At 40.0% G+C, this 138722-nt stretch overlaps 12 protein-coding genes across 13 annotated transcripts; 6 read left to right on the forward strand and 6 right to left on the reverse strand.

The window, feature by feature from the left end:
* Positions 1-1066: 1066 nt before the first annotated feature.
* Positions 1067-13883, forward strand: LOC146632312 (myosin heavy chain, fast skeletal muscle-like). Its single transcript, XM_085353285.1, has 40 exons — positions 1067-1123; positions 1391-1606; positions 2642-2785; positions 2873-3029; positions 3153-3180; positions 3275-3386; positions 3467-3559; positions 3658-3721; positions 3834-3932; positions 4070-4173; positions 4384-4522; positions 4624-4742; positions 4935-5084; positions 5237-5407; positions 5493-5799; positions 5959-6029; positions 6126-6213; positions 7520-7637; positions 7715-7838; positions 7969-8105; positions 8274-8529; positions 8615-8857; positions 8944-9120; positions 9204-9349; positions 9442-9532; positions 9609-9998; positions 10099-10225; positions 10525-10643; positions 10730-10926; positions 11004-11187; positions 11266-11431; positions 11547-11671; positions 11929-12237; positions 12332-12535; positions 12624-12749; positions 12863-13033; positions 13124-13228; positions 13327-13422; positions 13504-13635; positions 13746-13883. Exons 2-40 carry the CDS (start codon positions 1403-1405, stop codon positions 13764-13766), a joined length of 5814 nt encoding a protein of 1937 aa, XP_085209411.1. The 5' UTR covers positions 1067-1123; positions 1391-1402; the 3' UTR covers positions 13767-13883.
* Positions 13884-16144: 2261 nt separating this feature from the next.
* p4htmb (prolyl 4-hydroxylase, transmembrane b) lies at positions 16145-22734 on the forward strand. The gene is made up of 9 exons (XM_085353286.1): positions 16145-16483; positions 16568-16649; positions 17673-17863; positions 17979-18075; positions 20141-20303; positions 20380-20565; positions 20812-20902; positions 21074-21197; positions 22511-22734. The coding sequence occupies exons 1-9, from the start codon at positions 16145-16147 to the stop codon at positions 22732-22734; spliced, it is 1497 nt and encodes a 498-aa protein (XP_085209412.1).
* Positions 22735-23467: 733 nt separating this feature from the next.
* slc26a6l1 (solute carrier family 26 member 6, like 1) lies at positions 23468-29481 on the reverse strand. Its single transcript, XM_085354272.1, has 19 exons — positions 29342-29481; positions 29115-29254; positions 28900-29010; positions 28634-28809; positions 28374-28538; positions 27738-27890; positions 27345-27427; positions 27093-27240; positions 26866-26979; positions 26465-26542; positions 26268-26363; positions 26042-26148; positions 25796-25865; positions 25627-25719; positions 25230-25340; positions 24166-24579; positions 23833-23887; positions 23605-23750; positions 23468-23494 (listed from the first exon to the last, which is right to left on the reverse strand). The coding sequence occupies exons 1-19, from the start codon at positions 29479-29481 to the stop codon at positions 23468-23470; spliced, it is 2427 nt and encodes an 808-aa protein (XP_085210398.1).
* A 779-nt stretch (positions 29482-30260) lies between these two features.
* kbtbd12 (kelch repeat and BTB (POZ) domain containing 12) lies at positions 30261-34169 on the forward strand. The gene is made up of 6 exons (XM_085354270.1): positions 30261-30393; positions 30744-31900; positions 31992-32262; positions 32442-32592; positions 32705-32902; positions 32997-34169. The coding sequence occupies exons 2-6, from the start codon at positions 30828-30830 to the stop codon at positions 33164-33166; spliced, it is 1863 nt and encodes a 620-aa protein (XP_085210396.1). The 5' UTR covers positions 30261-30393; positions 30744-30827; the 3' UTR covers positions 33167-34169.
* Positions 34170-34379: 210 nt separating this feature from the next.
* iho1 (interactor of HORMAD1 1) lies at positions 34380-37406 on the reverse strand. Its single transcript, XM_085354271.1, has 7 exons — positions 37354-37406; positions 36982-37120; positions 35777-35913; positions 35651-35699; positions 35470-35554; positions 35187-35302; positions 34380-35087 (listed from the first exon to the last, which is right to left on the reverse strand). The coding sequence occupies exons 1-7, from the start codon at positions 37404-37406 to the stop codon at positions 34380-34382; spliced, it is 1287 nt and encodes a 428-aa protein (XP_085210397.1).
* A 1210-nt stretch (positions 37407-38616) lies between these two features.
* Positions 38617-43237, forward strand: lg5h1orf159 (linkage group 5 C1orf159 homolog). The gene is made up of 9 exons (XM_085354273.1): positions 38617-38715; positions 40342-40422; positions 40517-40601; positions 41303-41398; positions 41484-41540; positions 41662-41796; positions 41909-41934; positions 42062-42086; positions 42325-43237. Exons 2-9 carry the CDS (start codon positions 40351-40353, stop codon positions 42426-42428), a joined length of 600 nt encoding a protein of 199 aa, XP_085210399.1. The 5' UTR covers positions 38617-38715; positions 40342-40350; the 3' UTR covers positions 42429-43237.
* A 2024-nt stretch (positions 43238-45261) lies between these two features.
* On the forward strand, positions 45262-51608 carry perm1b (PPARGC1 and ESRR induced regulator, muscle 1b). The gene is made up of 4 exons (XM_085353289.1): positions 45262-45361; positions 46083-48931; positions 49011-49127; positions 50545-51608. The coding sequence occupies exons 2-4, from the start codon at positions 46108-46110 to the stop codon at positions 50628-50630; spliced, it is 3027 nt and encodes a 1008-aa protein (XP_085209415.1). The 5' UTR covers positions 45262-45361; positions 46083-46107; the 3' UTR covers positions 50631-51608.
* A 1254-nt stretch (positions 51609-52862) lies between these two features.
* rereb (arginine-glutamic acid dipeptide (RE) repeats b) lies at positions 52863-64578 on the reverse strand. Of its 2 annotated transcripts, none has more exons than XM_085353288.1 (17): positions 64427-64578; positions 63528-63576; positions 62517-62641; positions 60286-60385; positions 60104-60202; positions 59650-59730; positions 59366-59519; positions 59133-59219; positions 58837-59030; positions 58488-58646; positions 57959-58069; positions 56244-57379; positions 54627-54831; positions 53841-54543; positions 53609-53749; positions 53341-53515; positions 52863-53111 (listed from the first exon to the last, which is right to left on the reverse strand). In XM_085353288.1, exons 1-17 carry the CDS (start codon positions 64450-64452, stop codon positions 53078-53080), a joined length of 3579 nt encoding a protein of 1192 aa, XP_085209414.1. In that variant the 5' UTR covers positions 64453-64578; the 3' UTR covers positions 52863-53077. The 2 variants fall into 2 exon arrangements, with proteins under 2 accessions (XP_085209414.1, XP_085209413.1); XM_085353287.1 differs by having other exon boundaries at positions 58488-58649.
* A 5703-nt stretch (positions 64579-70281) lies between these two features.
* On the reverse strand, positions 70282-77394 carry eno1b (enolase 1b, (alpha)). The gene is made up of 12 exons (XM_085354275.1): positions 77337-77394; positions 75640-75734; positions 75367-75462; positions 74760-74818; positions 74585-74654; positions 73587-73720; positions 73239-73461; positions 72892-73089; positions 72252-72453; positions 71567-71675; positions 71198-71256; positions 70282-70417 (listed from the first exon to the last, which is right to left on the reverse strand). The coding sequence occupies exons 2-12, from the start codon at positions 75722-75724 to the stop codon at positions 70348-70350; spliced, it is 1305 nt and encodes a 434-aa protein (XP_085210401.1). The 5' UTR covers positions 75725-75734; positions 77337-77394; the 3' UTR covers positions 70282-70347.
* A 10335-nt stretch (positions 77395-87729) lies between these two features.
* Positions 87730-103098, reverse strand: LOC146632321 (sodium- and chloride-dependent GABA transporter 2-like). The gene is made up of 14 exons (XM_085354276.1): positions 102870-103098; positions 94675-94809; positions 94451-94591; positions 94160-94247; positions 92181-92313; positions 90520-90654; positions 90322-90425; positions 89684-89808; positions 89355-89467; positions 89132-89269; positions 88815-88917; positions 88431-88531; positions 88167-88337; positions 87730-87825 (listed from the first exon to the last, which is right to left on the reverse strand). The coding sequence occupies exons 1-14, from the start codon at positions 103042-103044 to the stop codon at positions 87730-87732; spliced, it is 1758 nt and encodes a 585-aa protein (XP_085210402.1). The 5' UTR covers positions 103045-103098.
* Positions 103099-109999: 6901 nt separating this feature from the next.
* On the forward strand, positions 110000-112843 carry ppil1 (peptidylprolyl isomerase (cyclophilin)-like 1). The gene is made up of 4 exons (XM_085354277.1): positions 110000-110094; positions 110313-110467; positions 112234-112302; positions 112623-112843. Exons 1-4 carry the CDS (start codon positions 110039-110041, stop codon positions 112841-112843), a joined length of 501 nt encoding a protein of 166 aa, XP_085210403.1. The 5' UTR covers positions 110000-110038.
* A 2189-nt stretch (positions 112844-115032) lies between these two features.
* Positions 115033-133806, reverse strand: LOC146632323 (sodium- and chloride-dependent GABA transporter 2-like). Its single transcript, XM_085354278.1, has 14 exons — positions 133574-133806; positions 126687-126821; positions 126461-126601; positions 126152-126239; positions 124038-124170; positions 120928-121062; positions 120747-120850; positions 119946-120070; positions 118227-118339; positions 117978-118115; positions 116675-116777; positions 115521-115621; positions 115211-115381; positions 115033-115125 (listed from the first exon to the last, which is right to left on the reverse strand). The coding sequence occupies exons 1-14, from the start codon at positions 133746-133748 to the stop codon at positions 115033-115035; spliced, it is 1755 nt and encodes a 584-aa protein (XP_085210404.1). The 5' UTR covers positions 133749-133806.
* Positions 133807-138722: the final 4916 nt, after the last annotated feature.

The raw sequence follows: 138722 nt of genomic DNA on the forward strand, positions 1-138722 counted from the left end.
ACGCTTAATTGTGCCGGCTATGTTCCATAGTCTTGGCAAAAATGTCTGCACGCTTGCCATCCTTGACAAAAGCCTCAACAAGCATCTAACAAACACAAACAATATGGAATTGAATGCCCTAAACAGTGTTAACTCGCTCCGCTTAGATTCACAGGAAAAATCCAGGATGAGGTCATTTTTCAAACATAAAGGAAGAAGAACTGGTACTCTGCTGCTCTACTTTTAGGGATTGTCTCAGTCTCCCTTGTGTGTCCCTTACAAGACTAAGAACAGCTGTTGGCACTGTTGTAAAATGTAATGCCTTGGCAATCCTTCCTTTTCTTTAAAGCTTTTTGGCACTCATTTTATTTTATAATAATTTCTGACTTGTAAGGCCTCTGAAACAGTACCTCAGTGACTTTTTAAAGCTTCCCCAAAGCACTTCGAGGGACTACTGTTGTGCCAGAGACCAATAAAAAGATCCATTAGTCACACCTTTGGACTGTCTGTAACTGCTGACTTGACTTTAGCCAAAAATGAGCCAATTTCCTATCTGTGCTACACATAAACAACCAAAAGCCAACTGCACATCTGTATGTTACATAAAATTTAAAACAAGACAGGAGTATGGAGTTCGAAATGCTGCTTCATCTCCGTATTTTTGCTGAAGGCAACACAACCTGACTGTGTTGGTAATTACAGGTACAGGAATTCTGGCATGTAAGACGTCCAGAAGACATAAACTGTGCGATGACAGAGGTGGAGGAAAGAACTGGTGCACAAGGATAACACCACACAGCATGACCAAATAGAGAAACCCACTTGTGATAGGCTCCCATCATTTGATATAAAAGGAAGAGCAAGCCACCACCAAGCACAGGCACCCAGCAAAGGTAAGTATCTTGGGGAGGTCATTTATTCCAGTACTTTGCCATATCATAGGAATCAGGCTGGTTATTCACATTTTTATGTTTCCAAACAGATTTTTCTTTAGAAAAAATAGAAAATTAATTTCTATTTAATACTATTTTAAAACAAAGAACCACTGACTTAACTGTCTAATTTGTGAATTTTTGTTCCTTATTTCAGAAGTCTGCAGTGAAGTCTGACAGGAATACCCATTTCTCATCTGGTGTCCTCCAAGGTAAATGTGATCAGTTTTCGTGATCAAGAGTACCAGTGCATGAGTAGGACAGACACAAGAGCGGATCTTTATGAGCATCTCTTGTTGGTACTTATTGAATCCCTGGCTTGAGAGTAGCTACTCTGAGAGTAGCTACTCTCAAGCCTTCTCTTCTTAAAGGAATAGCATGTTTGACTGTATAGGTAGCTATAAGAGTGTGAATATATGTAATATATACACTGCTGACAAATAAGATGAATGACTCCTCTCTTGTTTCCTCACTTGCAGTAAAGGGTCATCATGAGTGGGGACGCAGAGATGGAGTGTTTTGGCGCGGCGGCCATGTACCTCCGCAAGCCAGAAAGAGAGCGCATTGAAGCTCAAAATATTCCATTTGATGCTAAAACAGCATACTTCGTGAGTGAGCCCAAAGAAATGTACCTCAAGGGGAAACTTACTAAGAGAGAGGGCGGCAAAGCCACCGTGGAGACTCTGTGCGGGAAGGTGAGAGTAGTGACACTTGAATTTGTGCAGCTTCAAATGTGAATTCAGACTGCTCAAGTTATGAATAACTATATGGATATGTTAACTATATGTAGCATGGTCCAAATATCTGAAACCAGAGAGGTTTGGGTATATTTACATGTAACACACGAAGTCATGACATGTAAGATATATTTGGAATTTTCAGAATCTGACAAACTCTTTTCAGCAATCAAATGTAAACTTGTGAGATTGCCCTGAAGCCATTCTTCACCACATGATAGCAGAAAACATGGCATCACAACTGAGTGAAAATGTCATAACTCAAGTTGTTATGGTAAGAAAGAAGGGGCTTTTCTCAGCATAATGGTTAGACTGAAAGTTTCACTTGGTTCAATTCAAGCCAGTGATGTGAATTTCCTTTGGAGTTGAACCAAGCTGGTGTTGTAAAAAACAACAACAGCAACAACAAACAAACCAACAAAAAATGCAGGTGCAGCTATAATGCTAAATTAAAACACTTCTCAGAAGGAGGAAGAACAGAAAGAACAAGGCCAGACATACCCAGAATTTCACTGTTGATAAAGTTCAAAGTTGTTTGACACCAGACTTGAATCACTAAACAATACACCAAAGAATACTAGCACTCCTTTCTTCTGAGATACGGTAAAACCTCCGGTTTTCATCGCTGTGAACAAAACAGACAGCAAAATCTTTACATGAACTACTTGAAGAGTAACAAAAGCCAAGTACTGTTAACTGTCACAGCTTAATGTGTGAATGAGTGTGGCACGAATAGCATTGTCCGATTCATTCTGACAATGCTATTCTTGCCACATATTAAATCTGAAATACAACCTTGTGCAAAGTAGACTAAGACGAAGTAGCTTTTTGGACCCATTTGGATGTATTCCACAGTCAAAAACTGATCAGAAGGCCAAATGAATAATTCAAAATAAGAATGAGAATAAAACAAACAAGATTAAAAACAAATATCACAATTTAGACAAAACTGCTTAATTCTATCTGAATTTACATTTGTGCCTTCTTTGGCAGACTATCACCGTGAAAGAAGATGAAGTCTTCCCAATGAACCCTCCCAAATTCGATAAGATTGAGGACATGGCCATGATGACCCACCTCAGTGAGCCTACTGTGCTGTATAACCTCAAAGAGCGCTATGCAGCATGGATGATCTACGTGAGTTGATCAGAACTCCATAGCTGATACTCGTGCTCACGACAAAAGGAAGATATGCATCATAAATGATCCTCTCTGACTCCACAGACCTACTCTGGGCTGTTCTGCGTCACTGTGAACCCCTACAAGTGGCTCCCAGTGTATGATTCAGGGGTTGTGGCAGGATACAGGGGCAAGAAGAGAATTGAGGCTCCACCCCACATCTTCTGCATCTCTGATAATGCCTATCAGTTCATGCTCCAAGGTAATAAACCTTTTTAAGATACAATGTGTCCTGATCATTTTGTAAGCTACAGTTCAGAAATAAAACAGCTGCAATTCAAAAGTGAACGAATTATTTTAGCTTGATGATTTTGGTCTCTTACAGACAGAGAAAATCAGTCCATCCTGATTACGTAAGTACAAAGCATGCTTTTATATGATGAGCATTTCCAAAAGTATTATTTGCAATATCGAAATTACAACTCTAAAACTCCTTACTCTAACCAGTGGAGAATCTGGTGCAGGAAAGACTGTCAACACAAAACGTGTCATCCAGTACTTTGCAACAATTGCAGTGGCTGGAGGAAAGAAAACCGAGCAAGTTCCCGGCAAAATGCAGGTAAATGAAGTTGCAAAATATGAGATCTAAAAATCAATCAAAGAATTCCTGTACTCACAGCTCATGAACGGTGTCTTTAGGGGTCACTGGAAGACCAAATCATTGCAGCAAACCCACTGTTGGAAGCTTATGGTAATGCCAAGACTGTGAGGAATGACAATTCTTCACGTTTTGTAAGTTATTTTGGTGATTTTACCTTAATTCTGTGGTAAAAATTCACAGTTCATGTTCACTGTTGCATTTATAATTGAAACATTATTCTCCTGCTTAGGGAAAATTTATCAGAATTCACTTTGGGACAACTGGAAAACTGGCTTCGGCTGATATTGAAACATGTATGATTTTTGTTTTGGTTTTACTTATGTATTTATTTTTGAGGGAATTATCAGACTGCTTTGACTGCTACAAGGAAGATTTGTGATAACCACGAAACTTAAATCTGTACAGATCTGCTGGAGAAGTCTCGAGTGACGTTCCAGCTCTCTGCTGAGAGGAGCTACCATATCTTCTATCAGCTCACAACGGGCCACAAACCTGAGCTCATCGGTTAGAGAATTATACCAAAATGACACCAAAAAACAAAATATAGTGTTTATATATATATATATATATATATATATATATATATATATATATATATATATTGTTCATTATGTTTTATGTATTTTGTTTTTCTCATTTAGAGGCTCTCCTGATCACCACAAACCCATACGACTATCCCATGATCAGTCAGGGTGAAATCACTGTCACGAGTATCAATGACGTTGAAGAATTCATCGCTACTGATGTAAGAACAGCTTCACTCACGACCTTTCACTAATATTAATAACTATATAAACAGAACTCCATGAAGCTCATCATATTGATGTTCGGCTTTGTTAATGGGGAGTTTGAATTAAAAATGTAATAAATGCTGAATCAAAAACAGCTTTCTATTTTACATTAAAATATAATGGGTTCTGTTTGTGCTTATTAAAACTTATTCATCATTTCACAGACTGCCATTGACATCCTGGGCTTCACCGCAGACGAGAAAATTAGCATGTATAAACTGACCGGAGCTGTGATGCATCACGGAAACATGAAGTTCAAGCAGAAGCAGCGAGAAGAGCAGGCTGAGCCAGATGGCACTGAGGGTATGAAGAACATTGTGCACTTTAAGCACTGCTGATTTTGTCACTTGAAAGAGGACCTTTGAGGTAGAGGTTTATTTATTTATGAATTTGTGTTCATATAGTTGCAGATAAAATCGCCTACCTCATGGGTCTGAACTCGGCTGATTTGCTAAAAGCACTGTGCTACCCGAGAGTGAAGGTTGGGAACGAGTATGTGACCAAAGGTCAAACTGTTCCTCAGGTACAGATGTTACAAAGAAAACACACAAATAACAAATGATTTCCTGTAAGACAGTGTCTTTAAACCAAACCCTTCAAGACACTAATACATATTGATAAGGCTTTTTTTTTTTTACCAATAGGTTACAATGGCACTATTTCTAAATTTATAACCACTAATGATAAAATCAATATCCCTTCACTTCAAAATCAGGTCAACAATTCCGTCAATGCTCTCTCAAAGTCGGTCTATGAGAAAATGTTCTTGTGGATGGTCGTCAGAATCAACGAGATGTTGGACACAAAGCAGTCAAGAAGCTATTTTATTGGTGTCCTGGACATTGCTGGGTTTGAAATTTTTGATGTAAGTATGCAGAACTAACACTGCATTGTCTTATGTTCATGTTGCTAATTATGCAAAACATTTTCAAAACAGTTCAGGGTTTAGGGTATGTCAAGAATAAAAGCACAGTCTTGTTTTGGGTGCGCTTGCTGACCTTATCTGTATTTTTTCAGTTCAACAGCCTGGAACAGCTGTGCATCAACTTCACCAATGAAAAACTGCAACAGTTTTTCAACCATCACATGTTTGTCCTGGAGCAAGAAGAGTACAAGAAAGAGGGCATTGAATGGGAGTTCATTGACTTTGGTATGGACTTGGCTGCCTGCATTGAGCTTATTGAGAAGGTGAGCCGTGTGCTGTCCATTTGCACACATAAAACAATAGAAAACAACTTGAAACTGTTTTTTTATGCTTCTTTCATCATGGCAGCCAATGGGCATCTTCTCCATCCTTGAAGAGGAGTGCATTGTCCCCAAGGCAACAGACATAACCTTCAAGAACAAACTCTATGACCAGCATGTTGGCAAAAGTGCCCCCTTCCAGAAACCAAAGCCTGCCAAAGGCAAAGCTGAGGCCCACTTCTCCCTGGTGCACTATGCTGGTACTGTTGACTACAATGTTAATGGCTGGCTGGAGAAGAACAAAGACCCCCTGAACGACTCTGTGGTACAGCTCTACCAGAAGTCTTCAACAAAGCTGTTGGCTTTCCTGTATGCGTCACATGCCTCTGCAGAAGGTGATGATCATATTTTTAGGACAGAATTCAGAGTTTCCATTGTTTTCATTATATTTCAAAATGATCAGATTTAGTACAGAACAGAAAAATAATTACATTATAAAATAAAAAATTATATTTAAAGTCATTTAAGTTTATATCTGACATTTAATGTTTCAGCTGAGGGAGGTGGAAAGAAAGGTGGCAAGAAAAAGGGTGGGTCTTTTCAGACTGTATCTGCTCTGTTCAGGGTAAGCATAAAAATATTTTTTTTTTCCTCAGATGCGTAGGTAGCATCCAGGGTTTACTTTCCATCATGTGAAAATTTGAATATTTTCATATTTTAGGAGAATCTGGGCAAGCTGATGACGAACTTAAGGAGCACTCATCCTCATTTTGTACGCTGTCTCATTCCAAATGAATCAAAAACTCCTGGTAAAGACTGGTAACAATAATGTAAATTAATGCATTTTAAGGTCTGTGAAGGTTCTCAGTCATCCAGGTCATCGTAGTCAAAGGAGCTTGCAAAGAAAAGCGTCTGGACTTCTTTAAGTTACTTGAAGACGTTTCACCTCTCATCCAAGAAGCTTCTTCAGTTCTAAGGTCAAATGGTGGAGAGTCCCAGATATAAACCTAGTGGGAGTAACCCCCCACAGAGGGACAAAAGGACCCCCTTTTGTCCCTCTGTGATGATGATGATCCTCTAATCGCCTGAGCCAAGGTGTGAAACTGGGTGTGGGTCCCAATCAGCCAGAGTTTCGGGTGAGTTCATTGTGAAACCTGGCCCCACCTTATCATGCGAATTCCTAAGATCAGATGGCCCAGGATGTGAGTGGGCGTTAAGGCGTCTGGGAAGGGATCTCAAAACTGGATTATAGATGGCAGAGAGTTGGTGTCGTAAACCCCCGCCTCTGTTCAAAGATGGTCGCTCACAGTGGACATAGATGGCTTCTTTCACTCCTCTTTCAAACCATCTGTCCTCTCTGTCCAAAATGTGAACATTGGCATCCTCGAAAGAGTGTCCTTCATCCTTAAGATGCAGATGGACTGCTGAGTCTTGTCCTGTGGAGGTGGCTCTTCTGTGTTGTGCCATGCGCTTGTGAAGTGGCTGTTTGGTCTCTCCAATGTAGAGGTCTGGGCATTCCTCGCTGCACTGTACAGCATACACCACATTGTTAAGTCTGTGTTTTGGAGTTTTGTCTTTCGGGTGAACTAGTTTTTGTCTGAGCGTGTTACTGGGTCTGAAATGCACCGGGATGTCATGCTTGGAGAAAACTCTCCTGAGTTTTTCTGATACACCGGCTACATAGGGGATGACAATGTTGTTGCGTCTGTCCTTCTTATCCTCCCTCGCTGGTGTCTGGTCTTCTTTTCTGTGCCTCTTTGCTGACATTAAGAACGCCCATTTAGGATAGCCGCACGTTTTGAGTGCTTCCTTTACATGTGTGTGTTCCTTCTTTTTTCCTTCAGGCTTAGAGGGAACATGTTCTGCCCGGTGGTGTAGGGTCCTAATTACTCCAAGTTTGTGTTCCAGAGGGTGATGGGAGTCAAAGAGGAGGTACTGGTCCGTGTGTGTGGGCTTCCGGTAAACTTCGATGTTGAGGTTGCCGTTCTCTTCAATGTGAAACGTCTTCAAGTAACTTAAAGAAGTCCAGACGCTTTTCTTTGCAAGCTCCTTTGACAATGCATTTTAAGGTAAATGTAATGCCATGTACATGACTGAATTTAATATGGGTTTAAGGTCTCATGGAGAACTTCCTGGTCATCCACCAGCTAAGGTGTAACGGTGTGCTGGAGGGGATCAGGATCTGCAGGAAAGGGTTCCCCAGCAGAATCGTCTACGGTGACTTCAAGCAGAGGTGATTACTAAGAATAAAGACATTTGCCACAATCTAAAGATCAACTTCTCCTTAATTCATCATGTACCCCCAATCAGATACAAAGTGTTGAATGCCAGTGTCATCCCTGAGGGACAGTTCATCGACAACAAGAAGGCCTCAGAGAAACTCTTGGGCTCCATTGATGTTGACCACACACAGTACAAGTTTGGCCACACAAAGGTACAGTAACAAAAAATGCAAACTTTTGTTGGTATTTTAAATAAACTGCTGCTAAATCAGGATACTTTAAGCAGGTATTACAATTTTGCTTTTGACAATGCTGTATGTGCTCTGTATGACTATTTTTCAGGTGTTCTTCAAAGCTGGTCTCCTGGGTCTATTGGAGGAGATGCGTGATGAAAAACTCGCTATCCTTGTCACAATGACGCAGGCTCTCTGCAGAGGTTTCCTCATGAGGAGAGAGTTTGTCAAGATGATGGAACGCAGGTACTGTAGGCATAGTGGCTTTACACACCAAAGGGGATTTTTACAAATGCAGATGACAACTTCAATGTAATTTCTGCGCTAATTTTTTTCTTTCTGGTTCAGCCCATAGTTTTTATTACAGTTTTTCAGATCTAAAAATACCAATTTTTCTCAATCTTCTATCCTCAGGGAGGCAATTTACTCCATCCAGTACAACATCCGTTCATTCATGAATGTCAAAACCTGGCCTTGGATGAAGTTGTACTTCAAGATTAAGCCTCTGCTGAAGAGTGCAGAGACGGAGAAAGAGATGGCCGCAATGAAAGTGGACTTTGAAAAGACCAAAGAGGATCTGGCAAAGGCTCTGGCTAAGAAGAAAGAACTGGAGGAAAAGATGGTTTCTCTGCTGCAGGAGAAGAATGACTTACTGTTACAAGTGCAGTCTGTGAGTTCAGTCGCTACCTTGCATGCACAGTGTCTACTGATTATCAAAGAATTAATTTGATTAACAAACTTGTGTTGCCTTTTAGGAAGGTGAAAACCTTGCTGATGCAGAGGAAAGGTGTGAGGGGCTCATTAAAGCAAAAATCCAGCTTGAGGCCAAACTCAAAGAGACAGCTGAGAGACTGGAGGATGAGGAGGAAATGAACGCTGAGCTGACTGCAAAGAAGAGGAAGCTGGAGGACGAGTGCTCTGAGCTGAAGAAGGATATTGATGACTTGGAGCTGACCCTGGCCAAAGTGGAAAAGGAGAAACATGCCACTGAGAACAAGGTCATACTCCCTCTTTTAACAATGTATTGTTTTGTTAAGTGTTGCGAAAATCATTTGTAAGTTTATATTCATGTCAACTTCTTTAGGTCAAAAACCTCACAGAGGAACTGGCTGCTCAAGATGAGTCCATTGCCAAGCTGAGCAAAGAAAAGAAAGCCCTCCAAGAGGCCCATCAGCAGGTCCTCGATGACCTGCAGGCAGAGGAAGACAAAGTTAACAGTCTGACGAAGGCCAAGACCAAGCTGGAGCAGCAAGTGGACGATGTGAGTATTTTTAAAACTCATCTGAAAACCAACAGTCCACTAATACACTTTCTAAATCCATGAAATATCTCTGTCTTTGGTAGCTTGAAGGTTCCCTGGAGCAAGAAAAGAAGCTTCGCATGGACCTTGAGCGGGCTAAAAGAAAGCTTGAAGGTGACCTTAAACTGGCCCAAGAAACCATCATGGATCTGGAGAACGATAAGCAGCAATCTGATGAGAAAATAAAGAAGTAAGAAAAATAATTCATATATATTTATCTGCACTAAAATATTCTCTGATAAATACAACTGTAATATGCCATTATCATTTTTTCCCCTTTAGGAAGGACTTTGAGATTAGCCAGCTCCTGAGTAAGATCGAGGATGAGCAATCTCTGGGACTGCAGTTACAGAAGAAGATAAAGGAACTTCAGGTATAATTAGAAGTATTTACTATAGCAAAAAATCTTCAAATATGTTCAACTTAGCTTAAACTTTTTTGTGTTTTAGGCTCGTATTGAGGAGCTCGAGGAGGAGATTGAGGCTGAACGTGCTGCTCGGGCCAAGGTGGAGAAGCAGAGGTCTGATCTCTCCAGAGAGCTGGAGGAGATCAGTGAGAGACTCGAGGAAGCTGGCGGAGCAACTGCAGCTCAGATTGAGATGAACAAGAAGCGCGAGGCCGAGTTTCAGAAGCTGCGGCGTGATCTCGAAGAGGCCACCCTGCAGCACGAAGCCACCGCCGCAGCTCTCCGCAAGAAGCAGGCTGACAGCGTGGCCGAGCTAGGAGAGCAGATTGATAACCTGCAGAGAGTCAAACAGAAGCTGGAGAAAGAGAAAAGCGAGTACAAGATGGAGATTGATGACCTTGCAAGCAACATGGAGGGTATTGCCAAAGCCAAGGTAATCAGAGCGCTAAACTTGCAAAAGTGGAAAATAAACTGTAATTTTATTATCTATGTATGTATTTATTTATTTGCTAATACATGATTTATTTCATCAGGCAAACCTTGAGAAGATGTGCAGGACATTGGAAGATCAGCTAAATGAGCTCAAGTCAAAGAACGATGAAAATGTTCGTCAGCTGAATGATATCGGTGCACAAAAAGCACGACTTCAGACTGAAAATGGTACGAAACTCACTTCATATGAAAAACATGTTGTGATAGTGGTACTGAGGCAAAATGCAACCAGCAGCGAGATCTGTAACAATGGAAATTCACATACATTTTTACAAGTTAAAAATGTAGTGATGTGGATATTTCTAACCTCATTAGGAATGCTATTCACAAGTTTAGGGTTCATTAAGGTTTTTAATGTCGTTCTTCTTCAGTTGCAACAGCGGAAAATTTATGGTGCATCAGTGTATGCTTATTTCCTGCTCTTGTTGCTGTTGAGTGCTGCTAATAACTAAAAAATCGTTGCTTAGGTGAATATTCACGGCAGATCGAGGAGAAAGAAGCTCTTGTGTCTCAGCTGACCAGAGGCAAACTGGCCTACACTCAGCAAATTGAGGAGCTTAAGAGGCACATAGAGGAGGAAGTCAAGGTAACAGAATTTGAAAACTGTGTGAGAAGAAAAGGCGAAAAAATGTTTTCTGTCAAATATTTATCTGGTTTTTGTTCGGATTATAGGCCAAGAACGCCCTGGCTCATGCTGTCCAGTCAGCTCGGCATGACTGCGACCTCCTCAGGGAGCAGTATGAGGAGGAGCAGGAGGCCAAAGCTGAGCTGCAGCGTTCAATGTCCAAGGCAAACAGCGAGGTGGCTCAGTGGAGGACCAAATATGAAACTGATGCTATTCAGCGCACTGAGGAGCTGGAGGAGGCAAAGTAAGTCTCCAACCTTATATTTTTTCTCGTGTCGTGATTAATATACAGCAAGTCTGAAAATTGAATGTTCTTAACAGGAAAAAGCTCGCCCAGCGTCTCCAGGATTCTGAGGAGTCCATCGAAGCTATGAATGCAAAATGTGCCTCTCTGGAAAAGACCAAACAGAGACTGCAGGGTGAAGTGGAGGACCTGATGATCGACGTGGAGAGAGCTAATGCTCTGGCTGCTAACCTTGACAAGAAGCAGAGAAACTTTGACAAGGTACGGTATTTTTGTTTGTATATAAATATGATGAGAGTTTAAAAGAAAGAGAAACTAAATAGTTTGCTGTATCTTCAGGTTCTTGCAGAGTGGAAACAGAAGTATGAGGAAAGCCAGGCAGAGCTGGAGGGATCTCAGAAGGAGGCTCGTTCTCTCAGCACTGAACTGTTCAAGATGAAAAACTCCTATGAGGAAGCTCTTGATCACCTGGAGACCCTGAAGAGGGAGAACAAGAACCTGCAACGTAAGACCATTAATCCAGTTTTCACCAAGCACTCTGTCAATAAAATACACTTGAGACGAATTTTGAATGTTTAAATCGACCAGTATGCTCATGTACTGAAAATCTGCTTGAACAGAGGAGATATCAGACCTGAGTGAACAACTTGGCGAGACCGGTAAAACCATCCATGAGCTTGAGAAGGGAAAGAAGACAGTGGAAAGTGAGAAGTCAGAAATCCAGACAGCTTTGGAAGAGGCCGAGGTAAAACTGAATCTACGATTCCTGAGCTGAGTTTGGCTTCTGTGCAAAAGAAGTGCATGTTCTGCTCAAACAATTTGAAGCATATCTGTGTGAGATTTATCCTTGAAAAGTATTCGATGCACTATGTCTGAGCTATCTTTTCTTCTTTATTCACCAGTTTGTACACTCAGTACAAACTGTACAAACATTCAGTTTGTATATTTATACTAAAGGAAACGTTGTGTGCTGTAGTTAATATGGTTCACTCTTTTTCAAAGGCTACTCTGGAGCACGAGGAATCCAAGATCCTTCGCATTCAGCTTGAGCTGACCCAAGTCAAGAGTGAAGTTGACAGGAAGATTGCAGAGAAGGACGAGGAGATTGAACAGATCAAGAGGAACAGCCAGAGAGTGATCGAGTCCATGCAAACTACTCTGGATGCTGAGGTCAGGAGCAGGAATGATGCCCTGAGAATCAAGAAGAAGATGGAGGGAGACCTGAATGAGATGGAGATTCAGCTGAGTCATGCCAACCGCCAGGCAGCTGAATCCCAGAAACAGCTGAGAAATGTGCAGGGACAGCTGAAGGTGGGTCCACTGAAGGATTTGCCCGAACTTTCTAAAATTATCTGAAAAGTAGCTTAAAGTGGGTACTGTTACCTCTTAATGTCGCACATTTCAGGATGCCCAGCTCCATCTTGATGAAGCCATTAGAAGCCAGGAAGACATGAAGGAGCAGGTTGCAATGGTGGAGCGCAGAAACAACCTGATGCAGGCTGAGATCGAGGAGCTGAGAGCTGCACTGGAGCAAACAGAGAGAGGCCGCAAGATTGCTGAACAGGAGCTGGTTGATGCCAGCGAGCGTGTGGGACTGCTGCACTCTCAGGTTAGTTACGATTCAAAAACTTCATATTTTTATAATTTGAAGGGTGAAAGTCCAAATATGTGATTCATTATCCTGTATTTCCTTTCAGAACACCAGCCTTATCAACACCAAGAAGAAGCTGGAGGCTGATTTCATTCAGATCCAAGGTGAAGTGGAAGATGCTGTCCAGGAGGCCAGAAATGCTGAAGAAAAGGCCAAGAAGGCCATCACTGATGTGAGCCACCCTGATGAATGTCTATAGTGCAGTAGCATTACTCTACCAACTATATTAGTTGGTACAACAATACAAATGACAGTTACAACAATACATATGATATGAAATTTCAGGCTGCCATGATGGCAGAAGAGCTGAAGAAGGAGCAGGACACCAGTGCTCATTTGGAGAGGATGAAGAAGAACCTGGAGGTGACAGTGAAGGACCTGCAGCACCGCCTTGATGAAGCTGAGAACCTGGCCATGAAAGGTGGCAAGAAGCAGCTCCAGAAACTGGAGGCTAGGGTGAGTCTCATGAGAGCCATCTGACTGATTCGCTGTAAGCTGGGGAAACATTTTATATTTTAAAAATAACTGCATACATCCTTTGTCAAGGTCCGTGAACTAGAGGCTGAAGTTGATGCTGAACAGAGGCGCAGCGCTGATGCTATCAAGGGAGTGCGAAAATATGAGAGAAGAGTAAAGGAGCTCACCTATCAGGTCAGCTGATTACTACTACAAAACCACAGTAATGAAAATACCATGCTTAAATGAGTATTACATTTATACCAGAATAACTAATTAATGCTTTACAACAGACGGAGGAGGACAAGAAGAATATTGCCAGACTTCAGGATCTGGTGGACAAGCTCCAGCTAAAAGTGAAGTCCTATAAGCGACAGGCTGAGGAGGCTGTAAGTAGACCTGATTCCCATGAAACACACTTTGTATAACTCAGTGCACAGGGTTTAACTTCACTGTGGCTTCTTCTACAGGAGGAGCAGGCCAACAGTCACCTGTGCAGGTACAGGAAGGTGCAGCATGAAATGGAGGAAGCTCAGGAGCGTGCTGACATTGCTGAGTCTCAAGTTAACAAACTCAGGGCGAAGAGTCGTGAAATTGTCAAGGTAAAAAAAAAAAAAAGATCTAGCATGAATCAAATTTGTAGAAATATTCATCCTGTTAAAATCGAGACTATCCAGCCAAATTTTTAAGTGCCACTGTTTTGTCATTTCAGACCAAGGAAGCAGAGGAGTGATGAAGAAATCAAGGTTGTAAATTAACAAGAAATCATACAATATGATTGTCTTGTTAGCTGTTCACATAAGCAAAGTGACAGTGCTGTGACAACCTAAAGTCAATAAAAGTTAGATTGATGCACCTTTTGTCTCTGTGCTCTTATTTTTGAATGACTCTGAACCTTTTTAAAGTCTCTAACACCCTGGTTATTGTTGTGTAAACCTATCAGTCTGGTTCTAGTGTGAAAGCATGAAGCTGCATTCATACACAAGATTACATGTCTCCATATGTGGATTTTCACCTTTCAAAAACAGAAATTTAACAGAGCACAAACAACAGAGTTTGTATGCTTTTAGTTGTTCAAGGCGCAAACAGATTTGTCCAAAATTCAGCTTCAGCTTTCAGGCCCCTCTTCTGTGAAACGGGCTCCCAGTCTGGATTCAGGAGACATACAGCCACCTTACTTTTAAGATTAGGCTTAATGTTTTCCTTTATTAACTATAAAGCTTATAGTTAGGGCTGGATCATGTGACCCTGAATCCTCACATTGTTACACTATAATAGGCCTAGGCTGCTGGGCTCTTCGCATGATGCACCGAGTGTGTTTTGTTCACTCACCCTATTCACTCTCTATATGTTTATATACCTCTCTGCATTTAATCATTAGTTACCATTAATCGCTGGCTCTCAACAGTGTGTCTTTTGTCCTGTCTTCCTTCACCCTCAACCAGTCACAGCTGTTGACTGCCCCTCCCTCAGCCTGGTTCTCCCAGAGGTTTCTTCCTGTTAAAAGGGAGTTTTTCCTTCCTACTGTCACCAAGTGCTTGCTTATAAGGAATTGTCTCATTGTTGGGGTTTCTCTGTGTTATTTTATTTACACACACATATACATATATACGTATATACACACACATATACATATATATATATATATACACATATATATACTCACACATATATACATATATATGTATATATACGTATGTATGTATATATATATATATACATATATATATATACATATATATATACACATATACACACACACATATATATATATATATATATATATATATATGAAACTCTGGCTGAAACGCTGATTGGGACCCACACCCAGTTTCACACCTTGGCTCAGGCGATTAGAGGATCATCAGGGGGTCCTTTTGTCCCTCTGTGGGGGGTTACTCCAACTAGGTTTATACCTGGGACTCTCCACCATTTGACCTTAGAACTGAAGAAGCTTCTCGGATGAGAGGTGAAACGTCTTCAAGTATCTTAAAGAAGTCCAGACGCTTTTCTTTGCAAGCTCCTTTGACTTTTAAAACTTCTCTATTAACCTGGAGCAGAAATACTGAGCTGGGTGCACAATAAAGACAAACTTACCTGCTCTCCAGGTTGTAGCTCTTTGAACCAAACAAAGATGGCAGCAGGAAGTGACTAGTTGTGCATAAGTACAAAAGCTAAATATCCATTCATTCAATACATTAATTATTAGAATGTTCAATAAATGTTCGTATTACTTATTTATTTACTTAATTCTTTTTTGGAAAACTGAGCATCTTATCCTAAATAAGTTGGGATGATTGCTTGATCAGACATCCAAGTTTAGGATAAATGACAGTCCATTCAAAACAAAACTTTATTAAAACCATTACAATACATTCAACATTTAGCCACCTAACACATTGAGACGAGCAAATAAACGCTGGACCTTTTGTAAGCAGAAGCCCTGCCCCGATCTCCACACAGTGCGTGTGGAGATCTTAAAGACGGGGACGTGTTATTGCCGGAGGTCGCCAGAGGTCAGCATTGCACACTGCACATGCTGTTGCTGTCAGCGGGGAGTTGCTGTTACGGCGTGTAAATAAGATCGCAGATTTCTTATTTGCAGTCGAAATAAAGCTGTTTTTTTTTTTCTTTTTTGTTGTTGACGGATTTCGTCGGTTTCAGTCGATGCGGGATCAGCTTTACGGACCGCGTGTGTGAGATGAGTTTCGCAGTGCTTTGGGATGCGCAGTGCGCTTTGCTGACTGGAAGTGCTGCAGTGTAAACAAGACTGTCCGAGGCTGCAGCGCTGCTATCTGCACAATAAAACATACACAATTCCGCTCATAGCTGACTTCTAGGCTCAGAAAAGAAGAGCTGTATTTTCGCCGCGAAAAATCAGGCATCTTTTTTTTCCCAAGATGCGCAAGGATTTTGGTTAATTTTCTCCAGGGGAAGAAAAAAGAAAACTGGAGCTCTTTGGGGATTTTCTCTCTTTTTAAATGTAATCAAACTAGACATCTGTCACTCGGCACATCTGCTACTTCTGGGGACACATAAAAGGTTTATCTCGTCGCCTGATTAAACAGATGGACCTTGGCTGCCAAGGACCCAACAACTCCTCCAGCCAAGATGACTGACAACCAGGAAACCCAAGATGCTGCTGCTGAGGACACGACTCCGTCCGGGAGCGCGACCTTGCCGCTTCGTCAGCCGTGCGAGCGCCTCTCCTGCCACAAGAGCAGCGTGTGCTCCCGCTCCTACTTTGTGGTAGTGATGGTGTTTTTTCATGTTTACATCATTAACGTGATCGCGCTGCTTTTCTACGTGCACTACAACAGTGGGCAGGAAGACGCGAACCGAAGTCGTGATGCTCCCAGCAGCGGCCACCAGCGCCCCGAGTCGCGACGTCCGCCATCGAAAGACGAGCTTCAGCGCGATATTTCTCTGCCACGGATAGAGGGAATAAGGGTGAGTTAGGGTGAGTACTTGAGGATGATGATGATGCATCGCTCCTTCTGTCATCCTCTCACACGCCTTTGATTTCCCTTTCAGGTGGGACATGTCCAGAAGGTGTCACTGGTGTCAGGGAGACTTCACGAGATGAGGACTTTGAGCCTGAAACCGCTTCTTTTTGGTAAGAGGCTGCACAGCCACGTAGCTAAAAGAAGATAAAAATGAAGATCTGCCTCAGATGCCCAAAAGGAGAATAAAAAAAGAAGTGCTGCAGCTTACACTTGGCTACTTTACCTTAACATAACCCAGACTGGGCTGATTATTGTGCTACATCTAGGACCTCATAAAATAGGCAAGTAAGTCCTAAGGCAACTACTCTATTCAAAGTCGGTCCATTGCACATGGGATGCAATTAGGGTCTCACAGCTGACTGGGTAAAGGGCAGAAATGCATCTGTACCTGAAAAACATAATGCATCAGTGCACAGCATGCAGTGGGAATGCTTTGCAAGTATTATGAAGTGGGTGAAATGTAGGCCCATTTGGATTGCTTCCTGATCTATTCACATGTTTTGTTTTTATAAGTAATGCGATTTCCTGCAGATTTTAAAGAGCTGACTCAAGGTTGATATAAGAAGATTTGCTGTAGGTTAGCTGGACACTAACTGAACTTTGGTTTGACAATATTTGAAATTTAAATTAATCTGATAGTTGTGGTTTTTTCTTTAATCAAGTAAATTTTTGAAAATGTGAGACGCAATATTCAGAATTTCCAAAAGTCAACAAGTCCATCTTTTAAATCAGTCAACAACTGGTTAAATTCCAGCCTGAGGAATGTAGCCTGACATTATAGAGTGGTACTTGAATGGCATTATTCTACTCAATTTGAGGACTCTGGTCTCATTCACCCAATCACATTCACACTCATACAGTGCTTTTATCTATACCTAACCACTGTTTTCTAACATTCATGTACATACTACTATTTAATGCAGGAAATTCAGGGTTCTTGCTCAAGGATTCTTTGAATTATGGGGCTCCATCCATCAACCTTCTGACTGACCTTCTTAACCAATTGGTAGATGATCCTTCCTACCACACTTTCTAAGCTATCCCATTAGTTTAAAAAGAGAAGATGAAGAATCAGACAGATAATGCTGTCTTAATTTCCTCCGTAGTGTTTCTTACTTTTTGTGTTTCTGCAGAGATCCCGGGTTTTCTGTCTGAGGATGAGTGCCGTGTGGTGATGCAGCTTGCCCAGCTGAAGGGTCTAATGGAGAGCCAGTTAATGGTACAAGATGGTCAGGAGGAGCTGGCCAGGGAGCTCAATCTCAGCCCAGAGGAGATCTTTAACCTTCTAGATATCAACCAGGATGGACAATTGCAGCTCCATGAGGTGTATGTCAGTTTGTGGACTGAGAGGCATAGTGCGCAACCTGAAGTATTTTTTTGTTACTTTTTGCTTCAGAGGTCTCTTACTCATTCCATCTTAAACACTATGACTCCTCCAGATACTGACTCATTCTCGAGTGAGAGATGGCATCTGGCTCACACCAGAGAATCTGCGAGAAATTTATGCTGGGCTCAAAGCTGACAAGGATGGCAATGGTAAGAAATTAACTTAATTAATCATTTCCACCAAGACCTTGTAAAAAAGATGCAAGGTAATGTGTATTCTGATTTTCCATTGAGAATTTACTTTACCTTGCATCTTTATCTCACGTGTTTCAGTGCAGCCCTTCACATGATTTGCTGTTATTTTCATAGGCTGCAGTGCTTTTGAGCTCTCAGGGCCACAGTAACTACCTCCTTACATAAACAATGCATTTATGGATAATTTTGAAAAGATTTTAGGTGGCAACTAAACTTACTTACCTTCTGCTATACATTTAATTTCTTTTCCAGTACAACGTTTTCAAGCAAGTTTCAGTGCTATATGTCCATGCTAGTAACAATGATGTGATAAGAATCTTAATCAAATATTGAGCTCTATTTAAACATAAAAGAGTTAAAGAGGAATTAAAGAGTGTAACTAGCAGAAAAGTGCTGCCAATCAGATGTGTTGATTAAGTGATGTGGTGGGGCGTGGTTTGCGGTGCCGTGCAGACGCACCTGCATGACATCCGGAATCACAATCCGTGCGTCTGCAAGTTGTGTGGAATGTGGTGTGATGAATGTGCGGCTGCCAGCTGAGAGCTGCAGCCGCGTGTATTAAATTTGGGTCTGAATAACGATCTATGGACCCGCCGTGTCTCAATCACACCACGAGTGATCATCAGCAAGTCTAACCATCTCTGTACAAGCAGAAGTTTTAGCAGATTTGGAGTATTCAGGTGTTGTCATGGGAAGGTTTGCGACAGGCAGCATGTGGACCCAAGTGCAGGACTCGGCAGACAGACTTATCTGAAAATACATCTTTATTAACTGGCAAAAGGCTGATTTAACAAAATATAAAGCAGAGCAGAATAGAGCTAGCGCTAGAAAAAAACAAACTGGAAGGAACTAATGCTGACTAACAGATAGCTATAACATTAGGGCATGTATGATAAGGGCAAAACAGGGAACTGAGAAAAATGAGAGATAAATACACATAAGAGGTAATTAGGGAGATGGATCACAGGTGAACTAAATCTGACTAACGAGACAGAAATCTATACATAATGCACACTGGACAAGAGACAAAGTAAGACAGGAAATATCAGCAACACACACAAACAGACTCAGACTAAGACATGTGAACTTGACCCTGGGACTGAGGAGACAAAGGGATGGAACGTAGAGAGAGAAACATGGGAACAGGAAAGGGGAAAGCACACAGAGCCACACTACAGCTGTATTAACTAGACAAGACAGGGAATGCAGACAGACATGGAGACAGAACACAGGGACTGGACACAGGGACATGACTCGGGAGACAGGGATCACAAAAGGGACTAACATCAACCAAGGAACTGTAATAGAAAAATGGATAAGGATGAAACTGTTCAGAACTAGAACATAAACCACTTCACTAAACCCACAAAGCTCAACACAGTGGGTCATCGACCCAAACCCATGTATCAGTGGCTCCCAGACTCTTTATGTTCTCGCTCCCTTTGAGTTTGAGATCTGTGGACTCAGTCATGTCTTTTAAAAAGCAGTTAAAAACCTATCTGTTTAAACTCGCTTTTGGTTGATTTTGTTTTGTTTTAGATTTTAATGTCTGTTTTCTGCCTCTGTAAAGCACTTTGTGATTTTATCTTGAAAGGTGCTATATAAATAAAATTTTACTTTACTTTACTATGAACCATGACAGATGTGTTAATGTGAGGCCATCTGTCCAAAGCTAAAGCTTGGCTGATACTGAGTCATGCAACAGGACAATGATCTCACTTACACCAACAAATCTGCAAAAGGACGGCTGTTAAAGAAAAGAATTAAGATCTTGTAATCGTTCAGTCAAAGTTCAGAGGGTCTGGAGGTAACAGAGGCCTCAGGAGAGCTGTGCAAAAGTTGCAACAAGTTGCAACAAACCTCAGTTAACTGAAGCTACATTACTAAGAAGAGTGTAGAGAATTCTGCCGCAACAATGTGAGACACTGCAGAAAACAATTGCTTCAAGTTATTGCTGTTGCAGGATGTTCTACGAGCTAGAAAATGTTCATATGACTGTGCATCCTCATACTTTGGGTAGGTTTGCTGAGTCTAGAAGAGTTCAGGCTTCTGAGCAACGATGCTTTCCAGCGCTTCCTGTTGCAGCGCGGGGTGAAAAGGAGTCAGCTGGTGAGAAACAGCAGACACACGTGGTTGTACCAGGGCAAAGGAGCACACCAGGTCCTCCAAGACATCAAAGAGAGGTAAGAAAGACAAACCGTTACTGGGATTCATCCTGTGCTTACATTTATTTAAAACGTTTCCTTTCACTTGTCAAAGGGTGATTCGCCTCACTCGACTCCCACCCACGTTAGTGGATCTTAGTGAACCTCTTCAGGTGGTTCGCTATGAGGAGGGGGGACATTACCATGCCCACCACGACAGTGGCCCGGTCTACCCTGAAACAGCCTGTACACACACACGCCTTGCTGCAAATGCTTCTACTCCTTTTGAAACGTCTTGCAGGTGAGAAGCTAGAAGCAGCACTTCTTAACAAATATATCCACGTTTGTTCACATATGAATTCATCTGTCTGACATCATTACTGAACTACTCACTGTTGCTCCATTGTGACAGCTGGCATGCTAGTTTGTGTGACTCAACATTATCTTGCAAAAAATTGTGCACGCTTGTTGTTTGTGTGTGTGTTTGTGTGCTGTTTGCTTGCACTATACATGTGTGTGTCAATTTAAATCTGTGTTGCACACTTAGGTACATCACAGTTCTCTTCTACCTGAATTCTGTTGATGGGGGCGGGGAGACCGCATTCCCAGTGGCAGACAACAGGACCTATGATGAAGTGGTGCGTAATAGTCAGGAAAATGGTCAGGAAATGTGTGCAAAGTGTCCTGCAAACGTATTGTGTACATTCTGCGCATGTGTTTCATAACTGTGGCGACTCACACATATGTCAGCAACTGCACGAGTATGACATCAGACAAGCTATGTGACTGATTTTGAACATGTGTTTCAGTCTCTCATACACAATGACGTGGATCTTTTGGACACCAGAAGGAATTGTGACAAAAGTAACCTGAGGGTGAAGCCGACCAAAGGGACCGCTGTTTTCTGGTACAACTACCTTTCTGATGGAAGAGGTGGGTAAATGAAAGACAAATTTCCAGTAAAAAAGCAAAAAGAAAACGCAGCAAACCAAACTGCGTATTATTTTCATTACGTATTTCCAGTACACAGATTGTGTACCAACATTCAAATACAATTTGTATGAATGACCTCATTCATAACCAGTGCAGGTACATAAATTTGTAGTTTTTGTACCTGATTTTGTTTTCCACTCTCTGAACAAATTTAGAAATGGCTAAGACCATAATATTAACAAATGACAATGATCTGGTCTCGCAGAATTTAAATATACATCTTAAAAATACTACTACTTACTATTTTTACTACTACCTTACTAATAATGATTGATTAAGTAATCAAATTAATATTTTTTGTTATTGTTAATGTTTTTTCCTTAACTTTGATGTCCAAGCTTCTTTGTTGCCTTAGTGCAAGCTTCTATCTTACAGCATTGTCCCGCTTTCACCTACTCACGTCAAGATAAACATGTTTCCATATAAAGGGAAATTCGTAATATACACATAGTATGCAGATTCCACTGGACTGTTGATTTAAATAGATTCAAATTCCCAAACATTTGCATGTGATGTGAAAAAAATTGGACAGTGCACACATTTGTGAATCCAGTAATTTTGTGCAGGGTGAAAAAGTTTCTGTGCACATTAGCGAATGAGTCTCGATGTGTAATTTGCTTTTTTTTTCTATGAAAAGAAATTCATAATCTTAGTAAGTGTTGAATAAGCCTAAAAATCCATCCTAAGAGCTTACATAGACTCAGTATTTCTTGGAAATTAGTGCATACCAACAGTGTTAACATGTTTACAATGTTAGATTTGCAAACTTTTGAGACTAAACAGTGAATAGAGGCTGTTGATACTGATGGTTAACTCTGGTATATGATTGGTTGGTTTGTTGTCATAGAAACATATATGGGAGACATATATCTCATGGTGATGTTAGATCAAAGTGAAGAATACAGTAGATACAGTGTCAGGGATTCATGAATGTCTTTACCACAGCTGACTTTGACTTTGGTGTCAATAGGTAGAAGTAGATGAAAAAATAATGGACATCTGTACAGTCCTGATAGTTGATCAAATTGTTTACGCAATTAAAAGTTAAATGAGATCAAGAAAATATTAGAACTGTTGTTTTGGAGCCTAATAACGTAGATTTAAAAATTCATGTTAATACAGTGATAAATCTAATCTGAACTGCTCTGGTTGCCACCAAAGTGTCAGTATGTTAATGTAAATTTGATTTTTAAATTAAAATAGTTAAAGGATGTTTTTAGTCAAAGGAAAAAAAACACATTTTTTCTCATTAGGTTGGGTGGGGGAACAGGACGAATACGCTCTGCATGGAGGTTGTATGGTCACCCATGGCACTAAGTGGGTTGCCAATAAATGGATCAACATTGATCCGGATTACCAGAGGCAGACTCGCTATCAGCAGTTGGTGTTACAACAGCCAGAAGAGGAAGAAGATGATGATGAAGATCTGACTATGAACACAGGAATACAGAGTCCTAGCATCCATCAAGACTTGTAGCTTATCTGCCAAATAATACAAATAAGAAATCCCAGCCTTCCTCAGTCCTGTGCACAATGTTTTTGGTAACACCGTTTGTGGCCAGTATGTAAGGACAAGATTTATTCAGGGAATGAGGTCACAGTGGGTTTATGCAACAGTAAAGAGATGTTTTGTTGTTATATTTTTTTGCTTGGATATTGCTATCCTGTTATTTTTATCTACCAAAACCTCGTGTGTTAAAAGTATTGCACTAGAAACACAGTCAAGGAGTTGCAATTTTAAAAGCTTTTCTTTGCATGCGTCAGATGTGCAACAATTGCACTTGAAAACTGAAAACAAAAACCTTTCAGTGTTCTACCTTCTTATTGCTGCCATTACCAAAAAATAGGCTCACACACTGTCAGTGTGATGCATGTTGCCTTTGTTTTTCTCCCTTGAATTCATCGGTACCTTTTCCACGTGGAATGCACAATACATGAAATGCACAAGATATCTTCCAGATTTCATTTTATTTATTATGTATTTATTTTTGAATGCACTCTCACTCTCCCACATTGAATAAAATAAAGTGAGCTCTTCTGTCTTGAACACTAGTCTTTCTTTTATATAAGTTAAATTAAAAAAAAACTGTATGAAAATGAAGGAGACACCCTTATCACACAGTGGGATAGCTCAGAAAGTAATAAATTGATATTGCATAAATTCATTATTCCTTCTACTCAACGTTTTTCCACGTGTTTGCATGAAGGCCTTAAAGTTTCGTGCTGGTATGCAGCTCCTGTAATCAAAAAAGTGTTTTAAATATTTAATCGTCAGCCGTAACATATCCATACCCAGACAGATGAAAGTTGCGTTTGAAAATGAAACCTGAATGTTGGCTGGACGTACCACTGACGGCTCATATCTTGGGATGGTTGTCGCTCCACGGTGGTTTAGACAGTGGAGCACAGCGTCGTGTACGGAGGCAAAAAGACGTCTCTTTGTTATTTTCTCAGAGAAGAAGTCACCATGCTCTAATTGTTCCACCACAGAGGCTGCAAACAAAAGAGTCTATGAGTGAATTATCACCACCATAAAGTGCAGCACAATACACCTGCAGCAGCAGTATTCACTTACCTTGACAACCAGCCATGTAGACATCTACATCAATCTCACTGAAGTCCTGGAAAATCTGTCGATATAATAAACCTCTGTTATTTCAATAATTTATACCAGAATGGATCTTCAGGGTCAATTTTGCTGTGACAAGCTATGAATCTGTTACAGAAAATTTTAAACACCGGCATTCAAAAAGTATGCTGCTCTGTGTCTATATTTGACATTGCTATTTAAAAACAACCCTTTTTCCCTGAATTATCTTAAAGTCTTATGGTTTTGTCCCAAGCTTTTAAAACAGCATAAAATGTGTGGGTATTTCACTCATGAAATAATTGCCTGCTTATCACTTACATTTTTCATGGTCTTGATAGCCACTGTGTCAATGAAGTTAGCTGTGGAGAGGTCAAGAATGATGGAATGAATATCCCAGGTCCATTTGCCCAGGGAACCCAGAGACATTCGCTCAAGATCCTGGCTCAAGGTGTCCTCACTGCTTGAGCCCAGAGTGGTGGTGTCCCCATCCTGCAGCTCAGACATCCATCCTAAGCTGGTGCAATCTGGATCTCCTCCTTTGAGGTATTCCCATCTACCGTCTGGTGTTCGGGGAGTGGTTGGGATGACAAACACTGTCCCATTTTCCCTCTCAGTCCCACCCTGCTCGTCCTCCACTATAACGGTCCCGTCTATGGATGTGTCTCTCCAACAGCCACCCTCTTCCTCCAGAGAGAACTCTGAAAGTTGTCTAGCTGCCCTCTGTGCTCGTCTCTTAGGAGTTGGATATAAAGGAAATTATTGTTAATATAGCTGTGAAGGTTTTAGGTTTAGAGGACTTGGGCTACTGATGGCCCACATCTTTCATTATTCTTTCGACTGCTCCCTTTAGAGGTCACCACAGTGGATCATCTGTCTCCATCTCACCCTACCTGCAGCATCCTCTTCTATTACACCAACCCTCTGCATGTCCTCCTTCAGTATATCCATGGAGCTTCCTCTTTTTCTTCTGCCTGGCACCTCCATCCTCAACACTGTGTTCAGCCTCCTGTCTTTTCTGTCAGCTCCAAACCGTGCATCATAGCATGTTTCACTACGTCTTAAACCTTCCTTCTCACTTTTTCTGCTGACCTTCTGTCTCAAATCACCTCTGACATTCATCTCCATCCTGCCTGCACTCTTTCGCATCTGTGTGACTCATATTATGTAGAGGACATATACTGGGTAAACTGGGAAAAGGTTGTTGAGGTGGAGCTGCCAGGCAGGAGAAAAAGAAAAAAGGCCCAAAAAGGAGGCTTTTGGATGTGGTGAGAGATGACATATATGTGGTTTGCACAAGAGAGGAAGATGCAGTGGGCGAGAAGAGATGCTGCAGTGACCCCGAAAGAGAGCAGCTGAAAGGAGAATAAGATACTGAACATTACTTCTCTCTTGGCCTGCCTCTTTGCCCGTCTCTCAGCCTGTCTTTCTCTTCGTTTCTGTTTAGCCTCCTGCCTCCTTTTGTAGATAATCATTTTGCTGATGTTAAGGCCACTCTGAAAACAGGAAGAAGAAGAATAAAATATAGGATGAGGATAACACAAATGCTCACAAAAAAGGGTAGGGATCTGTAATTGTCTGGTTTTATGTTCTCAAACTGCTTTTGTCATGTGTGATAATAAATGATTGGAATTGGGACTGGCAAGGTCATTTTGGTGATGCATTTCTTTTTCCACTGTGCAAGACGATTTAATTATTGATCAAGAAAATAGTGAATGATCAGACTATTCAAGAGATAAAGTCACAAGTTGCAGTCGTGGGCTTGATATCATTCTTACAGACCTTTTCTTTCAGGGCTTCCAGGTAGAGATCAGCATTGGCGAAATAAACTGTTGCAGACGAGCGGAATATAGTAACACCTGGAATCCCTCTCGCCTGTCAAACACAGAGACATCATTAATTATTTGGCAGTCAAGGGAGACAAGCTTTTACTCATGCCTTTCTGTCTCACCTCTCTGTGCATTTCTATATCCACATAGAGCTCTGTACCTGGAATATTTCCCAGAACAGAGTATGTCGGCCTGAGAAAAGAAATAAAAACACTTAATGTATGTGCACATTATGTTTGCATACAGCCAATTTGTCTAATCTGGCAAATCCTGCAGTCTAACATCTTGTCCCTAATGCTGCATCTCACAAACAGCATGACTGACAGACTGCAGAGTGAATTGCTATGATTAGGTGAGAGGTGTCTTACAGCTGAGTCCTGAAGATAACCGTAAACACTGCAAAGGTGACAGATGCTGCCAGACCCAGGTCCAGATTGAGGAGCAATGTTGATACCCAGGTGACCAACCAAACCACCTATGAGACACAGGGTTACACTGCATTATCCCGTTCCTGTGACAATTATTGTGAAACTCTGTAACTACATTTAAATATGATTTAAAATGATACACGATCACAATTCGTTATCCTCTCACCAGGTCGATCTTGCTGCTCCTCCACAGTGTAATGATGTCATAGTACTGCTTGAACATCCCTTTCAAATTTACAAACACAACTGCTGATAGGACGGCCTAAAGCAACAAGAATAGTCAGGAATATGGTCAGAAATGCCAGAAAATCTGTAAAGCATCATAAAAACAGTAAAGACAGGCAGGTCATAGCGCAATCTGACCTTTGGCAGTTCCTGGAACAGTGTCCCAAGTTTAAGTATGATCACTAACACAATTAGAGATGAGGCAACTCCAGCCATCTGCACAAACAACACAAAGATATGACAGCATGTGTCTAATACATATATTCCTAACATTTAGCAGTCCCCAAACAACTATTTGATTGCTTCTTGTCTCCATTTAGCTTTGGGTTTGCATAATAACTAAACACCATAAATGTCAAATTTCTGGTTTACTATTCTTTATTTTTTAAATTAAGGTACTCAACTGGGACATATTTGTAGCCAGTTTGCTGTACAGCTCTCGCACATGCAGCGCTTTTTTGGAATGTCTTTGGCTTGTGATGTAACACTTGTTTCTAGGCTGCCTCTGTGTAAAGTTTTAACTTCAGGTGCTCACTCACTTGTGTTTTGACCCCAGTTGTGTCTTGTATTAGACTTCGAGACATAGAGGAGCAGACAGAGAAGCACTGAAAGAAGCCTCCAACTGTATTACTCAGACCCAGCGCCACAAGCTCCTGTGACAGGGTGGAGACAAAGACACACAATTTGGAGAGAAAAAGATGAAAATAACAGAGTTTTACTGAATGTAGAAAAAGTCATGGATTATTTGTTGTGAGGTCTTATTCACCTGGTTACTGTCCACCTTGTATCCATGTTTTAGTGCAAATGTTTTGCCAAGGGAAATAGTTATGGCGTATCCAACAATGGCCAGTGCAAAAGCATCACCGATGACTTCTCCGAAAAGATTCACATCTGGCACACTGGGGGAACTTAAACTGGTGCACAGGTGGGGGATATGAAGGAAACCAGTTAGTTCTAACATGCTCGAAAAATGACTTAAGCAAAATGACAGCAGTAGAAGATAAAGTTAAATGCATACCCACTAGGAATTTCTCCAACAACTGAAATTGTGTAGTTGGTGTTCAAGTGGGCATAGGAGGATATCAGTGTCCCTGCCACAATCTAAAATGATCACAGCAAACACGAATGTCACAAACATAAAGGTGCAAAGCTAAATTTCGCAGCACATGTCTACCTTAAAAATCAATCAGTAAAATTCAGTCATTCGTATGACTAAATAGATGATGTGCACTTAATTATTAGCCATAATCTTTTGCCATGAAGTGCAAAAAGAGAGAGGCCCCTACGGTGCTGCTGATTCAGCTGCTCTTTTCCACTGTGTCTGTGCTTTTTCAGCACCGCTGCATCAGCACAGAGCACAGAGGTGATAACCGAAAGAGCAGCCAGAGAGGGTCTCCTCCGGTCAACTTACGGTGATAAGCTCCACTGGGATGGGAACTGGCAGCTTTGAACTGAGAAATGAGTTGAGCTCCTTGGCTGCAATTAGAAGCACTATAGTCACAACGCTGACCAGCAGTGTGGGAAGATGAGTGTTTGGCAGCAAAGAGCAAACATCCTTCAGAGTCTGTAAATTTTTTATAAAGTTATATGAAGTTATATAAAGTGACATAAAAGTGACATTGTACTGATTTTGCTCAGAATGGTGTCTTTAACAAGCCGTGTTGCCTGCATAGGTAGAAATCAAACTATGACAGATAACTGATTTCAGATTATCACATGCCTTGTAGTTAACTCTGGAACCACTCAGTACTTTTAAATACTTTTTCCAATATATGCTTTAGTACTCTGCAACAAAAACAGATTAGGATGTGTCAAATCAGTACAATCATTAAAAATGCATAAAAGATGTCTAAATGAAAGAGACAAAGTCCTAAAAGCATTTGTGCTACTTAGGTGAGAGTATGTATGCAGCTCCTCTGTGAGTGTCAATGCTGCGATTTAACACATACACTCAAGTTGTTCCAACACATGTAAAAGAATAAGGTCAGGACTGTTTTATTAACAGAAACACAGAGAGCACTTACTTACAATACTTCATAGTACTCACATACACCAATGACAGCGGACCACTAAACCGCGTAGGGGAAACTCCAAAGATGTACTTCAGTTGTGCCACCACAGCATGGGCTGCTGCAGCTGTTGTGTAAGCTCGCACCAGAGGTTCAGACAAATATGTCCCCACAAATCCAAACTTTACCACACCCAGTAGCACCTGTAAATGCGATATTTTCAGTACGTATGTGTTAATGCAGCTGTAATAGCAAAATAGGGTGTTATTGTTTTCTGAGATGTTCCAGGTTTGCAAACCTGAATAAGTCCTCCAAGCACAGTAGTAGCTGCTGCCACTTGCACCCTGTATGAGTCCCTGGCAGTCACATCTACCTCTGCAGTGATGTTGGTCCCATTCGCTGTCTGGAAATCTACATCCGGAGCAAGTCTTTCTGTCACACTACCCACCATGATGCTCAGCACCGTAAATGTGCCTGAACACAATAAAACATAGCAACTCGTGTGATTACAACAGTTACCACAGCTGCCATGGCACAGTGTATGTCTCCCATTTGCATCACTACCTATGGAAACATGGCGTGATGTTCCAAAAAAGAAGTAGACCAGTGCTGGGTAGAGCGATGAGTAGAGGCCAAATACAGGAGGTAAAGAAGCCAGTAATGCATATGCCATACCTGTAGATGACAGATGTTTTCTTACACCAGCTGACGGACAGGTATGTTTAAGGAGCTATGCTATTTGAATACAACTGGCAAGTCATACTAAAATATTCCCATACCTTGTGGCAGGTGCATTATACCCACACTAATCCCGGAGATGAGGTCTGGCATGCCGTAGTCCCAGACTGAGTACTTGGGGAGCCAGTATAACACAGGCAGTCTCCTCACTATACTTTGCTTGAGGTAATGTATGTTGCATCTGGGAGGAATTTGAAGAATTCAAGAAGAAGAACTGTGAAAATCTTTGTGCTGTAGAGCTGCTGGTAGGTATTCTTTAGGACCTTACCTTAAGGCATTCTTTAGCTGCTCACTTAGAGAAGAGTGGATATCAGCATATGATTTCCTCTGTGTTACCTCTTCCAGTTTCAGTTCATCAAGCACATCCCTCTCCACTCTGAATCTCTCAGATCTGCGTGCAGACTCCATCTGTCTAACTCTGTCTAAGTACAAAGATTCTTTCTGACTGCAAGCGTGCAACCAAAAGCAGAGGCCGGAGAAGTGTTGTGGAAGCAGCAACTGCATCTGCATATCTACACCATATTGCCTAATGATTAACTACAGCCAGGATATTGTGGGCAGAGCTATTACAAAGATAGTGGACCGGATGAAGCAAAATATATAATTATGTGCTGAAAATAGAAAAAGGTTAACTCAGTGATCATGTGTTTCCATTCATGTTGTTTTATTTTTTCCATTCAGCAACAAAACTGAAGCTAACGAACCATGAACAGTCATTTCAAACCCAGCGTACCCAGGTAACTATTTAATGAAGTCAAAGTGACAAAATCAAACGTGGGTTCTTTTAAAGCTTTATGTCCCTTTTTATGAGAAACTCTGATTTCTGAAGCTTGTGCACACACAGTATGCACTGGGTCTTTAAGAGAACACAGTCATGAAATCTGAATCCAAACTCAGAGCAACATCTCATGCATTTCAGAGCGGCATGCATGTAACCAGGGCAAACAACCTGGAAAGAATTACCCCAAATGGTGGGCAATTTAATTCTGATGAGTGAAATTATGAATGACAACATAAAATATAATAACAGTTATTGTTGTGACTGCTTTAAAACCTTCTCTTCAAGGATCACTCAAAACCTTCTGACCCACTTGTTGTCTGCCACAACACTATCTATTTTTGGGTTACCAGCTCAGAGGGCAGCAGCAGAGGAGGGGGTACATATCTTTGCCACGCATTTGCTCAGGCCTCTCTAACCCCACCGACTGTGACATTCGGCAACATCAACAACACATGTAGCCTGTTTAAAAACAGATATGCACTGGTCTTTTTAGATTGAAGACGGTCTTTTTAGTACGCCAAGAGAAGCTGATGCATTTGGTAAGACTAATTTTTTTAAAGGGAATAAATGCTGCAGTATGTGTCTGCTGTCATAGTGATCTGTTACAGTGTTACTCTGCTTCTACACTTCTATATGTTGATCTATATATTGTACACAAAGGCTAATCTGAAAATGTCATGTCATCATGTCATGATGGTGGTGAAAAGATAAGGCACTGCTTAAAGTCTCTTTTAGACTGTACTGATCTTAACTGAAACATTACTTCCTTTTTATCCACATAAGCTTGATTTTATCAAACCTTTTTAACCAAATTTCACTCTATCATGCACCAGTGAAACATCGGGAGTGACAACCTTTAATTCTGTGTGCATTTTCTTCTGTTTTTCAGAAAAAGCCTCATTAGTTGTTCAGGGTGTATAAAACCTCCTGTTTAAATTTGTAAATAACATTTTCACCGACGTTTTAAAGCATAATGGATCTTACTGCTAAACATGGGCTGCTGCTGCTCGACCAGCTGAGGAAGATGAGGGACGCTGAGCATCTGACAGATGTGGTGCTGGTTGCTGAGGGCGTCAGCTTTCCCTGTCACAGAGTTGTCCTGTCCGCCTTCAGCCCATACTTCCGTGTTATGTTCACCTGTGGCCTGCGTGAGTGCAACAACAGAGAGATATTCCTGCGTGACACTCCTGCAGACAGCCTGGCCCTCCTCTTGAACTACATGTACTGCTCAGATCTTCCTCTCACTAATGGCAACGTACAAGGCATCTCCATAGCAGCTTTTCTTCTACAGATGGATGATGTCTTCACTCGCTGTCAGCTGCACATGATGGAGAACATGGATGCCTCTAATTGTCTTGGTGTATATTACTTTGCCCGTGACCTCGGTGCAGAGGAACTGGCTGACCAAGCTCAGCGCTTCCTGAGGCAGCACTTTGTCCAAGTGTGCCAGAATGAGGAGGTCTTGGAGTTGGAGGCCCATCAGCTTGGAAAGCTTCTGTCATCTGACGATCTGAATGTGTCTCGGGAAGAAACCATTCTGGATGTGGTCCTTGGATGGGTCAAACACAGTACCCTGGTGGATGGAGAGGTACGTGTTCGGCATCTCCCAGAGCTCCTGCGGAAGGTCCGTCTGCCACTGATAAACCCCGACTACTTAAGAGAAGCAATAAAGAGAAACACAGCCCTGCTGGCTGATGCTGAGTGTCTGGAGATTATGAACGAAGGACTGGAGGCCACGGCTTTGCATCCCGCGGCTGCACCACGCAAACTAAAGCTGCGTTATGGCATGGAGACCACAGATCTGCTGCTCTGCATTGGCAATGACAGTGGCGGTATCAGGTCAAGGTATGGCAGCTATGCTGAGCGCAGCTTTTGCTTTGCACCGTCCACAGGGCGAATTTATTACATCACCTCACCTCGCTACGGAGAGGCTCTGGGGTATGTGTGTGCTGGAGTTGTGACTGAAAGAAATGACATCATTGTAGCAGGAGAGGCAAGTGCTCGCAGAATGGCCCGACAGAAAGACACCAGTGTTGAAATCTGCAGGTAAGAAAAGATATCTGAAAGCACTTGACTGATTTGCCTTTGGTTACCCCACATACAGAAGATACTAAATGTTGCCAGATTTGATTTCCAGGTACATGGTGGAGGCCCAGGGAAGCTGGGAGCACCTGACATCAGCAGAGTACCGTGATTCTTATGCTCTGGCGTCACTGGGAGACACTCTATACTTGCTGGGTGGCCAGATGAAGCTGAAGAACCAGTTTCTCATCACAAACTGTGTGGAACGCTGGTCTCTGCAGGGTGGACCCTGGCGGAGCGCAGCACCCCTTCCTTTGCCTTTGGCTTGTCACAGCGTGGTCAGAATGAAAGATCGCCTTTATGTGGTGGGCGGTCGAACCCCACAGGTGAGGCAAAATAAAAGAAATCACTTTCCAGCTATTTAAACACATTCACTTTAAGTCTTATAAACTAAAGATACTTCTTTTACACATTGAAGGAGAGCTCTTACTGTGTCCCTATGTGACCCTTCTCTGACTGCACCTGCTCTGCTTTGTCATATCATTGCTCCCCTTCGACCTTCCAGTCATACCGGATGGATGAGGAGCCCGACTGTCTTAGTAACCGCCTCTTGGAGTATGATCCAAACACAAACAAATGGACAGAGCTTTGTCCCATGAAATACTCAAAGTACCGCTGCAGTGCTGTAGTACTCAATGGGGAAATTTATGTGATGGGTAAGATGAATTATTTTGTTAAGCTGCCAATACATTTGAAGGAATTTCATTAGTGCCATTGTGGTGGCCGTCCTCTTTGAACTGCACTGATTTTTGCCAACTTCTTTCTCAGGTGGTATTGGTTGTGAGGGTGTGGACCGTGGACAATCCCGTCACTGTCTCAGCGCTGTGGAGATTTACAACCCAGATGGAGATTATTGGAGGGACGGACCTCCTCTGCCATGTTCCCAGCTTTCATTGCGTACCAACGCCTCCAATGCTGGTGTTGTGGGAGGAAAGATTTATGTTTGTGGATATTACAAAGGAGCAGGTAATGAAAAAGTATCCATACCTATTATGCATAAAATATTTAGCTCCCCCCCCCCCGTGACTGAATTTCCACTCTGTGTATTAACTATCCTTAGATCGCCATGATGACATAACAAAGGACATTCTGGAGCTAGACCCGTGGGAGAACCGGTGGACTGCGGTGGCTCGGCGTGCTTTAATGCATGACAACTATGACGTCTGCTTAGTGGCAAATCTCAACCCAAGGGGACTCGTATCCCCACCTGCAGACTTAGTAAAGCTGTGACACCACTGTCAGTCAGATCAAAGTCTGCGAAGGAGAATTAGTGAAGGAAATTAATCATTAATGCACTTATTGCACAGCTTATGGCAATCACTTTTTTCAAGCAAGAAAGCTCTTAGTACTCTGCATGAAAGAGACGTCTATGGTTAATTGCTTGGTTGCACACCGGGAAGTAGGAAAGCAATTTGTAAATACAATATATTTGTTGCTTCTTAATGTGTTGTGTAACAGCTGCAAAGCGGATTATCCCAAACCTGCAGCTGTGTAGTATATCTGGAGTGTTATTAGCAGCTCCAGGAAAGGATTTTCTTTGAGGGATATATGATTATAATAGTGGAGTTCACACTTTGATAAAAAATAAATAAATTATAGCAAAATTCTGGCACTCGGCCTGTTTTTGACAGGAAAAAGATTTTTTCAAGACAACCATGCTGAAGTTTGAAGCCACTTAAAAAAGTTATTGTTTTTTAAATTAAAGCACATTCATATTTATTGAACATGTTCTTTTAAGTGCAGTGTAAATGGCAAGTAAGGAAAAAATGAACAGTTTACCATAAATTACATATATTAATTCTAATGGGTAAAATCAATGTAGGTGTAGAGGAGTGATTATTTAGTAACCACCACTCCTGTGTTCTAAGAGCCCAGTGCAAGTTGAACATGTTTAAAGATGCACTGAATAAAGCTGCAGTAAACTTGGTCATGTGTGTGTCTGGACAGACGAGGGCAATATTTCTTCTTTCTTTAGAAACTTGGATGATTCTTGCTCTTAAAAAATGGTTATTAAATGCATAAAATTGAAAAGAAAGAAAATCATGCTAAAACACACCCTGGGTTTTACAGATGTTTGTGCCAGTTTATGAAATGTCAATAATCTTTCTCAGACTGGGGGTCTCTGATGCACTTTCCACCTGAATAGCTGTGCAATTAGGCTTCCTGGCTGCTTTCTTGCTCTGGTTCTGGTTTATATATATATATATATATATATATAATAAAAAAAAGAAATTATAAGGTCAACAATTTTAATGCTTTGTGTACAACACAGTGCTCAGTTTTTTTTACAGCTCTTTCACAAAGACAAAAGGGAACACATTTCCAAGAGAACACAGGTCAGAACTAATAAATACAAATAATAAATATAGATATACTTTTAGTCTTTTCTGCTCTATGCTCTGAAAATAAATAAAGAACACATTTTGGCACCTTTAATTATTCTTTAAAAGTCTAATTCAGAATCAAACAGCTGCCACAAGCTTCCTGGTTGTACAGTGGAGCCCTGCTCTGCTGACAGCTTCTCTAAGATGGGGTCTATTTCTGTGAGGCACAGAGAGCTGCTGCTGTCCTGAGACCAGAAGCTCAGAGGCGTGATGAAACAACCTTCAGTTTCACTGGATCTCCTCTCCTTGTTAAGTGGCACCAGACTGCCTGGACTGACACTGTCCTTGCTGCTCACTGTGCTCATGTCACAGCTCTCAGGTTTCTGCTGTTTGTTCACGAGAGGTTGACGGTTTTCATCCGAGACTGCACCCTTACTCCTCTGTGACAAAACCAGGGGTCTCTTTTTGGGCCTTCTTTGTCTCTGAGTAAATTTCTGCTTTCCAGCTAGGTGGCTGCGATTACGACGGGGAACTTCAACCTGGTGTTGTTCAGCGTTGTATGACGCACATGTAACCTGTGTGCCTTCAAGCTTGCTGTTGTGCAGGATGCTGGACACTGACTCCTCTGGTGCTGGTGATGTCTGCATGGTGTTATCCATCACTCCCTCAGAGCGGGGTTTGGACAAGTGCTCTGAGAGTAAGGCGCTGAGCAGCTTCAGGGCCTCTTCGAGCATGTGTCCTTGTCTTCCCTGTTCCTCTCTCAGACCCTCCAGACTACTTTTTAAGTTTTGCAGATGTGAGTCAAGCTCTGCTACAGTGTCTCCATTCTACAGGGTATAAATGAACAGTTATACTCCTCACTCATCAGAAACATTGCCAATTAAATCTCATTTCAAAATAAAGAACACGACAGACAACAGCTTCACCTTTTGCACTGTTTCCTTAAGTTGTGTCATCACATCCTGTTGGGAGTCCATATTATTTACCAAAGTCTTAAACTGCTGGGAGATGTGGCCCTGATGATTGTCCAAATTATTTTGCACTGGGATGAACAAATAAAAACATTAAACACAGAATAAAAATGACAACGGCGTTAGAAGTGGATTGCTGCGCGGCAAGCAGCACCATCTGCTGGTGTTAATATTTCCTTTTCAATACATCAACTTAACCATGTTTTATAAAAACACTCAATTCAACAAGGAAACTTACATGTTGATGTGAAACTGTCAATTTTTTCAGAAACTATTTGGCACACTGCTGCGTTTCTCTCAGTGCCAGCAACCAGCTGTTGAATCTGAAAAGAACATTTTTTTGTTTTCAAATTAAAAACATTTTAAAGAGAAGGTCATCTGAATTTGAATAACTAGAATCAGTTTACGTTATCACTTACATTGCTAAGTGTTTCTCTGATATGCTGGCATTCTTTGGCTAAGTGATCACTGTTAAAGCAAAAAGCAGGGAAAAAAGGTTACGTAGGGATTTAGAGTTGCATATTTGAAATGACAAAAAGACGCACCTGTCCTTTTTTTCTTTTGCCTTTTTCTTGTCTTCTTCAAATTTAGCCAGTATTCCTGAAGTTCTGGTTTTATCCTTCAAGTCTCCAAGGAGGAGAGGCTTAGTGTGATAACTGCTTGAAAACTTTGGGTCACTCCCCTAAACAGAGACAAAATACAAATGTTAGGAAAGCAAGAATTATTTAATATGTTTGTGTGTGCGCGCTTATGATCCCATTAGTTTTTGTCACACACATAAACAACTTTTATGGTATTGGAAATTCAGAAATGCTTATTTTTCATACAACGAACATCTACTCATTTCTTTACCATATTGTCTTTGTCATTTAAATATTTGACATTAATGTAAAAATGGCCAAGCTTTAACAATTTACAGGTAGAGTTAATTGGCTTTGGAAAAATCCAGATTACAGACAAGAGTTAAAACTAAATAAGAGCATGCTAGAAATTAACACAGTATTGCAAATGAAAAGAGGAGAGCTGCAGCTCTATAAAAAGAGAATAATTAGCTGAATGAAAACAGGTGATCTGACTGGGGAATTGGGTTAACAGTAATAAGTGTGATGAAACAAAGACAGTAAAACGCACAGTGGTTTCATGGAGGAAATATGTAAAGAAGGGCTACAGTCAAAGACCTGTAAATGTTAGTACAAGTGGGAGCCAAAGTTATAGATTTGGTTGAGTATGTAGTTTCAAGACTGTATAATATACACAAAGAAAATGCAAACCATTACTACAATATTTGCCTCGTCGTTAGACCTTTTATGAATTTAACAGGGTGGAGGGAAAAATCAATACAGCATTGTACTGCGATTTTGATAGAGACACCAAATACTGATATTTTATTAAATAAAATAAAATATTCTTGGAATACTATGAACAAGAGCACTCATCTCCTGAAATAACATCAAGTGAGATCTAACAGATTGCCAACATGTTGCCATCAGTGTGAATGAGTCTTTGTCAATGAGCACAATTCATTTACAAAGTTTAACTGTGAGGAATAATTTGCGTTCAAAAAAAGGTGACAAATTGCAAAGTAAGTTATTGCAGTACTCCGACGTTAAAAATTGCAATAATATCATATCCTCATTGAAGTATTGTATTAATATCATATCGTGGGGTGTTTGGTTATTCCCATTTCTAATGCTTGGCTTTGCATTTCGTAACCAAGAACCATCTGCAAGGTGAACATGGGAAATCCTACCTCTTGTGAACTTTGCTGGGAAGTTCTGGAGGACAAACTCATATCCTGAGATGCGCTCTGAGAATTTTCATGCCAAAACTGAGACTCAAAGAAGATCTGAGAGTCTGACAAACTGGAGAAACCACTGGTAGATGCATTTCTGTTTGCATTTTCATCCCAATGAAGTGTAACAATAGAGAAGAAAACACAAACACAGTCAAATTATGTAGCAAAACCATTTAGTAACCTTTTTTTTAAAATTGTGTTTACATGTGTTTACATGAAAAACTTCAAATGTTTTTAGAATTAAAGGGAAAATAGCAATGTTATATGTCAATAACAAGAGATTAAAAAACAGAAAAAAAAAATAGTGTAGTGGCACATTTTAATTACCTGCTTCCAGTTGGGATATTTAGCATTTCCTTTATATTTCGTATATGATTCATTGCTCTTTGGTTATCTGTTTGTAAAGATAATAAGTTAGCCACAGTCTCATCTAACTGTCATATTAGCAGTACAGTAGCTGACAGGTAGATATTAGCAAGTTGTTCACAGCTAGAACATCAATAAAGGTCTTCAGTAAAAAGTAATCTTGTTAACGTTAGTGTGTATAGATGTTATATCAGTAATTCACCACTGAAATATATTATTTAAATTACCTCACAGTTCTTACAGATGTGATTATTGATAGCTAGCTGTGTGAAACGTAATTAAAACTCCCGCCATCTGCAGAGGCTGCGCTGCGTTCAGTGGCCGTCGGAATGTGTCCTACTGCAACACACCTGAATAAAATTAGTAGGTCATTATTAGTAAGACTATAGAACTTGATTGTATGCTGAGGTGGCAGTTCAGCCATCTGATTTATGTTACAGCAGCTCATGAGTGAATGAGCATGGTGCAATAAAAAGTAATTTTACAAGTACATTTTCCAAACACATTTTCTTACATTTATGTAAATTTACTTGAGTAGGGTTAGGGGTTGCCACCTCAGCATGCAGTAAAGTTCTATAGAGTCTTGCTAATGACCTACTGATTTTATTGAGGTGTGTTGCTGCAGGGACACCGGTCCTTGAGAAAGTTTTTCTTATCATACAGAGATGCTTTATCAATCCAAGTATTTATTGACATGCCTTGCTCACCCACCCATGGATCTATCGGCATTTATTTTCAAACATCTGCAGAAATTAGATTAAAGATAAAAGCAATACAACAAGCTAAACAGGACTTTAAAGTGGTCCATTATTATTAAATGAATTATTACTAACACAATATTGTTTTGTACTTTGTTTAAAAAATTTCAGTTACTCTGTAAATCCTGTGAAAATATTTGAGTGTTCAAAACTGCAATTTATAATTTCCAAACCCTCGCAAATTCAAGAGCGTTGTGTGTACTGATCCATTATTAATATTATCATTATTACTGGTACTAGGAGGAGGACGAAATGGAGAATGAGAAGATAAATAAAACAAATGTTCTGCTTGTTATTCTGTTCTTTCTCACAGGAGCGTCGCCGTTCTTATAACTCTTATTTTGAAAGGCGTTTCCGGAAGTTTACATGCTAAATGTAAATCCGGTAGCTGTGAGCCAGTCGTTGTAGGATTATCTGTTTGTGGGTCAACACCAGAGGTGTTGTGATGAGCAGTCTGGCAATAGCTGTTACTATCTGAGTGGTAACACCTCCGCGGCGGACGAGACCAGCCGGTTACTAAACCGCGCCTAGGAGTTTGGTCAGGCCAAAGCCTGGTGTTTGGCTGGTAAGTTAACTTTTTCTGTCTCCACACTCAGCGGCTACTGATGTTGTTAGATTGTAAATATATCCGATCATGTGAAAAAAGGTTTAGATCTTCAACTCGGTAGTTGGGCGTTATTTTAACTGCTACAACAATCAAGTTAAGCCTTCAGCTCGGTGACAGGTGCTAGCTATCGCTGCGTAGCTTCACTGACGTTAGCTCGTTGCGTGCAGTTTTCTGATAATTTAGCTTTGCTGCTTTTCTCCTCAAATAATTGTATTGTGCCGCAGAGTTAGATGTAAAAGTGTAGTTTTTCCACAATAAAAAGTTGTGGGGGGAAATAGTGAAAACTACTTTATTAACAACAAAAAAAGGGCTATGCATTTATTTGTGTTGTCATGAATGTTCAATCTGTTTAATGGTAACTAAATTGTAGTTTACTATCAAGCATATACTGGATCTTCCACTGTTGTGATCAGACAAATGTATTCTTATATTAACTAAGTTAAAGCAGTTAGAGACAAACATATTTACCTACAGTACTGTGCCTTGAGCCATCCTTCATATCTTATTTTGTTTTCTGAAGATTCTTTAAAGTTTTTCTTTGGACATTGGATGCTTTTTCATTCCTTTTCAGTCCATTCCTTGTACCTGACCATTTTTTTAAATTTTGTTAGACCACTTAACACTGACCTGTGAATCATTCAAGCATAAAAGACTCTCCTAATTCAAAGGATGAAGCAGTGTTGTGTCTACCCATAACAGATAGCTTAGCACCTAACCAGTTTTTCTGTCTTTAGTCATTTTGTTACTAGTAACTTGTCACAAAACCACATAATTCGTTCCCATTTATTTAGCCGAATCTCAAAAAAAGAAAGAAAAAGTTGGCACAGTTTGACAGACAGAAAAAAGTATCTTAGCGACAACAAAATGATTTGTAAAGTAAAAACTTAACATTTGCTGGCATGGTGTGCAGCATGACCTTTAAAAATAAGGAAACAGGACAAGTTTGTTTAAGTAATCCAAACCGATTAATAGTATGTGAATGTAACTAACTGCCACAGGATCTGAAAGATCATCTGGCCCAGTTGATCCACCTACTGTTCACTGAACACTCATCAGAAATGGTCTGAGTGTAATCTTTAAGAAAGGACAACCGTAGTATTCCAAAGTATTAAATAACTGGAATGAAAATCAGCGGCAACAAGTGTTGTTAAGGAGTGATGAAATTGTTTGTTTGTTTTTTCTTTTTGTCAAATTCTTGGTAAATCTTTTGTGACAATAGGGAGTGAATAATTCCTGTAACCGGAAAAAAAAAAACATTTGCAGAACCTGACTATGTGAGGGCAGACATCTGCTTCGACCGGTTGGGGAAGAGAGGAAGGTGAAAGCAAATAGTGTTACAACAAACACTTGGCAGGTTAGACAGGCACTTAACTGCAGAGGGCTCAAATAAAGTCTATAAGTTGCATTAGGGTTGAATAAATAAAAAAAAATATATGATTTAAGATAAGAAAATCTGAAGCCAGCTCTCATTACTTACTGGTTTTCTAAAAGGAAATTTAGCCAGTATGTAGGCTTTATAGACATCCTGTTTATGAAATGTATTAAGTTGTCTGCTTTTTGTTTTTGTTTGTTTTTTTCTCCAAGGGTTCAAATATGGCTCTGCCATTCCTTCTGGTCTTTGCTGCCACCGTGATTCTTATCAGACCCGAGACGCCTGTAACTAAGGTAGGAAATGAACGTTACCTAAGGCAAAAGACCAGCTCATGCTATGTTCTGCCGATGTCGATCTCTTAATCTATGCATGCTTCTCTGCTTACAGGCCCTACATCAGAACTCACTTGAATGTTGTGGTGATAAGCAAAGAGCTAACAGCTCATGCTCAAATGACACCCACTGTGAACCAGGTAGTGTGGATGTTTTTAATGTCTCATCACTGACGAACACTGGGAGAAAGCATATTGGCCTTATTACGTTGGCTACCACTGAGATTTGACCCGTTTGACATCATTGTTGTTATCAGTATACGATTAGGCAGAGTTAAAAGACTCAGAGTAGTGCAGAGCCTCTGATTGTTAAGTATTTTGGAAATTTGTGCGTATGGTCTCTTTAGTCTAGTTGACCTAAATTATTCCCTATAATGACTCAGAATAATTCATTTCTGAAGTTTGGAAAAAGGCTTGCTGTGCATCGCACTTGTGTGTTAATGTTTAACTACGCATTTGAAGATCTCAGGGATTAAATGTGCATTTAACACTTTGTTTACTTACGATCAATGTCGGCTGTACGTGGCCTTTGATATAAAATGAGTTTGACATCACTGATATAGATGATTTATTCTGTACAGTTGGGATTCAAAGATAAGTTAAAAACAATTCTGCCTTTTTGATACATGAATGGAAACAGCATTTAGCAGCTACTTAAAGATATCTGCGTGATATATCGCCATGCCCTGGTACCTCATCGGATTATAGAAACTGCAGTTAATTTAGTGTATCAAACTGGAGAAAGACTTGTAGTTTGTCGCTACAGCACTATAAATACTCAAATCAAAGTGTGTAAAAATTCACACTATGTAATACAGATGTCATTCTCTTGAATTTCACAGGATGTTTCCTGCGCGTCCTCGAGAACACCAACACCGTCTGCATATTGTGCGACTCGGCAGCTGTCGATTTAGAAAATATAACAGTCTGCACCTACAGTAAGGACTCTGAGCTCTTTGCGTGTTGGATTGTGTCGCTCATGTTTGGGTCGTGTGTTAACACGCCTTTTTCTGTGCTTTCTAGACTACACACTGGAGCGTAAAAATCATACAACTGTAACGACAGTTGTTCCTAAAATTGGTAAGATGTGCAGACTGATTTCATGCGGTGTAATATTCCTTGCATGGTTAGAGACGGGAATGTTTGATGCAGTAAATGTCTGTCAGTTCATTTCCTGTTTTTGTGCTGTGTTTTTGTGCAGGTGGCCCTGGTGTGGCAGCCTCTCTACTTCTGGGAACGCTGTTGATCAGCCTCTTCCTGATACTCTCTGTCGCCTCCTTTTTCTACCTCAAACGCTCCAACCGACTTCCAAGTATCTTCTACCGCCGCAACAAGGGTGAGGAGCACTGCACAGTGACTCACAGTGACACGCTTTTGGTGCTGGCTTTGATTTTGTAACTTTCTTTTTTCCCCTCCAAATGCAACATTATGTTTTTGTTCTTTTTCAGCCTTCATATTTCAACCAAGTGAGACAGTAAGTGGATTTTGACTTTTTGTTTTTTTTTAGTAGTAGTAGCATATTCAGAGTGTAGAAACTACAAATCTGTTTTCAACGAAGTCTTTGTGCGTCAACTGTTTAACCTTTGCTCTTTTCCTTCCAGGCTGTTATGATCCCCTCCTCGTCAGGTGAGATGGCCACACTCTCTTTTGTAAACTGTAATCTTTGACCAGGAAGTATTATGTGAAGCAGCAGTATTTGGTATTATTCATGAGGATGCATGGAAAATTTTTCTATTTAAAAACAAAACAATACAAAAAAACCACACAAAATGAGCTCAAACATGCTAATTGTGATTACAGTGAATGTGTCCTCCTGTTCCTCTCACAGATGATTTTATGACCCTTCATTTGCTCTCTTTTCCAGTGAGGAAACCCAGATATGTCCGAAGAGAGCGACCCTCTGCTTCGTCAACACTGAACAGTGCAACCATCACGACAACTTCATCTGCTCAAGTTTATAATGTGTAGGGTGGGGGGTGCAGGTAGGAGAGAGAGCTCAGGAACGCCGTAAGATTTACAAAAGGGTGAAGGAAGACAAGATGACTCTAATAAGGATGGCCAAATTTAACTGTAGCTGCTTTTGCTGGGCTGTTAATTTTTCTCTATGTATTGAGAGTATAACAAAAAACTGACCAGTATCAAGTAACTAACTTTCTGGGGCTCTGAACTGTCTTGTACTCAATTAGTTATTCGTTAAAAATGAAGCAGCCACGCAGTCTAGCCGTCCCAGGAAAAATGGCTCGTGTTCATGTGCAAGTTTGTCTTTTCTTGTGGTGAACGAGAGTTGCTCGTCTCACGATCATGCCTCAGTTTAAGTGGAAATGCTGTCGGCAAGCGTTTTTTTTTTTTGTTTGTTTTTTTAATCTGCTGCGTTTGGTCAGAGAATCTGAATGAAGAGTTTGGTGAACGTGGATGCCTGTCAGGTTTGACTCGTAAACCGTTCGTCGCGTCGACTTAGCGACAGAACGGGAACATGCGATAGACATTTTGTTTTTACTTGTGTGCTATTTATTTGCATTTTGTAACTGTGCACTGAGTTTTACTGCTTAGAATTAGGCTGACAGGTTAAAAGACGTGTCATCATAGTTTTATTTCTTCTCTGGTGGACCAGGTCTGTAGGCACTGTATTGATGATGGATTGTTTGATTGTATTTTGTACTTTTGTTGTTGCCGTTGTATTTATTATTTTTGTAATCAGTCAAGGTGAATGTATTCCACGTGCATAACACAGAGCATGCATTGCAGTTGCATGCTCATTTTTTTTTCCATTCCATGTGCAGAGCCAATGCTTCACTCTTTTTTTTTTTTTCTTTTTTTTTTTAAAGAGCTGTGATCCTGCTGATGCATATAAAATAAGAGTTCCTCTTTTTTCCTGTCAAAATTTAGAATTTCCAAACATCCCCGTGCACTTTATACATCTGAGGTCTTCACTGGACTTTGGACCTTGATTTTTTTTCTTTCTCAAAGAAATCAATGTTGCTATTTAGTGTGATTGAGATCTTTTTTTTTTTTTTTTCTGTTGCGTAGACGGCAGCTCTGTAGTTGCAATTTGAACATTACTTGATTACCATTAACTTTGCCAAATGTATGAAGAATATGGCTTTGTCCTAAATGCTGTTACTGTGATGACTCTGCCATTATGAGCTTTAAATGGAGCCAGGAAGCATTTAATCACAATGCGTCTGTGCTAATAATTGGGTATTTGAATTATGACAAGTGGCCTTTTTACTGTAGCTCCAATCCTTAACCCTATCCAAGTTCTACATTGTAGTTTTGATTCACAAGATGGTTCTAAAAGTTATGTCTGTCTTTAGCATGTGTGGAGCAATCTGAACCAGATAGAAGGCAGCAGTCATTCCATGAATATTCCTCTTTTGGCTTCATGTGTTTACTGTTGTACAAAAAAACCATAAGCTAAAAACATGTACATATTGTTTTATACAAATGATGTATCGTTTTTGTAATGATGTACATATTCTAGTTTCAGTGCCATGAATAAATTCAGAAGATCTAAGTATTGTTTGCAGAAATAAAGCACCTTTCATAAGCCAATGCAAAGTTGCCTTTTTTTGTCTTTACTGTTGTTTTGTAAACTCGAATGAATTCTATCCGCTGTCTTGAGAAGGGAAAAGGTTAAATTGTTCAAATTAACTTACAAAAAAAACCATTATTTATAACATTGACAATATTTATACTATTAAAATAATACAGAGAAAGCAAAACCACAGAGAAAAACTTTAAACAATATACAATCTATAACAATCTCAGAGAGTGCAAATCCCCCTGAAGGGCAAAGGCTGTACTACAACTTTATGATGTTTTTTTTTTTTTACAACATGCTGATGTCAACCTTTTATTAAACATGATAACTTCAGCTTTTTCCTAATTTGTGTGGCCTATGACCTTGAGGCATTATTGAAAGTGTATTTTATGATCATCTTATTCTTTACAAACATTCCTATTCCATATGACTGAAGTTTTTTTTTTCTACAAACTGTAAAATCTTTAATCTGTCAGATGTTAACATATGTTCGTGCAGTGGGTGATTTTGTGAAACTTAATGATTTTTAGTGTGATGCCACAGGGTGTCATACTGAAAAAATATGTGTGTTGTGCAACTCTTTTAATGCGATATATTACTTGATATGATGTCTTGGCATTTCTTTTCAAGGTCACCTTTGACCTTGGACGTTAACAGTGAAGGTTAAGGTCAAATGCTTTGCCATCCTAGGTGCTCGTGACCCCAAGACCTAGTATTTTGTTGTTGTTTCAAGGTGATCCATACAAAATTTAGGGTAAAAGTTTTGGTAGTTTTTACTCATTTTCATTTTTGGTGAAACCCTGACCCGTTTTTCACAAAAAGTTGTTAGAAGTATCTACAGATGTGAAAACTGCAAAAAACAAGACTGCTGACGTTACAGCCAACAAAAATTTAAGAAATCGATCAAACAAGAACACTATCATTTCCTAAATGTTGCCGATACAATCGAAGGAAGAATTTTAAAAATAATTTTCAAGATAAAAGACATTTTATGAAAGTTTTTATGAAAAGATTTTGTTTTTTGGAAAATAAATGCATGTGTTTATGAATGACAGTAAAAATGTTTGGATTTCTGTCGTGTTTTAATGTAATAATAGAACTTATATTGCTGTTATTATTATCAGGGTTAATATTTTGGGGTGCTGGAATGTCTCGTGTCTGGCAGTCGAGGGAAGGACGTTTGCACCAGGAGCTACATGTGACAGGACATACTACTCTATTTATAACATCTGAGTGCAAGGGCCCAGTCTGACATATGCAAGGGCAGATGGACATCGTAGCTTAACTATTCCTGCAGGAAAACGCAAAGCTACCTCGAAAATTGGATGATTTAAAAAATAAATAAATAAATCTGAATCAGGTAAGCCTCTGCATATTTTACTAAAGCACATTTAACATAATATAGTGTGGTTATACAGCTCGTGGTTATGGATACTGCTGGTAAGATATTTTGCAGTATTGACCCACAATAGTTTATATTCTGATAATATTAATTAGGACAAAAAAGTAATACTAATGGTATTTTACTGTTACTTAAACAAAACCGCAGAAAATGGCAAATGTATTGTGTTTGACACATTGAGGCCTATCATAATCATTTTTGAGATTTTCCCTATGTTGAAAAGGCAAAACAAACCCAATGTAGATGTTTGTTAAGTTCATATGTTGTTCCCTGACACTGGGCAGCTGATTTGTTTTCATATCAGATTATATGACCTGTTTTCAAAGATCAGGGCCCTGGAGTATTTTGGGGTTTGTTATGGAGCTTGTGACTAAGGTGCTTTGGTGTTACTTTGCCACTCTGAAGTCTCGCTCATTCATCAAACTTTGATCTGAGAAAGCTTTGCCCTCTACACAATGGCTTCCTTTAATGACAGGTGATTATAAGCAATGTTAAGCCTAAGACAAATGCACATGCTCTATATTTAACTCAAATGTGTTGACGTAACCATATCTGCTACCAAAGATACCAAGAATGGATTGTTATGCATCACTCAAGGCCACTTTAGTTAAGCTTATGCAAAAAAAAAAAAAAAAAAAAAATCCGTTTAAGTATAAATATATATTCCTCTTTTTTTTAGATTGAGGAGCATGTGAATTGTCAGAATGGATGATTTAGATCACAGTATTCACATTGCAGAGGATGACTGGACAAGCTTCTATGAGGAGAGTGAGGAGTGCAGTCTGCAGCAGCCTTCACTTGCCTGCCTTGATGATGCCAGTCTCACAGATTCAGAGGATTCGGGAAACCTAAGCTCAGCTGTCAGCCAAAGCCAGCAAGACTCACAGCAGAATCCTGATAATGACAAAGATGGAGATACAAGCAACACAGCAGAATGCACCGAAGAAGAAAGCTCTAATTTGTCAGTGCCACTTAATCAGCTGGAGGATGCTGCAACAAAATCTGAAGAGGACTCTGAAGCATATCCTAAATGTCCTGCACCAGTCCCAGAGGAGACGGGTTACAGCGCTACAAACACTCTGCAAACTGAGCTACTGAATAAATCAGAACATCTGACAAAAGATGGAGAAGTGCAGCCAGAGAGTGAACCGCTTTCTTGTCACCAAACAGGATTAAATGTGAATGAGCCAGACACGACAGAGAGGGCTGTAAACGAAGATGTAAGGAGTGTTTCTGCAAGAGCAGAAAAGGAACGCTGGTTTGTGACAGTGAACGATAATCCCGCACGATGGCGAGCACGTCCCACCGCTGTAAAAAAAAAACGAAGACAAAAAAAACCCTTTGAGAGACGTCATGCGTGCAACGCTACTCAGGAGAACTCACCTGAAAGTGGTGTAAAGTTAGAGATGAATAAAAATAAACCTGCATCTCAGGCAAGAAGGGAATCTAAATCAAACCAAAACCAAAAATCAGGCAGCAACCCAAGTTATGAACACAACATGGAGGTAGGAGTCATTTCAGAATCATCACAAGCGGCTTTAATATCTGATGAAGAAGACAATTTTCCATCACTCAAACAAAATATTCTTAAGCCGATGATGAAGAGAAGCAAAAGTGAACCAGACAGCTCAGCTTTGATGGCACGAGACCCACTCACGCATTCACAGATGGAGAATGAGGAGTGCGATGAGCTTGAAGACAGTGCTGAGTTCCTCTCCGTTTACAGTTATGATTCAGAAAGCTATTTGTCAGCAGCTGAATCAGTGGAGGAAACTCAGCATCCTCCTCAACACCCAGAAATGTGCCGCTCGTTATCTTTGACATCCGGCTGCCAAAAAAAAGATGCTGACTCTACACAGGACGGACAAATGCATTCTTCTTTTTCCACCAATGTGTCAGCTGCCAGCTGTAAAATTTATGAAGCTACCGGCGCTGTGCCTTCCCCGATGCATCCATCTGCCAACCAAAGAAATACAAGCATGCCAGATCATATCCCCCCATGTGAAAATGAAACACACTGCTTGATACTCTTGGACACACCTGGAGCCCAAAGACATAAAATCAATCTTTCAGTACCTGGTTTCTCTAAGGAAGAACAGCCCTCCCCTCTCTGTGTTCCTGATGTAACAGTAAAACCTTGCTCTGAGGAAGACTGCCCAGAAACATATGCCAAAGCTGAGGGTCACAGTCGACCCGTGTACGCCATCTCTGCTTTTTGGGATGAAATGGAAAAATTGACAATAAATGACATTTTGCAGCTCAGAATGAATAGAGGCTCATCACCTATAGAAACAGGAGAAGCCACGACACCAAATGTAGATGAATCCCCAACAAATCATGACCCTCTGGTTGACACTGTGGAGTATAATTTGTCTTGCAGCACTCCCATGGATATTTCAGACACAGCAGACTCGGACTATTTTACGCAGGCTGACGAATCTAAGCCAGACCAATCAAGCTGTGAGTTTTCCACCTCAGATTTTGAAGAGGAGTACTGGCAGTTTGTTGGCCCCAGCAGGAACCCCAGCCCTGACCCTCACAGAAAAAACAAGCACAGCAGGAGTGACTCTCCATTCTTCTCAAACGATGAGTCCACATGCTCCGAAGGCAGAGAGACGCCTGTGCCTTTAGAGGACTTTGCAGGGCAGTGTTTTGACAGCCAGAAGCCCCACACTTTGACCTCAAGCACACTTGCATTGCCTAGACAGTTAACCAAAAGTAAAAGTATGCAGAATATACAAACTCTCAACAGAGAGAATGCATCTTTGCCTGCTTTACTTGATAGTGATGAAAGTAGTCTGTTTTTTAGCAGATGTCAGTCTTTGGCAGAAAACACTGCTTTTAAACTAAGTGACAGCCTGGGAACACAAATTCCTCTGTCTTTTCTATCCAGCACAGACTTTCTTGATTACCAAATATCTTACCCAGAGGTGTTTGAATACTTTTTCACAGAGGATAAAGTAAACTCTGACTCCAGGCACTTCACTGTTTATGATCCAAAAGACATCTCCATGCCTCCTGTCTTTGACTATGCTCTTTGTTCATGTAGAGATGAAATGTCTTTCTCTCCTCTTCACTGCAACGAGGAGAAACCCATCCCCATTTTCTCTTGTTCTCATCCTACCGTCAGAGAACTCACACTGCCCAAGGTGGGCAGTGGGTTTGCACTCAATGTTTTCTTGAGTGCAAACTCTGATGAAGTGGATGACATCTCTCCCCTGAGAATTGTGTCTCATTCTTTCATTCAGGCCCACCAACATGGATCCACAGTAGAAGCAGCCGTGGGTGGATCTGCCAGCTGGAAAAGTTTACTGCCGATAAGAAAAATTCACTTCCATGATAAAGGGAGCATATGGTGCAGAGGATCTGGTGACTGGGTGTTTCCGGTTGACTTCGAGAAGATACCCAGCAGGAGAGAAGATCCAGGGGCACCGGTGCTGAGTGTGGGAAGGGTCTCCCCGGCTTCCTCGCAGCTGTTTAGAGAGCTAGAAGAGCAGCATTTCATTTTGGAAACTATACAGACAACAAGTAAACATGAGCTTACGTAAAATCAGGAGACATAAATGTAAAAATGCAACATATTTAATTTCACTTTTTGCCCTTACAGGACACCAGGGCATCTTCTCCACACTGAAGCAGTCAGACATGTGTTTAGTCTGCATTGCCTTTGCCTCCTGGGTACTAAGATCCTCTGATCCAGAGGCTGCTGATGCCTGGAAAGCAGGTATGATCATTTCTGAATTTATGTTCGTCTATCAGTCATAGTCAGTCGTGATGTTTTTTTCCATTACTTTGCTATGTTTCCTGATAAAATTTAGGGTAACAATTTATGATTGGGCACCCTTTTCAGTAGTTAATTTTGAAAGTACTGAATAGGCAAATTTTAAGTGATTAGTAGTTTTTTGGTATTTTTGTAGAAAAATAAATTATTTTCCCATCTTCCATCAAGTACACCTTACTCTTGGGGCACAGGCGATGTTATGGAGAGGCTCAACTCTAAGGTACTATATAGATAAGAGTCAAAGGAGCTTGCAAAGAAAAGCGTCTGGACTTCTTTAAGTTACTTGAAGACGTTTCACCTCTCATCCGAGAAGCTTCTTCAGTTCTAAGGTCAAATGGTGGAGAGTCCCAGATATAAACCTAGTGGGAGTAACCCCCCACAGAGGGACAAAAGGACCCCCTTATGATCCTCTAATCGCCTGAGCCACATATAGATAAGAAGACACTGTACACTCATTTTGATAGTTATGTTTGAATTGTGATTATAAAAAATCATGTTTTTATTTTTTTATGTAAGTTGGTAAGAAAGAACAGACCTTATTATATTTATATTGGTAAAATAAAAGGCGCAAGATTGATCCACTTCATAATATGGCCCGTGCCCTAAAAAGTACTTATGATGTAAGATGGGGAAATATGGTTTGTTTCAAAAATTACAATTAAATTGCACACTACTAAAAATTACTTATGCAGTACTTTAAATCACTTACAGTACAAATTGTGTCTCTTTTCCTGTAACATTGTTGAAAGTGAGGCAAAGTTAATCAACTTCATAATATGACCCGCACCCCAAAAAGTACAGTGTACTTACAACGTAAAGGGAACGTATGGGGAGATATCGTTTTGTACTTAAAATTTATTATGAAGTACTTTAAATTACTTATAGTATAATGTGTGTCTCCTTTTCTGTAAGCTACCCAAAATTTAAGCAATACATAAAAGTACCTAGGCATTACTTACATTTATTTACAATATAATTATTAGTTTTTCCCTGTAACATACCTGAAGTTATGCAATACTTACAATTACTCTTGAACTATAAATTACTTACGTTATTTACAGTCTAATTATTTATTTTTTTCCTTTAAACACTTGACTTGTACCCCCTTATTCTAGTGTACCTACTTTTAAGTATTTGTAGGCAAATTTAATCACATTCGATTTTCAAATCAAATACACTGAAATTCCATTTAGTTACTAGAGAATTGCATCTTTAGTTGTAGGCTTTATTATGAAGTTTTGCCAATTTTAGTAAGGAAAATAACTTAAAACATTAAACATTTTCCCTGTCACATGTTTGTGTACTAGGTGATCAAACATGAAAAGTTGAAATTCAAAATAACCATGGAAATCCTTTTCAGCTCTACTAGCAAATCTGAGTGCACTATCAGCTATCCGGTACCTGCGGCAGTATGTGAAGAAGAGGAATCCTCAACTTGAATTCTGATATGTACATACAAAACAAACTACTTCCAGCCATTCTCACTTGGGTCCATGGATAAAAAGAAATCCACTGTATTTATATTTTGCAAAATGTCTACAGTTAAAGTACATACACAAAGTTTAAAGCTGCAGCCCGGCATGAATTGAGAGAGATGAAAGTTGTTTCCAGCCTCAGTTGTTCTGGTGCAATTTTTAGGTCAAGTATGGACAGTATGTGACAAAGATATTCAGGATTTATAGCTTCAGTGTGAAAGAACAACAATGCAGTTTAGAGCCACAAAGCAGAGATTTTACAGCGATATCAGGCATTTTAACGTTTTATTAACTTCAGTGTGTCACTTCTGGGTAGGCCTGAGTTGATACAAGGACCATAATTAGACATTTTAGATTTGCTCACCACCTTCCACTTTGAATGTCTTGTTGTCCTAAAACACACAGCTGCATAATGTCAGAGCAGCTTAATTTCGACCAGATGGAGAGTGTAAGTGGTTGTCTGTGTGGAGGAAGAAAGGTTTTGCTGTAGATGTCTCATATGTATTTTGCTGTATGTTGGAGGGAAAGGTTAAATAGTTGACAGAAAAGCTTTGAATACAAACGGTGGCTCGCAAATGTCTTTGTTTGAGAGAATCTTAAGACAAAGTCACGTCTGTGTGATTTAAGAGGTGTTTAGAGGGGCTCTGGCATTTTTCAAACATTTTCTACAAGATGAAATTATTCAGATTCAGCTGAATAAGGTTAACTCAGCTTATTATTGTGGAAAATCCTGGGTAAATTAAAATAAATAAACTGGTTTAGTGTCAAATTTGTTTGTTTTCTTCTTGGTTCCGTTATCAGGTAGGGGGGCACAGAGGCACAAGTGGGGAGATGTTGGTTTAAAATTATTAAAAAGTCAGCGCAAGATCTCCTATGATGATGTCACATCCTGCAGGTGTACAAATTTCAAGCTAAACAAATTTCTCATTAGTACCTTCAACAAAACACAAAAGACAACAATTTATATGTTTAGTTGGTATTAGTGTCTCAAATTTATCTTGTTGCTCTTGTGAAATGACAATTTTGTTCAAAGATTTTCATGTAAATGGTTGTTGTCAAAACACTTCATGTGATTTGCTTTTAGTGCCACAAACGATTAAATGCAATCAAATCAAGAATGAGAGCCTTTTCCTCTGTCTGAACACAAGCTGAACTTCATAACCTCCAGAAATGTAAAATTAGCTGCAGAATGGTTCTACTAAGACATTTTCACACATGCACATCAGCCCTGGTGGAGCTGTATGCGAGATTGGCAATTTTGTGACACACCGGATTGGCTCTAGATGGATTATAACGTGCCAACTCCCTAGAACGTGTCTGAGGGAACACAGTAAGAGAATTAACTGCCTTAACCAAAGTGAGTATTTCAACTACACTTTTAGTGTCTCTTTGGGAAAAAGGAAGAGCAGGAAGTGCAAATAGGACATGGTGTCAATTCAGAAATATTTATTGAAATAAATATGTCATGGATACACTTTCATATCATGTCACATAAATACTGAATTTGGGCAGTTCTTTTTAAAAATGTTCAAGCTGAAGTTTCGATCCAATTAAGTTGTTCTCATTAAAACTGTAAATACGCTTCCCTAATAAAATCAATTAAAACACTGTCTGTAAAGACAGATCATGGTCCGATTCTAGTCACTGCAACTAATAATACTATATACTGTTTTTAGCTTATGACTTACTTTTGTGCTGGATCAAGGGTCGAGTGTTCACAACTACTGTTATATCAACTCGCTCATATAGGTACAATCTCAAAAATGAATGAATAAAAGCTTCGGTTATAGTGTGAAAAGATATCTTGATATATAAAACTTTCGGATTTAAACAAATATTTAGCAGATTTAGGAGTACATACAACCTCTACTATGCTTTCAAAGGCTAAACATCACAATGCAACTCGCTACTCTAGTTTGGTGAAAACTGAAGACTGAGTCATGCTAGGTTATTACAATCATCCACACATCGATTTAAATGTCATTCTGTACAAGGAAATCTTTTAGAAATCATTACAGAGATAGTTATAGTTGACACCAAAGTTAGTCTGTTTTCATATCCTTTATAAGAGCTGAATTTTAGCTCATTTAAGTGACTGCATAACAAACAAGTTTTTTAGAGTCACTTTAAATCTCACATAAGAGTCAGAATAATAATATTATTATTAATAATGCTATTATTATCAGTGTTGAATATTATAATAATAAAGTAGTATAAATTTTCTAGTGATATGAAAATCTCAGACGGACTTTGACAGTCGCATTAAGTGCTGAACAAGGAATGCACATAGAGATCCACAAATATTTTTCTAAAATATATTAAAACAAACAAAAATGACACAAAATATTCTCTTACAGTTTCAAAAGTACACAGTATTGGGTAAAAGTTTAGAGTTTCAGGGCATGCACCTCCTTGGACTCAAGATGGCTTGTCACCTTCTTTCTTCAGACGGCTTTTGACAAACAGAAAAAGAGTTAGATGGTGCAATGACGTGTAACAATTGACATGAGTTTCCCTGAGCAGTGTTGACTGCATGTTGGACATTTTGGCAAATGATGTAAAAGTATCACTGAAAAGTACAATTTCAATTTGTACTTTGCGCAGTTAAATGGTCAAACATGAATTCAGATAGAGAATTTTATTATTCAAATTACTAAAGTGACCGAATAGAGAGAGCTCACCTGTAATAATCCTCCTGACCTGGTAGAGGGCCTCCATGCAGGTGATGCCCGTGCAGCCACTGCTGCTCCATTGCCATCCTCTGCAGCTCTGCAGACTGAGCATGCATGGCCTGAAGCTGATGAGCTGCAGACATCGGAGGAATTGGGCCCTGCAGCTCTCGTGGATACGCTGCTCCTTTTCAAATTTAAACAAGGTCACAGTGAACCAGTGGAATTTAGAAATGAGTCAAGATGTGGTCTGTGACTAAGTACATTAAAGACTACAAACCAAATAGTGGGTGGCGCAGCATCTCATGATCATGAGGAAGATCGCTAAGTAAAGGGTTGGGGATTGGGCCTGCAGGGAAAGGGAATCGGGCCAAACGTGGTCCTGTTGCCAGAGGATCCACTAGTGGATGAGGGCTTGAACCTGTTTGAAGAAAAAAGAAAGACCTATTGTAAAAAGCTAAAGTAATATTAAGACCTTGATATGTTGAATACTGCTGAATAATTAACTTCACCTTGACCGAGGGGGTCCTGTTGGTGCAGGTGGAGGTGGGAGTGAATGTGAGAGTGTTGGTGATGATGGGGTGTAACATTAAGCATCTGCAGCCTGGCAGCAGGATCAGTCGCCACTGAAGCCATCCTCTCAGCGTGAAGCCGCTCTGCAGTGAGTCGCTCAGCGTAAGTCAGCTCCGGGCGCAGCTGAGGTGCCGCTAACACCATTCTTTCACGCTCTAGGTGGTTCAGCCCAGGATGGAACGGCGCAAAGGGATGTGGGGGCCCAGGTATGTGAGGAAGACCTAATGGCCCATGTCTTGCAAAGTGCTCCATAGGGTTTGCAGCAGGGTGCAAGGTTTCCAGGTCTGGGGGTTTGACCTCAAAGCCAGGCTTCATCCTCTCGCGTAACTCCCTCTCTCTGAGGTTCCTCAGCTCACGCTCTCTGAGGCTAGGCTCAGCACTGTACAGGCCAGGCATGTGATAGGCCAGCAAAGGGTCACCAGGGGTCAGGGACACATAGAAAGGATGGTTGCGGTTGGTGGGAGACATGACATGGGGTCGGGCGTATTCGCTTAGGGTGCGCAGGGCAGGTGTGTCTGGGCCAATGTAGGGAGGAACGGCTGCTACTGTGGTGGGCGGCTGCTCAAAGGAGGGGCGTCCGTGGCCTTGAGCCACCATTTGAGCTTCACTCATACGACTGTCATGAGAGGAGCTGGATGCTCTCTGTAAGCAAATGAGAGATAACTGTTGACATGTTTTATGTAACAAAAAGGGGAAAAATGAAATTAAAAGAATATTGCACTTACAGCACTTCTGTCGGCCTCCCTTTCTCGCTCTCTCTCTCTGTCCTTCTCCCTTTCCCGTTCTTGTCGAGCACTGAGCTCAGCTTCTCTCCTGGCCTTTTCCACAGCTTCCTCTCTTTTCTTGGCCAGCTTGGAGGATGGCAGTGGAGTAAAGAAAAGGTCTGTCCTGGCACACGAGTTGTAGCCACGATCCAAGTGCTTGATAAACCTGAAATATTTAACAGATATGCATTTATGAGCACTGAGTATCAGCTTCATATGCACAAAACTGCATTACGAATCATTCAAAAAGTTTAGCTTTTATATTATAGACGCAAAGTCTAATGAAATTTAAACAACACTTTCATTTAATGTTGATTTGCTTGCAAAAATATCTATTTTTAGATGGTTCTTTAAATGAAGCATTGAGATTTTTCTTCACTTAACCTGAAACTCATTTATGTATGTTTATTAAATTACTCTCAGCTATTAAGAAACTTTATCAAGAACCAGTATTACAACATTGTTTATGCTCATTGTTTGATTGCCTTACGTCCATCACTTATCTGGAAATGAAAATAAAAGTAAACGTTATGATTTTGATCTAAGTCTCCCAATACAAAGAGCTTCAGACAGACTTCAGGCAGATTTAAAAGCCTGGTGAAACATTTGAAGGGCATTTTGGATCAACTTAAGTTCTAGTCGAAGAATGAATCATTTTGTGTGAACTTCCAGACTAGCTGAGGGGTTGGTGTGAGTTTATTATCCTGCCAATTATTGTGTTTTCAATTTTTTTGTCACGCTTTACAACAAATTAATAATATCAAAATCTAAATTTTGACCGGAGACAAACAGAAATACATCCAGTCAATTTGGTGGAAAAGCAAAATGTGCTGCAAACTGGCCCACGGTTAAAGCAGCTACTGTAACAGTAGTTCCCATGACTACTTGTATATGAAAAGTGTGACTTGTATTGATACATAAAATTACCACCACAGTCTACAGTCCATTTCAGCTGCATTGCTCAGCTCTTTGACTCTGCTCCAATACTTTTACTCTTTTAGGTGTCATTGCTCTCACACATCTGTTTGTTTAAAGCTTCAAGAATTGGTGTAAAGAACAATAAAATATAAAACTTAAGAAAAAATACTGCCATCTTGAGATCACAGAGACTTACATCACACAGACTCTCACACACCCTTTGCACTGGACTTTGATTTTTATCTCAGCTACGCTCCTGCATAGTTTAACAAGTGCATCATACTGAGTTGTGATGCTATCTGCTGACACAAACACACTGAAAAGATGAAAACAATACCAGCTATTGTATTGTGGCTGGTAAAAATTCACTGTTCACTGATTGCCCAGGACAAAAAATATCAGACAAGCAAGTTCAGAGAGGAGATAATGAGCCTAGTGGAGAATTTCTCAGCTGAGTAAAGATGAGATATACTTTATTGTTCTCAGACATTTCTCAGACAGAAGTGCTGAACGCGAAAGGGAAACATATTTTTCTCACAGGTCAAAACATCTTTTAAAAGGAGAAAAAATGCTGGACTGACATTTCTCAGGTGATTTTACTGCACCTGTCAAGTAAAACCTGGATTGTTTTTTGCAACAAACAAACAAACAAAAACATACCGTGCAGACTGACTGGCATGACTTGCCATGTTGACAATGGTTGGCTCTGGTGAGGGGCTTCGAGGTGGAGACGGTGGGCTCTCAGCCTCCTCCATCTCATCAAGAGGCTCCTCTTTAACCTGAACTTGCGAACCTCCTGCAGCGCTGCCAGACGAAGGTCTCAGAGGAAGAGATTGGAATGATGGCTGGAGGCTCGGTACAGGGCCAATAGCAGCGGGTGTTACAGAGGTGAGGGGGTGTGAGGCTGCAGCAGGTGAGTAAGAGGAAGTCATGTTTTTTCCAGAGTTTGTCTGCACCTGAGAGATCACTGGAAGCTGGCTTGGAAGTGAATGCACAGGCAAAGGTTGTGGCATAAGCTGAAGAGGGGGAGGGGGAGCACCTGGAGGATGCTGGTTGGGCAAGGAATTGAGAGGCTTTAGAGCAGGAGGCGGCGGAAGATTAGAGGGCATCTGGGGGAAAGGTGTAGCAGACTGATGGGGAAGCTGTTTGTGTGAAGGTGGAATAGGAGTAGTGGGAGGAGGCTTGACTTGAGGACCAGGAAGAGGAGGCTGGTGGAGCTGACCATCCCTAAAGAAGGATGGGGGTCGTTGGGGGGGCAAAGGTGATGGACCATGCAGCTGCAAAGGCTGCGCAGAGTTGAGAGTGGATGGGATCTGAAATGCTGGAGGAACAGGAGACTCCTGTTCCAATGATGATGGCAGAGCAGGTGGACCGGAAATACAGTGAGGGGTGGGCTGTGCACGGCTATTTGTGCCTACTGTGGCAGCTGACTGGCCAGTGGCGGCCTGAGGGGGATCTGGAGAGGGAGGAGGGGGGCTCTGAGCTGGGTCTGCAGAGGGTATGCTTTGCAGTAGCTGGGGAGTGATAGGCTGTGAGGGGAGGGCTTGGGGGACCGGTGTGTCAGCTAACACAGCAGTGGGGGCAACCGGCTCTGATGGAACACCGTTGGGCTGGGCAGATGAGTCAGAATCACTCTCGTTGCCCTGCTGAGGGCTGGGAATGCTAGGAGAAGAGCTTCGGTTGTCTTGATCGATGTCTTTGGTGTCACTGCTGCCATCGTCCTGAGCACTGCGACTCTCTGAAGAGCTTTCCTCCTCAACCTCAGCCTCACCCTCTGAACGCGAGCTCTGTGGATCCTGGAGGAACACACACGCGCACACACACACGCACGCACGCACGCACGCACGCACGCACGCACGCACGCACACACACACACCAAAAAGCCTGGTTCATATTGTACTTAAAAGTGAATTCATGTCTACAGTAACTGTGTTTTTATATATACTGAATAACAACAGGTTTTCTTTAGATATTATGGGGCGATCGTGGCTCAAGAGTTGGGAGTTCGCCTTGTAATTGGAAGGTTGCTGGTTCGAGCCCCGGCTTGGACAGTCTCGGTCGTTGGGTCCTTGGGCAAGACACTTCACCCGTTGCCTACTGGTGGTGGTCAGAGGGCCCGGTGGCGCCAATGTCTGGCAGCCTCGCCTCTGTCAGTGCGCCCCAGGGTGGCTGTGGCTACAATGTAGCTTGCCATCACCAGTGTGTGAATGGGTGGATGACTGGATGTGTAAAGCGCTTTGGGGTCCTTAGGGACTAGTAAAAAGCGCTATACAAATACAGGCCAATTACCATTTTTACCATTACAAAAATGATGAGGATCATCATAAAAGTGTTACTGCAGCTTTAGTTTGCAATAAGTGCTCATGTGCTCTCACCTGTGTCTTTGGCCTTTTAGGTGTTACTTTCTCAGGCTCATCGGGCTCCTGAGCAGCACTTTCCCGTACACGTTTTGCTGACTTTTGTGACGTGACCTCCTCTTTTATCCTCTGCAGAGGACAAAAATGTCATTACTCTCCACAAATTAGATGACTCCAACCGACAGAACTATACACACATCGTAATGCTGTGCACACAGCTGTTTAAATATTAGCTTTGTTAAAAGACCGAAAGTTGAGGCACACAACGATGTGTGCTGCAGGTAAAGTTTCTGGGCTGCCTTTCCTCATCACAGCCATCCCTTAAGACTCTCTCCATTTAAAGCAATGCATTATCAGGGACCGTAACATCTAGTCTTTTTCCTGAAAAATTATGTGGTTGTCAAGGCAAAAAGAAAAAAAAAAAAAAAAAGAAACCCACACTCCACTGTTTGGCAGCAACCAAAGTGACCCACAAACAACCAAGCTAGTATCACAAGATAATTCCAAACAGGTCCAACAAGTATACGAATAGGTAATCATGCTCTACCTTGTTTGTTTTCTTTGTGGATTCATTCTTAGTATCTGTGGAAGACGATCTCAAAGAATTGGAGATGGATCCACTCGGGGAGGGCTGGTTACTGGACTGCTGATCCTCACTGGTCGGGGAGCCTGTAAGCCTTCTGTGGCCACTTCGTAACGATGATAACTGCTTTAAAAACAAAACAGAACACACATTTAATATTGTTAAAACCCAAAACAAGGATGACAAGTATCCCTTACTCGCAAAACCTGCAAAGAGGTGAAGCAAGACTTAAAGCTATGAAATCGAATTTAATTGTAATCTAATGTCATTGGTAATAGTGAGTGTGTGGCTGATCTGCCAGCCTCACGCTTACAGGTGCTCTGCTACGCCGTGTCCTCATGGCATGCTTGCTGTTCACTTCTTCCTCCACTTTAACAGGTTTAAACATGAACGGAGCGCTTCCTGACTTTGGGGCTGACGGCAGACATCCGTGTTTGTTTTCATAAGTACGACAACTTGTACACAGCAAAGGGTTGCCTCTCCCACCCTGGTGCCAATCCTTAGAAGCTGTAACAAGAAAAATGGCTTTAGGTACAAGTTTCACTGTTAACTGTTTAAAAACAGCTTTCTTTATCAGCTTTTAGCCACTGTTCTAAAACTAAAACTCACTTGTTGTGCCACAATGACTGCAACTCTTGCTTTCCTGTTCACTGTCTTCACTATCAAGATCATCATCACTGGCAGAACTTGCATCCACTACAAGAAAACAAACAAACATGCCAAAAACAGCTTAGACCAACACAAAGTCCAGCTCATAGGACTGCCAAACCTCTGGATTTTACAATTACCCCTCCATTCAACAGACTTGGGGACACCTTTCCAAAGAAGCTTATGAGGATTACCTGAATAATTTCGAGACTGTGCGTTCAAAGGAGAAGCTGCAGATCGGGTTTTTGCTTTGCGAGAGGACGGCTGCCTGCGCTGCTGTCGGTAAGCTCTGGTTCCTGCGGCCTCTGGTGTTTTCTTCCAGTGGTAATAGAAAGTGATCAGTTCTCCCTGATGACAAGAACACAGATAGTCATGTTATGACTGTCATGTTATGGCTTTCTGATCAAAGATGTGACAACAGTGACATGTTACAATCATTATAAATTGCTTTGTCTGCAAAAGCATAATGTGAAATTACAGTCTTTTTGCTGGGGAGAAAGTCTTTCCGAATGCGGAAGAAATTTTTGCCATATTGTCTCAAGCCTTTGATGAAGCGTTTCTGTAGGGAGCAACAGAAGGCAAAACAAATTGAATGATATTCAGGCAGAACACTATTACAAACAGGAGCTTTCAATAAACATGCAATTGATTTACCTTGTAAAACTAGTGATCTGCTTTTTAAAACATGTAGCTGTTACAGACGCAATGCTACTGCAGAGATGCATCATATTAGATTCTATCTGAAGAACCATTTAAGATGCAGGCAAACTGCCCAAATAATAATAAAACAAAATACATCTACACTACCCGCAAATACTAAATGTGTTACATATATTTAAACCCTTTAGAAATTGTATAAGCTTGCACAAAGATCTAAAAAACCTTTAATGCAATATAACTAAAAAAAAAAAAAAAAAAAAAAAGGCTCTCACCACGTCGTCTCCCGACCAACACTTTTCAATAAGTTTTGGCAGAGGCTTCTTAACAAGACGCTGGAGAGCTTTTGCTGCATCATAGTGACTTGCATGAAGCTAAAATAAAAATTGTGGATTTTAATACATCTGCAATAAATGATGCTGGAAAATAATAATATGACTCAAGTTGTGCCTCATACCATGTTCAGAGCATTGAGTGTGGTGTCATCACGGGAGGCTGCTAAACATCCATCCTCTGTGGATCCACCATCACACATCCCTGCAAATGCCGCCATGCTCCTTGAAAATAAACAGAAGTATTTATGTTAACAAGTGAAACCAATGCTGAAGGGGTACCTTTACCCTTTCTTAGTTTGACATTACTTTTCCTATGTTGCCTGCTTACATGATATTTAATAAATCAGGCAAAAAAAATAAAGGCGAGAACAGCAATGCAGCTTAAGAGCAAGAAAAGCAACATTTATATCATTGGAGTAGAGCTGGGCGATATGAGATTTTTTCATATCACGATATGTTTTTTTCATTTCAGGCGATAACGATATCTATCACGATATAAGCCAAATAACTATATTTGTAAGATTTAAATGTGAAATAATCAGCAGCTTGTTTTTAAATATTTATTTCCCATAATAAGTTCAACAGGGTAGATGTACTCAGATAAATAAAGGCAAATATTGCAAACTACACAAAAGACAGCCGCTAAAGCGTTTAAGTTTCAAAATAGAACAAATGAAACAGACTAAATTGTCAATTCCACTTAGAAACAAAATATTAATTCTAAAAATAAATCTTAGTTTGTGTTACAGAAGAACAGACAAAACAGACTAACTTTTGTCAATATCAAATAAACTGAGAACTAAAAGGAAATTCTCAATCTCTCCTTGTTGTATAGCTGAGCTTTTCAAACAGTTTTAACAGTTACTTTAGTCTGACAAAAGCCGAATGACGAATTAGCGCTTCCAGTCAGAGACTGAGGCTACGTCCACACGTACACGGGTATTTTTGAAAACGGAGATTTTCCGTTTTCGTTTTAAAAAAATTATCCCGTTCACACGTAAAGGCAGAAATGAAGGAAAACGCTGCTATGAACATGCCAAAGCAGCAGGTGGCGCTAGAGTCCTAACCGTGCAGAAATGTTGGCCAATCAGAAGTCTAGAAGCCTCGGTGGGAAAAAGTAAACAAAGCTGGGGCATAGAAGCAGAACAGAGTCGTATGTGTGGAGGGACAGTAACTGTGTGTATATGTAAGCATTTAAACACTGCAGAGAGTAGAATTAACAGTAACAGTATTGTAGAAATTCATTTCACCGAAACAATAACGTAGCGCACAGTGTGACGCATGCACCAGTTTATTGTATTTGCAGACTTGCTTTCGGCACAATTTACAGTGCACGCTACTCTATTTTTTGTCAGACTTGAAATAGCCGAAATACCTTCACACTACGGAACTTCTATGGCTCTTCCGTTCGACAATCTCTCCGGCATTGGAACCATCATCTGTTTTCTCTTCGGTCACGCTCGGTTGATTTTTCTAGTCGGCACACTCATTTCCTCCATTATGCGCTGGCTCCATTACCTGCTGGCTGCTTCCCAAACAAACACATGTGCGGCTTGGCACTTGTGCTGTACGTAACAAGTCACGCGACGTGATGCTGCGGCTGTGATTGGTTCGGCTCTGCGCTACTGAATTTGGATCGGCTGACCTTTTTTTTTTTTTTTTTTTTTTTTAAGAGGACAAGAGCGGCGAGGTCTATCGCGATAGCTTAATTTCTCTATCGAGTAAAAGTTATATCGCGATACATATCGTTATATCGCCCAGCTCTACATTGGAGCACTATTTTTTTTTAACTAACAGGTACCGACGAATGAAAAATGTTGCTGAAATGCTGAATACCAACAAACCACCAACACAAGCAACTGTAAGGCCAGATTAGATACAGCAGTATTCACTAAATCCCTGCATCACCGCCTCAATATTTTCTAACTTCAACATAACGCAGCAAAAAAACTCAAAACAAAAAGCACAATAGAGTCTGAACTGACTGAAATCTACTGCAACCAACCAGAAAAGAAATTATCTAACAACAATAGCGAAACCAAGAGTGGTTCTATTTTGCATGTACTTCCTCATCTGTAACACTTTCCTGATGACTGTGTCAAAAGTGGGCCGGTAAGACTGGCTCTCTTTGCCTTTTAGTATTTTTACACCAATAATGGTACGTACTGCCAAAACACATTAAAGGTTACATAACAGTTTTAGATTATTTTGTAATCAAAAAGTTACATCTGTATTTAGCTGTTCAGTAAGGGCACTGAGTTATTTACTATTAGATGTTATTGTAAATTTCTGAAGAAATTTTATACATGCAATTTTTTTTTTATTTGCAAAAGGTGCCAAGACTTCCACTTACCTAGCAGCTCTGAGGTACATGAGAAGGTCACAGTCATTGACCCCAGGCGTCCACATGAGCTCCTCACTCTCTGTTTGAGTTTGCAAACCAGGCGCAGGCCGTGGCTGCAGCTCTGGGAGCTTGGCCTGCAGTGCAACAAACGAAAGGCCAAAAGCACAGCAATTAAATAATCAGTACAAGGGACAACAAAAGCAAAACTTACAAAGAAAAAGCTACAAAAAACACATTATTAGCATGTGTATGAAGTAAATAATGGTTTAAGGTTTTTCTGGTTATCAAATAGGTTTAGCAAGCTGAGTTACATAATAGGATTTCCATGAAGATACCGGAATGTAACATTAGCTATGAAAGAAACATTTACAAGGGATGCATGTATATCTTTCTTTAATTCACACAGGCTCAAATATATAAATCTTTTATTTATTTGTTATTAGTCCTTTATTTATCCAGGTAAATATCTCATTGAGATGAAAAATCTCATTTCCAAGAGAGACCTGGCTCTTGGCAGTGCTGACAAAGCCGAAGCCTATTAACTTGATTGACAACTGGTAGTTTCTCTTTGCCACCTTAAAAAGGATTTGTTTGACAGCACTCATTGGACTGACCAATACTTAGGTATATTGATTTTCCTTAGATCTTGAGTTCCTTGGACTTTCTCATTGTTCTGAGTATGTATATGTATATGTATGTACACACACACACACACACACACACATATACATACACACACAAAAAGAGCAGGATAATACAAACAAACAAAAAAAATCACTGGAAACAGCTGTGGTTATCATACAAATTGGTGCAGCCCTACAAATAAGAAAAAGTTGTGAAACTGCAAACCTGTGCAAGTCCCTGCAGGTTTGAAAGACACATGTTTAGCTACATTGTTCAGAAAACACCTCCTAATCTCAACAAGTCTTGTGGAACTGGCTGTACAGTGAGTCTAGTAGCTGGTGCATTTCTTAATTATAGTTTATTTATAAAAATAAATAAATAAAATAAAGCAGCTACCTGATGACTTGGCCCCACTCTGATCTCTCCCTGTGTGCTGTTTAGGCTCCTGAAAGTACAGAAGAAAAACAAAAAACAGGCAGCATTACATTTCTACACCAGAGCAAATTAAACTCAATTGTATTAATTAACTGCAGTCTGAAATGCATACACATGTATTTAACAGGTAATTAACGCTGTACGGTATGTAGTCAGGCACAAGATCAATATTTGCATGCAACTTGTCAGAGCAGCTTCCCTCGCACAGACTGCACAGTGATTTCAGCAGTGCGATAACATCCCGCCCCTCCGCCTCTGTGGGCCAATCTCAGCCGTGAGCAGCGACGTTTCCTTATATTACATGAATGAAATCCGACGCTACAGCCATCGCAAAACCCTGTCAATCAATCATACATGAGCTGCTAATTTCTACGGACACCATTACGAGAACAGTGTGTGCTACTTTTGGAGATCAGACTGACAGTAAACCCTACCCAGCCTAGTTAACCTAAGCATTCCATAATAATTATCAACATTAGCATGCCTAACATTTTGACACCGATTAGCAGTCTCTCATGTAAATACATGCCTCACGGGAATTCCACAGCCGATTCAATAAATGTTTGCAAACTCTACCTAAGGTTAATCCAATTTACTGACATTATTTACACGATAGCTGCAGAAATAACCGTGCCCAGAAAAGCGTTTTGACAAGCCCGTGCCATTAGCTGCTAACTAGACAGTAGCGTTACGCTGTTATTTTGGCTAGCTTGTTAGCCAGGCACGAACTTCGTGACCACTGACACTCCGACTATTTCACACAAGCTGCTCTCAAAGTAACGCGGGGAAACACTAAAACACACATTTCAAGACAACTAAATAATGCGACGTAAATGAAGGCGGCGAGTTAATGAAGTTACCTCCGCGGACTGAACAGGTCGTCCATGTCGAAGGATGTTTGGATGTGGCTTGTTGACACTACGCAGCGCAGTCAGCGGGCGATACACACAAACTATGCGAATCCCCTATTACATGGCTATTCAAAATGGAGGCGGTGTAGTGGAGGGACTCGCTCTATTTTTTTTCCCTGTGCAATGACCTCAGCAGCCACAGCTAAGACTTCAAAGTTGCCTGGGTGTACATAACTGAGCATGTGCCGCGGATCAGCAGCAAGCAGCGCAAACGATACCGAGGCTTCATGATCATCATCACCACCACCAGCAGCTGCTGCTACCGCTGCTGCACAGGCAGCCATGAATCAAACAACACACCATACTGTGTGTACTGCTGCGGTTATTAGACAGCATTTTGAAACACATCACACCACATTGACCGCCACCTACACAAGCTGTGATTTAGACAATACACTTAATGCGGTTCAGCTTTTTTGTTGTCACATTTGCTTTGAGTTCACCACAAACAGAAGTAAACAAAATAACCATTAAATATTACATACATGTACATTGCAACCCGCCATATTGCAAATTGTTAATAATAATAATATTAATATATAATGTAATAATAACGTTAAAAATAAATTATTATTATTATTATTATTATTATTATTATTATTATTATTATTATCATTATTATCATCATTATCATTATTATCATTATTATTATTATTAGTTTGCACACACTCTTCATGGGAATGGCTGTCATGGTAATATTGGACTTTTAATGATTTGTATGAACTGCTTTTTCTCGCGCTCTCTCCAGGGTCAAATACTGTGCGGCAAACATTTTAAATGTCTATTTAAAAAAACAAAAACAAGAATTGGGTGCAAAATTTTGAATTTATTTTGGATTTTCTCTAATCCACACAGGGTCAATAGTACACACACAAACATGCACTTAAATCTTTTATTAGGTGGTGCTGAAGGTTCACCATCGACATCTAATTAGTGATCAAAACTGACTACAACTAATAAGTTTCTTTTTGCCAGTCGCTGGACTGAACAATACTCTGGACGATAGGGAATCCAATGAACTCAGTGGACATCTAAGAAGAATTGTAGAACCATTTCTAAACTGCAGATTCCAGGATCTTCATTACACTTTTGTTAACACTTTTGCAAATATCTGGAGGAAGACCTAAAGTGTCACCCTGAGATGACAGGAAGTTGTTTGAGATATTCAGGAAGAACCCAGAAACCATCATGGCTCATTGGAAATTGGTGGAATACCAGCATCACTGTCCACAGTTAAGCGTGTTTTTAAATTCTCCCTCAGCCCTCCCAGAATCTGGTTCTGCTGGAGGTTTCTTCCCCTTAAAAGGGAGTTTTTCTTTCCCACTGTTGCCAAGTGTTTGCTCATAGGGCATCCTTTGATTCTTGGGGTTTTCTCTGTATTATTGTAGGGTCTTTACCTTACAATAAAAAGTGCTTTGAGGCGTTACAGTTGCGTTACCTGAATGACAAGAGGCATGTATGTCCTGATTTGCTCTAAAATTATACAAGTCTGAATATTCTGAATCTTCCTGCATCTTTGGTTTGGACATTTAAGATTTTATGGGAGAATCACATTTATATTAGGGTTTGCGATTTACTTGTAATAGTTGAGGATAGCGTAAGCCCTATTTCAAAGTTGATCCTCTCATGTCTGCATATGAGAAGGAAAAACACAAAACAAAAACTAAAAACAGCATCAGGAGCCAGTTTAACTAAAAAAACAAAACATCAAGAACGAACTACTACAAGTGTGTTTTGCTGTTGTAATATACACTGATCTTATTAACAATACAATACAATTTTATTTATATAGCATGTTTAAAAAACCAGAGGGTACATCAAAGTGCTTCACAGTAAGGAATAAACAGTAAATGATTACATTGAACTGTAAGTCATTAAAACAAGCTAAAATAGAGAACAAACAAAAGCAAGTAAGTAGAGATAGAGAGAAATCATGATTATCCAGAGAAATGAGTAGCGAGCAATTAATGAGCGGTGAGAATTAGTGAGTTGGAAAAGCCAGGTCGAATAGGTACATTTTCAAGCGTGCTTTAAAGGATTGAATGGAGTCAGAGGGACGAACAGTAGCAGGAAGACTATTCCAGAGCTTTGGTGCTACAGAGGCAAAGGCACGATCACCCCTAGTCTTCAGACGGTGCCTGGGCTGGGCCAGAGGTAACTGACCAGATGATCGTAAAGAATAGCCGGGAGTATAGAGACTGAGGAGGTCGGTGAGATAGTCAGGGGCAAGGTTGTTTAGGCATTTGAAAGTAAGCAGCACAACTTTAAAATCAATACGAAATTTAATAGGCAGCCAATGTAAGTCAGAGAGCACTGGAGCAATGGAGGCAAAAATGCCGCTGTATTCTGAACATCAGAATCAGAATCAGAAAGGGTTTTATTGCCAAATGTTGAGCGGGTTTACAACATTAGGAAAATGCTGCGGTGCTTCAGTGCAAACATACTGTTATAAATACTGTTATAAATTAAGCTTAAATAGACATGAAAATAAAAATGAGAATAAGAATTAAAAGTGCTAAGTAGATAGATAGATATATACATGATATATACATGAGTGCAGGTGGTGATCAGTGCCAAACATGGAATGATGCAGTGAACACAGCGTAGGGTCATGTGTTAGTGGTGGGAACAGTCATACGGTTATTGTTCATGTGTCCAACAGCAGAGGGGAAGAAACTGTTCTTATGGCGAGAGGTTCTGGTGCGAATGGACCGGAGCCTCCTGCCTGAGGGGAGCAGGTCAAACAGACTGTGTCCAGGGTGAGAAGGGTCAGCTGAGATCCGAGCTGCACGCCCCAGTGTCCTGGAGGTGTACAGGTCCTGCAGAGATGGGAGGCTGCAGCCAATCACCTTCTCAGCAGAGCGCACAACACGCTGCAGTCTCTGTTTGTCCCTGATAGTGGCTCCAGCGTACCACACGGTGATGGAGGAGGTGAGGATGGACTCGATGATTGCAGTGTAGAATTGCATCATCGTCCGTGTTGGCAGGTTGAATTTCTTCAGCTGCCTCAGGAAGTACATCCTCTGCTGGGCTTTCTTAATGACGGAGGTGATGGTGGGCTCCCACTTCAGGTCCTGGGTGATGGTGGTACCCAGGAAGCGGAATGAGTCCACAGAGGTGATGGGGGTGTCAGTCAGGATGATGGGGGGGAGTGGGGCTGTGTGCTTCCTGAAGTCCACAACAATCTCCACTGTCTTCTGGGCATTCAGCACCAGGTTGTTGTGGCTGCACCAGGACACCAGACGTTCAACCTCCCTCCTGTAGGCAGACTCATCCCCGTCCGAGATGAGTCCAATAACGGTGGTGTCATCTGCAAACTTGATTAACTTGACAGACTGGTGGGTGGAGGTGCAGCAGTTGGTGTACAGGGAGAAGAGCAGGGGAGAAAGAACACAGCCCTGAGGGGAGCCGGTGCTGATGGTCCGGGAGTCCGAGACATTCTTTCCCAGCCTCACATGCTGCTTCCTGTCCGTCAGGAAGTCAGTGATCCACCGGCAGATGGGATCAGGCACATTCATCTGGGAAAGCTTGCCTCGGAGATGGTCTGGAAGGATGGTATTGAAGGCAGAGCTGAAGTCCACAAACAGGATCCTGGCGTAGGTTCCTGGGGAGTCCAGATGCTGCAGGATGAAGTGTAGGGCCATGTTGATGGCGTCATCTACAGACCTGTTGGCTCTGTATGCAAACTGCAGGGGGTCCAGGAGGGGGGCCGTGAGGGTCTTGAGGTAGGAGAGAACTAGGCGCTCAAAAGACTTCATGACCACAGATGTCAGAGCCACGGGCCTGTAGTCATTTAGTCCAGTGATCCTAGGTTTCTTGGGGACAGGGATTATGGTAGAGGACTTGAAGCAGGCAGGCACATGATATGCCTGCAGTGAGGAGTTGAAAATGCAGAAAACACTGGGGCCAGCTCGTTTGCACAGTGTCTGAGAGTGGCAGGAGACACACCGTCTGGGCCGGGAGCTTTCTGAGCATTCAGACTCTTAAACTGCTTCCTCACACCTTCTTCATGAATATGAAGAGTTGTGATGGGAGGAGGTGGTGTGAAATCCTCTTTTGTGTGGGGTGAGGAGGGGGGTGTTGCAGGTGAAGTGATTGAAGGTGGTGATGGCTCTATGGAGGGGGGAGAGGTGGGGGAATGAGTGTCCAAAGTGTCTCTATTGTTGGGGTCGTTGGAGGTGTGAAGGCTGCCTGATGGCTCGTCAAAACGGCAGTAAAAGTCGTTGAGGGTGTTGGCTAAGAGCAAGTCATCAGTGGAGTGGGGGGTTTTAGGCTTGTAGTTGGTGATATTCCTAAAACCTTTCCACACAGAGGCCGAGTCATTCTCTGAGATCTGCTGCTGCATCTTCTCAGAGTGCTGATGTTTAGCAACGTCCACTTCTTTAGTGAACCTGTACTTGGCCTCTCTGTAGCAGTCCCTGTCTCCGCTTCTGAACTCCTTTCTCTTTTCCAGCCACAGCTTTTTGAGTTTAGGAGTAAACCAGGGTTTGTCATTGTTATAACTCACCCTGGTGTGTGATGGCACAATGCTGTCCTCACAGAAGTGGATATAGGAGGTGACAGTGTCCGTAAACTCGTCCAAGCTGTTAGAAGCAGCCTTCATTGTGTCCCAGTCTGTAGACTCCAAACACGTGCGAAGCTTCTCCACAGCCTCGTTGCTCCACAGTTTTTTGGTCCTCACGACAGGTTTGGAGAGCTTCACCTTCTGTCTGTACGCGGGGATTAGGTGGATCATGACGTGGTCAGAAAGTCCGAGTGAAGCGCGGGGCACCGCACGATAGGCCCCCTGATCGTGCTGTAACAGTGGTCTAATGTCCTCTCCTCTCTGGTCGGGCATTTAATATACTGCTTGTATTTGGGAAGCTCATGGCTCAGATTGGCTTTGTTAAAGTCCCCAAGAGCAATAATGAGAGAGTCCGGGAATGTCCGCTCCATGTGCAGTATCTGCTCCGCGAGTGCGCACTGAGCTGCCTGCGCATCCGCATCTGGCGGGATGTTATCATTGGAGGTGAGCGAGTTACAATAATCTAATCTGGAGGTCACAAAGGCATGGATACGTTTTTCAAGGTCTTTGTACGGTATTAAACGTTTGACCTTTGAAATTTGGCGCAATTGGAAGAAGCCAGATTTAACCACAGAGGAAACCTGTTTATCCAGCTTAAATGAACTATCCAGGCAAACACAGATTACTTACAGTGTCTGTAAGAAAGCAAGCAAAGGGACCAAATCGGGCAGCTAGCTGATCTCGTGGACTGTGACTATCAAACACCATAATCTCAGTTTTCTTCTCATTTAAAATGAGAGAATTGGCAGACAGCCACTCTGTGACCTCTTTCAAGCAGTCAGACAAACGATTCAATGAAGCTGGCAGGTCAAAAGATAATTGGAAATAGATTTGAATGTTGTCAGCAGGCCCCCTTATTTAGAGGTAGAGTCATCTCATTTTCCAAATAGCTTCATTGTCTTTAATTTAACTGCTGACCCCCAAAAAAAAAACAAAAAAAAAAAACTGTGTACAAGCCAAACATCTGGAAAGATACTATGAAGATCACATTGTTTAGACATCTTAAAAATTGTATCAGAGTAAAATATGTAACATATGCACAATAAAAAGAAATAATCACAATGTATTGTGTCAACTCCAACAGATTTCAATAATTATTTTACTCCACAAAAAGAGAGAAACTTAAGATGGAAGAAAACTTTATTGTAGAGTCAGAGTTCAAGTAGTTTCAGGTAGTTCTCTATTCAGTATTACAGCAGGTTTTATGCGAGTAGTTCTACATTTATCCTTATTGCCGAAATGTATTTTCATTTATTAGCAAACAAGTTACTGTGCATTTGTGTGCATGCACATATTTGTAAAGTCTTCACTCCATCACTGGTTTTCTGAAGTTTTTTCCAGCAAAGCGAGCCTTGTCTCCCAAATCCTCTTCAATTCTGTAGTGAGAGAGATTCAAAATTAGTTCTGCTCTTTAATTTAGTAAGAGGTCTTTTCATCACACTTAACATTTGATACAAAATTTACTTTCAATTAACTTTTAAATTTACTGTTGCCATCTTGACTGCAAAAAGCCGTTGTGATGACGATGGGTGGGTCTCACTTTTAAGCTGCATGCTCATTGGCCAGTGAGTGTGCTGGTTCATATCACAAATAACGACCCAAGACAAGTGACTGAATGCATAAACTCAGCAGAAAGATGTTTATAGAGGTCAAAACACTGACTTCTGTAAACACACTAAAGCCATTTTCCCATAGACTTCTATAGGAGCAGAAATATTTTTTGCAACCACAACTAGCGCCACCTGCTGGCCTTAAGATAGAATCCAGGCTTAACCTCCTAGGACCCACATATGTGGACATCATATTTTGGGTTGTCTAGACCAAAATACTACATTTTGCTCTACAAGGGCCTGAAATCCACTTACAAGGACATTATACTGCCACTGTTCTATCAAAATTTAAAGCAAATGTCCTCATATGTGGATCTCATTTTTCTCAGAAACAAAAATCAGGTAAAAACAAATGAAAAACAAACACATAATCCTTTGTTTTTACATTAATCAGGTCCCAAACAACTCAAATAGCAAAAAGGAATTAAAAATGCATGCCATGAAAGAGTTCGGGTCTCAGGAGGTTAAAGCACTTGTTCATGTTTTACACTTTTTATGCTCATTTCAGAGAAGCATGATAAAACTTGTGAGTTGAGTAAAGCTCACCTGAGAATCTGGTTGTATTTGGCCAAACGCTCAGAGCGGCAAGGAGCTCCGGTCTTGATCTGAGTGTGTCAAAGCATTGTTTATTTTAGCATTTATAATACATGTGTTCAAGTTGTATTATTATAATTAGGATAGACTTTCATTTATATACTGCTTTTCTACTCTTCTCAAAGTGCTTTAAAGTCAGATTTAACCATACATTCATACAGTGCTTTATTCTATACACTGCAAGCACATCATCTATCTAAAATCCACATCCAGTTTAGGAACACTAATCCCCTTCTCACAGATACAATAAGGCATTTGGATTCTAGACAAACAAGTTTCATTTTATGTTCTAAAAAGTCAAACCTTTACATCAAGTATTACCTGTCCGGTGCATAAGCCGACCACCAAATCTGCAATGAAGGCGTCTTCAGTTTCACCAGAGCGATGGCTCACCATCACACCCCAGCCGTTCTGCTGGGCCATCTTACACCTGCGGAGAGCAACGAGATTTTCCTTAAATTCTACATGGATGATGCAATTCCAACAATTCATGATTCTTTTCTCACTCTTTTCACTTTCTTCTTCCCTCCTCTCTTCTTTGCATTTTAAGGTCTACCAATGACGTTATCATTCGATTGCTCTGGTTAGCATTAGCTTGTAGCATCATCAGCACTGTCACCAGATTAAAGCTTAGTTGGGATATTTGGGCAAGACTTTTAGGGTTTCCATGAAAGGAAACATGTTGGGAATATTTGATTACACTTACAGTACTTACAGTTACTTATAGTAACCAAGGGCATAAACACATGTATGCTGAAGAGAGAGAGAAACCCATAGAACCAGGTCACGAAAGCCTGTCCTACTTAAACAAAGAAATTATTTTCTATACTTTGCTGTACCGACAAAGTGATCATGATACGTATTTCACGCAAAATGAAGCGAAAAGTTTTTTGTAAAATAACATATAAAGCTGTCCTCAACTCAAGTAACATTACAGTCACGTCACCCACACCTTAAAATCTAATACTTATATAAACATTTGTATGAGTTTCAAAGGTTCACTTACGCCCTCATGGATTCTGTAACTGTGCCAATCTGATTGACTTTAAGCAGCAGACAGTTGCAGGCCTTCTCCTCCACAGCCTTGCTGATGCGATTAGGGTTAGTCACAGTCAGATCATCGCCAACAACCTGGATGTCTGTGCTGCCAGTGAAGTTGGTCCAGGCTGCCCAGTCATCCTGGTCAAATGGATCCTCAATGGACACCACTGGAAGGACAGTTAAACAACATTACTATGACTTGTGATACTTTAAAACCTAATAAGTCCAAGACTTATTAAAAGAAGTCCTACAAGACAAGAAACACCAACAACACAATCTGATTGTTGCACTTCTGCAATTACATTCAATAGAGGAATATTGGAAATGTAGCTTTAAGTTATTAAGTTAATTGATTTTATTGGAATTTTTAAGTAGTAATAAAGAGGCCAACGTCCAGCAACCATTGCTGCTGTATACAAATGGCACATTCAGTCAATGCAAATGTATCAAATCCACATTTAACTGATCATTAGGAAAAAAAACTAATTATTTGAGTTCATCTGAAAACTGTTGTGCTAATTATAGAAGCAAAAACTTTGCTTACTTTAAAATGACTACTTACAACTCGGATTATTTGCAAAAAACAGACAGTTTCGGGATTTTACCTGGATAATCCTTCACGAAGCTCATGTAGAGATCAGCCAACTCGTCGGGTGTGATGTAACGACTCGGGTCATCAGGTGACTTGAAATCCAGGTCATATTTTCCATCCCTGTAGAATTCAGATGCTGCTACATCCATGCCAATCACAACCTCATCTGTGTACCCTGCTTTAGCAATGGCCTCCTTCAGCAACTCCAGAGCTGCAAGGTTAAACATCACATATGAACAAACATGTTCATTATTTGTTACTGAAGGAATATTCTCGTATAACTTGTGTGTAACTTCTTTTACACGACATTATATATTTAATAAGACACAACAGAAATACATCCTTAGCACAAATGTTTACCTTCCTGATTTTCCAGAATATTTGGAGCAAAGCCACCTTCGTCACCCACATTAGTGGCATCCTGGCCATATTTCTTCTTGATGACACTCTTGAGATTGTGGTAAACCTCGGCTCCAATGCGCATGGCTTCTTTGAAGGTGCTAGCCCCGATGGGCAGGATCATGAACTCCTGCATGGCAAGCTTGTTGCCTGCATGAGAGCCGCCGTTGATCACATTGAAGGCCTGATGAATGCAGAGAATGGAAAAATAAGGCATGTTAGAATTATAATAAGAGGTTTACTGAAAGGTCAACTGAATGAAGACAGGCCAGCAAATTTATGCGTGCCATCAGATAAGCAAAGTCTCACCGGCACAGGCAAGATGACCTCTGGGTTTTCTGCGAGGTCAGCAATATGGCGATACAAGGGGACTTCTTTCTCTGCTGCACCAGCTTTGCAAACAGCCAGAGACACACCTAGGATGGCGTTTGCTCCAAACTTGGCTGTTAGTTGTAAATGAACAAAAAAACAAAAACAAAAAAAAACATAATGTATATAATTATTTTAAATGTAATAATATTGCATTAGTAATAAATAAAAAAAATCAGGATGAACCACCTTGATTCGTCTCACATTGAAATAAATGGATCTAATTTGACTGTAAACGCTTAATGACAATCATCTTTAAAGGTGCAATATATATAACATACTCAGTTTTTTTTGTAATTGTTGCTGGGTTCACACCCCGAGTTCCTTTCCCTAGCCCCTAGGACTGCAGGATGCCAGTAGCCAGAGCAGAGGACATCATAAGATGGGTATACTACATTTTAATAAGTGTTGCGGAGCATCTGGTGACATCGGGAGAAGGATGATTTCCAGTTTCTGTGTCGCAGCTATAACACGATGCATGAGGGGAAGAATAAACCTACCATTACTGAATTTTCCTCAGTGGGGGACAATAAAGGATATTTCCATTCTATTCTATGCTCGCTACATAATCCTCCTATCCAGTGGTCATTTGCAAAGGTCTTAAACCGCTGTTGCATTAACCTTTTATGGGCACCTTTCTTTAAACTCGACTGATAACAGGTTAAAATAAAAGGTTCTTTTTAATGTAATTTTGGACTGAGGGGACAAAGACTGCACATTCACTCACTACTCCATCTTAAACACAGCATTTGAAAACCTTTTAGTGTAACTAGAAGAAAACAAAACTGTTCTCATTGGAACAGTTTTGCAATTCTGCTGATTAGATGCTTCATTTGTTTAACATCACCATTAAAGGTATGAGAAATCTGTCATCAAGCAGACATTTATGAAGACTATGCTGTAGTGTACATAATAGTACAGATGCTTCTGTCACTTACATTTGTTCTCTGTGCCATCCAGGTCAATCATCATCTGGTCAATTCTCTCTTGCTCAACCACAGACACATCCTGAGCAGACAGTAAGCTTCACATTAGCATTTCATCATCGATGGAAACCCTTCCAAAGGTTACTTAGCATACATATTAGAAAATGCAGACACTAAATGATCTTACTTGGCCAACAAGTGCAGGAGCAATGGTTGAATTAATGTGCTCTACAGCCTGTGAGACTCCTGTGAAGGACACATTAGAGATTATTTTATCAAAATATTATGGGCAACCCTTGCAATCTCAATATTAAAGCCATAGATTTAGCAGAACGTGCAACTTTTGATTCTAAAATTCATACTTTGACACAAAGAAAGAGATGTTTGCGTAATTAACTCTGTTATTTCCCCATAGTCAGTGTTTTAGCAGCTATTTTAAAATCAACATGCAAATCATCAATACTGAAATGACAGCATGCTTTACAGACAGCCCACCATGCACACTGATCGACTATTAGATGGACACATTTTTATTTTAAATTAGAAGGACAGGCAATGGAAACTCACTAACCCTTTCATATCTGGCAAAGAGAACAAGAGAGAGAGAATGGTGAGTTGTGATAACTCATAGAAAGACAAAAAAGAAATACAAAAAAGAAGTCAATATTTAAAGTATTTTTCTTAAAAAATGAATTATACTTTAAGTAATAAAGCTTCTTTATTAAAAACCAAAAAAAAACCCCAAACATGTTTCAACAATTTCATGAAATTAAATAAAGGAAATATGTACAAACCTTTCCCAAGGTAGCGAGACTTGTCGTTGTCCCTGAGCTCCAAGGCTTCATAGATTCCTGTAGATGCCCCGCTTGGTACAGCGGCCCTAAACAAGCCTGGGAAAGGTACATGCAAACGGAAGCATGACAGAAGAATAAAAAATGTCTAAATAATAATAAAACAAACAAAACAAAATGTGCATAGATAACCACATCATAAGGACAATTTAGGTAATGAAAACTATTTTAACTACAAAAAACAAAAACTGGCCCAGAAGGCACATTTAGGCCTACCCTTGTCAGTGTAAAGGTCAACCTCTACCGTGGGGTTTCCACGAGAGTCGAAGATCTCTCTGGCGTGGATCTTAACGATGGACATGGTGCAGGACCTTGAGAAGAAACAGAGCTGCACTTGTTAATATCGGACAAAAAATAAAAGCTGTTGTAAATGTAATAAACATACAACAAAAAATAATATATACGTTTCTATTTGAATTATTAAAACGTGTCTCCCGTACCTCTTTCACTCTCTCCCCTCTGCGAAGCTCTCAAACAAAAATATCCTGACCTAGCTGCAAGCTTAAAAGCGCCAACATGCATGCTAGTATGCTAATTGGATTAGGCCTCCTCATCTGATTAATCACATGGCAGCTGGAAATGGTTGCGTCTGTCACAGCAAGGTTGAGCTTGAGTTACAGTTTGTTTGTGTTGATGCAGAAAAACGTGAGGGACTTCAAGGTTTTCATGAAGAGTAACAATGCTATCGTGATTACACTGACTCCTTTTTTGTGCCAATACTACCCACATAGACGTGTTCAGTAATCTTTTCCATTTGCTTAACAGATAAATAAGCCAAAACATAATGAGGATTACTAGAAACTCAGTAAAGAAAAACAGAAAACACCAAAACAACAACAAAACATTAGAGAAACAGCAATTTCTGTTTTAGCTCCCCAATATTATCCAATTCTCTTAGTAGGAACAGAAGCGGCAACTCTGAGAAGTCCTCCGTTCTTGCTGTCTGTGCCTTAGGATAACAGGGTATCTATGCCCACTGATCTGCCACTGCCAGTTATTCCTGATGAGATGGGTTTTTAAGTTGTTTTTTTGTGGATTCATCTTCAAATAGCAATATCTAGAGACACACTTAAATCTTTGTAAGTCAAATATCTGCCGCAATGTCTTCAGGAATATGCAATTTCAAAAGTGTAGCAGAATTTCAAAATCATGCTCTGAGGCTTGAAAATTCATTCATTGAAGCATAAAGCATCGATCTAAAGGCTTATCCAGCAGGGTCTGATAAAGACTTCATAATGGATTTGCATTATCTGATTTGCTTAATAAACTGCTCCATGACCTGGATGACTGAGAACCTCTGCAGACTTCATGAAAAATAATGAAGAATAAAGGTGGTCATACCAAATATTGACTTTCAAGCTCATTAGAATTGCACAAAGCCGTTTTTACCTTATGTACCGTGTGTCCAAGCATGCTCCAAATAAATCACTGCAACCATTTTATAGAGAAATATTTTTTAAAAAGCTATAAACACTATATTTGATCTTTTTTGGCAAAGAATATTGATATTTAATTAGCATGAATATATAAATCTTTTACATTTTAACATCTTTTCTTACATGACTTCTATTAATGCAAAATATAATGATTGTAAAGGGACACATACTCAAGGAAATCTGAGGTTAAGCTTAAAAGTTGGCATTGTGGAATTAAAAACTGAGCAAGTAAAGGTGGTTGAATGGGAAGATACAAACCCTCAGTTAAAGATAAACACATAAATGTAAACTAAACGCAGAGTGTATGAATGACTTTTTTTTTTTTTAATATACGGACCTCGATCGTAGCAGCAGCGCTGCTGATGGGGATGGTTGACAAATATCAGCTAGCTAAACTTTACAGAGAAAACGAACTATTAAACAAAACCTACCAAAACGGCCAATTACATTAATTAACCGTGGCCCAGAAATAATTACCTTGACAACAGATGCAGAAAACTTTGAGTCTGTGGGAGAGCAAGAGAAAAACTACCGGGTACAGTGGGAGCGAGAAGAGACGAAGAAGAAGAATAGCGCCTATGTGCGTGCTGCTGCCCCTACAGTTTCCAATGTGAACTACAACCCCATCAGCTTCTACAGTAGCCTGTGTAAATCTTGTAGGTAAAAATGTCTGTGTTGCAGACTTTTAACAGGAACCATTCTATCTATCTGGACTGAAAATCAGTTGCAACAAGTTTTATGGAGCAATGAATCCAAATTTGAAATTTTCAGTCTAAATTGTTGTCAAATTGTTATCATTGTTGTTGTTTTTAAATGTAATTTCTGGTTAAAGAAGTCAATTCATCATTTGTTATGGTAAGCAATATAATAGATCTGTAAATTTTAAACAACATAATTCCATAATTTAAGTGCCATTTCTTGCATTTGCGCCACCCGACTTTTGGATACAAACGCATACAAACTGCTTGTATCAGTGTGTCTGAATGGGTGAATGAGGCGTATTGTTTGAGTTCTCTATCAGGGTAGAAAAGTTCTATATAAGAACCAGTCCATTTACCATTTACTGTTTGCATATAGTTGCAATTTAAACAGGCTTTTATGTATTTTAAAAAAATACATGTTTCTTTAAAATGTTACAAAATGATGTGATCTAAAAAATATTATTATCACACTTATCGATGAGTGACAAAATAAAGGAAAAATCTTAACCTTTGACCCTAAAAAAGGGATGTGGCAGTTTGTTCATGCAGTAGGACACATTTTTCTGGGATGCTTGGGTCCAGTTCTCTGCTTTGACAGAAGAGTAACTGCAAATCAAAACAAGATTCTGAGAGTAAGCTGCTTTATCCTGTCATGTAATGAATCTACCCTGATGGGAGTGGCCTTTTTGTGCAAAGCTGTTATGCACTCATCTGTATTTCATACAATCCCACTTAGTGATCTGTTTTTGTTGTTATTTCAGACTCTCCCCAAATCTGATCAAATGACGGGTTACTTATTCGTTCATCTTCTTTTGTGTAATGACACTTTTGCGCATCACGCCCTTGATGCCGCACCCTCAGGCTTTCATATCAAGTTTCATTTAAGCACTTTTGGCTCTGCTGTTCTTACCTAGCACTCATAATCTTGTGATCGGAAAACATAACATGTGGGATCTTACACTAGTAAATTTGTCATGTTTCCTGTTCCCTTTTTGACAAAACAATCTGCATTTTCTTTATAAGATTTCACAATACTTGATAATGGCAGTCAGTTTTTTGTTTTTAAAGACGGACAGGAAACGCTGGCAAAGACAGCAGAGGAATGGCATGTGGCAAAGGCCCAGCTGGCTGGCTGGCTGGGACTTGAACTGGGGTCTTAGCTGCTTTTGCATCCTAATCCAGTTAGACTCTAGGTTTCCCCTAGCAGCTTTTCTTTTTGTACATCTACAGTGGGGCAAAAAAGTATTTAGTCAGCCACCGATTGTGCAAGTTCCCCCACTTAAAATGATGACAGAGGTCAGTAATTTGCACCAGAGGTACACTTCAACTGTGAGAGACAGAATGTGAAAAAAAATCCATGAATCCACATGGTAGGATTTGTAAAGAATTTATTCGTAAATCAGGGTGGAAAATAAGTATTTGGTCAATAACAAAAATACAACTCAATACTTTGTAACATAACCTTTGTTGGCAATAACAGAGGTCAAATGTTTACTATAGGTCTTTACCAGGTTTGCACACACAGTAGCTGGTATTTTGGCCCATTCCTCCATGCAGATCTTCTCGAGAGCAGTGATGTTTTGGGGCTGTCGCCGAGCAACACAGACTTTCAACTCCCGCCACAGATTTTCTATGGGGTTGAGGTCTGGAGACTGGCTAGGCCACTCCAGGACTTTCAAATGCTTCTTACGGAGCCACTCCTTTGTTACCCGGGCGGTGTGTTTTGGATCATTGTCATGTTGGAAGACCCAGCCTCGTTTCATCTTCAAAGTTCTCACTGATGGAAGGAGGTTTTGGCTCAAAATCTCACGATACATGGCCCCATTCATTCTGTCCTTAACACGGATCACTCGTCCTGTCCCCTTGGCAGAAAAACAGCCCCATAGCATGATGTTTCCACCCCCATGCTTCACAGTAGGTATGGTGTTCTTGGGATGCAACTCCGTATTCTTCTTCCTCCAAACACGACGAGTTGACTTTATACCAAAAAGTTCTACTTTGGTTTCATCTGACCACATGACATTCTCCCAATCCTCTGCCGTATCAACCATGTGCTCTCTGGCAAACTTCAGACGGGCCTGGACATGCACTGGCTTCAGCAGCGGAACACGTCTGGCACTGCGGGATTTGATTCCCTGCCGTTGTAGTGTGTTACTGATGGTGACCTTTGTTACTTTGGTCCCAGCTCTCTGCAGGTCATTCACCAGGTCCCCCCGTGTGGTTCTGGGATCTTTGCTCACCGTTCTCATGATCATTTTGACCCCACGGGATGAGATCTTGCGTGGAGCCCCAGATCGAGGGAGATTATCAGTGGTCTTGTATGTCTTCCATTTTCTGATGATTGCTCCCACAGTTGATTTTTTCACACCAAGCTGCTTGCCTATTGTAGATTCACTCTTCCCAGTCTGGTGCAGGTCTACAATACTTTTCCTGGTGTCCTTCGAAAGCTCTTTGGTCTTGGCCATGGCGGAGTTTGGAGTCTGACTGTTTGAGGCTGTGGACAGGTGTCTTTTATACAGATGATGAGTTCAAACAGGTGCCATTCATACAGGTAACGAGTGGGGGACAGAAAAGCTTCTTACAGAAGACGTTACAGGTCTGTGAGAGCCAGAGATTTTCCTTGTTTGAGGTGACCAAATACTTATTTTCCACCCTGATTTACGAATAAATTCTTTACAAATCCTATCATGTGGATTCATGGATTTTTTTTTCACATTCTGTCTCTCACAGTTGAAGTGTACCTCTGGTGCAAATTACTGACCTCTGTCATCATTTTAAGTGGGGGAACTTGCACAATCGGTGGCTGACTAAATACTTTTTTGCCCCACTGTAAATTGACCCTGCCTTCTGAGATTTTTAAATCTATCCCAGCTTCTTCTTCTTCTTTATTGCACCATCACCAGCAAACAAGAACAACCGTATGCTACATTTGAAAAAATGAAATGTGGAATGACGAATATCATCTTTATCAGCTGGTAATCTTAATCTTTCTTGTGCCAGTATGTTTCTAGTATGTTTTTTAAATGCTTTCTCAGTGATTTAAAATGAATATATATATATATATATATATATATATATATATATATATATATATATATATATATATATATTACAAAATGTAATAAGTGATTTAACACAAAAAAAACCCCAAACGTTTATACTTTTAGTCCTTACTGTAGAGCATCGTATTTTTATATTTGTTCATTATATTGTCTCCACCATCCTTGTTTGGATCAGGGTGGCATGGTGTGTGATATATCACGTGGTCAGTGAGGCACTTTCTTTTGCAGACAGAATTACTGAGGATGCTTAAGGTCTCTATCCACTTTGATACCTCAAGACACATGGCAGCCAGGGACAGTAGCTTTTGTCTTCAACTTTTTCTGTCTTCAACCTTCTTATATATATTCTTTGGGTTTTTAGCCTTTATTGCAACAGGATAGCTGTTGGAAGAAATTCCAGGGGTGCCTCATACTGGGTGCTGGTTTACTCAACCCAGTGAGCTAAACCAGCATTCAGTCTTTTGGCTTTATTTCTTCTTCTTTTTTTAAACCCTTATAGTAAGTTGCAGATCACAATGTTCCTTTTACAATATAATAAAACTGAGAATTACTGGTGTTTTATACAATATACCCTTACATTCCAGGTTTCAATCCAAGATAACAAGTGTCACTGTTCTGGTGCAGAAGAAAGTGCTTGCATAAAGTCTTGACACAACCCCAGCAACATCTTTTGGATAAACTGGAACACCAGCATGCTCCTAAACATCAGTATTCAACCTCATACTCCTTGTTTGGCTGCATGTCAGCAAATCCTTGCAGCCAAATTCCCAAGTCTTGTAGAAAGCCCCCCAGATAAGTGTAGGCTGAGGGAGGAAGATACTGCAGCCCATAGGTCTGTGATCAGTCAGTCAGAATTTTGGTATTTAATGTTGAACTTGAGTAACTAACATCAGTGTTAACCAGAGATGGGCAGTTACTGTAATCTGATTACTTTTTTCAAGTAACAAGTAAAGTAAGGGATTACTATTGCAAAAAATGGTAATTAGATTACCGTTACTTTCCCGTAGGAACGCTGCGTTACTGCGTTACTAAAACTGTGATTTTTTTGCCAGAATGTCTCATGACAGTGACATAAGCAAGTGCGACATTTGTGACAACAGCTGTGTGCAGATCAACAATGGATAATATATCGAGTGCAGGAGAGAGTATGAGCGTGCAGCGTTTAAAGCGTGGAAGTACTGGCCTTACTTTGAGTTTGATTCCATAAAAAGTGACAAAAACATTAGCGTCCGTTGTGCGTGGGAAGAAAACTTCTTTTTACAACGAAAAAAACCCCCTAAACAAGCTCCGAGTGCGCAACGACGTAACGGGAAATTCACAGAGAAACTTGCACACCTCCACCTACCCCACTCCTGCTTTACAGGTGAAAATAGAGCAACAGGACCGCTAGTCTTTGATTTTATTTATTTTCTGCTGTGTTTTACTTGCATCTCTTTGAAAGAGTGTAAACACAAAAAATAATTTATTTTATGTGCTGGAATGTGCAGAAAATAGGTTTAAATGTTAAACTAATTTCTTCCAGTCAGAGAATGTTGCATATAATTTAATTTTTGGTTGATGCATAAAGTTAAAAGATTAAAACTGATAAAACAAGTTTAAAAAAAAAAACTTTTCCATTTGATTACATTTTGTATGATGGATTATGCAGAAAAAGTAGAATTGGGCTGAAAGATCTATCGCTTTATCACCTATTCAGGTTGTAAATCGTGTTTTTAAAAAGTAACTAAGTAACTAAGTAATTAATTACTTTTGAAAATAAGTAATCAGTAAAGTAACGGGATTACTTTTTGGGGGAAGTAATCTAATTACTGAATACTTTTTCGAGTAACTTGACCAACACTGGTGTTAACTCACAGCTCTGTCAATATGGACCTCCGTTAACATGCATAGGCTTTCATAGAGGAAGTATGGGGAATGGTTTTTGTATTGTGTGCTGTGCAGTTAATTTTGCAATTGACAACTACAGCGAACCTCAGGTGTAAAACTTAGCAACAGAAGGAAACCTTTAATATTTCAGGGGAAAAAAACCCAGACAAAACTGAAACACAATCACACGTTTTTTCATAAAATGTTTAAATGAAGCTGTAAGTGAATTTAATCACATACACTACATGGACAAAAATGGAAACCCATGCCATGAAGGTCCCGGTGCACAGTTTTTGTGCTGATGTTAATGCTGTAGGAAGTTTCAAGCACGGCTGTTATTGTGTCAGCAGACCGATGACAACTTTTCAATTCAATTCAATTCAATTTTATTTCTATAGCGCCAAATCACAACAACAGTCGCCTCAAGGCACTTTATATTGTATTGTATATGGTAAACCCTACAATAATACATACAGAGAAAAGCCCAACAATCATATGACCCCCTATGAGCAAGCACTTTGGCGACAGTGGGAAGGAAAAACTCCCTTTTAACAGGAAGAAACCTCCGGCAGAACCAGGCTCAGGGAGGGGCGGGGCCATCTGCTGGGACCGGTTGGGGTGAGAGAAGGAAGACAGGATAAAGACATGCTGTGGAAGAGAGACAGAGATTAATAACAAGTATGATTCAGCAGAGAGGTCTATTAACACATGTTTAGTCAGAAAGGTGACTGAAGAAGAAAAACTCAATGCATCATGGGAGTCCCCCGGCAGCCTACATCTATTGCAGCATAACTAAGGGAGGATTCAGGATCACCTGGTCCAGCCCTAACTATATGCTTTAGCAAAAAGGAAAGTTTTAAGCCTGATCTTAAAAGTAGAGATAGTGTCTGTCTCCCGAATCCAAACTGGAAGCTGGTTCCACAGAAGAGGGGCCTGAAAACTGAAGACTCTCCCTCCCATTCTACTTTTAAATACTCTAGGAACAACAAGTAGGCCTGCAGTGCGAGAGTGAATGGGGCGATATGGTAGTATAAGGCCATTAAGATAAGATGGGGCCTGATTATTTAAGACTTGAGGAGCAGGATTTTGAATTCAATTCTGGATTTAACAGGGAGCCAATGAAAGGAAGTCAATACAGGAGAAATCTCTCTCTTTCTTGCACTCTTGCTGCAGCATTTTGGATTAACTGAAGGCTTTTCAGGGAGTTTTTAGGACATCCTGATAATAATGAATTACAGTAGTCCAGCCTGGAAGTAATGAATGGATGAACTAGTTTTTCAGCATCACTCTGAGACTGGATATTTCTAATTTTAGAGAAGTTACTTAAATGGAAAAAGCAGTCCTACATATTTGTTTAATATGTGCATTGAAGAACATATCCTGGTCAAAAATGACTCCAGGGTTCCTCACAGTGTTACTGGAGGCCAAGGTAATAGAATAGAAGAATAGAATAATCCTTTAAATGTCCCACAAGGGAAAATTTGGATGTAACAGCTGCAAGAAAGACACATATTAAAACAAACAGTACACAAGACACAAAACAGAAACATACACAATTTTTACATATTTACATCCTTTTAGGCACTGTGCGTCTCAGCACATGCCCATACATGGTCTGTCACTTCATGGGTTATTTGCTGTGGTTCATAAACTGTTAAACTTTGTAATAACACCACTTCAGTTGTTCATGGCTGACTTGTTGCAACCTTTCTCTTTAGAGACCTATTCTTTTACAAAAATGAATAAAGGCAGATTGCATGGATAGGTGCTTGATTTCCATAGACCTGCAACAACAGAATGGGCCAACACCTGAACTGAAAGATCAGGAGGTGTGGCCTAATACCTTTATCTAAATAGTGCACCTGTTTTGCAAAACATTTCACAATTTTCCCATCTTGTACAGATAATCTTCAGATGAAGCCCCATTATATTATAATTATTATAAAGCAATATTATAATTCTTGCTTTTTTAATTTCCTCAAGTATTTCCATCTAATACAGCCAATCAAAATCTACAGTGAAACAGTTCAAAGGAAATTAGGTCATCTTTCAGTAAAACTTGAAGTGAAACAGTAGCTGTGTAGCTGTTTACATATTTACCAAGCAAACAAAGGTTGCTGGTTCAATTCCAGCAGGAGACATAAATCAAATTTGTGTTGCGTGGCTGGGATGGTCATCTGGTGTAAGACAAATATGCAGGGCTACTTGTGCCAAGGGAGCAGCTGAAAGACTTAAAAAATAAATAAATATAATAAGGGATCAAAAATAAACAGCACACAGCCATGCTGCCCCATTTTGATGAAACACAAAATATTGTATCTGGAAATACAATCAGTCCAATAGTGCACTATAATGGATTCTACTTTTTTTCTTTTTTCCCACAGAATTCAGAGGGATAGCTTTTAACTTTCACAAAGGTTATCTGATGGATTTACAAACTAATCTGTTACAGTCACTTCACAAGCGAGACCTCATTTCAGCAGCCATTTCATCCTTTGAAACCACATTTGTTGCATGGATTCAGCACCTCTTTAAAATGATTAACTTAGCTACATACAGCAGCTCTGTCAGTACAGAAGTCTTGCTCAACGGCTGTTTAAAAGTATTTGTGTGTGCGCGGCAGTCAGTAAGGCAGTTTAAGGGAAGGTTGACCTTAACTTGAGAGAAGCTACTGTAAAAAACCAAAACAAATTTGTTTCAGACAGTGGATAAACTGAGGGGCTGCACGTTGTAGACAGTTTAATAAAAAAAAAAAAACATTTTTGCAAAATTCAGGTAAGATTACACTGGAAAGTATCATATAGTCCACTGGTTGCACACTTTAATGTATTAGAGATTTAATGAAAAAAATAGAAAACGAATAATTTTTCATATTTTACTAAAAATATTTTCAGTCCATGAATTCAACATGTTTGTTGTTCTACTGCCTTACCAAAGGTTTTTTGTTGGGTCTGTTATAGTTCTGTCAGACAGTCAAGCCTAAAAAATCCCCACGGCTCCTGGCTTCTTCCAGGGCAATATTAAATGCTCTGCAAGTTTTTTTGGACTTCATAACATGCTCTGTGTTCTGAAAACTGGCTTTAAGTGACTATAATTGTAGCTGTAACACAGCAAAGTATATAAGGTACTTCAGCAGAGCTGGCAATATCATCAAGGACTACTCTCACCCCAGCAACCAACTGTTTGAACTATTACCGTCAGGCCGACGGTACAGGTCACATAAAACCAGGACAAACAGATTCAGGGATAGCTTCTTTCCCAGAGCTATCACCGTAGTAAATAAGCACAAAAACAATTGAACCTATTCCATACCGTCACTGTCATTGTATTATGCTGCTATTCATACTGTCATTATATTAATGCTGCTATCCTGTATATATTGTACATACTATTGTTTGAGTACTTACGATTGTTTTTTTGTACTTTTTATATTTTACATTTATATTTATTATTGAAACTTGCACCAAGGGAGTGGCACTCCAATTTCGTTGTACTCTGTACAATGACAATAAAGGCTATTCTATTCTATTCTATTCTAAGTGACACTGTCACGATCCTGGGTCTTTTAACCCAGCGTTTTGAGTTTTAGTTTATTTTGATGTTTATGGTTTGCTTAAGTTCATTTGTTTATTTAGATTCACTTTGTTTTTTCTACCCCTGTATTTATGTTCCCCTCACTATTTATTGTCATGTCTGCGTCCCATTATGTTTCCTGTTTTATTTTGAAGAGGTCTTGTGTTTCTATGTTCAGTGTGTTTAGTTTTACACTTCCCCTGTGACTTCGTTGTGTTCATGTGTGTCAGCTGTTTTCCCCATGTGTTCCCACTTCCCTCATTAGCCTCTTGTGTGTATTTAGTCCGTGTGTTTTCAGTCATTCCTTGTCAGGTCGACTGCTAGTCCACATCGTGTCACCGGGTAGCCACGCCAGTTCTCCATGTTTAAGGGTTTTTCATGTTTCATTTTAGTTCACCCAGTTCAGGTTATTATTTAGTTCACCCATGCCCTTCGTTTGTATTTATTTTGCCAGCGATAATAAACTGCTCGTTTTCTGTTAATCCACATCACATTTCACATTGTGTTTCGGTCTGCATTCAAGTCCTTTTTCACAACATATACAGTCTGCCTCAGCCAGACTGTGACAGATACAAAGTCACTGTACAGGCTATATACGCTGTGAATGGGTTTAACAAGAATGGCAGGTGGTCGTTTTTTGTAGTAATTTTTTTTCCATGCAAAATAAAAGCAAAGAAGCAAAATTACCCCCAAAATTATTTTATTATACAAATTTAAAGTCACATGTTGAATAAAAACCCTTAATCAGTACAAAAATACTTTAGAAAAAAGGAAAACTCTGAATTAAAGCGTTAAAAAAAATTGTGTTACAGATTCAAGCAAGTCCTAATACCTTTGTGGAGGATATACATATTTGGTGTATTATATTTAATAAAAATACATGAATTAGACCCTGAATAAATGTTAGCCACAGAAATTTACCTGTCATGCTGTCATGGTGCACATAGTCAGTGACCCAAACCCATTATGTTTATAGCTGTTCTAGAGTTCTTAATAGAAATGTAAATCCATGCGTAAATATAGAAGTAAAATAAAAAAGCTCTTAATACTACTTTAATCCAAGAAAATACTTACCCCTAAAAAATAACAAAGTAAAACTAGCTTATAAGATATTGTAGAATTATTGTATAAATTCAAGCAGGAAGCATCATTACACCTATGACAACTGTAAAAGAGGTACTGTATATTCATTTAAATTTATATGTAGTAAAAAAAATGCTATTTTTTCCTCCCAGTGAAAAACACAAATGAGAATTTGGAATGCTGATAATATGATGATAATCTTTATGGATAAAAGTACTGCACCACCTACATATTACACTTACAGAAAAGCCATGCCATGTAGCTCCTAGGACACAGCTTTTGTGCTGATGTTAATGCCAGAGGAACTTTGTCGTTCTGTACCACTTTGTCCTTTTAGCTTAGAGTTGAATATAGCAATGATGGCAGTGAATTTCAACACAATTTAATAAAAAAAAAAAAACAAGCTTATTTTAGATCTTTGATCTGTCAAGCTGGTCTTTTTGTGTTAAAACAATTTGCTGTACTAAAAATGACCCACCATATAAAACCATGCAGTAAACAAGCTACTCTACATATTTTTGAAATAAAAAAAATTAAAGTTGCTCTTAAAGTTTGGATTTTTTAAAAATATGGTCATTTGCTCCATTATCGTGGACATGCAGTGAAGCTCGCCCTTTCTTTTGCTGTCACCTCTGCCATCACTGGAAGATCATCTGCTGGGCGGGAGCTGGTCTTAAGACGCTGGAAAAAGGCATTAAGATTGTCAATGAATATCACCAGGGGCATAATTTCCAGGGGGGTTAGGGGGGTTATTACCCTCCAATAATCAGACCCGACCAATATAACCTCTCCAATACAATTATGAATGACCTTTCATAGATAGGCTGTTGATTTTCTTTACTCATTTCAGGTATTACCAGCAAAATAGTTGCATGTTTAATCATCTGGGAATTTACCCAGATTTATTTATTTATTTATTTAGAGAGAGATCTTGACCCCTCCAATGTTCAGAACAAAGTTACGCCGATGAACATCACAGTTAGTTATTCAAATACAAAGCTGCCACTAGTAACATCACTGACCTGCCAGAGACTCCCTCTACCTTTGGCCAGTTTGTAGATCATAGTGACTGGGATCATAGAAAGAGACGACATGGCGAGGAACCAGCCAATCCAGTAAGCCCACCAAGGATACACGTAGGTGTTGTTGAATTTCAGTGGTGTGTAACTTATCAGCAAAAACACAAGGGTTCCCTTTAAAGGAAATCATCGTCAATAATAATCAGTGAAAGATGGAAATTATACAATATCGATAAACTATTTAGTCAGACTGCTTCAGATGCTTACACTGCAAATAAGAGGAGTGGCATACAGCCAGCAGTACTTGATTAGTGACAGAGGTTTGTAACCAATCATGTCCTCAATGTTGTCACAGAAGCGTTGAGCACCTAGGACAGAAGTATTTATTTAATTATTGTAAACAAAAAAGAAGCTAGGGCTATTTTTACCTGGGTTAGCATGCTCACAGTTGCTGCTAATTTCCAATTTGCAGCAACTATAAGCGCAACAATGCGTACTCTTTCCTGCACAAGGAGCTTGCTGTTGCTGCCTCCTCCACTTACATGTCTTTCCATGTCTGCACATTGAAGGGTGTGAACCTCCGTTTCTCTTTGGTTTCCATATATATATATATATATATAAACAATTGTACCACTGACATTTATAACATACCATAGATCCATCCAATAATCACTGACTGGAAAATTGCCATCAGAAGAAGAGTGGGCCCACTGCATACATAGTGATCAAAGATCTGCAGAATGTATGCGCCAGCCTAAAATGAAAGCAGCGAATACAGTGGATTTGATTTATTTAAAAAAAAGTATTACTGCAAACAACTCAAAATCCTGTTGATTTAATGGAAACAAAAACACATTTTAGGAGTGTACCTACTGTGTATTTTGTGTCATTTGACCATGCTGGAAAAAAATTTTACACAGTAAACTGATTACATTTGACCAACAATAAATGTGCTTCTGACAGCTCACCTCTGACACTAATAACAGACCAAACATATAGCAGAGCGCACAGATCAGCATCAGATAAAGCTCTCTGCGGTATCCTTTTCGTATCTGGGCTGGGTACACATCTGTTAACGAGGTCATGATGCTCTCGAGACCTGCAAACTGGAGAGTAACACAAAGACAGGTTAGTGTCAAGATAAGTTAAGCAAGAGATTTTTTACAAGACATAGGAAAGACTGAAGCTGACCTGGCCATCTATTCCCAGTAAGATGATCATGGTGAAAAAGCACACAGACCAGACCTGAGGCCATGGCAGCAGGGTCACAGCTTGTGGGTAAACTATGAAGACAAGTCCTGGACCTACAGAGTGAAACCAAGAACAAGTAAATCATGTCAGAGTGCCACAGTGTCTTCGGTTTACGGAGAAATGTTTAATGCATTTTAACATTTAGAAGGTTCCAGGCTTAATAATTGTCATGAGGAAAAAGATTATTTTTCAATTAACAATCCGTAACTTTAGAGAAAAAAAAAACACATGCCAGTCTGAAATCTAACCAAGCAGGTGTGCAGCCTCACCTGATTCAGCAACTGTAGCAATGTCCACACCCTGTTTTTGTGACATGTAGCCCAAAACTGAGAAGATCGCAAAGCCTGATACGAAGCTGGTCCCACTGTTCAACAAGCAAAGATAGAAGGAGTCTCTGCAAATCAGAAACAAAGCTTCCTGTCTTTATTTGTGAATCGGTAACGTACAACAAGGACTGACACTGTGATAACAAGAAATTACTAAAACCTCCAAAAATGTCTCTCTCTGTGTGTGTGTCTTCTGTTCTTTGCCTATCCTGATGCACACTTATGTTTGGGGGTTTTGTGTGTGTGTGTGTGTTTGGGGTGTGTGTCATATTTATGGAAGTTGTGCTGATGTGAATTTAATTCTTCTTCATGCTGTATCTCACATTTTGTGTTGTTCCTGCATTATCACAACAGTGTTGGTCAGTGCTATTAAATTCTTTTGTTTGGGTGCAGGTTAAAGTTACATTGACTCATAGTAAGGGTTCGACACTTGTAATGAAAAAATTTAATTAAGATTTTGAATCTTTTACACAAGTCTTATTAACTGATAATTCTTTAGCATTAGGAATTAGCAGCTATAGTAGGACATAATTGCAAATTGTGATTTAAACCATCAAATTAGATCTTCATCAGGTAGTCACCTATAACAGTTATTGTTGTACTTGTTGTAGCTTCCAAGTGTAGTCAGGCATCCCAAACATATGGCATAAGAATAAAATATTTGTGTTCCAGCATCCATCCAGACCTGTAAACCAACAGAAGATTATTTTTCCAAAAATGCTGCTACTAAATGCTGTTATCGTGGCACAAAAATCAAAAGAAAATAGACTAAATAATACCTGTGGGTCAGCAAGCCGTGCCAGATTCGGATACAAGTAGTATTTGATCCCATGGAAAGCTCCGGGAAGGGTTATTCCTCTGACAAACAGCACAGCTAATGTGATGAAGGGGAATGTGGCTGTGAAATATGTAGCCTGTAAAAAAATAAAACGGGCAATACAAAAAGTACACCATAACTAACAATAGAGGGCATGGTAACATTTGCAAGGGGATATGTTGTGACAATGCTGTGATTTTGGCTGTGCAAACCTTTTTAAAAAATTTTCACCAATCCATCAATGTTACTTAATAAGACTATCTTTATTTATTGTTTTTACAATCTTGAATTTTCTAACTGTATCACTTCAGGAAAAAAGGCACCAGTGGATTAATTCAATTAACTCCAGTGATTTAGGAAGAAAATAAGTTACTACACGCTACAGTAGGTAATTATATGGCAGAGACAGCTGGGATCTATTGCACACGTCTCTCCCACAGAGAGATTTCCCAGTCAGCACTTCCAATTCACTTTCTCACAAATCACAAGCCTCACATGAGTCATGCCTATCCACTGAACGAGGCACACGAGAGTCTTCGCGTGTTTCATAACGTTTCGTCAAACTGTTGCTTTCTATATGAAATTAAACTCGCAACCGTATTTGACATTAGCTTGCTCGTGGCTGCTTTAAGTTTATATTTGAAAGATTCAAATTGTTCAGTTACTTTTTTTTATCGGTCTAGACAAAACAAACCTTTGGGTTATATAGACTGAATATGTTACATCACAACGTGTTTTTTTTCCCATGTATACGGGAGTTATTTTTTGTTTTTGTAGTTTATGTGAAAAAGGGGCCTGCTTTTTTCTTTACAAAGTAGTTTAACCAAACTTTTTTTTTTTAAGTATCTCAGATAAGAGATAATCCTTTATTAGTCCCATACGTGGGAAATTTGTTGATATCTTAACATCTAAATTTAACCAAACTAGAATTGTGCCTTGGGTGGCTTCAGTGCGGCTGCTTCCTATTTTAACTAATCACCAGTAATTTCTTTAATACTGAGTCCAACAATCTGATTGCATGTGGCTGCAGGTCTGACACAACCACAACTGCATGACAACACTGTTATGTGTTGTGGTCTGCTTTGAAAGCTAAGCACACGTAACACTGAACTATTGGCTTGGCAGCAGCCCCAAAAAAAAAAAAACTGTGGCTGTCTGGGAGTTCTGGTCTGTTATTTTCCATGCCACACCTTAGTCACTCAGCCATTCTCAGTGAGGAAAAGTTGTTGTGGGTGATTTTAGAACAGGAGGGAAAGTGTTTCAGATTATTTATGACCCCTTCATCATCAAGTAACCACTGATTATAACGTTTTGTGAACTAGACATCCTGTACCATGTCTGTCATTGAATTTAAGTGCCAAACATTATCTTCTTTGTTAAGCATGCGGTGTGTGCTAAGTGGAACAAAAGTCTCCTAAAAGGGTTTTTAGTACTCAGCTGTAAAAGGCTGATGGGGGTTTTTCATCACCCTGCCGTGTAGGCTGGTCGGTGGGGGTGGGCATTGTGGTCACCCAAGTTTCTGAATGCAATAACTCAATAATAAAGCTAAGTAGGAGCTTCAAATTGATAATAGTGGTGTATCTACTACAAATCTCGGACACACATTTGTCATTTTAGTGTTACCTTTCCTGTGGATTTAACTCCCTTCCAGACACAAAAGTAGCAGATGACCCAGGCTAGAAGAAGGCACAGAGAAAGTTCCCACTGAATGTTTCCCAAGGCCTCTATGCCAGTGGATATGTTCAACACCCGACGCCTGAAAGATGACGCAGTGTTAGTTAGATGAATGGCCTTTTAAAGCAGTATGTGTTGTTGTGTAAAACTTCATCTTTGGACTGTAGTTACTAGTTAAGATTTTAATTTTTTTTTACCATTACTGTCATTACCTACACATATGTGTGAGTTTGGAGAGGGCTACAAAAATGGGCAACATGTGAGCATTGCGTGAGTTTGCATGTTGAAAATCCAATACCCAGGAACATTTATATCAGAAAAAATATTATTAGTTACATATTTGATTGACAAGTCACTGGGGCCAACATGAAAGACCTGATGAAGTTGAAGCTCATTAAACTATTCAGAATGATATATGCTTGAATGTGCAATTAAAATCACTTCACACCTTTAGTACACAGGTGTTTTCAATTATTCTGGTTGATTGATCCCATCTCAGTGCTGAGGGGGAGCTATGCTGACAGATGCTACAGCATATGCTGTTACACGTGAACTGTCTTGCTCAGGAAATATGAGTCTCTCAGATAAGGCAGAAGATCTGAATAAAACTTCATAATAGTGCAGATTAGGTAATTTCTTTGTTTTCACGTTGTGTTTGAAGGTGTTTTCAGTTAGGAGCAATCAGACATCTGTGTGGCGCTAAGAGGACTCACCAAACTACTAGGGGTGCAACAATACACAAAATTCTCGGTTCGGTTCAGTTCGATACTTTGGTGTCACGGTTCTATATTTTTTCGATACAAAAAAAATGTTCATTCTTTTTTAATTTGTCATTTATTAAAATTATAAATATATATTTTAACTCAAAAGTACAGTTTTTAAATTTAATGTTGCTGAAACAACAAAGTAATAAAAAAAATAATCTATCTGATAGAGAAATCACTCATCTTTGGAAAAGAGAGTTTATTACAGAGAAATGGCTCTTTCCAAAATAAAAGCTATACTATACGCTTCTTCTGGGCTATATTCTCAGCAGCATATTAAACATATCAGGTCCCCATAAGGAGAATCATGTGCTAACGGCTGTCTAAATGACTCTGGTAAAGTTTGTAGCATGCATGCTTGTTGTTTTGTCTGCTTCTACTTGTCTTTGCACTAGAATGATGTCGGCGTAAATGTGCAGTCATATTCGTTGTGTTCCCACTAGTGCTGTCAGCGTTAATCTGAAATGACGTTAACGCCACAACACAGCAAATCTCCGTTAACGAGCTACCACGGATCGCCCCGTGCGTGGGGCTGGACGGTGTCAACACGTTAACGAGCTAACTGCGCTAACGCACTAGTTCCCACCAATGTAATTGAGCACTGCGTGGCACATCAAACATACTGTTTTACTTTTGTCCATGACGCGCTTACCTTCAGGGTCATACTTCACATGAAGAACAAAACAGTTCCAAAAGCCAGATCTGAATGAGGGTGGGGGAGGTTCAATTTGCCATGTTGCAAGGAGCTTAGCTTCTGTCTTGCTAGCTTGTGCTGCGCTCAGTGGATCTGCGCTGGACAGTGCAGCCTAGGCGGAGTAGTCGAACGCAGATCCACTGAGCGCTCAACACAGACAGCATCGTCAGAAGAAAAGTTGATAAAATAAATTAAAAATGTTGTATTGTTCGATACATATGCATACCGAACCGAAAGCAATGTATTGAACGGTTCAATATCGATACGAGTATCGTTGCACCCTTACAAACTACATGATAAAACTGGCAAATTTATCATAGCACATGCAAAGAAACACACGAAAGCAGTGTGGAAAAACAAAGATCTGATGTGGCTGTGGCATCGACATGCAGAGCTTTTATCTTTAGTATAGTATACCTATAGCTGAGCTTTCAAATGAAGTTTTATTAAAAAAACTCATGATAACTCACTGCCAAAATTCTACAACAGAAGATGATGAATTTACAGGTAAAGTCCAGTTGAGGGTGGCATTGTAGTTGTTTATTACCACACAACGATCTGAAATAGATTAAAACACAGTTAAAGATGACAAATCTTCAAAGGCTTGAATTTTATTTATGTCAGTTAAATTGCTTAAGCGAGATGTCACATTTAGAAACACAATGAAGTGACATTAACATTATCCATACTATTTTTAAGGCCACTGATTTTTTGGTGTATGCAAAGGCAGATAAAAGTATAATAGCAACATATGTATTTACTTGTATTCCATGTGTTATTACAGGTGGCCCATGGCAACTCTCCAGAGAAGGAAGAAAATAAGTAGAGAAAAGCCCAGGCTAAAATCACAATATAGCTGATGCCTCCGTAGAAAATGATCATTTGGCTTGCATATCCCATGCCTGGAAACAACAACTGTTAGCATTGCATTCTCTTACTTCTTCTTCATTGATCTGCTTCACCACAATTCCAGTGGTTAGCTCACCTTCAAACAAGGGGCAGACCTTCCTCCAGCACATGATTCCTCCCTGACTAGTGTACTGGCCCAGTGCCGTCTCCAGCACAAATAGAGGTATTCCACAAGTGAGAAGGAATAGGACGTAAGGGATGAAGAATGCGCCTGCAGGTGACAACAAACTACATTAGCACATGACTGGTATACTATATTGCAAAAATATTCATGTTCATCTTTCAAGACAATAAGTACTTACTTGGGCAATGCTAGGATATACTTTTGAATCATGAGAGAAAAATGCAGCTACAGAAACATGTCATATCTGTAGTTAGTAGACTATAAAGGTATTATGAGTGAACTGAAAAGAACTGGGCCCATGAGGGAACCTTGGGGTACACCACAAATGGTTTGTTTTTTGTTAATGGAAGTAGACTTTTCTGATTGGCTAGAATGGATGTCTCACTTGTATCCGCAGTGACACACAGTTACACACAGTTAGTTCAGTTCAGTTCAGTTCAGTTCATTTTTATTTCAAACATTTCAAACATGTGCCTTCACAATCATTACAAAATATCATTCCATTATTTGTTTGACTGGACCAGCTCTTTATCCTCTCAAGGATACTTGAGGGTGCATGGGAGTTTGCCCAACCAGTCTACATGTGTTTTGTGGACTTGGAGAAGGCATTCGACCGTGTCCCTCGGGGTGTCCTGTGGGAGGTGTTGCGGGAGTATGGGGTGTCTGGCCCATTGCTACGGGCCATTCGATCCCTATACAACAGTTGCAAGAGCTTGGTTCGCATTGCCGGCAATAAGTCGGACTCGTTCCCTGTGGGTGATGGGCTCTGCCAGGGCTGCCCTTTGTCTCCGGTGCTGTTCATAATTTTTATGGACAGGATTTCTAGGCGCAGCCAAGTGGCGGAGGGCTTTCGCTTTGGTGGCCTCAGAATCTCATCTCTGATTTTTGCAGATGATGTGGTTCTGTTGGCTTCATCGGGTGAGGGCCTCCAGCTCGCACTGGAACGGTTCGCAGCCGAGTGTGAAGCAGCGGGAATGAGGATCAGCACCTCCAAATCTGAGGCCATGGTTCTCAGCCGGAAAAGGGTGGAGTGCCCACTCCGGGTCGGGGATGAGTTCCTGCCCCAAGTGGAGGAGTTCAAGTATCTCGGGGTCTTGTTCGCGAGTGATGGGAGAAGGGAGCCGGAGATCGACAGACGGATTGGGGCTGCAGCTGCAGTAATGCGGACGCTGCACCGGTCCGTCGTGGTGAAGAGGGAGCTGAGTGTAAAAGCGAAGCTCTCAATTTACCGGTAGATCTACGTCCCTACCCTCACCTATGGCCACGAGCTGTGGGTAGTGACCGAAAGAACGAGATCGCGGATACAAGCGGCAGAAATGAGCTTCCTCCGAAGGGTGGCTGGCCTCTCCCTTAGAGATAGGGTGAGAAGTTCGGCCATGCAGGAGGGGCTCAGAGTAGAGCAGCTGCTGCTCCACATCGAAAGGAGCCAGCTGAGGTGGTTCGAGCATCTGACAAGGATGCCCCCTGGGCGCCTCCTGGGTGAGGTGTTCCAGGTATGTCCCACCGGGAGGAGGCCCCGGGGCAGACCCAGGACATGCTTGAGAGATTATATCTCTCGGCTGGCCTGGGAACGCCTTGGTATTCCCCCGGATAAGCTGGAGGAGGTGGCTGGGGAGAGGGAGGTCTGGGCCTCTTTGCTTAGGCTGCTGCCCCCGCGACCCGGCCTCGGATAAAGCGGATGAAGATGGATGGATGGATGGATTATTTGTTTGAAAAGGAGTAGGCTGAAGTATTTACTTATTTGTCCCTACCCCCTCAAGTTTTACCTCTCATTCATTTAAATTTTTTTTGTCTTAAATTAAACAAACAACATATGAAACATATGAAACATATGAAGTAAAGCAAAACAAAACATACATAAATCAACAAAAGAAATTAGCAAGCCCCACCACAGTATAGTTTCTTTCATATGAAAAATACAGAATGTGTATATTTGCAGATACACAAGTTATGGAAAAACAAACAAACCAAAACAAAAAAACAAAAAAAGAACCGCAACACCATTACCAGCAACATTACCGTCCTGGGTTAACCCCGTTTTCTTCATTCTTATACTTATTTAAAATTAGGTTTTTATATTTTACTTTAAACTGTTTTATGTTTTTACTGTCTTTTATTTCTTCTGTTAGACTGTTCCATAATTTAACTCCTGCAATTGAGATTGACATAGTTCTTAAAGTTGTTCTAGCACTTTGTATTTTTAAATTCCATTTCCCTCTTAAGTTATACCCACCTTCTCTTTCTATGAACAATTTACAGATTTCTTTGGGAAGCAATTTATTTCTTACTTTATACATTATTAGCGCTGTTTTAAGCTTCACCAAGTCTTGGAATTTAATAGCTTGCATTTTGACAAAGAGTGCATTTGTATGGTCCCTGTACCCTACATTATTTATTAATCTAATGGCCCTTTTCTGTATTATAGTTATTGTTTGTGTGTTACTTTTGTATGTGTTTCCCCAGACCTCTACACAGTAGCTCATATATGGCAGTAGTAAAGCACAGTATAAAATGTGCAGTGCTTTCTGATCCAACATATGCTTTGCTTTCCCCAGGACGGCAATGCCCCGTGCCAATTTCCCCCGAACATAAGTAATGTGTGGCTTCCAACAGAGCTTGTGGTCAATGATCACCCCAAGAAATTTTATTTCATTTACTCTTTCTAAATATACATTGTCAACACATATTTCTACTTCGATGTTTTTCTTTTGGTTTCCAAACAACATAAATTTGGTTTTATCTAGATTCAATGATAATTTATTTATATCAAACCACTTCTTTAATATCGTTAATTCCTGTGTGATCATCCCCAAAACCTGTGGCAATTCCACACCACACAGTTACACACAAGTGAATATTACTGTAACTATCTCTGACTGAATTTTCACACAGAGGACACAGTTGAAGGCAATTTGTCTGAATATAAATATATTTTATAGTCTATGTACTTTAGGAAAGGTTCAAAGCCTAAGGTGTAAAATACGGTGGTGCAGCGGCCCAGCTTTAAGCCGGACCTGCTGCCCTTTGCTTCATGTCTTCCCTTTCTCTCTCCTCATTTTGTTATCTATCTTAATTGTTTTATTTAGTAAAGTCCAAAAGGCCCCAAAAACAATCTTTTTTAAAAAAAGAAATTTGCATCTAGTTCATTAAAACACCTAGAGGACCTATCTTGAGATATCTTTTTGCAATGCACTTTTAATGAGATGACTATAAATTATAAGTTTTTTTCTGCACAATCTGACGTCATTTTGTGTTGATTTTATGCAAAGTATTTAAATTTCCAATCTTCTTACATTGAACAATGTTACAGTAAACAATATGACTAAATCAGTAGGGGTGCTTAACTTAACTATCAAAAGCTATACCCAGCCACTTACAGTGTCCTGTCCATGACACATCAAGATAAAGGAACTATTCATGTGGATTAGGAACACTGACAAACGACTGAAGCCAGCAGAATGTAAAAAATTATACACGGTTACAGAATCTGCTGCAGCATCAGTCTTTACATTATTATTTCTGAGATTCAGATTTTTTATAACTGCAGGGAGATGTTTATAAGTACAACAGTAGAAACCAGGTCAGGTTTCAGGATGATGCTGTTATAGTATGTAATAGTGTGTGGTCTAAAATAGGATGATTTAGAAAAAGACAGACACCTTTGAGATATCTCTGTTAGCTGATAGCTTAGATACACTCATATTTACATAATTCAATTGTTCAGCTATTTTTTATGAGGTAAGCTAATAAAGCCACAAGTATTTTTTATTGCTGTTGCCAAGCAGGATGCAGGATGATTCTTTCTGGTGCAGTTCACTTTCTTCCATTGTCAAATAAGTGTTACCTTGAACGACTATGTGTCCTAAGAGACTGTGCATACCAGCTAGCTCCTGTGTTCACTGAGATATTCAACATCTCTTTATCTCAGTCGGTGATCCCCACATGCTTCAAAGAGTCCATCATTGTTCCTGTCCCGAAGAAACCCCACCCTGCTTCTCTCAATGACTATCGCCCTGTAGCCCTCACCTCAGTAGTGATGAAGTGCTTTGAACGCCTGGTCAGAGACTTCATCATTTCTTCACTACCAGACACACTGGACCCACTACAGTTCGCTTACCATCCAAATCGTTCCACAGACGATGCCATCTCTCATCTCCTCCACACATCACTCACTCACTTGGACACTAGAAGGGGGAATTATGTTAAAATGCTCTTCATAGACTACAGCTCTGCATTTAATACCATAATTCCCTCCACACTCACCACCAAGCTGGAGCATCTGGGACTCAGCTCATCTATGTGTCAGTGGATCTCCAACTTCCTAACTGGCAGACCACAGGCAGTAAGGATGGGCGGACATGTCTCAGCCTCCACCACTCTCAGCACTGGAGCCCCCCAGGGGTGTGTTCTGAGCCCCCTGCTGTACTCTTTGTACACATATGACTGTGTGGCCACTACCAGCTCCACCACCATCATCAAGTTTGCTGACGACACCGTCGTGGTGGGCCTGATCTCTGATAACAACGAGACGGCCTACGTGAAGGAGATTAGGAATCTGGAGAACTGGTGCCAGAGGAACAACCTCCTTCTAAACGTCAGTAAGACAAAGGAGCTGATAGTGGACTTCAGCACTAAGCAGGAGAGGAACTACCAGACCCCCGTCATCAACGAGTGCCCAGTGGAGAGAGTGGACAGCTTCAAATACCTCGGAGTTCACATCACGCAGGACCTGTCATGGTCCTGTCACATCAACACCGTGGTGAAAAAGGCCCGACAGCGTCTCTACCACCTCAGACGCTTGAGAGACTTCCAACTGCCCTCCAAGGTGCTCAGGAACTTTTACTCGTGCACCATAGAGAGCATCCTGGCGGGAAACATCTTAACCTGGTTCGGGAACAGCACCATGCAGGACAGACGAGCTCTACAGAGGGTTGTGCGGTCAGCTGAGCGCACCATCCGCTCCGAGCTCCCTGACCTGCACTCAATCTACAGCAGGCGGTGCTGGACCAAGGCCAGGAAGATCGTGAAGGACCTCAGCCATCCCAACAACAGACTGTTCTCTCTGTTGAGGTCAGGAAAGCGATTCCGCTCCCTGAAGACCAACACAGAGAGACTGAGGAGGAGCTTCTTCCCGCAGGCGATACGGTCTCTCAATCACACCACCACACAGTACTGACCCACACATATGGTTCTTACACACACACTGGACTTTCTGGACATTGTTTTTGCACAACACTGGTCACTATATTCTTCATTTCCAGTTAATACTTGTACAGCTGCTGTTATTGTGTATATATTTATTTATATTTAGATTTCTTCATACATTCTTATATACAGTGGGGCAAAAAAGTATTTAGTCAGAATCAGAATCAGAATCAGAATACTTTATTGATCCCTGGGGGAAATTATTTAGTCAGCCACCGATTGTGCAAGTTCCCCCACCTAAAATGATGACAGAGGTCAGTAATTTGCACCAGAGGTACACTTCAACTGTGAGAGACAGAATGTGAAAGAAAAATCCATGAATCCACATGGTAGGATTTGTAAAGAATTTATTCGTAAATCAGGGTGGAAAATAAGTATTTGGTCAATAACAAAAATACAACTCAATACTTTGTAACATAACCTTTGTTGGCAATAACAGAGGTCAAACGTTTACTATAGGTCTTTACCAGGTTTGCACACACAGTAGCTGGTATTTTGGCCCATTCCTCCATGCAGATCTTCTCGAGAGCAGTGATGTTTTGGGGCTGTCGCCGAGCAACACGGACTTTCAACTCCCGCCACAGATTTTCTATGGGGTTGAGGTCTGGAGACTGGCTAGGCCACTCCAGGACTTTCAAATGCTTCTTACGGAGCCACTCCTTTGTTGCCCGGGCGGTGTGTTTTGGACCATTGTCATGTTGGAAGACCCAGCCTCGTTTCATCTTCAAAGTTCTCACTGATGGAAGGAGGTTTTGGCTCAAAATCTCACGATACATGGCCCCATTCATTCTGTCCTTAACACGGATCAGTCGTCCTGTCCCCTTGGCAGAAAAACAGCCCCATAGCATGATGTTTCCACCCCCATGCTTCACAGTAGGTATGGTGTTCTTGGGATGCAACTCAGTATTCTTCTTCCTCCAAACACGACGAGTTGAGTTTATACCAAAAAGTTCTACTTTGGTTTCATCTGACCACATGACATTCTCCCAATCCTCTGCTGTATCATCCATGTGCTCTCTGGCAAACTTCAGACGGGCCTGGACATGCACTGGCTTCAGCAGCGGAACACGTCTGGCACTGCGGGATTTGATTCCCTGCCGTTGTAGTGTGTTACTGATGGTGACCTTTGTTACTTTGGTTCCAGCTCTCTGCAGGTCATTCACCAGGTCCCCCCGTGTGGTTCTGGGATCTTTGCTCACCGTTCTCATGATCATTTTGACCCCACGGGATGAGATCTTGCGTGGAGCCCCAGATCGAGGGAGATTATCAGTGGTCTTGTATGTCTTCCATTTTCTGATGATTGCTCCCACAGTTGATTTTTTCACACCAAGCTGCTTGCCTATTGTAGATTCACTCTTCCCAGTCTGGTGCAGGTCTACAATACTTTTCCTGGTGTCCTTCGAAAGCTCTTTGGTCTTGACCATGGCGGAGTTTGGAGTCTGACTGTTTGAGGCTGTGGACAGGTGTCTTTTATACAGATGATGAGTTCAAACAGGTGCCATTCATACAGGTAACGAGTGGGGGACAGAAAAGCTTCTTACAGAAGACGTTACAGGTCTGTGAGAGCCAGAGATTTTCCTTGTTTGAGGTGACCAAATACTTATTTTCCACCCTAATTTACGAATAAATTCTTTACAAATCCTACCATGTGGATTCATGGATTTTTTTTTCACATTCTGTCTCTCACAGTTGAAGTGTACCTCTGGTGCAAATTACTGACCTCTGTCATCATTTTAAGTGGGGGAACTTGCACAATCGGTGGCTGACTAAATACTTTTTTGCCCCACTGTAGTTCTATATTGTGTATTGTGTATTTTGTTGTACAGTTATTTTATTTTCAACTTTAATTTATATATTTTATCTTATTCTTCCCAGTTAAATTTACCCTTCATTCTAATTTGTGTTGTACAGTTATTTCATTTTTAACCTTAATTTATATTTTATTCCTTCCTAGTTAAATTTACCCTTTTTAATTTTTCATATTTATTTCCTATCTTATTCATAGCCTTTCCTTTTTTGTTTTCTTTAGGTCACGAGCAGTTGTCCAAGCATTTCACTACATATCGTACTGTGTATGACTGTGTACGTGACAAATAAAATTTGAATTTGAATTTGATTCTTCTGTGACATAGGACTTTTCTCAGTAAGAAAAAAAAAAGGATGGGAAATAAGAACCCTGAATTTATCACTTGTTATGGGGACACTTAATCAAATTGGAACAACGGCTGATAATGTCTATGAGCAGATTGTCAATTTCTCAAGGATAAAAGCTAGAACATTTAAATAATATCATCATTTTGCTATGGCTGAAAATAGTCGTTAGGCCTGAAGTTTATTTGTTTGAAATGCCTCTGACATATCTGTCCTCATTTAAGGTCAAAGAAGGGGCAAATCACCAACTTTCAAATGAACATTTCCATCCCTAAGAGGTAAGTCAATAATATTTCATCTGTCTTTTGTTCGTTTGATTTCATTCGTTCATTTTTGGAACGTTATCATCAAAATCTGCCACGTGAAATGTTTACGATGTCCAGTTTGTTTCCAGTTTAGCACCATCACAGCTAGATATTTTTCATTCAAGTGGAGCAATGCTGAACTTAAAGGGCTTCAGCAAAGAATCTGATTGTGATTTTTGGCATGGACACAGACTGTTATTTTTATAGCCTTTTGTAACCTGTCAAATCCTTAATCAACAGGCAGACAGAGACACAGATGGATAGCAGATACACTTCACATTGGACAGTTTTAATCATTTGCAGCTTTTAACAAAACTTTGAATGAACGTATTTGGCAGTGAAAATAAATATCTAATTAAAGCCCATAATTGTGCTTTGGTGAATAATAAAAACATATCTTCTTAATTCCTTAAGAAAAAAAACCCACTATGATCAACCATAATACTACACTTTTATTAATTAAGAATAATGAATAGAAATACTTACCTCCACCATTCTTGTAGCAAAGATATGGAAATCTCCACACATTGCCTAGTCCAATAATAGCACCGGCCACAGACAGGATGAACTCCTTTTTGCTGCCCCACTTGCCACGCTCTTCAACAGTTTTTGAAGTGCTCTTTGTGGGGAGATGAAACAGCCTGCACAGAGAGTCTGCCATACTGCTGAGCAAGTGGTCTAATGGTAGTACTGGCAAAGACTCTTGAGTGTCTGGATTGACTGGCTGGGGACTGTCTTATGTAGATTTGTATTGGGTTACCTAATGCTTATCTAATTGATGACCTGCACGGCCACAAGGGGGACCTCTAGATTTATACCCAAAAGTAATTTCCCAGCATATAGCCGACAAACAGGAGAGAGAAGCACGTGTGACTAATCTCCTTTTGAGCATGGTATTGAAGGCTTAGAAAGCAGGGTTCACTGTCTCAAACCACCTATAAATGACTAACAACTACAGTAATAGTGATAGTTTAACCAAGTTAAAAACAGAGATTAGCCTCCTCTCAGTCTTCTTGCATTCATGTATATTGTTATACATTATTACAGTTTTGTGTAATAAAACAAGTATCATGCAGGGAATTTCCAATACTTAATACTGAAGCCCCCAAGAGAGTCTTTGCCAGGAGGCCAAGAATTTCTAAAGCCTCATTAGATGCCGTTTTCTGTGTGCTGTGCTGTGTACATTTCGTTCCATCAGCTAAATGCCTAAGCACCATGTTGTCTTCTTAATAATGAAGACTTATAGATATTTTATTTTTAGAGGGAAATTTGGGACTCTTCTACTGTGAAGCTATACTGTAGTGTACACACTGCAGCATGCGGTTTAGCATTGTCTTAAAGAAATATGCAAGGCCTACTTCAAAAAAGATCGTTGAGGGGAGCATAAGTTGCTCTAAATAATGTATAGACCTTTCAGCTCTGTGCCTTTCCAGATGTGCAGTTTGTAATTAATTAGCATCTTATTTCCTGTGCAAGCAGTAAAGACACACTCACTTTTTCACAGGGCTACATAAAGTCTGGTGAAAACTTTATTTTCACGTGACCATATGTGACAAAAGCTTCCTTGCAAGTGGGTAGAAGCAACCTTAGTGGGATTCAGCTTCACACTGGTCAGTAAGCATGTCATGTAAAATATATATTTTTAAAGCAGGCCTCAGGTTTTGCCCACTAAATGACCCACAATGCCCTTTAAGATGACATTTCTATAGTCTTAGTGTAGTCTTTCTTATCTGAATCTGGAGAGAGTTGCTTTAGCCTCATCTGGATAGATGAGCTGACATAGAAACAGAAATATGTCCAGTAAGAAAATTAACTTCAAAACTAGGTAGCAGAGCATCTTTACACAGTCATTCAGAGTTGTTCTCAGGGTTCTCCTGGCTGCCTGAAACATTTCTGCTCATTCTTGATAAAGTGAACCTTGAGCTCACATTATTTATAAACACTCTAAACATCACTCTCACATCAGAATATGTGCCCATAATTATGTGCTAGAAAAGTTTCCAGTGCACAGTTGAATCCAAATGGTACACAGGCGTGTAGAAAGTTGTGAGGAACATAAGTTCTTGTTCTATGTAGAGAAATCAATCTTTAGTAAGGATTTGTAGAAGTAATATTTCACTTGGGGATAAATTTTCTTTCTACATGTGAGTGTCTGTATAAGCTCACTCACTCAGGTAGGTTGGTGAACTTTAATGGTGTAGCTGTTATTCCTCACAGTGTGTTTGTGCTCAGGATGCACAGCACTTTTTGCATTTGGCTCTATTTTGATGATGTCCTTTTGCAGTTTCTGCAACAGGTAGCAGACCTGGTGCAATAAACTTTAGTGATGTGGTATCTTTAACAGGACTGGTTTTCTCAATTTCAGATTAATTGATGGATATGTATTCTATTGTGATAATAAAGTTAAACTCAACCATTTGTCACCATATCTGCAGGAGTTGATTTTGATGAGGTTAATGTTAAAAGGTTCCTGTTCTTCTTACTGTGACACATGCTGAGCAAACACAACAAAAATAAAAAACTTTTTATTTACTTTTAACTTTTTGGATAAACTAAATTGTCTATGTTTAGGAAACGAAATATATGACTTTGATTTTTCAGCTGTTAATGTTTTCTATTTCATGTATCACTTTATATCTATGTTTTCTTCTACTTCCCTCCTAACTTGTCCTAGTATTATGTTGCCTCCAAGTATCTAGTAACTAAATTACTCGTATTCATTTCCATCATTTCTTCTCATCAAGGACTATTTATGAGCATCTCACTATTTCAAAGTCACAGCAGGGGGCACCTCAGGATCTTTGATACCTCTCTCTGAGTGGAGACTGATACTTTCCTCCTTCGCTGCCAGTGTTGGCTCTTCAGCTTTCCCACAAGTGCTTTGCTCCTTTTGGCAAATTCTCTTTGATTAAGCAGTGAAACAAGTATTCAGAAAATAAAATTAAGTTTTGATACCACAAAGTTAAAATATTCCTTTACAAATAAAAATCCTGCATGCATAATTTAAATTCAGTTCAATTCAATTGTATTTATATAGCGCTAAATGAAAACAACAGTCACCTCAAGGTGACTGTTGTATCGATTTTGTCACGGCTGGCGGAGGGAGCCGTGTGGTGTGGAGGAAAAGGAGGACCCAAGATGCAGCAAACTGATGATACGAGTGATATTTTATTTACAAAGGTGGTGGTGACAAAAACAGGCAACGAGGTATGAGTACTTTACAAATGGAAACCTAAACTGGGAGAAACTAAATAGCAAACCTGAGACCGTACAAAGGGGGTGCGGGGCAGAGGGACGCAGAGACAGGACACCATGGAATGCAGCGATACGCAGAAATACACGGATGAGTGCAGACGAGCTGACAACAGGCAGGAGAACACACAGGGCTTAAATACACACCAGTAATCAGGGGATGAGGGACAGGAGGGCAACACAGCTGGGAGAAATCAGAACTGACGGGACAGGGGAAATGTAAACTGAACACACTCACATCAGACAGACCTTCACAATAAAACAGGAAACTCAGACACGGGGAACCAAACAAGACACAGATCTAAACAGACAGCTTCACAAACAGATGGGGTGACACCATAGACAGACAGATCCAGACGCAGACTCAGAGGCAGACCGAATATAACACAGAACTAAAACAATCATCATCATGAAAATGATAACAAACTAAAAGCGCTGGGTCACCGACCCAGGACCATGACAGATTTGATGCGTAGTTAATGCTTAGTTAACAAAAAGAACAATTAGAACTCTTAATATTAACAATATCAAATAGAAATCAAAAACATAGTATGTATCATATGAAAAACAAGTACAGTGTGGTGCAAAAGTCTTGAGCTGCTCGTCATCTCTTTATGTTTTGCTAGGGCATTGGTAATAGGTGAATTCTCTTAGGCAGACCTTCTTATAATTTCTTTAAGTAGTCTTTAGGAATAGTTCTCCAGGCTTCTTGAAAGACATTCAAAGCTCTTCTTTGAATGTTGGCTGCCTTTTGTTCTGTTATCTGTCAACATGATCCCACGCTGCTTCAATATTGTTGAAGTCCAGGCTCTGGGGTGGTCAACTGCCAGATGGAGACGTGTGATTCGTCACTCCAGAGACCACATCTCCACTGCTCTAGAGTGCAGAGACATTCCCTCTTGTCCCACTTTGTTATAATACCACTAACAGCTGATTGTAGAATATTTAGTAATGAGGAAATTTCACGACTGGACTTGTTGAATTTTGCTTTCTACCAGAAAATCTTGAAAGAGAATGTCTATCAATTCATCCCCTGAAGCTCAAGTGCAGTTTGGCTATGCAAGCCCACATGTGAATGCCTTAAAAAAATGAATATTTTGGAGTGTCTTAGTCAAATTCTTTACTTAAATCAGGGTGAGATGCATCGTCTGGACCTTAAACGGGACTGTTCATGCTCAAAAGGAGAAGAGTGGGTCAATATTCCTTCGCAGTCATGTAAAAGCTTGATTGGAGTTCTTGCTGCCAAACCTTTAAAAAAAATCTTTTCTGTACATATTTGTGAACATATCTGTTCACAAATATGATATGTTCACAAATATGATATGTTCACATATCTGGGTCGATTCCAAAAGTTAATCTTTCTGATTAATTGAAACTCAGGTAAAATTTTTAATACAAATTGGTCCATAACTTTTTTCAGCAATCCTTTGTAACTAACAAACCAAGAAACAAGCAAGCAGACAAAGTGAACCAATCACATGACTACTTCAGTGGAGGTAATAAGTTTGAGAGCTAATAGATATTTGTGACCACTGACGAAAACTGGCATAACTTGAAGGAGCCAATAGCATTAACACTGAAGGATGTTGTGGGTCCAAAGACGTCCAGTTGTGAGAACTGTTTCTTTGGAGAGACTTTAAAGATGGGAAGGAGAAGACACACAGGGAACAATGGCCAGACATGAGAAGCAAACACAAGATGCACTGAGAGTATTTTTAAGTAAAGTGGGCCAGTTGACTGGAGGAAGTAAAGCAGTGGAGCTTACTCCTTTATAAGGGTTTCACTCACTCCAAGGTGATGTTTGACAGTGTGCACAGGCCTTGACTTGGTCAGTAAAGGCCTTTTACTACTGAAAAAAAGCTATGTGAAGGGTGTACTGAAGTGCCAGGATAACACCCTATAATATACTTGACATATTCATACCAGCAATAATTGTTTCTGAACTGGAGATAAATGTTTTCCTGTATTGGATATCGGTACATTGATAATAAGTTTACCTCTTTCCATCAGTCCCACATTAGATACCACTTTCCTTTGCCCCATTTTCTTTACTTCCCTCAAGTCAGTATATCCTACCTGTCACCATTTACTTCTGGAGAGGTTTTATAGCTCTGGCGACCTCTAAAGCAGGAGACACAGAGAATGTGCTGTGGATGTTTCACAGGTAAAGGGAATATCTTTGAATGACACTGTTGTAGAGCGGTTAGATATGTAAACCAGACTGGACATGTTCTCTGATTCACAAGAAGCACATCGAGATAAAGGGTAAGTCACATGGAAAGCAAAGCTAGCTACACTAGAGAGCCTGAACGATACTCCAATTGACAAAAGATCTGATGGAGAGCGAGTAAAAGAGTTCATCCTTAAATAGTCCAAGTGAGTGAACAGTGAGTTACAATCAGATGTGCCAGCCAGGGAACCAGGGGAAACCTGCAGGTAGTGACACCTCTAGGGAACACAGGAAATTAATGAGAGATAGAGGAGGCAGAGAGAGAGAGAGCCATGGAAGGGGGGAAACAGATGGAAAAGATGGGCAAGCAGATACCATGACAACTTCTCTCACAGCCACATTCGAAGTATTTGAACTCTTGCTCTTTAGCACTGCTTTTATGGTGCCAGTAAATACCAGTCATCACAGAGAGGCTTGGGTGGAAGAACTGGGCAGTCCAGTATCAAATGAACGGTGGGAAGAAGGCCAATGAAGCTTGTTTGAAACCCAACCACAATTCATGAATTATGGTGCTATGTTGACATTTCTCTGTGCAAGTAGTAACTTTTCTCCCTTTGTTTGTGTTCGTGACCTTCCTGGTGGAGCAGGCAGCCTAACTTTTATGATTATTTTGTATTTTCTCCTGTTGAGGAGCAGTTTTAGACAGGGTCAACAAGGGGTGCTAGAATCACCCAGTGACCATCATCAACAAGCCTGGGATGAATGGGAGAGTAAACTCAAAGCTGGTTAAGGAAGACCTTCAATTCAAATCCTGCTTTGACATCATGAACCAGAACATGTATTACAATGCTTTTAAGAATACTTCCAGAAATAAAAATGCACCGAAGGACATAAGATGTTGATTCAGAGGCAGAGATTTCTTCAGAAAAGAGGCAGGACAGACTGTCCACACGTCTGTCCATGTGTCTGTCCTCTCACCTCCATAAAGCTTAAAAAGCTTAAACGGGAGAGATGATGGGATCAAATCTGAGTTTAAAAGACAACATTTTATTAAAGTGAAACAAGTGATAACTACAAATGCAGAGTAATGTCAGTATAATTTTTGGACAATGATGTAATTTGGTAATTTTTATCTATCAAGACATTTAAGTTAAATTAATATGACATATACGACAAATAAAATCTTTTCAGCTTCAACCGAAGTCATTAAACAAAAATCTGGGATTCATATGTAAGCAGCTTATGCTGTAGCTGAACAGTGTAGACTTGCTGTAGGCATGCTGTGCTAGACAGACGTGACGTCTGTCTAGCACCTGCAGCTCACTTCTCATGTTGCCACTACATTTTCCAGCTGCTTATTTAGCATTAGGAGCTGTAAGCTGCAAACTAGGAGAGTGGGTCCAGCAGATTCCAGGCGCAACATCAGAGGTCTCTGTCCAGTTAAGATACTACGTAGCAATACACACACACACACACACACACACACACACACACACACACACACACACACACACACACACACACACACACACACACACATACCCTCTCCCCCAGTTTTTAAATGATGTCTTTGTTCTTTTCCCTTTTCAGGCTCGGTTGGATCAGCACCCCTTGTCTCTTCTTACAATCTTACCAGGGATCCTTCAGTTGCATAAGATACATGTGTTACTGCACCTTGGAAGCACTTTATTAGTAATGACATAAACTACTGCTGCTATTATTACTACTACAGGGGATGATAATGATATGAATTTCTTTTGTTAAATGTATTTACTATATCATACATATTTAGAAATCTCTTTAACTACATTATCAAGACAAAATGTATTTCCAGATAACCAAACTTTAAGACAGGGTCCTTTTTCTTTCTTACAAAGTAAAGCGTAAATGACAGTGAAATGTGGTTTGTAATGTAGTTTTTCAGTTTATTCTTAGTAACAACACTGTTAAAAAGTCGTCTGTTAATCTGAACTTCTGAGAAGCTGATGCTGGTAAAGAATGCTAAACGTAAGCAACACAATAAAAAAAGGGGTGGTATCATTTAGTTCGTCCAGCAGATGGCAGCCTTTCTCTAACATTCAAAGGAAATGCTCGGCAAACCACAGAAGAAGAAACTCCTTTTGAAATGTGTTGAATGAATTCACTGGGCTAAGAAATTCCTGGCTACTTATTAGAACTTAAGTTTAACGAAACATTTTTTCACAACTGTTGTAGCTTACGGTTTGAGGTGATAATGTCGGGGATTCCTCCGGACACATGGCAGCCTCCCACAGTGGCTTTGGAGACGACGTAAGTCCCCAATGAAACACTGGATGCTAACTCAGCTAGCTTTGAGGAACCTGAAGTGTTGGTGTCTGTTGCGTTAATAAATTTTGCATATTTTATTTTTTCACAATCTTTTTAACAAACCCCATGAAGCATAGCACGTTTCCGCTAAAAACTAGTTTAAGAGACAGCCTTTGTTATTCAGAGCCGCTAAAGACATGCTAACTGGCCGTGCGTTGCAGGATGGGGACTGTTGTGGTGGAGCTGTACTGGAACCATGCACCAAAGACCTGCAAGAACTTCGCAGAGCTGTCCAGAAGAGGCTACTACAACAACACCAAGTTTCACCGGATCATCAAAGACTTCATGGTGCAGGGAGGAGATCCCACAGGAACAGGTGGGTTCGTCACAGATAAGTGTTTGAATACCACTGTCCACATGTTAGGGTAACAGGTTCATGATTTGAGTAGGCTAAATGCTACTTAAGGGTGTCTAGATTACTAAACATGTCAGTCACTTTAACATGAAGCTAAGTAAATGTAGATGTCTTTCGTATTGTTCCAATTTACAATGTGTTGTGTTTTTTTCCCCTCCCCTAATACACTGACATGACTGTTTTATGACTGTGCACAAAGCAAACTCCATAAATGAAGTTTTGGTGTTGATGCTGCCCAATATTACATTCCCGCTCATTTGGCTGTAAACCAGCCAGGTTCCAAAATTCTTATATGGAATCATGAGGGCTGTTGAAGCAGCATATTAATGCTCGTAGTTTTATAATCAGTCAGAACTCTTAATATAGATCCAGTGTTCAGGTGATTCACATGACTTTTAACCAGATGCTTTGTTTGTTAATACAGAACTTCATTAAACGGTGTGTTTGCATATGCAAATAATATTTACAGATGCTTATAATACTGTATATTTTACAGTTCTTTTTCTTTGCCATCAAAAGCATGTCTGTATTTTTCCAAGAAAAATATGTAATTTTCTTAATATTGAATCCTCTTTTATACATACTAATCAGCCACTTTATTAGGCACACCTTGCTAATACTTGGTTGGAGCCCCTTTTGCCTAAAGAACTGCCTTAATTCTTCATGGCACACGTTGAACAAGATGTTGGAAACATTCAGCTTTGTCCGCTGGACATCTACTATTGAAGCTCAACTTTCATCAATGATGCTGTATTTCAGGGGTCTCAAACTTGAATGAGCTGTGGGCCACTGCAGGCACGGTCATCTCATGTGAGGGCCACTTTAGTGTTGAAGTAGTACAAAAAAACAAACAAACAAGAAAAACCCACAAGTATTTCTGAAACTATAGTGTGTGTGTGTGTGTGTGTGTGTGGGGGGGGGGGGGGGTTGTTTTGTTAATTTCAAATATTGTATAACAAGGTGCTGTATTTGAGCACAGTGATCTCGTTGTAATGTAAATCAAGCCAATTTCAGGCTATCTGAGTTTTGTGATAAGGTGCATTATCCTACTGGAAGCAGCCATCAGAATATGGGTAACACTGTGGCTATAAAGCGATGGGCATGGTCAGCAATAATAGTCAGGCAGGCTTTGACTGTTGAAAGATGTTCACCTGGTACTAAGGGGCCCAACGTGTGCCAACAAAATATCTCCCACACCATTAACACCAGCTGTGTGAATTGTAGCCTCAGTTTCATGTTTTTAACTAACAGGAGTGGCACGCAGTGTGATCTGCTGTATCCCGTCTGCTTCACGCTTCAATACACTGTGTTCTGCATACCTTGGTTGTTGTTATTTGAATTACTGTTGGCTTCATATCACTTAAAGAGGTCTGTCCGTTCTTATCTGACCTCTGGCATCAACGAGGCATTTTTGCCCAGAGAATTTTCTCTTTTACAGACTGTAAACCCTGGAGATGGTTGCGTGATCAGCAATTTTGAAGTACTCCTGCTAAGTTCAAAGTCACTTAAATCACCTTTCTTCTGCATTCTGATGCTCAGTTTAAACTTTATTGTCGTCTTGAACACGTCTACGGTTACTGCTATGTGATTAGGTTTTTAGATTAATGAGTAGTTATATGTATACCTAATAAAGTGGCCCTGTCACTACTGTCTGATTAATTTCACATGTTCATGGTCTTCAGAAAACTCATCCAATGCGCCACTTGTAATGTTTGTTTTCCAAACAGGTCGAGGTGGTGCCTCCATTTTTGGCAAACAGTTTGAGGATGAACTACGCCCAGAACTAAAATTCACAGGTAATGCACGTAGAAGAAGCTTTTATAGGCTTATAAAGACAGGCTCTGGAGCAAATCCTTCAAATCATTTGTGTGTGTCAGTACTGATGTCTTAATCTGGTATTTGTATGCACATGTTCACATATGGACGCTTTATTTTTAGATTCAAATCTTCAGTAGAGTTCATGTATACCAATAACTTGTAAAGGTTTCTGGTGTTTTTGAAACATTTCTTTAGTTCACAGCTGAATAAACTGAGTCCAGTGATCCCGATAAATACCTGTGTGATAACTGATAGTGAGGACATTTATAATTTCTCATTATGTCTCTGTGCCTGTTAGGTGCTGGTATTCTAGCGATGGCCAACGCGGGGCCGGACACCAATGGCAGTCAGTTCTTCCTCACCCTCGCACCCACTCAGTGGTTAGATGGAAAGCACAGTATTTTTGGAAGAGTGTGTCAGGGAATGGGAGTGCTGAACCGGATTGGGATGGTGGAGACGAACAGCCAAGATCGTCCAGCTGATGATATCAAAATTCTCAGAGCAAATGTATCCAGTTAAATGAAACTTTTGTTTGTTTGGTTGCTTTTTTTAAATAAATATCTTTTTAATGTAAGTAAAATGTGTTTTCTTCAGCTGTGCAAATAACCTGTAGACAATATTAATCCACCAAACTATTAGACATTCCTACTTAGTTATCACTATCAAAACAAATTCCGTTTTAAAGCCAAATTGATTATTACAATGTGTATTGGTTATAAGTTTTAACTCCGCAAGGAACAAGAATAAAACCACGAGAGCAATTAAATGACGAGCAGCATCAATCAAATATTGATTACTGCATATCTGTAAGATGAAAGCTCCGGAGAGACACAACGAGTGTCTACAAACATCTGTAAAGCATGTTGGAGGAGCTGAATTTCAGCCAGTTGTTTGGGATTTTTTCAAATTAATGTAATTATGAACACAGAAAGGTGCCATCAGATTGTCATCCACCATGCAATGCCATCTAGAAAGCATGTGATTGGCAACAGTTTTATTTTCTAGCATGACAACAAGCCCAAACGATCTGTCAATGCTCCAAAGACACAATGGAAACTGATCAGTCATGGATTGGCCTGCACCATAGAGTCTGTATCTGTCACACTCTCTCAACACATTCACTTAAATTACAGAAAAGCTTTCACAGTGAAAGCTAAATTATTCCCCAAAGTATTTTATTATACAAATTCAAGGTCAAATATCAAGACACATTTAAAAAGTCTTGTAACCAATACAATAATCCAAGAAAATACAATGCACCTTAAAGTAAAAGTAGGAGTTCAGTTATAAATGTAAGGAGCAAACATTAACCACTTTTTGACAGACTTGAAGAGCAATATTTATTTGGTTTATTATACATGTTGATAAAAAAAAGAATATCATGAAATATACTCTGAATGCTTAAAATACATACGGATCGTTAGGCCTAGTGTTTCCTGATATGTGTGTGTAGCACAAGCAACATGAAACACATACCAGAAAACGTCAAGGAGAAATCTTTCCAAAGGACACAATTTCATAGTTACTCCTCAGTTCCAGGTAATTAAAAAAGGAGGGGGCACTAAAGGAGTCTGAAGTAAAAAACAAAAACAAAACTGACCTCTGTTGCTTACATTCAGTGTATTTCAGCCAAAAAACTATAGGAATATAAACATAAAAAAGGTTCAGAACACTGAAAACTTGATGTGCGATCCTTGGCATTACTTAGCATGTCAGCATGTAGCAATGTTGACCTTTGTTCTATGAAATGTAAGTTTTTATTTTTCATGCGTATGTTATAAAGCATTTTGTATCTTGTATGTTGTAGCTGTAACCAAAATAAAGCTACAAGCTTAGTGAAGCTAATCTTTTTCATTTTAAATGTTATGAAGGTGTTTCTACGCAGGTCCCCATGTTATTTAAGTATTTAGAACTTAATGCCAGAATGATGATAGATATAGTTTTTAAAACAGGTTCTGACTGAGAGAGGAACAGAAAAACAGCCTTTTACTTTTCAATTTGTATGAATATATAAAAACGTTGTGTTAAAATAACCCAGATTTCCATGAAACATCACAAAAACACAACAGAAGTAGCAGTTGATGTAGGAAATCATTAAAAAAGTGATCATCATAAAAACGTGTTAAACTGTGAATATGTGTTTTCAGCTCAATACTTTTAAACACTAAAAGACCTTGCTTTTATGTTTCTAAAAAAGAAAAAAAAACTTGTCACGGTGCGAGGGGCTGCACGGCGCGTTGTCACCATGGCGATCCGCGTTAACGGAAATTTGCTGCGTTAATGCGGTTATGGTGTTAACGTCATTCTAACAAGATTTAACGCCGACAGCACTAGTTTTAAAATCTCTATTCACTGTGTTGGTCTATAAATAATAATTGTAAGTTTCTTTTCAATCTCAACGTCTGTGTGTTCGTAGTGAGTTTAAAGTAAAAAGTCAAGTAAAAATGTTATTGTTAGGGTTTGAGGTATTTGAAATGCAAATTAAAGTCATATCAGAGGCTCCATATCAGTGTAGTATTTTATACATTCAGCCTCTAACAGATATTCAGACATTTCGTGCTTCAGATAGACCCTTTCACCTTATAAAAAATATTAATACCAGCCACCATATATGTGCATAATAGAGGACCCACACCTTAAGTATTATTTAAAACGCAAATTAAAAGGTACATTTAAAGATTTGCATTTCAGTGAATAAGGCTGAACAGTTATTTTGGGGCACGTAGTGAATCATGGACATTTATCATTTCCTTTTCCATTCTTCGAAGATCACTTGCAGGCTGGGAGCTGGTCTTCAGACGCTTGGTAAAGGAATTAATATTGTCAGTTATTATCAGGTATTATCAGTTATTATCACTAACAGCCGACACTAACAACATCACTGACCTGCCAGAGACTCCCTCTTCCTTTGGCCAGTTTGTAGATCATAGTGACTGGGACCATAGAAAGTGACGACAGCGCGAGGAACCAGCCAATGCAGTAAGCCCACCAAGGATACATGTATGTGTTGTTGAACTTCAGAGGGGTGTACCTCAGGAGCAAAAATATAAGTGTTCCCTTCAAAAGAAAACATATAAATAATAAACATTATGGGATGAATTTCCCATATGTGGGACTAATAAAGCTTATCTCATCTTATCTTATGAGAATAGAGCATACTGATAAACTGTTTACAGAAGCTGCTTTAGAAACTTACACTGCAAATGAGAGGGGTGGCATAGAGCCAGCAGTACTTGATCAGTGACAGAGGTCTGTATCCAATCATGTCCTCAATGTTGGTGTAGAAGCGATCGGCACCTAGAACAGAGACAGTTTACTAGAAAGAAACTTGTGTTTAACTTTTAATATTTCCCCACAACAAAATTATATTTTTAAGGTTTTTACAATGACCGCTTTTTCAAATGAGTTATACAGTGAATATGGGCTGTAAACTCTCAGCTTCCTTTAAGGAGGAGGTCTTTGTCAATTGTTCAGGTTCCTCAAATTATTTTAAGGACACACTGCATACCATGCTAATATATGCCAGGTTTTCAGCTAATAGGTCTTTGAGAATCACCTTGTTGGTACAAAAATACTACTTTATGCTATTTTGTCATAAAATCAACCAAAGAAAAGGGAATAAATTATGTTTTTGCCTGAAGATACAATATAAAATCAGTTATTTGCTTGTATTTTATTTGTAGACACAACACTAGTTCATCCCTTGAGTTATGTGTTTAACAAACAAAATAAAACATTCCTCTGAAAATGGGCCGGTACAAGAACTGGACTGACAATAAGTGAAAACAGCCAACGTCCAAAGAAAAACCTTGAAATACCTTCAGAAAGCCTGGAGTATTATTCAAGACAACTTAAAAAATATAATAAGATAATCTGACTCCTTGAAAGATAAATATAAGAAAAAAAGATACAGGGCTGGGTGTGGGGGGCTTGGGGACTCACACCATTCAGCTATCCACTCGTGCTGATTATGCAAATAATAACATGTCGCAAATATCTTCCAAAAAACACTGCATCAGGTATGAAAACAGACCTGCTTTTGTCTGCATTAAATTCAGTACATTTCAAGATTTCTGCAGATACGATAAGATGCAATAAGTTCAATAGCAAAAAAACCTGCATCCCCATCTTTCAGTTGATACTGTGCCTCTTTAGCAGGTCCTGACAGTTGCTTTTAAATTACCAAAAATGCTTTGTGCTGTAAATCCAGCCCTACATGTGTATGTATATACAGCATGTATAGAGATTTACAAGATATATTTTGGTAATAATAGTGGACAGCTATTAGGACGTCACTATAAAAAGACATACAAACCAAAGACTTTTATAACAATAATAATTTTGTCTTACCATAAATCCATCCAATCGTAACTGACTGGAAAATTGCCATCAGCAGCAGAGTAGGACCGCTGCAAACATAGTGATCGAAGATCTGCAGAATGTATGCACCAGCCTAAAATTAAAACATTCATCATGTTAATCTTGAAGCTATTCACACTTATTATCTAGTATATCAACAACTTTGATATCCTACAAACTTAGAAAGCAAAGTGAACTCTATATTATACTAAAAGAAGCATTAGGACAAAATCTCATCAACAAATTTCATAAATCTCCAGACAGGGGCATGTTTACCAATAAATTAGGTTAATTAGGTTAATATGCTCTTTGTGAACTGAAGAAACCATTTGCTGCAGTTTTGAAAGACAGCCGCTTCTCCACTCAGGTCTGGGTTGATGAGATTCCCACACCCCCATCACTCTGTTGTGTCCTGCCTGGGCCATCCTTCCTAACCCTTCTAAAAACACCTTGCCTACAAATTGACCAAACTGCTCTGTAACTGTAAGCCTAAGTCCCAGATGCCCTTCAACGTACATCCATTTTTGCTAATTATTTCCAATCTTGTCCTTTTGACCACAACCCATAGCTCGTGGTTATAAGTGAGGCTATGAACATCCCTGTCACTGTTCCTACCACTCTCCCCACTCAAGACCCTGAGGTACTTGAACTTTTCTACATGTGGCAGCAATGCCAACCAACTTGGAGCAGGCATTCCAATCCAATCAGACTTCAAGGTGGTAATTCTCATCATTGCTGCTCCCCATTTGCCAGCAAACTGCCACTTGATGAAGCCTGAAGGATCACATCATACACAAAAAGCAAGGTTGTGATCATGAGTCCATTATGTCTCACACAAATGTATTAATAAGAATTTTGAACAGAATCAGAAACAAAGGGAATTCAACACCCACCAAACCTGACATTGCTATTAATTCAAAGCGTGGTTTCACTATTGTTGTGAAGGAACTAAAAGTCCACAGCAACGGGCCCAGTACCACATACACCTGAAGTGTCCTCGCAGGACACCCAGACTCCCCTGAGCACATGCAGACATGTGATTTTTGTGCTTCCCTTGTTTTGATTTCCATTTTGTTATACCCGTGATACCAAGCCCACCAAGCCTGGGGCATTTACAAAAACACTGAACAAGATCCATATAAAAGCAGATGCCATTAAATATTCAGATTTACACAACCATCATTTTTTTGTAGCACTACATTTTTCCAGTCTTGCATTGCCACTGTTCCAACTTTTATGAAATGAATTTCAGGCATGAAAGTTATAATAATTATGCTGTTTTTAAACATCTCACCTGTGACACCAATAACAGGCCAAACAGATAGCAAAGCGCACAGATCAGCATCAGATAAAGCTCTCTGTGATATCCTTTCCTTAAATGGGAGGGGAAGACATCTGTCAAAGAGGTCATGATGCTTTCAAGACCTGCAAACTTGAGAATTACACAAAGACAGGTTAGTGTCGAGGTAAGTTAACCAGAAGAAAAAAAAAAACAATACTGCATTACATTTTCTTAGGAGATATAAAAAAAACTGCAACTCACCTGACCATCTATTCCTAACAAGATGATCATGGCAAAGAAGCACACAGACCAGACCTGAGGCCAAGGCAGCAGGGTCACAGCTTGTGGGTAGACTATGAAAACAAGGCCTGGACCTACAAAGTGAAACAGATGCCAAAGTGTCTCTAAATGACAACTTTATGATCATTACGGAGTTGTACAATTGTTAAGGAAATGCAGATTGGATCAAATAAATCTGAAACATGTTAAATGGTAGGAATAGAAAATGAATTACCAGTAAGGTGCTGATTTCTTATATACATTTAAATAGGCCTAAATTCAAGCTGAAATTAAGAAGTCAGAAATGCTGTGTGGCTACCTTAAGAGAGCTGCGAATAAATGAATGTCCGTAAACCTCAGTGAAGAGAAGCTATGTTTTAAGAAGCAGGGAGCGCTACGATTCCTCCAGAATGATGCGAGAAACCGATAAAGTAATGCAGAAAACAACTGCTTCAGTTATTCCTGCTAAAGATGGTTCCACAAGCTAATAAAACATTCAGTCCACTTAGTTTTTCATACACTGCTTCTGCCTTTTTTAAATTTACTGAAATGTAAAACCTTGAAAGACGGTGTACTTTATGTAGATAGAAAAGGCATGCATAGTCCCTTGAGGGATGCAATATGCCTCCAGAAAGCAGGTTGTAGTTAATGGAAAACAACATTTTCCATAATAGTAGTGTTTTTTTGTACATAGTAGTTCAAAACAACAGCCGGGAAAGATAGATGCATTAGGTTTATGTTTCCAACAGTGTCCTTAAGGCACTTAATATTTTAAAGTAAAGACTCAACAATAATACAGAGAAAAAAGGAAAAAAACTACAACGATCATTTGACCCTCTATGAGCAAGCGCTTTGGCAACAGTGGGAAGGAAAAACGTCCTTTTTATGATAAGAAACTTTCGGCAGAAGCAGACTCAGGGGAGGGGCGGCTATCTGCTGTGACCAGTTGGGTGTGAGGGAAGAAATATTAACAATAACTAATTATTGCTACTGCTAAATAGAACAGCCTGATGGCCAAAAATACAAATATTGCTCTATGATATTGACTGACAGACCATCTGATAATAAAATGTGTGCTGCATTCATGTGTTGGGGTTGTTATTGACTACAGAAACCCTGGGTGGCATTCTTACTCAATTTTGGTTGGCAGTAGTTGAGCACACACTACACAGCATGGAGTACAGACATTTCAGTATTACAAGCACAAGCTGCTCCAAGTCTTGGGAAATAAGGGACAATCATTCCATGCTTGTGAAAATTCCCCAGCATCATGCCTTATATTGTCAAAGTCAGTAGTGCCAGAGCTGATCCTGTATGCTTGTGGATAATTTTAAAATTTAAGTCTAAAAATCCTAACTATAAAAATGAAAAATAAGAGCTCATACACCTCGACCAAGGCTGAAAACTGCTTCCATGAACTGAGCTGCTGGATCCAGCTGAGTTCATGATATTATCTTGAGAACATTTAGATGACATTTTCCTCTTTTTTCAATTTGATGCATGTGTTGTGTGAAAGAACTAATCTGCTTGCAGTGTTAAAGAAGCTCTTTTAAAAATTCTTGTGTCCAGAGTTGTACTTGGATCAACTTTGAAACTAAATCACAAGCTTTCATGTTAATCTGTCTTTATTTTTTGCATAATGGATGAGGTAAAAAAAAAAAAAAAGCCAGACTCAAATACTTTTCAGACTGACATCCGTACCTGACTCAGCGACTGTAGCAATGTCGACACCCTGCTTTTGCGACATGTAACCCAGAACTGAGAAAATAGCAAAGCCTGACATGAAGCTGGTCGCGCTGTTCAACAAACAAAGATAAAAAGAGTCTCTGCAAATCAGAAAGAAAGCATAATGTCACTATTTTCTTTAAGACAACAAAAAGATAATGGGCTGTGGGAAACACTTTCATTGTTACCCACTGGTTAATATTCTGTTTGCGGTAGTGCTTGAGGTGCTAATTCAGTTAACAAGGTGCTTCTCGGCACAGATTGCTTTTCTTTGCAGCCTTAGTGAGTTCAGTGCAGATGTTTATAAACCAGTTCTACAGCTGCTACAGATTCTCAGGGATCTCCTTGACAGCAAAAAACAAGGACTGCGGTCGCCAGTAATCCAGTATGGTTTTACTGGAGTCTGCCCATAGAATACATAAATAATAAAGTGCATGGAATAAAGCACTACATGAATGTGTGATTAAAATGTGATCTGTAGTCTAAAGTGCTTTAAGAGGTTAGTAAGATAGAAAAGTGCTTTGTACGGTGACTGAATGTCTACCTGTGCTTAAAGGTTAATAAAAATAGAAGGGGTAATGGATGCACATATTACAAGGGCTGTAATCAAAATCATTTTCAAGTATGTGTTTTCTTGATGTGTTATTTACTTAGACCAGTGCTAAAGCCTTTCAGAAAGTAAGAAAGCTGCTGTAAACACATTTAGTGGCAAAGTATTTGGAGACAGCCACTGACATACAAACTAAAATGTTTGTCACATCTTCGTGAGGAGCTCACCTGTAACAGTTATTGTTGTACTTGTTGTAGCTCCCAAGTGTAGTTAGGCATCCCAAACATATGGCATAAGAATAAAATATTTGTGTTCCAGCATCCATCCAGACCTGTAAACCAAGTTATTAGTTCATAAACACCGCTGCAGAAATGTCTGACACGATTAAGAAATGAGGCTGAATCATACCAGTGGGTCAGCGAGCCGTTCAGGATTGGGATACAAGTAGTACTTGATACCATGGAAGGCTCCAGGAAGGGTCATTCCTCTGACAAACAGCATGATTAACAGGACAAAGGGGAACGTGGCTGTGAAATATGTTGCCTGTATATATATAAAAAATAAATTAGGTTTTAAATTAAGGATTACTTGTTTATGACCACACGCTATGATGAGGCCATGCTGTTAATGTCAGCATCAAGATATTATTCAACAAGTCCCACAACTGTGAACAATATTCACAGTTGTGTGAATATTTGCATTTGGTCTTTGGAGGTAACACCAAATGCATAATACCATTCTTATTTAACTGCGACTTCCATGACCAGAATTTAAATCATGTGCGACACATTGGACCAAGAAATAACATAAAGAAGTACAAGAATATAATATTGCTATATTTTCCTTTGTTTATTAAAAGGAGGCTGTATTGTCCATAACAGTTGCAAAACTTGCTTTCATAACCCTCTTTTGTGCCAACTTCGGCTGTTATGTGTTGTGGTGTGGTTCGAATATACTGTATGATAGCCAGGCATGTGCAAATATGAGACTGAACGACTGCCATGGCGGCAGCCTGAAGGGGGAAAAAAAGCAGTGGACGTCTGGGAGTTCTGATCATTTCATTTTTCTTCACACCACACCTTAATCACTCTGAGAACAAGTAGTAGCAAGTAAGTAATTTGAGCTCAGTACCGAAACAATTTGGGATTTTTATAACAGCAGCCACTGATCATCTCACCTCACTACACAACAACTTAACCGCATTTTATGTCAGTAGGTGATGTAATTTCATGCTTACACAACTAACGGATATACAAAGGTCGTGAAGGGAAATTGAGGAAACAGGTGTGCCTAAAAGTTTACAAATCCAGATTAGAAAGTATGCAAAACATCTGTCTATCTCTAGAAAACTCCAAATAAATGAAAATTAGATTTTCACAATAAAATTGGCAACAGCTACAAAGACACTGTGCAACATGAAATGAATCTGAATGATTCCCTGAAGAACCTGAAAGCCAGTGACAACTGCTGAAAACTGCTGAGGGTATAAAATGCGACTCAACATTTTTCCTTTTGTAGAGTACGCTTGGGGAGTGTGATCGTGTGTACAACGTCTCTTTATGTCTGTCTCCACGTTGGTTGAGTGTGGAGTAAGTGCATATGAGAGCATGAGGGTGGGAATGGATGTTTGTATCTGTGTGTGCCTGTATGTCTGTGTCTATATGTCAGGTTGGGTGTCAGGCGCCACCTCTCTGGGGACATCTCAGGCCCTCCAAGGTTTGGAGGCCTATCTCCCCCTACCACCACTTCCCCTGCCAGTGGCGGACCCCCTCAGACATCGGTGCGTTGGTGGTTCTTTGTGTCCGGGGATGGGCGTCCAGGTACACACCGGCTCACTCCTTGGCGGCCGCTTATCGGGGCCTGGAGCCTGGGGCTCGCTCGGGCCACTTCGGAGGTGGGGTGCCCCCGGCCTCTCGGCCTGGGGCTCGGTCACTCAGGCACGGCTGGCTGCCGGCGGAGCTCACGGGCGCGTCACTGCAACTCCCCCTGGCTTCTGCTCCGCGGCTGCTGAGTGAGCCCTCATCTGGGACTCTCCTCAGCTCTTTCCGGGACAGTGGCGCAGCTGCCCCTCTGTTGGTCTTCCTTGGTCTCTTGTGTTCTGGGGGCCTCTGGATGTCTGGAGTTTTGATCTCCTCCACACCTGCTTCACGCCCTGGAGGACGGGGCTGTGGCCCCCCCACACCCTCTAGCAGATTATTACATGAAGGAACCTTTTAAAAAACAAAAAACAAGCGCGTCCATGCTCACAGGTGTACACACGGGTGATCACACCCACAAACTACACCCTTTTTGGCTCCTACCTCAAAGCACACTGTGTTCTGTTGATCTTATGTGCTGCACAATAATGTTTAACATTTAGTATTTACTGTCATATTCCCATATATCATTGTGATGTTGTTTATTCTATTACTCTTGTTCTCTTCTGCTTGCTTTCTTTTTTCTTTCTCAGCAGGTGATCCAGGTGATTGATATATGCATTTTTTTTTTCTCTGCCCGTTCTGTTGGTTTTTGTTTTTTGCCCTTCTCCCCCGTCCCTCTTCTCAGCTGTTTCTCTTTCCCTCTTTCTTTCTCCCCTTCTTTCCCCCAGTCAAGTCTGTCCCGTATTCAGTAAGTGAAAATAAAATAAACAATAAAAGGTGAATCAAATGGACCATTACGGCAAGGCTGGGATGGTCAGTTTGGTAAAGTAAATCCGTTGGGCATCTTTCTTTGCCTTTAGACAACAATTCTGATGGCAAAAGAGCCAAACGGGACAGGCCAAAAGAAAAAAAAAAAAAAAAAAAAAAAAAAAAAAGAAATAACATAAAGAAGTACAAGAATATAATATTGCTATATTTTCCTTTGTTTATTAAAAGGAGGCTGTATTGTCCATAACAGTTGCAAAACTTGCTTTCATAACCCTCTTTTGTGCCAACTTCGGCTGTTATGTGTTGTGGTGTGGTTCGAATATACTGTATGATAGCCAGGCATGTGCAAATATGAGACTGAACGACTGCCATGGCGGCAGCCTGAAGGGGGAAAAAAAGCAGTGGATGTCTGGGAGTTCTGATCATTTCATTTTTCTTCACACCACACCTTAATCACTCTGAGAACAAGTAGTAGCAAGTAAGTAATTTGAGCTCAGTACCGAAACAATTTGGGATTTTTATAACAGCAGCCACTGATCATCTCACCTCACTACACAACAACTTAACCGCATTTTATGTCAGTAGGTGATGTAATTTCATGCTTACACAACTAACGGATATACAAAGGTCGTGAAGGGAAATTGAGGAAACAGGTGTGCCTAAAAGTTTACAAATCCAGATTAGAAAGTATGCAAAACATCTGTCTATCTCTAGAAAACTCCAAATAAATGAAAATTAGATTTTCACAATAAAATTGGCAACAGCTACAAAGACACTGTGCAACATGAAATGAATCTGAATGATTCCCTGAAGAACCTGAAAGCCAGTGACAACTGCTGAAAACTGCTGAGGGTATAAAATGCGACTCAACATTTTTCCTTTTAGTGTTACCTTTCCCGTGGATCTTACTCCCTTCCAAACACAAAAGTAGCAGATGACCCAGGCTAGAAGATGGCACAGAGAAAGGTCCCACTGTATGGTTCCCAAGTTCTCTATGCCGCTGGATATATTCAACACCCGACGCCTGAAAGAAGACGTACTATCAGTGTATGGAAAGGTCTTTTAAACCAATGTATGTAGTCGGGTAAAACCTACTCTTTTGTAAAATTTTGAATCTAGTTAATACACAAAGACTTTAAAAATGAAGATTCAGGGAGTGTGGCTAGAAAACTGATGTCAGCATACTTACACAGTGGACTACTTAAGTACTTACATATAGATTGACAAGTCACTGGGTTCGGCATGAAAGGTCTGTTGAAGTTAAAGCTCATGAAACTATTTAGAATGACACAAGCTTCAACATGCAATTAAAAGCCCTTCACACCTTCAATACATGGGTGTTTTCAGTTATTATGGCCAAATTAAGTGTTTAATGCCAGGGGCAACTACGCTCCACCCTAACAGAGCAACATCAAAAAAGTGACTGAGACATCAGTTTAACAGTTTGTAGATCTCTACACACTGACAGCAAAATGTCAAAAGAAGTAACAGACCCTACTACTTGTATCTAAAGCATCTTCACACTAAACATTTATCAAAATGTGGGATATTTCTGTAAGATTTTTAATTTAGTTTTGGTGTTCTACACATTCTAAATGTGTCATAACAGTTTAACCCTGCTTAACAGACACATGACATTTCATACTACTCCTAACCTATAATTTCCTCTAGATTTGTACTTCTCATTTTAAAAAGTCAAGTAAAATTCTTTAAAAACTATACTGGTGTTATAAAGTATATGTCAGTATACCCAGAATACTATAATGAGTATCAAATGATACTTATTATAGTACTCATCAAATAGTAGCAAATAAGTGTTTTGCAAAAAAGATCTGTTATCATAGTCCCTTATCATAGCAATTAAAGCCAGAGAAAAACAATAATTAATGACACTTACTCTCATTGGCCACTTTATTAGGTACAACTGTATTAATGTAAATATCTAATCAGCCAGCAGGATAGCAGCAAGTCGGTGCATTCATGCACTTAGATGTGGTCAAAACAACCTGCTGAACTTTAAAGTGATCATCAACAAGAGAAAGAAGTGCGAATTACATGACTCTGAACATGATTACAGATAAGCCAGTTGTAGCTCGAGTATTTTAGAAACCGCTAATCTACTGGGATTATGCCACCATCCACAGTTTATAGCTAATGGTCAAAGAAAACCATTAGCTTGCTGATGCCAGAGGTCATCAACAAGGCCAATACCCCAATACCGCTAATTGGTAACCCTAATTACTAGTTGTTATAACCAAGGCGTGCAGAAGACCATATCTGAATACAAAATGCATCAAACATGAAAGCAGATGGAGAGCAGCAGAAGACCATACTGGGTGCCACTCCAAACACCTACAAACAGGAAACTGAGGCTATAGTTCCAGTAAGTTCACCAGAGTCGGTCAACTGAAGACTAGAAAAGTTTTGCCTGATTTGATGAGCTTTGATTTTTGCTCACACATTCAGATGGTAAACAACATGAACTGACGTAAACAACATGAATTGAGCGATGTTCAAATACTGCAGCCTGTCTGACTTTTGTTGCTAATCATGTCCATCCCTTTATGATCGCAATGTGCCCGTTTTCTGATGGCTGCTTCCAGCAGGATAATGCACCATGTCACAAAGCTCTAATTACCTCAAAATAGTTTCTTGAATATGACATTGAGTACCCCTCTGGCCTCCACAGTACCCAGATCTCAATTCAATACAGCACCTTTGGGATGTGGTGCAAATTTCTGAGAAATGTTTCCAGCACCTTGTTCAATCTATGGTATAAAGAATTAAGGGAGTTCTGAAGGCAAAAAAAAATGGATCTACCCTTGTACTAACTAGGTCTACTTAATATAGTGAATGTGAAGCCCTCCAAACTACATGGTAAATTACCATTAATTACCATTAATGCTAACAGCCATGTAATGCATGTAATATACGTATCTGAATTTACATACATTTTGAAACAATATTGAGGATTGTTAACAAATTATCTCTGATTTGTGACTTACTGCCAAAACTCTAAAACAGAAGATGATGCATTCACAGGTGATGTCCAGTTGGCAGTAGTATTGTAGTTGTTAATTTCTACACAACGATCTGAAATGTATCAAAATCTTGTTAAACACGCTCTGCTGACACATCAACAAGTGAATACTGCATTAAATATTGTGAACATTAGCTTTAGTATTTCATAAATGTATAGTTGTGTGAATATTTGCATATTAACATTTCAATCCAATCTTTACATACTTCCAATTCATTTACCAATTAAGTCAGTAATTTGTTGATGTATATGTGGGACAGAAAATTGAATTTACTCGTGTTCCAGGTGTTATTACAGGTGGCCCATGGCAACTCTCCAGAGAAGGAAGAGAACAAGTAGAGAAAAGCCCAGGCTAAAATCACAATATAGCTGATACTTCCATAGAAAATGATCATTTGGCTGGTGTATCCCATGCCTGGAAACAACATAACTGTTAACATTGCATTCCCTCAGTTTTTCTTCATTGATCTGCTTCACCACAATCCCAGTGGTTAGCTCACCTTCAAACAAGGGGCAGACCTTCCTCCAGCACATGATCCCCCCCTGACTGGTGTACTGGCCCAGTGCCGTCTCCAGCACAAATAGAGGTATGCCACAGGTCACAAGGAACAGGACATAAGGAATTAAGAAAGCACCTAGAGGTAGGAAAAAATAAACAGTAAACAACATATGGATTGGCTCTGCTTTGAGGGCAGCAAATGTTAACAGTTAAAATAACAGGGACGAAATACAGTAACGACATTATATCCTCCTGATAACCAAGCAAAATAGTATCTTTCAGTTTAACTGTTTAATGAATCACACAAGGGGATCAATGCTCTTTATCTGATTCAGCTGTTAGCTCAATTCCATTTGCTGTCCAGAGAGACAGATTTATAAAGTCTATCAGCAGAGACACGCCAAGACTCACACCTACATGCATGTGCAAGCACACACACATACATGCATACCTACAGATACTGTCACGGCCAGGCGGATCAGCTGCACGCTGATCAGCCCTCTCTGTTTCTCTCTCTCTCTTCCTCTTCTCTCTCGCCGGGGCAGAACTCACTGTGGGTTCACGCCCTCAGCCCACGCCCTCGGGAGATGAGACACCTGGAGCAGCATTTAAGCCAGGAGGTGACTGCTGTTCGTCGCTGGATCGTTGTCTACCACGCGTTAGTGAAGTCAAGCTACAACAAGTTTAGTTAAGAGTGTTTTCCTCTGTGCGTCATTCTTAACCCTGTCTCCCTGTCTACAGAGCTTCCTGGATTTTTCCCCGTGTGATTCCTGTGTGGCAGTGTCGGAGTGTGAGCCTGTGATCGTGTGAGTGGATATTCTGAAGAACGCGTGCTTTCCCTTGGACTTCCCTGGAGACCCCTTCTCCCCCCACTCAGCTGTATATAACACCCCCCCGCACATTCTTGTATATACACCTGGTGACTTGTAAATAAATCCTTCTTGTGAGCATCAGAACCGGAGTCCTGTGCTTGAGTCCTCCTCCAAACCGTAACAGATACACATGCTGACAAATGGAAAATTATGCAAAATGTATCAAAGTGTTAATCAGACATACAGAATTATACAACAATTAAAATACTGGCTGTGGCACAGCCTGCTAATAGATGCACCTGTGGTATCACTACTTGACCTCTAACCTCTAACCTTTAGTTCAAGGTCACTGAGATTCGAACTCGTTGGAGATTTTTAGTAAATGCACTTGTGGTATCGATTTCAAAATGTTAGGTAACTTCCTTCTTGAGTTATCATATCCACAAGATTTTTCGAAAACTTGACTTCTGACCCCTGACCTTGAGGCTGAGATTTTTTAGCAGATACACCTGTGTGTCTATTTGAAACACCACTTGTGTTAGGCTTGATTTCTTAATGTAAGGGTGAAACCTAAGGTAACCTCTAAAAATTTAAACTCTTCAACATTTTTTAGGTATAACAAGTAAACAAAGGTGATACAGCAAGTCAAGCTTGCGGGTAGATTTAGAAACCCAGTCGCTCTTGAGATCCTGTTCTAAAGTGTCCAGTTTAACAAATTTGTACTCTGCCAACCTGGCTTTATTTAACATTTTAAAAAAAGGCAAAGTCAAGACTCCTGGGCTGCAGCTCCTGTTCCTGAGACGGGACAGGCTGGGTTTGATTTAGCTTACATGTTGAAATCTGAAAGTATCATGTATTTCTGGAGGGAAGGCAGCAGAAAGAGCTGTAAGTAATTTACTGAAGTGTCAAAGAACACATTCTTTCACACCTTTCTGGCAGCTGAAGTAAACTTGCTGGTAAATGTGGCCTTTAACCCTCTTTGAGATTAATATTTGCAGCTGTCGAGGCACAGAACCTGTTTTTGGTGCCAAATCGCTCCTCTTCTTGTTATAAATCTCATTAAAATTGACATACATACATACATAACAGCGGTCCCCAACCCCCAGGCCTCGGACCGGTACCGGTCCGTGAGTCGTTTGGTACCGGGCCGCAAGAGTTGAGGCTCAGGTGTGAAATGTATAGTTTTCAGGGGTTTTATCGGTTTTCAGCGTTATTTTGTTATCGTTTTCATCGTTTACTTGGTTTTCCTGGGTCTTTTCACGTGTGTTATGAATAATTTTTCTTTTTTTCGGTACCGGTACTAGTTTTATTTTGTTGTATTTATCCGCGACACCTCAAAGGCCGGTCCATGAAAATATTGTTGGGCATAAACCGGTCCGTGGCGCAAAAAAGGTTGGGGACCGCTGGTTTAGAAAATACTGCCAAAGCTCTTCATCTTTCATCCTCTGATGACAAATTTTGTTTCATTTACCCACATAAATCTGTTGTACACACACACACACATGTGAAGAGAGAGAGAGTATGCATAGTATGCAAATAGCCACCAAACAGCCATCATAATTCGTCATACAATGAGAACAGGACAAATCAACAATTGACAAGGACTAATTAATATTAAAATCTGTAACATAATGTATTGTTTGGAGTTTAGTCTGTTACTGTTGCTATTTTTACCATTTCTTCTTGCAGCAACTGTAACCCACATAATTTCCTTAGGGATTAATAAAGTATTCTGATTCCGATTGTTTCAGGATGACCTGCCATTATCTGCATACCTGCATCTTTTGCTTGTTTCTCCTCTTCTTTTCTCTTTTTTCTAAACTGAGCACCTGATGGCTTTGAACTTTTCTTGTCCATCTTCCATTGGTTTTAATTTTGCACTCCAGTATGAACACCCATCCCTCAACTCGAGGATCACCACAACATAACCTAATAGACCAACACCTTAGTTCACAGATTCACTTTGTCTAGAGTTTATTTCTGGGATTTCACACAACCCAGGATTCATATCATGAATAGATAATGGGCTTGGATTTACAACATTATAAATGAAATGTGCTCTATTTGGAAGCAGCCGGCCCCCCTCCCCTTTCGACGGGTTGTGTGTGAGACTTTAAATCATCAAACTGTAAATTTTAAATTTTAAATTGTTATTGATCCCTTTACCCCGAGTCCTAAAGTGTATATTTATTTTCTTACTCTTCTTATATATATTGTTTGTTTACTTGCACTGCTGTAACTGGAGCCTCGTCGTCTCGTCTCTCTATATACTGGACTGTATGTAGCGGAGATGAGAATAAAGTTTACTTTGGCTTCAGCAGCGAGCAGGCGCACCGAGGGCTCTCGCGCTCACTTTTCGTGTACAGAATTTCGAAAAAACATCGGTGCAAATTATAAGTCTGTATCATAATAACTTAAAGAAGTCCAGACGCTTTTCTTTGCAAGCTCCTTTGACTCTGTATCATAATGTCTGGTGTTTTCGTGTTTGTTGGTTTCTTTTTATTTTGTTTTTATTTTGTGAGTTGATTATTATTAGATGCTGCTCCAGCCAGAGAATCCCCTACCGCCCCGCCCTCTCCTCCCTGTGCCGCAAGCAGCAGGCGCACCTGGCAAACGGAGGGCGCCCTTACACCCAGCAAATGGGCGATAGAAAACCGATCGGTGCCTATGCCATTCCCTGGCTGACGTTGGGGCAGCATGAGTACGAGCATTTTTTTTTTGCCGATGCCCGTGATGCCGCCCCCCACCACGATGCCGCCCCGGGAACCGCCCTTGTCGCCCGTATCTAAAACCACTACTGTGTATAACTCAGGGGCGATTTTAGCCCATTTTGGGGGGGCGCTTCAGCACCCCCCAAAATGAATCAAAGCACCCCCAAAGATTTCTTACTTTTTTTTGAGAACATTCGCTGTTTGTGTGACACACTACTAAAAATATAAAAAGCATACAGTACTGTACTTGTTTGAGACATAAAATTTTAACAACAAAAGTATAGATAACCCCCCTCCCAAAATGGTTTGTTCCAGCTCGCCTCTCCCTTACTCTGGCTCTAGGGCTCTTGCTGCCAGAGCATGGTGGCTGAGACGCAGCGGAGTGGGGGTGTAAGTGCCTGACTTAAAAAGGACATGTTAGCTGCGTTTAACCTTCAGTTACTCTTAGTTAGGTAGGAGTCAGACCATGATTCTTTTTAGCTGAAAAGCATTACACCAGGTAACCTGCAGTGTTGAAAACGTGTTTTCCAACAATGTTTGCTACCTTATCCGTCCTTCTTTGTCAGCAACTTTTGATCGTCCTGTTGCTCCCATTAAAATGTATACAGCCTATTTAAAATCTAAAACTTTAAATTGTCTGCAGCCTACTGTTGGTTACCACTGTCCTCTTTGAAATGGATACTAACTAGCTAACTGACTGAATGCCCATTAACCTTATAACTCCTGTTGTGTGAGTGTGTGTTTGTGTACAGAGAGACAGCCAGGTTCATAATGGATATAAGGAAGTTTTTTCAAAAAAAGGAGCCACATTCAGGTAAAAGTGTAAAATCAAATGATCCATCAATCAAGAATAATGTTGGATCAGTGTTTCAATGTTTATATCTTTTATTAGATGTTCATGTGGTTTAGTTATTTGCCTTTTGGTTAAAAGTACACTGAAAGAGGACTTTTTGTTAGTGATCTTAATAGAATTTTTTTCATATTAATGTAATTTTTCATCTAATTGAATACAATCTATTTGTGTATGATTGTCAGTCCAAAGAGGGAGAGAGGACAGAGGGGAACGTGAGGAGAAAGTACAAGGTCAGGAAGAACCAGGTAAGAAAACAGACAGGGAACAGTGACAGGCACAACAGAAACTGTTAAACTGACAAAGAGGAAAAAAAAACTGATTTTACTCACACAGTCTGGAAGTTGTGTTCTCCCTATATTAAAGCTGCTATACAGAATCTGCAAAACAAACTGGGTTGAAACATTTTTGACCCTCTTTAACAACATTCCAACATAACATTATCATTGATTGAGGAGATTAAAATTAATGATATATTTTTATGTGGTTCAGCCACAACTCTACTAAAACCTCAGCCAGTAATAGGTAGGCCAACTTTTGGACCGTCCAGTTGCCTGTATGACTGCCGCAGTACGTACATCACATTTGCACATTATCAGAAAGTGCCAAACAGCCCTGGTGGAGTGAGGAGCTGTAAAGAGAAGCAGATGCTCTGTTTATATTCTAAAAATGTTTTAATCTTGTTTCAAAGATTCTGTACAGCAGCTTTAAATGTTTTCCAAAAGCACACATACACTTATCAGTGTTTCTCAAACTTCTTACAGTGTGTACCACCTGAGAAAAAATGTCCAAAAAGTACCACTATGAAAGCATGAACCTCATAAATCTTACAACACAAAGTTATTATTATTAAATTAGTAAAATTAGTATCTGCAATAAAGATTTGTTGTCATTGTATACATTCTACCACAGGCAAAGTTGCCTCCATTTTTATAGTTTTTATTAATATTTTGTAATAATTTATTTGTAATAATTTATTCTGTTTTGGGAGTGTTTTTTTAATGTATCTGTATTATATTATACATACACAATAAAAGTGAATCTCTGTCCATAAAATGCACTCAGTTTACTTTTTACTCACTATGAGCATCACTCATTATTCTCCCCGAGTAATTAAGGTTAGGATATGTATTTTTTTCTATTCCAATCCATTCTTCTTTTGCAGCATTTAAATAACCTTTATCAGATTTGATGGTTTTGTTACAGGCAAAGTGTTTTGCTTTTCTTTCACAACTGTGGGGATTAAATTGTGTTAAAATGTACAAAACAGTGATGTCATGTTTTGTGACGAGGACACAGGCACAGAGAGACTTGATGAATTTAAGAATCGTATGATTTAATAAAGAAATTTGCAGACTTGCACAGAGATGGTAAAATTATGATGACTGATAACGGAGACGAAGACAACAGACAATGAGGACAGGGAGGAACAGGGGTTTAAATGCACCAAAGTGACAGTCAGAGAGAACTCGGGAGTCGGGACAACATTTAAGGATGCAGGGACTGACAGAGACAGGTTTATCTTGCCTGGCTGGGCAACTCTCTGGGTGCTCAGCACCCCCAAAGCTCTGATCCTGGAATCGCCCCTGGTATAACTAACGACACTATAACGAGCAGCTCCACGGTCTGTGCATCCGTGTGGACAGACTGTTTTCTGGTGAGGAGCAGTCCTGGGATGTGCGCCAGTAGTGGTGATAATAAGCTCCGTATGCGAAAAGTATGCACTGTGGGACTTTCTGCGCACCGCAGCGGTTTGGTACTGCGTTACGTAACAGGTGTGTAGTCTCCGCTGAGACTGGCTCGTGAAAACCACGCTGACTCCGGCTCCACGCCCTGCGCTTTGACTGAAAGGCGGTTCTTGAGCTTGTTTTCTAGTCCAGCTTCATATACCAGTGGCATTTGTTACGATGGTTTAACCGACTGCTTCTCGTGTAAACATTTACTAATATAACGACTTTCGGGATGTTTTACTTACTTTACTCCTTATTACACTGAGATCATCACATGGCGTTTACTTTGTAACTTGTTCTGATTGGTAAACGTGCTGCCCTGTTCCAAAACACTGTTGCATTGATCCAGCGCACTTTTTGTTGTTTGCTTCTGTCATGCGCCTAAAACTCTGCAGATTAATCAGTAAAATTCAAATTAGGCTAGAAAAAAAGGCGAAAGCAACTTTCTTTGTAATAAAAAAACAGAATAAATCTGGCAATGTATTTTTTTTTTCAATAACCTGTGGGACAGAAGGAAACGGGGATGAAAACTAAGCTGCTTATCAACCATTTAATATGTTTTTCATCCTCTAATTAGACCCTCCCCCAACCAAGAAAAAGTCATCTGCGATTAATAAAACAATAGTCTACTGGTCATTCTGTTTCTTCTCTCTCTCTCTCTCTCTCTCTCTCTCTCTCTCTCTCTCTCTCTCTCTGTTTTTTATTATGGGAACAAAGAGTTTCGGAGGTTCAGACATCGCACTGCACTTTGGTTAAGTAAGGGGGAGAATAACAGAAATACTCACCCCCGCCATTCTTGTAGCAAAGATATGGAAATCTCCACACGTTGCCAAGTCCAATAATAGCACCGGCCACAGACAGGATGAACTCCTTTTTGCTGCCCCACTTGCCACGCTCTTCTACAGTTTTTGAAGTGGTCTTTGTGGAGGAATGGAAGAGTCTGCACAGAGAGTCTGCCATGCTGCTGTGCAGAGAGCTTACCTAATGGTAAAACTGACACAAGTCCCCGAGTTTCTGGAGTGACGGGCTGGGGACCGTGTCATGCAGATGTGCACGAGCTTACCTAAATGTTACCCAATTGTTTCCTAACTGTCCGACTGTGAGGCCACAAACCGAGCTTTGCAAGACTGTCGGGCCAGCAGCCGACTAGTCAGTGAAGTCCAGCTCCCTCCTTAATTGTTTTTTGTTTTGTTTTGTTTTTTGTTCTGATAGAATTCTTTCAACATGTAGCAATTCGCGGTGCGTGCAGATGTTATAACATGACCAACAGCCTATAGGGACAGTGCGAGCATGACGGTGAAGAAACGTGCTTACCTGCCAAAATCCGTTACGCCCACAGGTGTTCCGTGGGTGTGGGCGTGCTCGGTATCTGTCCTGCGGGAAAAGAAAGAAAGAAAGAAACACACACACACACACACACACACACACACACACACACACACACACACACACACACACACACATCGTTTTCTTTCTTAAATGATCATCCATACATACACACATAGTATATATATATATATATATATATATATATATATATATACAGGGACGTGCAGAGGGGGGGGGGGGGGCTAGAGGGGCTTGAGCACCCGCCCCTTTCCTGATGAGTGCCCAAAGTGCCCTTTTGTTGAGGCAACTTTTAAATTTTTTTTATTTATTTATTATTTTTTTTTATGTGTGTGTGCGTGCGGAGTCCTGTCTGTGCCCCTCAACAATAATATTTAACTATTAATCATAGTTTTGCTAAATAAAAGGATCTGGCTTGCATCAGTCACATGATCACATTTAACCAATGATCGCCCTCGACGGCAGAACGCGCTGGTTACGAGCCGGGAACGAGCTCACAAAGAGCACGCGCATTTTTTGCGGTCCGGAGCTGTAGGAGAAACACAAGTTAACTCAGAGACACAGACTGATGCGACAAACCCAGTAAGTAGGTGTACAGCGCACACTGTAGTGTGTAGCACACAGGAGTATTAGCTTATTACGTACACGTTGGTAAGCTGTCTTGTTGCAACTGACGAACTGAAACAAACGAGCGTGCAGTGTGTGCAACAGCGCGACAAACATTACCTGTCCTTTTATTAACTCCACAAGTAGTGCTGGTCATAGCTGCTGGCTACCTGTGTAAGGCTGTCATGGGTCTGTAGCTCTGTCACCGTTTTAGGGAACATATTTAGTTTAAAAGTAAGTTTCCGGGCTTTTCCTGCCTTTCTGGAGGGATTATATTTCACTAAAAAACGATCTAATATGCATGTCCACATAATAATAATTATAATATATTAAAAAAACACACGCTGTATTTTAAAGAACATACATTAAGAAGCAGATTATATTAGATTTATATTTTAAATAAGACAAAAGATTGTATCTCTACAGTTTAAAAATGTAATAAGCTTTGCCCTGCACAGAGTGGATAGTGAAACAAATGGAATCATCATAAATACATTATTTCATATTTATTACTTCCCCCTCCTCATTGCTTTATTATTGTAGCTCTAGTAATAAATAATAATGTAAGGATGCCCATAGTATATACAGTATTCTGAAGAAGGTCTAAAATGTCACTGTGCGTGCATGTGTGTGTTTTATGTATATAGATTTTTTTTAATTATTACTCATGATATAACATTGTGCAGACATGGCTGGTAAGGACATGAGGAGGAAACAGCAGGAGCTGTGTGAGGCTACTAAAGGCAGTGCTATAACATTTTTCTGTCATCATTTTATTATAGATTAAGTGCAAGAGTTGTTAGGTGTGGATAATTAGATTATAGTTTATTGCAATAGCAAGTTGTGCCTTGTTCTCAGATAGACAGCAAGTGGAGAGTGATATATGAAATGATGGGAAGGAAGGAAGAAGAGAAGCAAAGAGTGATTCACAGGCAGAGCCGAGTTTATGTCACAGTTTTTCGTTGCCTTATGGTTCCAAGCGCTGTCACCAATCTTTGCATTTTGTTATTATCTCATGACACTTGTTTAATCAGCTACCATCTCTCCTGTGGACTTTTTAATGTCTACAGTCTCAGATCAACACAGCCCTGCCCTTCCCATATTAGATTCTTGATGAATGTGTGTTGTTGTTATTCAGCATGGTTCAATGTGCCCCTTTTTAACTTTGAGCACCCGCCCCTTTAAACCTCTCTGCACGTCCCTGTATATATATATATACTATGTTCCAGGCATGTCCCACCGGGAGGAGGCCCCGGGGCAGACCCAGGACACGCTGGAGAGATTATATCTCTCGGCTGGCCTGGGAACGCCTTGGTGTTCCCCCGGATAAGCTGGAGGAGGTGGCTGGGGAGAGGGAGGTCTGGGCGTCTTTGCTTAGGCTGCTGCCCCCGCGACCCTGCCTCGGATAAAGCGGATGAAGATGGATGGATGGATATGTGTGTGTGTCTGTGTGTGTGTGTGTGTGTGTGTGTGTGTGTGTGTGTGTGTGTGTGTGTGTGTGTGTGTGTGTGTGTGTATGGATGATCATTTAAGAAAGAAAACAGCTTTAAACAACAACTGTAATCTCCACACATTTCGACTTTTTCTCGAAATACAATTACGACTTTAATCTGAAAATCAAAATGATCGAAAGTCATTTTTTTTCTTAATGTGGCTCAAATACGCCTTCTTCAATAAAGCCACAGGCGGAATAGTGTTTTTAACTCAGTGTCACAAAGATCTGTTACACATTCATGAGTGCAAATTCAAGTTTATAAAATCAATTTTTTTACATTATCTAATGACGTAATTACAATGTTTTTTACGAAAAGATAAAAACGTAATGATTTAATATGATCATATTTTTAATAAAGGCCAGTCTCTGTCATTAGTTCTGTATAACTTTCAAATAAATATTTATCCTGATTTTCTTCCTGTTTATTTTCTTTTCAGCTGTACTTTTGCATATTTAATTTGCGTAATTTGTTATGCAAATAGTGCTGAATGCAGCATCTCTCTCTCTCTCTCTCTCTCTCTCTCTCTCTCTCTCTCTCTCTCTCTCTCTCTCTCTCTCTCTCTCTCACACACACACACACACACACACACACACACACACACACACACACACACACACACACCAGTATAGTTAAGCCAGTCTGAAAAACTTCTATAACCAACAGCGACATGTATTAACAAACCTTATGCTGAAAGTGTCAAAAAATAAAACGTGATAAAAAAAAATTCTGAGCACTCAGTAATATGTGGGGTTGATAAACTTTTGCAGACTGTGTGGCTTAGAATACACAAGAAGACTGTTACCTTTACAATCAGGGTGGCAAATTTATTTTAAATATGCAATGAGTCCACCAAAATTGTTTTTCTCACAATCAGTATTCCAGAACAGCAGGACAGGAAGCTCAAACTAGCTCGCCACTGCAAAAGTTTACTTATTTATTATTATTACTATTATTAATTTTTGTTTTTGCAAAGCCCTGTAAAAAACCTCTGTGCCATGTTAGAAAGGTATTAATATTAAGTACATAATGCATGCAATTAAAAGGCTTCAAAAAATGTTTCCATCAAATAAACTACATGGTGATTGTACATATCCCACAAATACAGAGAGTGTTGTGGGAACAAGCTGATACACCAAACCAAAATGTAGAAGTAATTTGTTGCTTAGAAGTTCACTTAGACTTATGTAATAACAAATTAATAACAAATTACAAGTAATAAAAAATAACAATCCTGTAATAACCTGTATCAACAAATTACAGGTTAGTATAAAAACAAATGTGCATAAATAATGTAAATAATATAAGAAATATGACGTGGATTGCCATTAAAGACAGATAATAAAAAATCATTTTTACAGTTAGATGCAAATATTTTTGGACACTGACATAATTTGATGTTATTTAAGTTGATTATTAAATCATATTAAAGACAATACTATGATGAACCTAGACTTACAGATTTGTAACTTTAATTTAAGGGGATGGACAAAAGCACAGCATTAACTGCTGATAAAGAGCCATTTTCATGCATAGTCCACTTTTATCAAGAAATGAAATCTAAATGAAGACAATAAATAATAAATAAAATTCTTATTTTTTATACTTCATTGAGAATTCTTGCAGTAAATGGTTACCTGCACCCAGAGGAGGAGCCAGACATTTGAAACACCCGGGGCTTAGCCCTAAAGGGTAGTATGCATGTGGGATTTTTTTTTTTTTTTGAGGGGGGGGGGGGGTGTAGAAATGACTGAAAGATTAATAGGCTCTGTTTTGAGTTTTGTTCAAAAAAGAATGACTTCATATAGGGAAATATATATATCACACATGCAGGACACCTTAAACTAGTTTTTTAATTGAGCAGCAAGACAGAACGAAGTCGGGGCTGTATCAAGACACAGGGACTAAACCCCAATTCAACCAGACCCAGAACTGATCCAGAATTAAAACAGGACTACAACAGTTCAAAAGCAGGATTACTGAGGACTTAACCAAGACATAACCACAATCAGAACTAGATGATAGTAGCACTAAAAATCATCATAGACCTGCACTACACTTATTTATTTAATTCTACCAAAGTACAATATTTAGATTGAGAAAAGTTTATATAATTATTTAGCCTTGTTGTGCAAACAAGCCTGCAGAACTTAATAAATATAGAATTTGAAAAATAGCAAACCTAAAAAGAAACACTAGGTACGAGATACATGAGTACCTATGATACAGTGATACTTTTAGTAAGCAACCATTTGACTAACATGTGTGTCTCACCTGCTCTTGTTCATCTCTGTTCTGTCCTCATTCTCCATCTCAATCTCTGCTCCTCTCTCTCCCTCTTTGTGCTGACAATCATCAAATATACAGTTGAAACCAGATATTTACTCTTCAGATCAAAACACAAACACTTTTTTAATTGTAACATCAAATCAGACTAAATGTTTATTTTTTTAGATTGATAAATATAAAAACATATTTGTTAACTTTA

Source organism: Diplotaxodon limnothrissa, linkage group LG5 (genome assembly GCF_057381915.1).
Source record: "Diplotaxodon limnothrissa isolate DT_005_m linkage group LG5, D_limnothrissa_male_GT1.1, whole genome shotgun sequence".
Classification (NCBI taxonomy): Eukaryota; Metazoa; Chordata; class Actinopteri; order Cichliformes; family Cichlidae; genus Diplotaxodon; species Diplotaxodon limnothrissa.

Coding starts and splice junctions, on each gene's coding strand:
- LOC146632312 (XM_085353285.1), top strand. CDS start 1,403: ATGAGTGGGGACGCAGAGATGGAGTGTTTTGGCGCGGCGGCCATGTAC. Junction 3,933..4,069: donor CCACAAACCTGAGCTCATCG/GTTAGAGAATTA, acceptor TTTCTCATTTAG/AGGCTCTCCTGATCACCACA. Junction 4,174..4,383: donor AAGAATTCATCGCTACTGAT/GTAAGAACAGCT, acceptor ATCATTTCACAG/ACTGCCATTGACATCCTGGG.
- p4htmb (XM_085353286.1), top strand. CDS start 16,145: ATGACTGACAACCAGGAAACCCAAGATGCTGCTGCTGAGGACACGACT. Junction 20,566..20,811: donor CCTTTTGAAACGTCTTGCAG/GTGAGAAGCTAG, acceptor TTGCACACTTAG/GTACATCACAGTTCTCTTCT. Junction 20,903..21,073: donor ACAGGACCTATGATGAAGTG/GTGCGTAATAGT, acceptor CATGTGTTTCAG/TCTCTCATACACAATGACGT.
- slc26a6l1 (XM_085354272.1), bottom strand. CDS start 29,481: ATGGAGTCTGCACGCAGATCTGAGAGATTCAGAGTGGAGAGGGATGTG. Junction 27,891..28,373: donor GTCCGCTGTCATTGGTGTAT/GTGAGTACTATG, acceptor AAAAATTTACAG/ACTCTGAAGGATGTTTGCTC. Junction 26,980..27,092: donor ACAAGGTGGACAGTAACCAG/GTGAATAAGACC, acceptor ACCCTGTCACAG/GAGCTTGTGGCGCTGGGTCT.
- kbtbd12 (XM_085354270.1), top strand. CDS start 30,828: ATGGATCTTACTGCTAAACATGGGCTGCTGCTGCTCGACCAGCTGAGG. Junction 32,593..32,704: donor TGGGGAAATTTATGTGATGG/GTAAGATGAATT, acceptor CTTCTTTCTCAG/GTGGTATTGGTTGTGAGGGT. Junction 32,903..32,996: donor TGGATATTACAAAGGAGCAG/GTAATGAAAAAG, acceptor AACTATCCTTAG/ATCGCCATGATGACATAACA.
- iho1 (XM_085354271.1), bottom strand. CDS start 37,406: ATGAATCATATACGAAATATAAAGGAAATGCTAAATATCCCAACTGGA. Junction 35,914..36,981: donor CCCAGCAAAGTTCACAAGAG/GTAGGATTTCCC, acceptor GTCTCTGTTTAG/GGGAGTGACCCAAAGTTTTC. Junction 35,303..35,469: donor TGACAGTTTCACATCAACAT/GTAAGTTTCCTT, acceptor TGTTCATCCCAG/TGCAAAATAATTTGGACAAT.
- lg5h1orf159 (XM_085354273.1), top strand. CDS start 40,351: ATGGCTCTGCCATTCCTTCTGGTCTTTGCTGCCACCGTGATTCTTATC. Junction 41,399..41,483: donor TATAACAGTCTGCACCTACA/GTAAGGACTCTG, acceptor TGTGCTTTCTAG/ACTACACACTGGAGCGTAAA. Junction 42,087..42,324: donor TATGATCCCCTCCTCGTCAG/GTGAGATGGCCA, acceptor TCTCTTTTCCAG/TGAGGAAACCCAGATATGTC.
- perm1b (XM_085353289.1), top strand. CDS start 46,108: ATGGATGATTTAGATCACAGTATTCACATTGCAGAGGATGACTGGACA. Junction 48,932..49,010: donor GGAAACTATACAGACAACAA/GTAAACATGAGC, acceptor TTGCCCTTACAG/GACACCAGGGCATCTTCTCC. Junction 49,128..50,544: donor TGCTGATGCCTGGAAAGCAG/GTATGATCATTT, acceptor AATCCTTTTCAG/CTCTACTAGCAAATCTGAGT.
- rereb (XM_085353287.1), bottom strand. CDS start 64,452: ATGGACGACCTGTTCAGTCCGCGGAG. Junction 58,070..58,487: donor CCACAAAGAAAACAAACAAG/GTAGAGCATGAT, acceptor TGTCCTCTGCAG/AGGATAAAAGAGGAGGTCAC. Junction 53,750..53,840: donor ACAGGACCCCCTCGGTCAAG/GTGAAGTTAATT, acceptor TTCTTCAAACAG/GTTCAAGCCCTCATCCACTA.
- eno1b (XM_085354275.1), bottom strand. CDS start 75,724: ATGTCCATCGTTAAGATCCACGCCAGAGAGATCTTCGACTCTCGTGGA. Junction 75,463..75,639: donor TGACCTTTACACTGACAAGG/GTAGGCCTAAAT, acceptor TACCTTTCCCAG/GCTTGTTTAGGGCCGCTGTA. Junction 74,655..74,759: donor CTCCTGCACTTGTTGGCCAA/GTAAGATCATTT, acceptor CTGTCTGCTCAG/GATGTGTCTGTGGTTGAGCA.
- LOC146632321 (XM_085354276.1), bottom strand. CDS start 103,044: ATGGCAGACTCTCTGTGCAGGCTGTTTCATCTCCCCACAAAGAGCACT. Junction 90,655..92,180: donor GAGTTAAATCCACAGGAAAG/GTAACACTAAAA, acceptor ATTTTTTTACAG/GCTACATATTTCACAGCCAC. Junction 89,468..89,683: donor TGCTACAGTTGCTGAATCAG/GTGAGGCTGCAC, acceptor TTCACTCTGTAG/GTCCAGGACTTGTCTTCATA.
- ppil1 (XM_085354277.1), top strand. CDS start 110,039: ATGTCGGGGATTCCTCCGGACACATGGCAGCCTCCCACAGTGGCTTTG. Junction 110,468..112,233: donor AGGAGATCCCACAGGAACAG/GTGGGTTCGTCA, acceptor TTTTCCAAACAG/GTCGAGGTGGTGCCTCCATT. Junction 112,303..112,622: donor CCCAGAACTAAAATTCACAG/GTAATGCACGTA, acceptor TGTGCCTGTTAG/GTGCTGGTATTCTAGCGATG.
- LOC146632323 (XM_085354278.1), bottom strand. CDS start 133,748: ATGGCAGACTCTCTGTGCAGACTCTTCCATTCCTCCACAAAGACCACT. Junction 118,116..118,226: donor TGTTAGGAATAGATGGTCAG/GTGAGTTGCAGT, acceptor GTAATTCTCAAG/TTTGCAGGTCTTGAAAGCAT. Junction 115,126..115,210: donor GAAGAGGGAGTCTCTGGCAG/GTCAGTGATGTT, acceptor TCCTTTACCAAG/CGTCTGAAGACCAGCTCCCA.